At 48.0% G+C, this 144179-nt stretch overlaps 1 protein-coding gene across 1 annotated transcript; it reads left to right on the forward strand.

Moving 5' to 3' along the window:
* The first annotated feature begins 36490 nt into the window (after positions 1–36490).
* On the forward strand, positions 36491–107430 carry UBR7 (ubiquitin protein ligase E3 component n-recognin 7). The gene is made up of 11 exons (XM_063947575.1): positions 36491–36738; positions 38466–38599; positions 38688–38748; positions 39074–39169; positions 40080–40133; positions 40470–40575; positions 42584–42780; positions 84046–84207; positions 84498–84660; positions 106877–106938; positions 107049–107430. Exons 1-11 carry the CDS (start codon positions 36574–36576, stop codon positions 107139–107141), a joined length of 1293 nt encoding a protein of 430 aa, XP_063803645.1. The 5' UTR covers positions 36491–36573; the 3' UTR covers positions 107142–107430.
* Positions 107431–144179: the final 36749 nt, after the last annotated feature.

Raw genomic sequence — 144179 nt, forward strand, 5'->3', positions numbered from 1 at the left:
CCGCAGACGCAGATGTCGACACTGATACTGACACCAGTGTCGACGACGATGAGTCTAACCTGATGCCCACTAAGGCCATTCACTGCATGATTGAGGCAATGAAAGAGGTGTTACACATTTCTGATATAAATACAGGTACCACTAAAAAGGGTATTATGTTTGGGGAGAAAAAACTACCCGTAGTTTTTCCCCCATCAGATGAATTAAATGAAGTGTGTGAAGAAGCGTGGGCTTTCCCTGATAAAAAATTGGTAATTCCTAAGAAGGTACTAATGGCGTTCCCTTTCCCGCCAGAGGATAGGTCACGTTGGGAAACACCCCCTAGGGTGGATAAAGCGCTCACACGTTTGTCTAAAAAGGTGGCACTACCGTCTCCGGATACGGCCGCCCTCAAGGAACCTGCTGATAGAAAGCAGGAGGCGATCCTGAAGTCTGTATACACACACTCAGGCAATATACTTAGGCCAGCTATTGCGTCAGCATGGATGTGCAGTGCTGCCGCTGCGTGGTCAGATAAACTGTCAGAAAATATTGGCACACTAGACAGAGACACGATCCTGTTAACCATAGACCATATCAAAGACTCAGTCTTATATATGAGAGATGCACAGAGGGAAATCTGCCGGCTGGCATCAAAAGTAAGTGCATTGTCCATTTCTGCTAGGAGAGGCTTATGGACTCGCCAGTGGACAGGAGATGCAGATTCTAAAAGGCACATGGAAGTTTTGCCTTATAAGGGTGAGGAATTATTTGGGGATGGTCTCTCGGACCTAGTTTCCACAGCAACGTCTGGGAAGTCAGCATTTTTACCCCATGTCCCCTCACAGCCTAAGAAGGCGCCGTTTTATCAGGTTCAGTCCTTTCGGACCCAGAAAAACAAGCGTGGAAAAGGCGGGTCTTTTCTGTCCAGAGGCAGAGGTAGGGGAAAAAGGCTGCAACAAACAGCAGGTTCCCAGGAGCAAAAGTCCTCCCCCGCTTCTTCTTCCAAGTCCGCCGCATGACGGTGGGGCTCCACAGGCGGAGCCAGGTACGGTGGGGGGCCGCCTCAAGAATTTCAGCGATCAGTGGGCTCGCTCACAGGTGGATCCCTGGATCCTTCAAATAGTATCTCAAGGGTACAAACTGGAATTCGAGGCGTCTCCACCCCACCGGTTCCTAAAATCTGCCTTGCCGATTGCTCCCTCAAACAGGGAGGCGGTGCTAGCGGCAATTCACAAGGAGTACCTCAGATTTGTGGTACAGGATTGCCATTACCAATTCCAGACGCTGCCGTTTGGACTGTCCACGGCACCGAGGGTATTTACCAAGGTTATGGCGGAAATGATGATACTCCTTCGAAAAAAGGGAGTTTTAATTATCCCGTACTTGGACGATCTCCTAATAAAGGCGAGGTCCAAGGAGCAGTTGTTGGTGGGAGTAGCACTATCTCAGGAAGTGCTGCACCAGCACGGCTGGATTCTGAATATCCCAAAGTCACAGCTGGTTCCGACGACACGTCTACTGTTCCTGGGTATGATTCTGGATACAGTCCAGAAAGAAGTGTTTCTCCCGTAGGAGAAAGCAAGGGAGTTGTCATCTCTAGTCAGAGACCTCCTGAAACCAAAACAGGTATCGGTGCATCACTGCACGCGGGTCCTGGGAAAGATGGTAGCTTCTTACGAAGCAATTTCCTTCGGCAGGTTCCATGCCAGAATCTTTCAGTGGGACCTGTTGGACAAATGTTCCGGATCGCATCTTCAGATGCATCGCTTAATAACCCTGTCTCCAAGAACCAGGGTGTCTCTACTGTGGTGGCTGCAGAGTGCCCATCTTCTAGAGGGCCGCAGGTTCGGCATACAGGACTGGGTCCTGGTGACCACGGATGCCAGCCTTCGAGGCTGGGGGGCAGTCACACGGGGAAGAAACTTCCAAGGACTATGGTCGAGTCAGGAGACTTCCCTTCACATAAATATTCTGGAACTAAGGGCCATTTACAATGCCCTAAGTCAAGCAAAATCCCTGCTCCTACACCAGCCGGTGCTGATCCAGTCAGACAACATCACGGTAGTCGCCCATGTAAATCGACAGGGCGGCACAAGAAGCAGGATGGCAATGGCAGAAGCCACAAGAATTCTCCGATGGGCGGAGAATCATGTACTAGCACTGTCAGCAGTGTTCATTCCGGGAGTGGACAACTGGGAAGCAGACTTCCTCAGCAGACACGACCTCCACCCAGGAGAGTGGGGACTTCATCCAGAAGTCTTCCAGATGCTGGTAAACCGTTGGGAAAAACCACAGGTGGACATGATGGCGTCCCGCCTCAACAAAAAGTTAAAAAGATATTGCGCCAGGTCAAGGGACCCTCAGGCGATTGCTGTGGACGCTCTAGTGACACCGTGGGTGTACCAGTCGGTTTATGTGTTCCCTCCTCTGCCTCTCATACCAAAGGTATTGAGAATAATAAGAAAGCGAGGAGTAAACACAATTCTCGTGGTTCCGGATTGGCCAAGACGAGCGTGGTACCCGGAACTTCAAGAGATGATCTCAGAGGACCCGTGGCCTCTGCCGCTCAGACAAGACCTGCTACAGCAGGGGCCCTGTCTGTTCCAAGACTTACCGCGGCTGCGTTTGACGGCATGGCGGTTGAACGCCGGATCCTGAAGGAAAAAGGTATTCCGGAAGAAGTCATTCCTACGCTTATTAAAGCCAGGAAAGATGTTACGGCAAATCATTATCACCGCATATGGCGGAAATATGTTGCATGGTGCGAGGCCGAAAAGGGCCCAACAGAGGAATTTCAACTAGGTCGATTTCTGCATTTCCTGCAAGCAGGAGTGAATATGGGCCTAAAACTAGGCTCCATTAAAGTACAGATCTCGGCTCTGTCGATTTTCTTTCAAAAAGAACTAGCTTCAGTACCTGAAGTTCAGACGTTTGTGAAAGGAGTGCTGCATATTCAGCCCCCATTTGTGCCTCCTGTGGCACCTTGGGATCTCAACGTGGTGTTGAGTTTCTTAAAATCACATTGGTTTGAGCCACTAAAAACCGTGGATCTGAAATATCTCACGTGGAAAGTGGTCATGTTATTGGCCTTGGCTTCAGCCAGGCGAGTGTCAGAATTGGCGGCTTTATCATGTAAAAGCCCTTATCTGATTTTCCATATGGATAGGGCAGAATTGAGGACTCGTCCCCAGTTTCTCCCTAAGGTGGTGTCAGCGTTTCACCTGAACCAGCCTATTGTGGTGCCTGCGGCTACTAGGGATTTGGAGGACTCCAAGTTGCTAGACGTTGTCAGGGCCCTGAAAATATATGTTTCCAGGATGGCGGGAGTCAGAAAATCTGACTCGCTGTTTATCCTGTATGCACCCAACAAGCTGGGTGCTCCTGCTTCTAAGCAGACTATTGCTCGCTGGATTTGTAGTACAATTCAGCTTGCACATTCTGTGGCAGGCCTGCCACAGCCAAAATCTGTAAATGCCCATTCCACAAGGAAGGTGGGCTCATCTTGGGCGGCTGCCCGAGGGGTCTCTGCTTTACAACTTTGCCGAGCAGCTACTTGGTCAGGGGCAAACACGTTTGCAAAATTTTACAAATTTGATACCCTGGCTGAGGAGGACCTGGAGTTCTCTCATTCGGTGCTGCAGAGTCACCCGCACTCTCCCGCCCGTTTGGGAGCTTTGGTATAATCCCCATGGTCCTTACAGAGTTCCCAGCATCCACTAGGACGTCAGAGAAAATAAGAATTTACTCACCGGTAATTCTATTTCTCGTAGTCCGTAGTGGATGCTGGGCGCCCATCCCAAGTGCGGATTGTCTGCAATACTTGTAAATAGTTATTGTTAACTAAAGGGTTATTGTTGAGCCATCTGTTGAGAGGCTCTGTTGTTTTCATGCTGTAAAACTGGATATAGTATCACGAGTTGTACGGTGTGATGGGTGTGGCTGGTATGAGTCTTACCCGGGATTCAAAATCCTTCCTTATTATGTCAGCTCGTCCGGGCACAGTATCCTAACTGAGGCTTGGAGGGGGGTCATAGTGGGAGGAGCCAGTGCACACCAGGTAGTCATAAATCTTTCTAGAGTGCCCAGCCTCCTTCGGAGCCCGCTATTCCCCATGGTCCTTACGGAGTTCCCAGCATCCACTACGGACTACGAGAAATAGAATTACCGGTGAGTAAATTCTTATTTTAATCTTCCATGAAGATAGAGCTCAGGACGCGTCAGCAGTTCCTTCCAAAGGTTGTGTCGGCTTTTCATATCAACCAACCTATCGTGGTGCCAGTGGCTACTGACTCCTCAATTCCATCAAAGTCCTTGGACGTGGTGAGGACTTTGAAGATCTCTGCTTGTCACAGAAAATCAGACTCTTTGTCCTGTATGAGCCCAAGAAAATTGTGTGTCCTGCTTCTAAGCAGACGATTTCTCGCTGGATCAGGTTCACTATCCAGCATGCATATTCTACGGCAGGATTGCAGGATTAGTACGACCAAATTTATTATCTATTTAATCAGTTGCCCCTGTGGCTTGCACTATGTCGGCAAAACCGACTGCACACTCAGGGAGCGTATGGCCAATCATAAACTGGCCATTAGGAAGGCCATCGTGAATGGCACCAGTGACCAGCCGGTGGCACGGCATTTCGCAGTGGCACGACATAGTATAGCATGTTTAAAATATATTATTATTGATCATGTGCCATCCAAAGTGAGAGGGGGGAATAGATCTTTACAACTCCTATAAAAAGAGTCAAAATGGATCCATGAATTACAAACTTTGGCTCCAAGGGGTCTCAATGAGACATTGGGGCTGCATTGCTTCCTTTAGCTGAATCAGAGTACATTTTTTGTGCGGATGCTGGATGGTGTATTTTAGATCCGTGATACATTTCTGATGTTGATATGGTAAGATGTTTATTGCTGCTAACACTTGCATGGTCTGTATCTGTGCCTGATCATCATTTGTTTTTAATTTGCATGCTTTAGGTGTGTATTTTTTATTGGTATTCATATCATGGTTATATTTGTCACACTGATTACAGGGTGATGCTTTTGGTGGGAGGGACGGCAGGATGACGTCATCTGTGGGCGTCTGAACGCCGGGTCCACGCCGGAGCTCACCGCACATGGGATGGGGATATAAGGTATGTGTTCATTATGTCTGTGATAACCTGAGGACGAAGTAATTAAAACTTCGAAACGTTGTTTTCATTCAACCTGCCTCTGTATTTCTGTATTACCGGAGTGCCGCCGACTGCAAGCTATTGTTGTCCCGTTGCCATACGGGTGTAGGAGGGCACCGGACAGTTGTTTGCTGAGATTAGGAGTGCTGCCGAAAGACTATCATATATATATATATATATATATATATATATTTCTTGAAACATTTTTTGATATAATCTTTGTATAAGCTAAAAACGGCACCAGTGGTCGCTCCGAATCTTTTTACATATATACTGTATATATATATATATATATATATATATATATATACAGAAATAAAATAAGATTTTAAACCTACTGGTAAGTCTTTTTCTCCTAGTCCGTAGAGGATGCTGGGAACTTCGTAAGGACCATGGGGTATAGTCGAGCTCCGCAGGAGACATGGGCACTCTAAAGACTTTAGATGGGTGTGCACTGGCTCCTCCCTCTATGCCCCTCCTCCAGACCTCAGTTAGAGAACTGTGCCCAGAGGAGACCGACAGTACGAGGAAAGGATTTTTGTTAATCTAAGGGCAAGATACATACCAGCCCACACCATCCACACTGTACAACTCTGAACATACGAACCAGTTAACAGTATGAAACAAAACAGCATCAGCCCGAGACTGATCAAAACTGTAACATAACCCTTATGTAAGCAATAACTATATACAAGTCTTGCAGAATTTTGTCCGCACTGGGACGGGCGCCCAGCATCCTCTACGGACTAGGAGAAAAAGATTTACCGGTAGGTTTAAAATCTTATTTTCTCTTACGACCTAGAGGATGCTGGGGACTCCGTAAGGACCATGGGGATTATACCAAAGCTCCAGACCGGGCGGGAGAGAGCAGATGACTCTGCAGCACCGATTGAGCAAACATAAGGTCCTTCTCAGCCAAGGTATCAAACTTGTAGAATTTAGCAAAAGTGTTTGACCCTGACCAAGTCGCCGCTCGGCAAAGCTGTAATGCCGAGGCGCCTCGGGCAGCCGCCCAAGAAGAGCCCACCTTCCTAGTGGAATGGGCCTTTACCGAATTTGGTAATGGCAATCCAGCCGTAGAATGAGCCTGCTGAATCGTGTTACAGATCCAGCGAGCAATAGTCTGTTTAGAAGCAGGAGCGCCAAGTTTGTTGGCTGCATACAGGACAAACAGTGCCTCTGTTTTCCTAACCCGAGCCGTCCTGGCTACATAAATCTTTAAGGCCCTGACTACATCAAGGGACCTGGAATCCTCCAAGTCACCCGTAGCCACAGGCACCACGATAGGTTGGTTCATATGAAAAGATGAAACCACCTTAGGCAAAAATTGAGGACGAGTCCTTAATTCTGATCTATCCACATGGAAAATCAGATAGGGGCTCTTATGAGACAAAGCCGCCAATTCGGACACCCGCCGTGCAGATGCCAAGGCCAACAACAGGACCACCTTCCAAGTGAGAAATTTTAAATCCACCGTTTGAAGAGGCTCAAACCAGTGAGATTTTAGGAACTGTAACACCACGTTAAGGTCCCATGGTGCCACTGGGGGCACAAAAGGAGGCTGGATGTGCAGCACTCCCTTCACAAAAGTCTGGACTTCTGGGAGAAAAGCCAATTCCTTCTGAAAGAAAATTGCGAAGGCCGAAATCTGTACCTTAATGGAGCCTAACTTTAGGCCCATATCCACTCCTGTCTGTAGAAAGTGGAGAAAACGGCCCAGATGGAAATCTTCCGTAGGAGCATTCTTGGCTTCACACCAAGATACATACTTCCTCCAGATACGGTGATAATGTTTCGCCGTCACCTCCTTCCTAGCCTTAATCAGAGTAGGGATGACTTCCTCCGGAATACCTTTCCCCGCTAGGATTTGGTGTTCAACCGCCATGCCGTCAAACGTAACCGCGGTAAGTCTTGGAACACGCAGGGCCCCTGCTGCAATAGGTCTTCCCTGAGATGAAGAGGCCACGGATCTTCTCTGAGCATTTCCTGAAGATCTGAATACCAGGCCCTTCGAGGCCAATTCGGAACAATGAGTATTGTCTGCACTCCTTTTCGTCTTATGATTCTCAGTATTTTTGAGATGAGTGGAAGAGGAGGGAACACATAGACCGACTGAAACACCCATGGTGTCACCAGGGCGTCCACCTCTACTGCCTGAGGGTCCCTTGACCTGGCACAATACCTCCGAAGCTTCTTGTTGAGGCGTGACGCCATCATGTCTATTTGTGGAAGTCCCCACTGACTTGTTATCTCTGCAAAAACTTCTTGATGAAGTCCCCACTCTCCTGGATGGAGATCGTGTCTGCTGAGGAAGTCTGCTTCCCAGTTGTCCACTCACGGAATGAAGACTGCTGACAGAGCGCTTGCGTTATTTTCCGCCCAGCGAAAAATCCTGGTGGCTTCCGCCATTGCCACTCTGCTCCTTGTCCCGCCTTGGCGGTTTACATGAGCCACGGCTGTGACGTTGTCCGATTGAATCAGAACCGGTAGGTTGCGAAAATTCTCCGCTTGTCGAAGGCCATTGTATACGGCCCTCAATTCCAGTACGTTGATGTGTAGACAAGCCTCCTGGCTTGACCATAGTCCCTGAAAATTTCTTCCTAGTGTGACTGCTCCCCATCCTCGGAGGCTCGCATCCGTGGTTACCAGAACCCAGTCTTGAATGCCGAACCTGCGACCTTCGAGAAGGTGAGCACTCTGCAGCCACCACAGGAGAGACACCCTGGCCCTGGGGGATAGGCTTATTTTCTGATGTATCTGTAGATGGCACCCCGACCACTTGTCCAGAAGGTCCCACTGAAACGTCCTCGCATGAAACCTGCCGAAGGGGATGGCCTCGTAGGTCGCCACCATTTTTCCCAGTACTCGAGTGCATTGATGGACTGACACTTTTTTCGGTTTTAACAGGTCTCTGACCAAGTTCTGGAGTTCCTGGGCTTTTTCCATCGGGAGAAAAACCCTCTTTTGTTCCGTGTCCAGAATCATGCCTAAAGGCCCGTACACACTGGTCGATATATCGGCCGTTCTCCTAAACGGCCGATATATCGCGGGACCGTCGGCCAGTGTGTACGGCCGATACGTCTGTGAACTCCGTCGTTCACAGACGTATCGCGTCGGCCCCGCAGCACAGCCGACGGCCAATATATCTACCGATATATTGGCGCGTCGCTGTGTGTGTACGGGGCGGTCGGCCGACCGCCCATACACATGCTGCGGCGGCCGGCGGTGATTGACAGCTGAACTGGGCGGGCGTGTGTACACGCCCGCCCAGTTCATGACGTCAGTCCCCGATGGATCGGGCAGTGTGTATGCACAGCACACTGCTCGATCCGTCCATAGATATATCTTCAGCCATCTGGTTTCGGGACCACAAACAGGGTTGAATAGTACCCCTTCCCCTGTTGAACTAGGGGTACCTTGATAATCACTTGTTGTTGACAAAGTTTTTGAATCGCAGCTAAAACTATCTCCCTTTCTGGGGGAGAAGCTGGTAAAGCTGATTTGAAAATCAGCGAGGAGGCACGTCTTCGAATTCCAGCTTGTAGCTTTGGGATACAATTTCCATCGCCCAAGGATCCACAGCTGACGGAGCCCAGACCTGGCTGAAGAGTTGAAGACGTGCCCCCACCGGCGCGGACTCCCTCAGTGGAGCCCCAGCGTCATGCGGTGGATTTAGTAGAAGCCGGGGAGGACTTCTGCACCTGGGAACTAGCCGTAGCCGGCATTCTTTTCCCCCTACCCTTACCTCTGTCGAGGAAGGAAGAGCCCCGACCTCTTTTGGACTTGCGACCGAAAGGATTGCATCTGATATTGCGGTGTTTTCTTTAGCTGTGGGGGAACATAAGGTAAAAAAGTAGATTTACCCGCGGTAGCTGTGGAAACCAGGTCCGCGAGACCTTCCCCAAATAAAACCTCACCCTTGTTAGGCAAAACTTCCATATGTCTCTTTGAGTCTGCATCACCCGTCCATTGACGGGTCCACAGGGCTCGCCTAGCAGAAATCGCCATGGCGTTGGCTCTTGAACCTAACAGCCTAACGTCTCTGGAAGCGTCTCTCATATATAAGACTGCGCCTTTAATATGACCTAAGGTCAATAAAATGCTATCCCTATCTAGGGTATCAATGTCAGATGACAAGGTATTTGCCCAAGCTGCTATAGCGCTACAAACCCAAGCCAGTGCTATTGCCGGTCTGAGCAAGGCACCCGCATGTGCATAAATTGATTTTAAGGTAGTTTCCTGTCTGCGATCAGCAGGATCCTTGAGGGCTGCCGTATCTGGAGATGGTAGCGCCACCTTTTTGGACAAGCGCGTTAAAGCCTTGTCCACCTTGGGCGAGGATTCCCACCGTAACCTGTCCTGTGCAGGGAAAGGGTACGCCATAAGAATTCTCTTGGGAATCTGCAGTTTCTTGTCTGGAGTTTCCCAAGCCTTTTCAAATAACGCGTTCAGCTAATGAGATGGGGGAAAGGTTACCTCAGGTTTCTTTTCCTTAAACATGCATACCCCCGTGTCAGGGACAGAGGGGTCATCTGTGATATGTAAAACATCTTTTATTGCAATAATCATATACTGAATACTTTTGGCCACCCTTGGGTGCAACCTCGCATCATCGTAGTCGACACTGGAGTCAGAATCCGTGTCGGAATCAGTGTCTGCTACTTGGGACAGGGGACAATTTGATACAGCCAAAGCCATGGCTTGACTCCCTGTTTTTTCTCTGGACTGGACTTTGTCCATTCTCTTATGTAATAAAGACACATTTGCATTTAAAACATTCCACGTATCCAGCCAATCAGGTGTCGGTGTCGCCGACGGAGACACCACAATCATCTGCTCCACTTCCTCCTTAGATGAGCCTTCCTCTTCAGACATGCCGACACCCACGTACCGACACCCCCACACACTCAGTGATAGATATATATATATATATACATATATATATGGAGACAGTCCCCCAATAAGGCCCTTTGGAGAGACAGAGAGAGAGTATGCCAGCACACACCCAGCGCCACTGGATACTGGAATAAAATCCCAGTCAGTACAGCGCTTTTATAAATATACTCACTGCGCCAAATAAATGTGCCCCCTCCCTCTTTTTTGCCCTCTGTATGTGTTCAGCAGGGGAGAGTCCAGCGTGCTGTGGAGAAAATGGCGCTGGTTAGTGCTGAGGGAACAAGCTCCGCCCCCTCACCGGCGGGCTTCGATCCCGCTCAAATATTTATACTGGCGGGGGTTTTTGCCATATACTGCCTCCGCAGTATATATCTCTGCCAGTGTCCCTAGAAGGTTAATAATTGCTGCCCAGGGCGCCCCCCCTGCGCCCTGCACCCATACAGTGCCGCCAGTGTGTGTGTGTGTGTGTGTGTGTGTGTGTGTGTGTTGGGAGCAATGGCGCTGCGCGTTACCTCATAGAAGATCCGAAGTCTTCTGCCGCCTTTGAAGTCTTCTATCTTCTCCTACTCAGCCGGCTTCTGTCTTCCGGCTCTGTGAGGAAGACTGCGGCGCGGCTCCGCGACGAACGGCGAGGGTGAGACCTGCGTTCCGAGTTCCGACCCTCTGGAGCTAATGGTGTCCAGTAGCCTAAGAAGCAGAGCCTATCATTTAAGTAGGTCTGCTTCTCTCCCCTCAGTCCCACGATGCAGGGAGCCTGTTGCCAGCAGTGCTCCCTGAAAATAAAAAACCTAACAAACGTCTTTTACAGAGAAACTCAGTAGAGCTCCCCTGTAGTGCATCCAGTCTCCTCTGGGCATAGGATCTAACTGAGGTCTGGAGGAGGGGCATAGAGGGAGGAGCCAGTGCACACCCATCTAAAGTCTTTAGAGTGCCCATGTCTCCTGCGGAGCCCGACTATACCCCATGGTCCTTACGGAGTCCCCAGCATCCTCCAGGACGTAAGAGAAATCTAATTTTTTTTTCAGTCTTCTCTGCACTCTGTTCCATAGACTGGTATTTGCCGTGATGCCCTCCCAAGTGAGAAAAGTCACAAACATATTCAGCAGCAACGGGCGGCACTAACCGGACTTCACATGTAGTAAAAATCATGAGGCGGGAGTACTCAATTAAATTAACGTTTCAGTTGTATTAACTGTCGTGTTGTTATTCTAAGTGCTTCTGTCTCATGATGCCTGGTAAGTGCCGCCCGTTGCTGACAAATATATATATATATATATATATACACACACAGACATATACATATATACACACCCACGCACGCATACACACAGTATGTATGTATGTATATATATATATATATATATATATACACATACACACACACACACACAAAAAACCACAGCACTCACCACACCAGAAGCGGGGCACAGCTATGCACTTACCACTCACAGGGTGGGGTGCATGTAACACAGCACTCTCCACCACAAAAGCGGGGTACACAGCTGTACTTACCACTCACAGGGCGGGGTGCATGTAGCCCATGACCACATCGCTCTAATAAATACAAACAAAGAACCCAGCACTCACCAAAGTAAACTCACTTATCCTCAACAATTCAATAAATAAATGATGGGGGTTTAGTTAGTGGATTGGCCAATGCACGGAAGCCTGCATACCGATTTTCAAGGTACCCCACCTTCATGCAGGTCCTACACTATCACAGAGTCTCAAAACCTGACCACTTCACTGCTGTTACACAGCTGTCTCAGCTGTTCCTTAGCAATCATCTTTGAGCCAGTGCAAAAAGTGACTAGTGTACCTTTAAAAGCCATAAAGGTGTGGCATGTACACATTAAATCTAGCAGGCAGATGATGTGTGTAACAGCAGTGAAGTGGTCAGGTTTTGAGACTCTGTGATAGTGTAGGACCTGCATGAAGGTGGGGTACCTTGAAAATCGGTATGCAGGCTTCCGTGAATTGGCCAATCCACTAACTAAACCCCCATCATTTATTTATTGAATTGTTGAGGATAAGTGAGTTTACTTTGGTGAGTGCTGGGTTCTTTGTATATATATATATATATATATATATATATACACACAGGTTGAGTCTCCCTTATCCAAAATGCTTGGGACCAGAGGTATTTTGGATATGGGATTTTTCCGTATTTTGGAATAATTGCATAACATAATGAGATATCATGGTGAAGGGACCTAAATATAAGCACAGAATGCATTTATGTTACAATTACACCTTATACACACCGCCTGAAGGTAATTTTAGCCAATATTTTTTATAACTTTGTGCATTAAACAAAGTGTGTCTACATTTACACAATTCATTTATGTTTCATATACACCTTATACACACAGCCTGAAGGTCATTTAATACAATATTTTTAATAACTTTGTGTATTAAACAAAGTTTGTGTACATTGAGCCATCAAAAAACAAAGGTTTCACTATCTCACTCTCACTCAAAAAAGTCTGTATTTCGGAATATTCCGTATTTTGGAATATTTGGATATGGGATACTCAACCTGTATATATATATATATATATATATATTTGCACATTTCTTTATTACACTGTTTGTCCCTGACGATGGGCAGAGGCCCGAAACATATGTAGAGTAACGATGGGTTAAATAGAATTTACTCATTGCAATAACCAGTCTCCTGTGTGCCGCCTACGGAATACCAGTATGCATATATTTATTTATTTGCGTGTGTATGTATGTGTAAAGTAAATTCCTAATAAATCATCATGGTCAGCTACCTGGTGCCTTTGCTCAAATGTATAGTCCCCAATGATAAAGGAAAAAATCCAATCCATATATGGCACTTCAGATATTTTCAAGATATAGGACCTTGGGGGTCATTCCGACCCTATCGTACGCTGCAGTTTTTCGCAGTAGTGCGATCGGGTCTGAACTGCGCATGCACCGCAACTGCAATGCGCAGGCGCGTCATTGCCCAGCGACGGGAAACTCCGGGCAGCGTGGGACCTTACAAAGAACGCGATCGCAGTGGCAATCGCAAGGTGATTGACAGCAAAAAGGTGTTTCTGGGTGGCAATTGACCATTTTCTGGGAGTGCCGTGGAAAACACAGGCGTGTCCAGGCGTTTGCAGGCTGTAGTGATCAAAGTGGCTGAGTAAGTTCAAAGCTACTCAGAAACTGCACAAAAACTTTTTGCACAGCTCCCCTGCACAAGCGATCGCACACTTGCTACGCTAAAATACACTCCCCCATAGGCGGCGACTATCTGATCGCACGGCTGCAGAAAACTGCTACCGTGCGATCAACTCGGAATGACACCCCTTATTCCGTAAGGATTGCAAATTCAGCTTTTTAACTGAATTTTCAATCCTTTGAATCGCATGCTGGGGGCCGCCAAGCATGCAGCCAACCCACTGTGATCACACTGAAATTGCGATCGTGCCGCAATTTCAGCATGATCTCTAAAATTGTGCATGCCTCCTGCCGGCACAACCTGGCTGCGGCACCTGATGCTAGAAACTGACGCCGACCTGATGCTTTCAAAAAACGTACGTAAAAATGCTGTAAGGGCATAAGACAACTTCCGCCCTCACGTGATGTCACATCTGGGTCCTTAAGGATATAGATTCTTGAGGATATAGATTCTACCCACACGAATGTATATACAGGATAGGAGAGGAGGGGACACAATGGTGCACATGCAGACTAGCAGAGGAGGGGGCACACTAATGCATATACATTTAAGGACACACTCCTTTACAGTGGCCATGTCCCTTTTTTTGGAGAACGCAAAAGTACTCCAGTTTCCTTTCCCATACCCCTACCTCAAAATTCCCACTTTGACGACCACTGCATGTATGGGTCTGTTGCTATGCTCATCTTTTAAGTGGTTGAAGGTAGGCACCTTCAATGACCTCCATGGAGATAGCCACACCCATGGCACAGGCCACACTCCATATATAGACCACCCCCACCACAGCACTGGTCACACCTTGTACCAAGGCACACAATAGGCCAGTGATTTTCAACCTTTTTTTACTCGCGGCACACCGAACAATATTTTAAAATTGCCAAGGCGCACCATCAGTTCCCCACAGAAAAAAAAAACACCACACATTGGCCCTCACAGTTAAAAGAACAACACACATACATTGGCGATTGGCCTACACAGAAAAAACAATCATATTGCTCCCCACATAAATCATGTTGCTCCCTACATAAATCCTATTGCTCCCCACATAAATCATGTTGCTCACACATAAATCAATCACATTTCTCCCCACATAAATCCTATTGCTCCCCACATGAATTATTCACATTATTCCCCACATAAATCCTATTGTTCCCCACAGGAGAAATAAAATAACAAATATTGGGGGTAATTCCAAGTTGATTGCAGCAGGAATTTTGTTAGCAGTTGGGCAAAACCATGTGCACTGCAGGAGAGGCAGATATAACATGTGTAGAGAGAGTAAGATTTGGTGGGTGGGTTATATTGTTTCTGTGCAGGGTAAATACTGGCAGCTTTATTTTTACGCTGCAATTTAGATTGCAGATTGAACACACCACACCCAAATCTAACTCTCTCTGCACATGTTACATCTGCCCCCCCCCTGCAGTGCACATGGTTTTGCCCAACTGCTAACAAAATTCCTGCCGCGATCAACTTGGAATTACCCCCATTAGCCCTTACCAGTCAGCTGTCCTCCTCCCCGTCTCTCAGTGGCGGGGGTTGTTCATAGTGGAGTGCTGCAAATACTGAGCAGCGGGCAGGTGTGGATGTGGGTGGGCAAGGAAAGCTGTGTATGCAGGCAGGAACCAGAAGATGTGTATGCAGGCGGGTGGGTTGGCTGGGTGGTGAGGCGCAGCGTCCATAACCTATGATATCACACCGCCGCGTCTTCAAGGCATAGGTCACGGTCGGAGAACGACTGATCCTCTAAGAAGAGCCCGGGCCAACAGTTCACTCTGAAGGTGCAGGAAGCTGCTCTGTCTCCGCTGCACACCTTGCAACTGGTCGCGGCACACTGGTTGAAAAAGCCTGCAATAGGCCCTTCATAATTTTCAGCTCCAGGCCCAAGTGGACCTTAATCTGGCACTGAAGGCAGTACAACCAATTTTCTTAGCATCATAAAAGACGAAAAGCGAGTCAGACTTCCTGTGACGAGCCGTCCTTTTGATGTAAATCCTCAAAGCCCGTACAACATCCAGGGACTTTGGAGCAACTGAAGTGTTGGATAAGACTGGAACCACAATAGCTTGATTTACATGAAAGGCCGATACCACTTTCAGCAAAAACTGTGGGAGATTTCTGAGCCCCGCCCTATCCTCGTGAAACACCAAGTAAGGGCTCTTACAGGACAAGGCCCCCAATTCCGACACATGCCAGGCCGAAGCCAAGGCCAGTGACATAACAGTCTTCCACGTCAGGTATTTCAAGTCAACCCTCTGCAAGGGTTCAAACCAATCCGACTGGAGAAATATTAACACTACATTGAGGTCCCACGGAGCAGTGGGAGGAACATAGGGTGGCTGAATGTGCAACACCCCCTTAGGGAAGGTCTGTACTTCAGGAATTACCACCAGTTGTTTCTGAAAAAAAGATGAACCTTGATGGAGCCTAATCGTAGGCCCTTATCCACTACTGCCTGCAGAAACAGTAGAAACCAGCCCAGACGGAATTCCACAGGAGAACATTTTCGACCCTCACACCAAGAAACATACTTCTTCCAAATATGGTGGTAATGTTTGGAGGTAACCACCTTACGGGCCTGAACCACAGTAGAAACCACCTTGGATGGAAGACCCTTCCTGGTTAAAATTTCCCTTTCAACCTTCAGGCCATCAAATGTTGCCGCTGTAAGTCTGGATAGATGAAGGGTCCTTGTTGAAGAAGGTCCTTGAGAAGCGGCAGAGGCCAGGGTTCCTCCAACGACAAGGTCAGGAGGTCCGCATACCAGGCCTGCCGAGGCCAATCCGGGGCAATGAGAATTGCCTGAACCCTTTCCTTTTTGAGTCTTTTCAGAACTCTTGGGATTAGTGAAAATCGGAGAAAACAGGTAAACGAAGCGGCAATTCCATGGCGTCATCAGACCATCTACTGCAACCGCCTGTGGGTCCTTCGTTCGGGAGCAGTAACGATGGAGCTTCTTGTTGAGACGAGAAGCCATCAGGTCTATCTGGGGGGACAACCCCACCAGTGAATGAGTTGTTGAAACACCTGAGGGTGGAGGCACCATTCCCCTGCTTAGGAAGTCCGGTTCCCAGTTGTCCACTCCTGGAATGTAAACGGCCGAGATGGCTCTTGCATTGGCTTCCGCCCAGAGGAGTATTCTTGACAACTCTCACATTGCGGCCCTGCTTCTGGTTCCTCCCTGCCGGTTGATGTACGCCACCGCCGTGGTGTTGTCCGACTGCACTTGGATAGCCTGATTCCGAAGGAGGGATGAGGCCTGTAGGAGAGCATTGTAAATAGTCCTGAGTTCCAGGATGTTAATTGGAAGAGCAGATTCCTGAAATCACCACATCCCCTGGAACTGTGCCCCTTGAGTCACAGCCCCCCAACCCCGGAGGCTGGCATCCATTGTCAACAGCGTCCAGGATAGGGTGTTGAAACTCAGACCATCTATCAGATGGGAAACTTGTAGCCACCATAGCATGTGCAGGTGAGATCCCGACCATTTGTCCAACAAAACCAGTTTAAACGGTCGCGCATGGAACCTGCCGCACTGTATCACCTCGTAGGAGGCCATCATCTTGCCAAGCAAGCGGATACAAAGGTGAATAGGAGACCACACAAGGTTTCAGCACCATCCGGACCATAGATTGAATAGTCAAGGCCTTGTTCCTGGGAAGGTAAACCTTCTGAGACACCGTATCCAGGATCATCCCCAGGAACTGAATTCTCTGAGACATTCCAAGTGAGATTTCTGGAGACTGAGTATCCATACGTGCTCCATAAGCAAACGAGTAGTCAAGTCGATGCTGTGCAGAAGCTGTTCCCTGGACACCACCTTTATCAGGAGATCGTCCAGGTATGGAATTATTTGTACACCCCTCATGCACAGTTGTAGCATCATTTTCGCCATAACCTTTGTGAATACCCTTGGGTCTGTGGAGAGACAGAAGGGTAAGGCCTGAAACTACTAATGCTGGTCCATAATCGCGAACCTGAGGAACGCTTGATGAGGGGGCCAAATTGGGATATGCAGGTATGTGTCCTTTATATCTAGGGACACCAGAAACTCCCCCTTCTCCAGATTCGCTATCACTGCTCTTAGAGATTCCATCTTGAATTTGAACACCCGAAGATCCGGGTTCAGGGATTTTAGATTCAAGATCGGTCTTACTGAGCCATCCGGCTTCAGAACCACAAAGAGACTCGTGTGAAACCCATTTGTGTGCACCTGAGGCGACACTGGAACAGTAACTCCTGTAGAGAGCAGTTTTTGCACTGCCTGCAGTAAGGAAACCCTGGCTTCCTGTGAAGCTGGTAAGCCTGACCTGAAGAATCAGACAGGAGGGAGTTCCTGGAATTCCAGCCGGTATCCTATGTCAGGATACGGAGCCTTACCGCCGGCGGGTGCTCCCGCCGGTTGCCGTCTCAGTGGTTGGCGCGGCTGCAGGGAGCTGCTGGCGGCGAGTCCAGCTGGACGGGTGTGCGGCTTCCGAGGGCCGGGAGTCTGGAGATCCGGACCCTGCGGTGGGCATTGCTGCGGTAAGGTCCTCTAGTGGTGACACAGCATTAGTGTGTCATAGGCCAGAGCTGGGCTAAAGCTGTGTGCTACAGCTGAGTATGTCTCCTGTGCTGGGGGCAGCCATGTTGGAGACCAGAGAATTGCCAATGAAGTTCCCAGTCTGTGTTCAGCCAATCCTTTGTGATCTCCCCTTACAAAAGGGGGCTGGCCCAGAGGGAGAGTGCTAGTGCTTCAAGTCACCTCCTTGTGAAAGGTTCTCCAGCTCTGTGCTCCCAGGTTGCTTCAGGTGCCCTGGTCCTGGTTGCTCTCACCTATCGGTTACCTAACACTGCTGCAGTCCTGCCGTCTAAGTCCGTCGCCACTCGTGGAAGCGCTCGCGGGGTCCAAGGTCATAGAGGAGCTTCAGGTGCTAACAGTGGTTCCCGTGGACGTCTTTCAATTACAAACCAGTCTCCACTTCTTCAAAGTCCTTCAGCCTCGTCTTTCAATTACAAACCACAGTCTCCACGTCTTCAAAGTCCTTCAGCCTCGTCTTTCCATTACAAACCAGTCTCCACTTCTTCAAAGTCAAAGTTCTTCAGCCTCGTCTTTCAATTACAAACCACAGTCTCCATTTCTTCAAAGTCAAAGTTCTTCAGCCTCGTCTTTCAATCATAAACCACAGACTTTCAGTTCTTCTTTACCGGAGTTCTTCAACGTCACTCTTCAAGTCATTTAAACATAGACTCTAGTTCTTTCATCCAGTTTCTTCAATTTCTCCAATATTCGTGTATAGCCTACTATTCATTAAAACTACAGTTATTTCCCCACGGAGTCCTCCTTTTCTTTATGTACTCCTGCCAACGCTAACACTTAGTAAGGCCTCCACCCCATGAGGAGGAATTACATTCAGCCACCTCGTTTACTCTCCTCACAGGCAGCTGTCCCTTCAGCCAAAACTCGGTTGTTGGAACCCCAACTTACGCCGAGCGTGACATCCTAGGGTTATGAGGTCCCAAGGATCCCGGCAGTACTCTGCCCATTTGTGGGTGAAGTGTTGAAGAGCGAGCACCTACGTGAAAGTCGCCTTGCTGCTGGGGCCAACCGGCACGCGAAGGGCTTCGTGGAAGAGGATCTTGAGGCCTGGTCTGCAGGTCCAGCAGCAGCTAGTTTACGGGACTTACAGCAAAATCCTCTAGCAGCATTGGAGGCACCTCTGGCCCTGCCTCTTAATCTGGCCACCTGAAAGGACTGCAGGGAGGGTGCAGGATAGGGATGCCTGGCAGGTGGTGGAGCAGACAACAGATATGTAGATTTACCTGCAGTCGCCTGAGATATCTACTTGTTCAGTTCTTCCCCAAACAAGGCATCACCTGTAAAAGGAAGGTTTTCAACTTTTTTGGAATCAGTATCCGCTAGGCATTGACGCAGCCACAGGGCTGTACGAGCCTATACTGCCATTGCAGTGGTACGGCCATTAATGATTCTAAGTTCCTTAACAGCCTCACTCAAAGTTTGCAGCATCCTGAATGTGTTGTAGTAATGTAACAATCTCTTCTTGAGGTAGTGTGAGCAACCCTTTCAAAATTTCATCAGACCATTTTACCATGGCTCTAGAAATCCAGCCGCATACTATGATAGGGCGTCGGGCTACACCTGCTGCAGTATAAATTGATTTAAGAGTGGTTTCAATTTTGCGATCAGCTGAGTCTCTAAGGGAAACTGCCCCAGGTACAGGTAAAACTATCTTACGTTACAGCCTGGACACAGAGGTATCCACTGTCGGCAAGGTTTCCCAGACTCCAGACTTTCCTATCCGCTGTGGGGAAAAGGAATGTATTTAACAACCATTTGGGGGTAATACATTTCTTTTCAGGATTAATCCGTGCTTCTCTAGAGACCGGGAAGGTTGCAGAGGACTTTGGCTTCACATTAAAATGTTCTTCCTCCTTATTAGGGATATCAAGCACATCTCTAATGGCATAAATGAGGGCTTCAACACCCGCGGACAGGGAATCATCCTCGTCCACCTCAGCCTCTCCCTCATCAAGCTCTGGTAGTTCAGAATCAGATTGTGACAATTTAGGGAAAGTGCGTTTGTGAGAGACCAACAGGGGGGACTGAAGAGCCTGTCTGTGTTCGGCAGAAGTTACCATAAACGTGTCCATAGTTTGTTTCAGGGCTTGCCTTTCTTGCTTAGCCGTAGCTAACGCTGAATTAATATTGGAAGTCATAGTTTTAAATGATTCCATCCACTCTGGTACCTGCACATCACTACTTTGTGAAGGAATTGAGCATTGGGTACACATAAGTGATCCCTGTGAGGAAGGTGTAAACCAGACTTATTAGCAGACATGCTTGAGCAGAAAGTACACAGATTAGTATGATAAACACAGCAATATTAGTGAGATATGCACACTAACCCCCAAATCCGTGTGCAGCCTATGCAGCAGCAGGAAATGGTGCCTTTTGGCTTCTGGTCCTGCTCTCCGGAAGCCCCGCCCCCATAATGGTGCACGGTTCCTGCATTATTTTTATGTTGGCTCTGCATATAGTGTGTGTAAAACGAGAGTATATAGCCCCTGTTTACTGTTGCCAGTCTGGGTACTCAGTGTGCCCCCCGGGCCGAACACTGTCCCTCATGTCACCATCGTGCACTGGGGACCCGCTAACCGAATTACCGGTGTAACACTCACCGTACCGCATCTATCTTCGGCATCTGTTAAGGGGTGGCGGCATGCTGCCGGCGTGGGCTCACCCTCTGGGAGTGTGAGAACATCTCAGTGTCCTGTCAGCTGGGATGACGAACCATTAACTTTAAGGAAGTTGGTTCGGTCGCCACCTCAAGTCCCACGACGCAGGCAGACTGGTTGCCAACCAGTGTGCCTGAAAATAATAAACTAAAATACATTTCTGAAGAAAATTCTCTGGAGAGCAACAGAATGCACCCGGCTCCTTGGGCACATTTTCTAAACTGAGTCTGCTAGGAGGGGCATAAGGGGGAGGAGCTAGCACACACTATTAGTTTCTTAAAGTGCCAGGCTCCAGTGGACCTGATCTATACCCGAGTATCCACTAGGAGATAAGAGTAAAAATGTTTAAAAACACAACACACCCCCAAAAAATTTTGTGCAACGACCTTTTGATTGTCGACAATTTGACCCTGTCAACCTTTGTACTGGCGACCTAATGACTGCCTATCTTTTTAATGTCTATTTCCTGTATCAAAACCGATTTACTGTGACACTAGTTAAACCTGTGACTGGGCGGGCTTACTCTTCCACCTGTTACAGGGCAGGCTTATTCTTTCTGCGTACACGTGGTATGATGGCCAGTGCTCCTCTCCACAGGGATGTAGTCAGAATGTTGACATGTTAAACAATGGTATTCAACCATTTCAGCATAGTGAATGTCGACAAATCATACCACACACACTCTACATACTGTAGAGCACAGCGCCAGTAACCGTCTCCACACGCAGCACAACGGCCAATGTCACCAACATCATTCACAATATAGCAGCTACTGGACCTGCCCACATCCCATACACAGCCACACTCTCATGTAAGTGAAGTCCTCTGTACGCCATTTGGCAAAAGAAACCTCAGGTGACGCCATCACGCTGAGTAACAGTGCAGTCTATTTTCCCTACACTCAGACGTCTGTAAGTGCTGGCTGTGCGCAACTGCTGGCTTCCCTATTTGATCTGTGTTCCAGAAAGTCTGAGTTCTGCAATGGAAGGTAAACAATGTTTTTGAGAACAATCCATCGTCATGTCTTTATGTATATACGGCTGTGTGTGTGCCAGATCAAATAGAGCACAAACGGGTATTATTATATGGAATAGTTCCTGCACAAGATACAGTCTTATTTGCTTTCTTCTTCTTGTTCTGTAAATTCATTGTTTGACAAAATGTGAATTTTCTGGTCATACAGGTTACAGAAGACATTTTATTGCCCGTTTGAACCACACAATCAGTAATATCACTACTTCCTACCTAGGGAACAGATAGGCAGTATTGTTCATGCCCATAAAATCACTGGTGTACAGGTGACATACACAGAAGATGTCGGTATTCCTTTAAATATATCTTTATTTTTTTAGATACTTAAAACTTTTACTTGTTATTTCATCAAACATTTTTCCAATGTACCTAGTCTTGTATTGTTCCAGACCAAACAGTGGTTTCCCCAGTATTTGCAGTAATGCACACTTTATTTGTAAAACAATACACTATGAACAATGTTCTACATTCATAGCATGCCAGACATCTGTCATCGCCGGGCGGTAGGAGGGAGAATGACGCGTTTTGCCAGGATCAGGAGTTAAAGGAAGTGCTGTATACATGCTTATTCACAAAGAAGTGCTAGAAATAGGGGCAATAGATGAATTGTGTTGTGAGTAAATAACTACAGAAACTATTTTACATTCTGTGTGGTTGGTCCAGTTTCTCTGCAGGTTCCAGTACTACTTGTCATACAAAACTGAGCATTTTCTATTATCACCCAAACATGGAAATTACTTTTGGCTGCAGACTTTTAATTAAAAATATAAAGCAGTGCTTATCAAACTCAGTCCTCAAGGCATACGGACAGTTCAGGCTTTAAGGATAGCCATGCTTCAGCACAGATGGTTAAATGAAAATGACTGAGGTACTAATTGAGTTGCATGTGTCAAGCATGGATAGCCTTAAAGCAGGCATGTCCAAACTGCGGCCCTCCAGCTGTTGTGAAACTACATATCCCAGCATGCCCTGACACAGTTTTGCGGTCAGAGAATGCTAAAGCGGTGTCAGGGCATGCTGGGATGTGTAGTTTCTCAACAGCTGGAGGGCCGCAGTTTGGACATGCCTGCTAAAGCCTTGACAATTAGTATGTCTAGAGAGCAGTGTTTGAGTAGCAGCGATTTAAAGGAACACTGAATGCACCGGTCGGCACATGCAGACCAGTAACCTAGATTAAACATCATTTAATGTCAGCCACTATTAGAGCCAGGTTATACTAAATCCATCAATGGTGGTATTAATGGATGGATACAGGTTACACCGAAAATGCCAATGCTAGCACAAGTGGAGTCCAGAGACAGTCGCTCCTGAGGAAGCTGGATTACACTGCTACCAGTGAAACGCGTTGAGCTTATTCATCTACCTGGATATCACTCCCATACCCATTTCTGGGACTGTCTAAACCTTGGCTTTAAATGGACACTTCCAACCACTGAGGACACTTTGCAAACAAAGACCCGATCCATTGCTACAGCTAGCAATGGACTCATCCTAAAGCTGATGCCATCATATCACACTGTGGATTCGGTAACTACCTTTGTGTTCCAGTGTATGCTATTTGGAGACTGTCCTAGCTCTAAGGATTCATACAGAACAATTAAGGGGAGTTGAAAAATCATCTTTTATCCAGTGAGATAATATTATCTGCAAGTGCCATATTTATGGGTAATAGGAATCGATTCCTGTATTTTTAAATGTTATAATAAATCTGTTATATAATTTTATCAAAGCAAACCGTCTTATTATTCTCAGCCAGCGCTGGTATACTGTTTTTTAATCTCTCTATCATCCCCAGTCCGGGACGTGATATTCTTTCTATAGAAGTGAAAAACCTTATATAATCAGAAAATGGATCCTGTGCCTCTCCAGCTGTTGCAGAAGAAACAGGGCCCAGTATATTGCTGTAAATACTTGTAGACCCAAGCAGCGGAAGAGCCACGGGTTGTGCTGAAACTGGAACTGAGCAGCAGCACCTAATTATCCGACTCTGTGAAGGTGTGCAGAGTTATAGGCCCTACACACATGCCGATTTGTTTGAAAGATATGAACGATCGCGTTCATAAATGAACGAGAACTCGTTCATATCTTTCAGTGTGGAGGCTCCAGCAATGAACGATGCGCGGCCCCGCGCTTGTTCATCGCTGGTCCCCCGTCGGCTGTACATGCAGGCCAATATGGATGATCTCGTCCATATTTGCCTGCACTTCAATGGAGCCGCGTGACGGGGGGAGTAAAGAAACGTCACCCCCCCCCCCCCCCGCCGGGTCGTCCGTCGGCCGTATCCGCCGTCGGGCAGCTCGGCGGCGGATCGGCATGTCTGTAGGGCCCTTTAGTGGAATAACCAGTTACCCGTGGTACATTACCACTGGTAATGTACCCCCCATCATGTGACCACTGCCAGGGGGCAGATAAAGGGGGGGGAAGGGGTGTGGGTCACCGCGAGGCCTTGGCTTCCCTGCCGGGGGTCCAAGAGCTGTGTGCCGGCTCCCGCGCTGCGGTGCCCTCCCTGCATTCCCAACCTGCTGCTGTTGACACTGCGGTTATCTGGGGTTTCCACGGAAAAAGCCCCGTTTTGCTGTTTCTACTGAAAACACACAGGTTTCACTGAAAGCCATTTTTTTTAAAGGGTTGATCCAAATTGGATAGCCCGTAAAAAAAAATATCAGTGAAACATCAGGAAAAAAAAAGTGCATTTTTCGCACCCGATGTTGTTTAACCTCCAACTGGATATCCCCCTTAGTCATGGTGTGCACACAAAGCTTGTGTACATTCAGTGAGTAATGCGTGCAGGTCAGCGTACAGGAGTAAGTGCACAAGTTTGCATGGTGACACTATTGATGCTGTGACAAGTCTCTTCATCATCATCGCCATGTAAACAAAATAACAGCTGTGGGCATTAGTTTCTTTTGTGTGGGCATTTTTTTCTTATAGCATAGAAAGAGCTACTGCAATTAACTTAAGGTTATCACATCAGCCACAGGCTCCTGCAACAATTGCTCTTACTGACGTATTGGTGAGGCCCTGCATCAAACACATCTACGCACCCTAACTGCACATTGTATATATGACAATGCCGCTTCCCATGCCAGGTGTGCCTCTGATTGGAAATGTAGATATTATAAGGATGTGTGAACAATTCTCTGAACAGGCGCAGTGTAAAAATATGCAGACAATGCTCTGCAAATAGGTACATGTTCAATTCTGCTCTTCATGCATAAAATGGTGTTCCAATGGATAGGTCGACTAGGTCAAAAGGTGAAAGGTAGACCGTGGTTAACTGCCAATTAGTAAAAAAAAAAAAAACAACACCTCAGAAAATATATTTTTTTTTTTTTTAAATAAGTGAATTAGGTGAACATGTATTTAAACTTATCCAAATGATTTTCTTACAAAAAAACCCTGTAAATTATTGTTTCCCCCAAAAAACATTGAATCGTCACCACCGATTTCCCCAGTGGCTGCTCATCGGAGCTGTGACAGGTACACACTGGGGGGCGCTGAGGTGGCTACTCCTCTGTGCAGCCGGCTAGGTGTGGGGTTTTGCTGTGCTGACCAATCAACAGCACAGCAGACACTGGGGGAGGGTGCAGGGAGGTCCCTCTGTGATTGGCGGCTGCTAGCTAGATGGTTATTATCTGGCAGCCAGCCAAATCAGCGCGACAATATCCTCACTTTACAGCAGCCTGACCTCACACAAAAGTGTTCGCTGCCCCATAGGGTAGAGAGCACTTTTGTGCAAATCTGTCATCCAGCCAGCTTGGCGAAGGGTGCTGTTGCCAGCAATTGCATTTCCCCCACAGTGTGTTGCAATTCAGACGCATATGCAAATGGCTTGAAATCACCAAAGGCATCCGTTTCTACAGACAAACATTTGCAAGAAACATCATTAAAAAGTTGCTCTGACTATTTGGCATTATTTAAGAAAAAGTGTCCCACATACCAATTTTATTGGATAAATAAACCGACATGTAAGCAATATATCCTATAACACGCTTAAAAATTAAAACTAAATGTATATCTATAATCACGTTACATATTACAGGCAGTCATAGAAGTATTTGAAAAACCGCTGTGAACATAGATTGTCTTGTGTCACTAGTAGTGACAGCACTCACGTTATCACTGAAAGGGACATCATAGTGTCAGCTCCTAGGCGGCAGGAGCAACCATTGTAGAAATGATTAAAAAAAAAAATATCAATCAGCATAAACTATCCGTATAGCGTTAGGACATAGGAAATCGGCCTCTTACACTGAGTGTTCTAAAACATATGTCTATTCTTTTGTATTTAGTTCCATGCTTAGGAGCTCGGTCCTCATAGTCTCCTATGGCAGTAGAAGAAACAGTGCCCCCTGCAGGCTGAGACCAGCGGTATTCTGACTGATCATTCGGTCACGTAGTGCACACTGCAGCCTGTGGATAAAAGAAAACATACGGATCCCATGCAGTCCATGTGTGACACACGGCTACTATTGCTGGTGCTTTGTTCGTTTTATAGGTGGGCTATTGGCAAACGTCCCATTCTTAGCACTGTCAGTGCCGCCGCCGCCGCCGCCGTCCTCCTCCTCATCATCATCCCCCTCTTCGTCATCCTCTTCATCATCAACTTTTCAAAGATAAAAGGTCACTCAGTATCAGTCATCCCAATAAATCAGAATTTACAGTAATTTTATTTGCAGCTGTAGACATTCCTTCCATACACGTTTCTAAGGAACTGCCCTGAATCCTAGGAAACTGTCACTGACGTCTGTAGTACAGGAGCACACCTCGTTCTTGCTAAAATCAGTTTGAGGACTTTGATATAATAGTCTTGTAAATAAAGTAAAAAGTCTGCATTGTAATAAAAAGATTTTACTTACCGGTAAATCTATTTCTCGTAGTCCGTAGTAGATGCTGGGAACTCCGTAAGGACCATGGGGAATAGACGGGCTCCGCAGGAGACATGGGCACTTTAAGAAAGAATTTAGATTCTGGTGTGCTCTGGCTCCTCCCTCTATGTCCCTCCTCCAGACCTCAGTTAGAGAAACTGTGCCCGGAAGAGCTGACAGTACAAGGAAAGGATTTTGGGAATCCAGGGTAAGACTCATACCAGCCACACCAATCACACCGTATAACTTGTGATAACTTTACCCAGTTAACAGTATGAACAATCACAGAGCATCAGATAAACCCTGATGCAACTATAACATAACCCTTATTTAAGCAATAACTATATACAAGCATTGCAGAAGTCCGCACTTGGGACGGGCGCCCAGCATCCACTACGGACTACGAGAAATAGATTTACCGGTAAGTAAAATCTTATTTTCTCTAACGTCCTAGTGGATGCTGGGGACTCCGTATGGACCATGGGGATTATACCAAAGCTCCCAAATGGGCGGGAGAGTGCGGATGACTCTGCAGCACCGAATGAGCAAACACAAGGTCCTCCTCAGCCAGGGTATCAAACTTGTAGAACTTTGCAAAGGTGTTTGAACCTGACCAAGTAGCCGCTCGGCAAAGCTGTAATGCCGAGACCCCTCGGGCAGCCGCCCAAGAAGATCCCACCTTCCTTGTGGAATGGGCCTTAACTGATTTAGGCAGCGGCAACCCAGCCGCAGAATGAGCCTGCTGAATCGTGTTACAGATCCAGCGAGCAATAGTTTGCTTTGAAGCATGCGCCCCAAGCTTGTTGGAAGCATACAGGATAAACAAAGATTCTGTTTTCCTGACCTTAGCCGTTCTGGCTACATAAACCTTCAAAGCCCTGACCACATCCAGTGACTCGGAATCCTCCAAGTCAGTAGTAGCCACAGGCACCACAATAGGTTGGTTTATATGAAAGGATGAAACCACTTTCGGGCAGAAATTGTGGGCGGGTCCGCAATTCTGCTCTATCCGCATGGAAAACCAGATAAGGGCTTTCATGTGACAAAGCCGCCAATTCTGACACACGCCTAGCCGAAGCCAAGGCTAATAGCATGACCACCTTCCACGTGAGATATTTTACTTCCACCGTTCTGAGTGGTTCAAACCAGTGTGATTTCAGGAAACTCAACACCACGTTAAGATCCCAAGGTGCCACTGGAGGCACAAAAGGGGGCTGAATATGCAGCACTCCCTTTACAAACGTCTGAAATTCAGGCAGAGAAGCCAGTTCTTTTTGAAAGAAAATGGATAAGGCCGAAATCTGAACCTTAATGGAACCCAATTTAAGGACCAAAGTCACTCCCGACTGTAGGAAGTGAAGGAAACGGCCCAGCTGGAATTCCTCCGTAGGGGCATTCCTGGCCTCACACCAAGCCACATATTTTCGCCATATACGGTGATAATGTTGAGCAGTCACATCCTTCCTAGCCTCTATCAGCGTAGGAATGACCTCATCCGGAATGCCTTTTTCTGCTAGGATCCGGCGTTCAACCGCCACGCCGTCAAACGCAGCCGCGGTAAGTCTTGGAACAGACAGGGCCCCTGTTGCACAAGTCCTGTCTTAGAGGCAGAGGCCACGGGTCCTCTGTGAGCATTTCTTGCAGATCTGGATACCAAGTCCTTCTTGGCCAATCCGGAACAATGAGTATTGTTCTCACTCCTCTTTTTCTTATGATTCTCAGCACCTTGGGTATGTGAGGAAGAGGAGGAAATACATAGACCGACTGGAACACCCACGGTGTTACCAGTGCGTCCACAGCTATCGCCTGAGGGTCTCTTGACCTGGTGCAATATCTCTGCAGCTTTTTGTTGAGGCGGGATGCCATCATGTCCACCTGTGGCAGTTCCCACCGACTTGCAATCTGCGTGAAGACTTCTTGATGAAGTCCCCACTCTCCCGGGTGGAGGTCGTGCCTGCTGAGGAAGTCTGCTTCCCAGTTGTCCACTCCCGGAATGAACACTGCTGACAGTGCTAGCACGTGATTCTCCGCCCAGCGAAGTATTCTGGTGGCTTCTACCATCGCCACCCTGCTCCTTGTGCCGCCTTGGCGGTTTACATGAGCCACTGCGGTGATGTTGTCTGACTGAATCAGAACCGTTTGGTCGCGAAGCAGGGACTCCGCTTGACGTAGGGCGTTGTATATGGCCCTTAGTTCCAGGATGTTGATGTGAAGGCAAGTCTCCTGACTTGACCACAGCCCTTGGAAATTTCTTCCCTGTGTGACTGCCCCCCACCCTCGGAGGCTTGCATCCGTGGTCACCAGGACCCAGTCCTGAATGCCGAATCTGCGACCTTCGAGAAGGTGAGCACTCTGCAGCCACCACAGGAGAGACACCCTGGCCCTGGGGGATAGGGTGATTAACCGATGCATCTGAAGATGTGATCCGGACCACTTGTCCAGTAAGTCCCATTGGAAGGTCCTCGCATGGAACCTGCCGAAGGGAATGGCCTCGTATGATGCCACCATCCTTCCCAGGACTCGAGTGCAGTGATGCACTGACACCTGTTTTGGTTTTAATAGATTCCTGACCAGTGTCATGAGCTCCTGAGCTCCCTCTATCGGGAGATAAACCCTTTTCTGGTCTGTGTCTAGGATCATGCCTAGGAGAGGCAGATGAGCTGTAGGAACCAACTGCGACTTTGGAATATATAGAATCCAGCCGTGTTGCCGTTACACTTCCAGAGAAAGTGATACGCTGTTCAGCAACTGCTCTCTTGATCTCGCTTTTATGAGGAGATCGTCCAAGTACGGGATAATAGTGACACCTTGCTTCCGCAGGAGCACCATAATTTCCGCCATTACCTTGGTGAATATTCTCGGGGCCGTGGAGAGACCAAACGTCTGAAATTGGTAATGACAATCCCGTACCGCAATTCTGAGGTACGCCTGATGAGGTGGATAAATGGGGACATGAAGGTATGCATCCTTTATGTCCAGAGTCACCATAAAATCTCCCCCTTTCAGGCTTGCAATGACCGCTCTTAGCGATTCCATCTTGAACCTTTTCAGGTATATGTTCAGGGACTTTAAATTCAATATGGGTCTGACCGAACCGTCCGGTTTCAGGACTACAACATGGTCGAATTGTTGAAGGAGGGGAACCTTGACCACCACCTGTTGAAGATACAATTTGTGAATTGCAGTTAACACTGTTTCCCTCTCATGGGGGGAAGCCGGCAGGGCCGTCGGTGAGGGGGCATCTCCTCAAAGTCCAGCTTGTATCCCTGAGACACAATATCTATTGCCCAGGGATCTAACGGGGAGTGAACCCACTTGTGGCTGGAACTTACGAAGGCGTGCCCCCACCAGGCCTAGCTCCGCCTGTGGAGCCCCAGCGACAAGCGGTGGATTTTGTAGAGGCCGGGGAGGACTTCTGTTCCTGGGAACTAGCTGTGTTGTGCAGCTTCTTTCCTCTGCCTCTGGCAAGAAAGGACGCACCTCAGACTTTCTTGTTTCTTTGTTCGAAAGGCTGCATTTGATAATGTCGTGCTTTCCTAGGCCGTGCAGGAATATAGGGCAAAATATCAGAATTACCAGCTATAGCTGTGGAGACCAGGTCCGAGAACCCTTCTCCACACAATCCTCAGCCTTCCATATGCCTCTTAAGTCGGCATCATCTGTCCATTGCATATTCTACAGGACACGTCAAGCAGAAATCGACATAGCTTTGACTCTAGGACCCAGTAGACTCATGTCTCTTCTTTGGGCATGTTATATATATATATATATATATATATATATATATATATATATATATATATATCTCTTATAGACAGCATCTTTAATATATATATATATATATATATATATATATATATATATATATATATATATATATATATATATATACATACATATACACATATATATACACACACTAGGGTTTCAATCTCTGCTGATAAGGTGCCTGTCCACGCTGCCACAGCGCTATAATCCCATGCCGACACAATCGCCGGTCTGAGTAGTGTACCAGAATGTGCACGCTATCTGCAGGATCCCTGAGGATAGCTGTTACGTCAGGGCTACTTTTTGGACAAACGTGACACCCTAGGGGAAGATTCCCATCGTATCCTGGCCCTAGTAGGGAAAGGATACTCTCTGAGAATTCTTTGTGGGAAACTGCAGTCTCTTGTCTGGAGATTCCCGTTCTTTTTCATCATGAGAGGAGGGAAATTTACCTCAGCTTTCTTCCCCTTAAACATGTGTACCCTTGTGTCAGGGACAGATGAGTCATCAGTGATATGCAAATCATCTTTTATTACAATAATCATATATTGAATACTTATCTGCCATTTTGGCTGTAACTTTGCATTATCGTAGTCGACACTGGAGTCAGACTCTGTGTCGATATCAGTGTCTATTATTTTGGATAGTGATCATTGAGAGACTCTGAAGGTCTCTGCGATATAGGGACAGACATGGTTAGATTCCCTGTCTGTTCTCTAAGCTTTTGTGCAATAAATTCACCTTAGCACTTAATTACACATATCCAAACAGGTGTCGGCGTTGTCGACGGAGACACCCTCTCACGCACATTTGCTCCATCTCCTCCTTAGGGGAGCCTTTTACCTCAGACATGTCGACACACACGTACCGACACACCACACACTCAGGGAATGCTCATCTGAAGACAATTCCCCCATAAGGCCCTTTGGAGAGACCAAGAGAGAGTATGCCAGCACAAACCCCAGCGCTATTAACCCAGGAATAACACAGTAACTTAATGTTAACCCAGTAGCTGCTGTTTATATTGATTTTTGCACCTAATTATGTGCCCCCCTCTCTTTTTACCCTCTTCTACCGTGCATCTGCAGGGGAGAGGCTGGGGAGCTTCCTCTCAGCGGTGCTGTGGAGAAAAAACATGGCGCTGGTGAGTGCTGAGGAAGAAGCCCCGCCCCCTCGACGGCGGGCTTCTGTCCCGCTTTCATGTACAATTTTTGGCGGGGGCTCATACATATATACAGTGCCCAACTGTATATATGCAAACTTTTGCCATAGAGGTCTCTAATTGCTGCCCAAGGCGCCCCCCCCCCCCCCCTGCACCCTTACAGTGACTGGAGTATGTGGGTGTAGTGTGGGAGCAATGGCGCACAGCTGCAGTGCTGTGCGCTACCTCAGTGAAGACTGGAGTCTTCTGCCGCCGATTTCGAAGTCTTCTTGCTTCTTTCACCCGGCTTCTGTCTTCCGGCTCTGCGAGGGGGACGGCGGCGCGGCTCCGGGATCGGACGACGAGGGTGAGATCCTGTGTACGATCCGTCAGTAGCTAATGGTGTCCAGTAGCCTAAGAAGCAGGACCTATCTGCAGAGAGTAGGGCTGCTTCTCTCCCCTCAGTCCCACGATGCAGGGAGTCTGTTGCCAGCAGAGCTCCCTGAAAATAAAAAAACCTAACAAAATACTTTCTTATAGCAAGCTCAGGAGAGCTCACTAAACAGCACCCAGCTCATCCGGGGCACAGATTCAAACTGAGGTCTGGAGGAGGGACATAGAGGGAGGAGCCAGAGCACACCAGAATCTAAATTCTTTCTTAAAGTGCCCATGTCTCCTGCGGAGCCCGTCTATTCCCCATGGTCCTTACGGAGTCCCCAGCATCCACTAGGACGTTAGAGAAATTGTGTTTAGTACTGTACATAGAGTAAGTGATGACTCCTACTGTATGGATGGGATTGTGTTTCTGCAACATACACATGAAACAAAGATCTCAACTGTCAGTTTTCATTATAATAAAAAGTGTATGAGTTGGGGGAACATCTATGATTATAGGTGTACAGGGTAACTCTGTAACCATAAAGCATGAACCTAAACTATTACTATGAGTAGAAGATAAATCAGTCTTCATGGTTATGGTTCTAATGCAATGCACTTTGCTATACCAGGTTTGTTACTGGTGTCTCTGAAATGGTGTCTCTGAAATAACCAAGTGTAAATCAGGTGCATTCTGAGAATCATTTATTAGGGAAGCTGGGTGTATAGTAGTGTTCACTCTAAGCTTCTTTCGCAGGGCGCTGCGCCCTGCCCCTTTTCTGAGTGACAGAAAGCGCCCTGCCCGTTTGTGCCCGCCCTGCTAATCCCCAAAGGACTGCCTTCTCCCCGCGCCAGCGCCGTCACTTCTCCCCCCGCCGCACTGTTACTCCTCCCTCCGCCGCGCTGATAGCTCTCAGTTGAAGGTGGAGACAGGGTCAGCGTGCAGCGGGGAGGAGCAGCCAATCAGAGCCTGCGGTGTCTCCCACCCGTCAGTCCTCCGACATGGTTTGAAATTCCCCCTCACCACGGCACGGCGCGGCCACGGCCATTCCCCCTCACTACGGCGACCTGGGCTCCGCCGTCAGCATCAAGAGACTGGACCCGCTGACCCGGCACAGCGCCCTCCTCCGCAACGGTGAGTGCTGCTCTGCATCTGCCCGTCCTCCCAGTGCTCTCTCCCTGGTGCAGTGTGCCTCAGTGCTCTCTCCCTGGTGCGGTGTGCCTCAGTGCTCTCTCCCTGGTGCGGTGTGCCTCAGTGCTCTCTCCCTGGTGCGGTGTGCCTCAGTGCTCTCTCCCTGGTGCAGTGTGCCTCAGTGCTCTCTCCCTGGTGCAGTGTGCCTCAGTGCTCTCTCCCTGGTGCAGTGTGCCTCAGTGCTCTCTCCCTGGTGCAGTGTGCCTCAGTGCTCTCTCCCTGGTGCAGTGTGCCTCAGTGCTCTCTCCCTGGTGCAGTGTGCCTCAGTGCTCTCTCCCTGGTGCAGTGTGCCTCAGTGCTCTCTCCCTGGTGCAGTGTGCCTCAGTGCTCTCTCCCTGGTGCAGTGTGCCTCAGTGCTCTCTCCCTGGTGCAGTGTGCCTCAGTGCTCTCTCCCTGGTGCAGTGTGCCTCAGTGCTCTCTCCCTGGTGCAGTGTGCCTCAGTGCTCTCTCCCTGGTGCAGTGTGCCTCAGTGCTCTCTCCCTGGTGCAGTGTGCCTCAGTGCTCTCTCCCTGGTGCAGTGTGCCTCAGTGCTCTCTCCCTGGTGCAGTGTGCCTCAGTGCTCTCTCCCTGGTGCAATGTGCCTCAGTGTTCTCTCCCTTGTGCAATGTGTCTCAGTGCTCTCTCCCTGGTGCAATATGTATAACGTTCTCTACCTGTCGCAGTGTGTATAGGAGGTTCTACCTGGTGCAATGCGTATTAGGTGCACTACTGTGTGGTGTAATGTGAATTGCCACTATTATGTGGCCACGCCCCTTCCCCACGAAGCAACGCCCCTAAATTTCGGCGCGCACTGTCCATTCTTTAACCTATTGGATGAGAGCACCAAGCATTATAGTATGTACCTAATTTTGCCCTTCTAACTTAAAAATGTGCCCTCCTGAATAAAAAATGTGCCCTACCCGTGATCAGCACCCTGCCCTAAAAAAACAACAAAGTTAAAATGCAGCTTACAGTAGTTTAATGGTAATGAGATGCGCGACTCTGCGGAGACCTTTCAGTACGAGGTCACCTGGACGTGGTGGGCAAGCCGTTATTTATGGCCATAACTAAGTGAAGAACCTCGCTCAAAATGTTTAATTTTATTGCAATGATTATTATTAATAAATTGGTAGTGTTTGTATTGTGCACCTGCAACCTTGTCTTTGTATGAAGTAGTTTAAGGGTGTCGGCAATTTAACTGTAAATATGCTAATAGTTATATTACTGACACCATTAAAATGCTGTTAGCTCCAATTTCAATTTGCTAGTATACTGGTGCTGACACACCACTGCAGGTAGACATTCTGAATGCAGATATGCAGAAAGCATACTGTTTATCCCTTATGATAAATGTAGGCTACATGGGACACAGGCTGAGTAACTCTAAACGGGTAGACAGTTGTCAGTATCTAAACCACTATCACCAGCTCAGAATTGGTGTTAAGAGGGGAGTTGTGCAAGTGCCCGTTCTACCAGGGGCCCACTGTATCAGGTACCCCTAATTTTTCTGGTGGGTGCTGCTAACCCTTCCTGTCGGCCTCTAACCCACTGGATATTCATGTACGGCAGTCAGTCTCATGCAGACATAGAGGCAGGGCCAATACTGTTCCCTGTCCTTGTCCACAGGATTGCGTTCTGAGGAGTGGAGCAATTACAGCTCTGCCTCCAGGCGCAGAAATGAGGGTATGGGTCGACAGTCATTACCATTAGGTCGACATGGGTTTTTGGACTTTTCTTGGTGTCGTTTTCTTCGTAAAGTGACGGCGAACCCCAATTAGTGCATCGCTTTGCTCACCATGCTCCGGGCAAGGTGCCTCACTCAGCACAGGTAACCGTTCCCAATTGCAGTCCACGTGGATCGTCAAGTATGAAAAAGTCCAAAAAAATGGGGGGGGGGAAAGAAAAAAAAAGGTGTGAAAAACTCGTGTCGACCTTTTGACCTGTCAACCTAGTACATGTCGACCTAATGACCATGTCGACCTTCAGTGGTCAACCTAATGACTCAACCTAAGGGCCGCATCCCCAGAAATGAAGCAGACGATGATGTTAAGTTGTACGATGGTTGCTGCATTCCTACACTCACAAAGGAGCATGTTTCAGATCTGCCTGTTTCAGCTCCCGTACTAATCTGAAGGGGCCTTAGTAAGAAGAGAGGAGACAGCACCAGCTAAGCAAGTTTAAGTATAAATACTCACAAGCCCAAATAGCAGTAGACAGATGAGGAGGAACCCAAGATCACATGGACTGTCTATGCTGCCAGGCAGACTCTGCACCCCCAATAGAGCAGCATTTAGCAAATCCAGCTCTCGAGAAATACTAACAGGGTTGGTTCTAAATCGGAGTGGGAGATGGGACCTTCTGACGTCACTAGGGGAGGAGACACGTCACCAGGGGCAGGAGCTACGGCCGAACAAGGTACCCGAAAAGTACGCTTGCCACGCTTCGGGCTCGGTGGCTCGCCACCTGATTACTAAAGGTAATAGTTGGCGGCGTGGATAGTAGAGGAACTATCCCGCTGGCCTAGCTCCTCCCCATTGTGTCGTGGCTCCTCCCCCTGACGTATAAGGTCCCTTAGGCCACTTGAATCTAGGCCACTTGAATCTAGCATCTACCATACTAACAGTGCATGCTTTCCAGATCTCAGTAGCACAATAATTAGCTCCCCTCCTCCTGAGTATACTTAACTTGATCAGGAAAGTGGGTCCCTCCTGCTCCGCAGCGCCATCTTCCCAGTGATAACTTTGAGAAGATGGCACCACACAGTGAAATCTACTGAGTGTTTGCTCCCTAGGGCACATGCACTATCCTCCCGAATATCAATGGGAAGATGGCACCAGTCGAGGAGGAGGGACCTACTTCCCGGACCAAGATAAGATGCTGTTGCACAATTCACTCCCCCGAACCCCTGATCTGACCAGCTCCCCTATGTGAAGCAACTAGTTTCTGAGCAAATTTATTTTCTGGTAGGGAATGGTGATCACGCCCCCTGCTCAGGCCACGCCTCCATGCAGTACCCAGGCCCGGCGGTGCTCTCTGCGGCCCGGGTAATACGTATACCTAGAGATCTGGGAAACATGCGCTGTTAGGGGTCCGAGGACTGGAGTTAGGAAACACTGCTACATGGAGACTATGGGACCGGTAGTTCCAGAACAAGCTCAGCCCCCTGCCGGACAGCAGAAGTGTAAGAAATGGGGTGCTGATGTGTGGTCAACAGATGGGACTGTACAGGGAACACGCCTATGGAACAGATGGGAGAGGTTCCCCGGGAAGAGCGGTGTATTAAGCGGGTCAGACCTGCGCTGCGGGCGGCTCCCTTCTCCTGTACCACCAGCTGGCTCAGCTCCGCCGACACCTCGCCCTGCAAACTCTCCAGGGCCCCCAGCAGCCCCTTCAGCGTCCGCTCACAGCACACTCGGAACGGACGACAGCTCCCTGCTCTGCCCGTCAGCTCCGCACTCAGTTCCATGCTGGTGCCCGTCGACGGCTGATTACGTCATTCCTTGGCGCCATCTTGAAGTCTGGCAAATAACCATCATTAGGCGCAGCTAAGTGACCTATGGGAGAAAGGCGACAGCGAGCAGTTGGTCCACGGCTAAGCCCCGCCCCCAGGCCGCCTGCTTGCGTGATTGGCTGGTCCGTTGCTAGGACAGCTCACTGGCGCCACACGCGAGATGCTGCCAGCGCTGACTAGTTCCGCCCGTCGCCAGCGGAAGTCAGTCTCCTCTCACTGGGCTGATGGCGGCAGAAGATGGGCAGCGGGAGAAGCTGAGCGCGGAAGAGGCTCATGCCGAGGACCCGGTGTTGTCTCTGCAGGATGTGCTGGAGGAGGACGATGCCCTGGAGAGTGAGGCCAGCGCCGTGCTGGCGGGGAGCGACGCCGAGAAGTGCTCTTACCCCGAGGTAATAAGGAGCTCCCCAAAAGCCTAACTCCTTCCATCCCTGCTCCTATGGTACCCAGAGATCCCTACCCCCACCATCTCCTGACTGGGATCCCCTAATACTGAGTACTACCCCCCCCCATCTCCTGACCGGGATCCCCTAATACTGAGTACTACCCCCACCATCTCCTGACTGGGATCCCCTAATACTGAGTACTACCCCCCCATCTCCTGACTGGGATCCCCTAATACTGAGTACTACCCCCCCATCTCCTGACCGGGATCCCCTAATACTGAGTACTACCCCCACCATCTCCTGACCAGGATCCCCTAATACGGAGTACTAGCCTGACCGGGGTCCCCTAATACTGAGTACTACCCCCACCATCTCCTGACCGGGATCCCTTAATACTGAGTACTACCCCCACCATCTCCTGACTGGGATCCCCTAATACGGAGTACTAGCCTGACCAGGATCCCCTAATACTGAGTACTACCCCCACCACCTCCTGACCGGGATCCCCTAATACTGAGTACTACCCCCACCATCTCCTGACCAGGATCCCCTAATACTGAGTACTATCCCCACCATCTCCTGACCGGGATCCCCTAATACTGAGTACTACCCCCACCACCTCCTGACCGGGATCCCCTAATACTGAGTACTACCCCCACCATCTCCTGACCGGGATCCCCTAATACTGAGTACTACCCCCACCATCTCCTGATCGGGATCCCCTAATACTGAGTACTACCCCCACCATCTCCTGACCGGGATCCCCTAATACTGAGTACTACCCCCACCATCTCCTGACCGGGATCCTCTAATACTGAGTACTACCCCCACCATCTCCTGACCGGGATCCTCTAATACTGAGTACTACCCCCACCATCTCCTGACCGGGATCCTCTAATACTGAGTACTACCCCCACCATCTCCTGACCGGGATCCCCTAATACTGAGTACTACCCCCACCATCTCCTGACCGGGATCCCCTAATACTGAGTACTACCCCCACCATCTCCTGACCGGGATCCTCTAATACTGAGTACTACCCCCACCATCTCCTGACCGGGATCCTCTAATACTGAGTACTACCCCCACCATCTCCTGACCGGGATCCCCTAATACTGAGTACTACCCCCACCATCTCCTGACCGGGATCCCCTAATACTGAGTACTACCCCCACCATCTCCTGACCGGGATCCCCTAATACTGAGTACTACCCCCACCATCTCCTGACTGGGATCCCCTAATACTGGGTGCTACCCCCACCATCTCCTGACTGGGATCCCCTAATACTGGGTGCTACCCCCACCATCTCCTGACTGGGATCCCCTAATACTGAGTACTACTTCCCCATCCCTTATCCTTTAATACTGGGTACTAACCCCCCCTCCCCCGAAATCTCCTGCCCAGGAACCCCTAATACTGAGTACTACCCCCCGCCCCCCATCTCCTGACCGGGATCCTCTACTCCTCTAATACTGGAGACCCCCCACCCACCCCTTGTCTCCTAACCAGGATCTTTTAATACTGGGACCTCTCTCCTCCAATCTCCTGACCAGAAGCCTCTAATACTGGAGATCTCCCAGCTCCTGATCTTAGGAACCTCACCATATTGGGTTACCTACACTTAAGAAACAATCGCCATATTGTGCTTTGAGCTTGAGGAACTCTCCTTCCATCAGTATCTATCAGCTGAGGGAGACATGTCTCTTAATTGTTCTGTATTGTGTTTCTATAGAACTATGTGAAGAGACAAGCCTTGTATGCGTGTAGCACATGCACCCCAAATAAAGAAGAGCCTGCCGGCATTTGCTTAGCGTGTTCCTACACGTGTCACGAAGGCCATGATCTGTTTGAGCTCTATACAAAGAGGTATGCATTGCATCCACCCTTTAATTTCATGGCCAAGCCTGTGTCCATTGTCTCAAATATTTATAATTATTATTTTTATTCTTTACAGGAACTTTCGCTGCGACTGTGGAAATGACAAATTTAAAAACTTAAAGTGCAAATTATTTCCAGTACGTATAGATGTTTAATATCGGCACCAAGATGCACACACATTTAATATCCACGTATAGTATAGACTGTCGTAGCTCTTTTGAAAGAACCACATAAGCCAAATTTATTGTATAATAGAAAAGAGATGTTAAAAGTAAATGACCCATCCGACCCCTCAATGTGTAATTTATAGGTGTATGATGGTTGAGAATTCTGTACCCCTGGGAGCGACACACTGGTCATTACACGGCTCTTTCCTGTCTGTGACATAGCAGAGATACTGTACATTAACGTGTGTGGTTTTGGAGGGTTCATGTATAAGCTGACTTGTTCTTCTGTCTTTAGGAGAAGGAGAAAGTTAACATCGATAATAAATACAATGAAAACTTCTTTGGTCTGTACTGCACTTGCAAAAGGCCTTACCCTGACCCAGAAGATGAGGTGAGCAGTGGCAATTATTTGCTCCTTGTAGTCTTCTCTTGATTAATGGGATTCCTAGCTAGCTTGATGCTCAGTCCATGTTTACAATGTTGTGTTTGAACAGGGCCTTACAGAGGGTTTTATTGTTGCCTGGCATGGCTCTTGTTGTGGGTAATGTGTCCTTCAGGTGGAAGGGTAATGGAAGTAAACCCGATCCCTCCTTTCTTTACAAACCCCCAGTCCCTCTTGGTCAGTTTCTCTTATTGCTTCAGTGATTCCATAGGCAGTCAGCGCGGGTCTCTGTGCTCGCTATTACATGGGAGTGGATCAAAAGATTGACAATGAATAAGTTGACACCATATGGTCGACAGGATCAAAATGTCGACATGGAAATGGTCGACACCATTATTTTGGAGGTTTTTTTTTTTTTTTTTTTCATTTTGTAATTGTAACCGCATGTATGCCGAGTAAGTGGTGTACCCTTGAAGGCTCGTCACACTTTGGGTAAGGTTACTATTCCCAGTTGTAGTCCACATGGATGGTTTTTGCTGGAAAGTTGAACAAATGTCGACCATATGGTGTCGATCTATTATCCGGAACCCCTTTAACATTAGGTTTGTGTTCTTCTACAATTCCTTATTACCTCCGTTCCTAAATCAAGAGGCAGTCGCAGCTTTAGCTCTAGCACTGTGCACCTTCTCCTATTCTGTGACTCGTTCCTCCATATCCAGCTGTGCCGGGGAGCTGAACTTTACATCCCAGGATGACTTGGCTGCCAGGATATGCTGGGATTGGTAGCTCCACAACAGCTGGGGAGTCACCGCTTGCTTTCCCCCTGTTGTCTTGGGATGATTGTGAGATGTTAAGAGGATTTATTTGGAAGATAATAATATAAATGTTTTTGGGTTTTTTTTCTGTTAAACCTGATTAGACCCCGGATGAGATGATTCAGTGCATTGTTTGTGAAGACTGGTTCCATGGACGGGTGAGTGGGTTTAATTGACCGTTTTCTTACCAGATGTTCTAAGTCCTTTTGCTAGTGTTTGGTTTATAGTGTAAATGCTGGGAATTTGGAAATCATTTCCTGTTTATCATGTCATGTAAAATTTAAGCCATTTACATGGTGAAGTAAACTTTTTAAGTTATAGCATTTTTGACATTCATTTCTATTAATAGTATAGTGTTTGTTATATTTACGTATAGATTTTAATTTGTCGGTAACAGAATTAGCCTGTAGCTGTCTGTGACATATGGTGTGAGACATGGCAGAACACGGTTCAGAGCAGCGATGGGATATAAAGTTGTGTTGTCTTTGTTGCAGCATCTTGGGGAAAGTCCACCGGAGCACGTGGAGAGTCTGGAGATGGTGTGTCCGGGCTGTACACAGAGATGTTCCTTTCTCAGGGCTTACTGTACTAAGATAGGAGGTAGGTGCACGCTGACTGGTAATGCAGCTTCCTTTTGCTGCAGTTCCATGGTTTTCTATGTAAACCCTGCTCATTATGTCCAGGCAGTCACTTTATTGAAGTTATAAGAGTCGCTACACAATAAAACCTTTACGCAATCATTATGTTGACAGTCTAAGGGTGGTATCCAATTAGCCGCAGTTAATTACCATGGCTAATTGTCCCGCCGAAGGCTATTCAATTCGCCCTGTAAAGCCGTGGCTCGCACTGGCTTATCAGGGATTTTGTTTCACCACAAACCAAACCAAATCCCCGGAACAGCCACGTTTTCATCCGAAAACGGGGCTTTCTCTACCGAAAACACGTGTGTTTCACCGAACCTGTGTGTTTTCGGGAGATAATGCATTATACATTTTTTTTTTTTTTTTTTTTAATAAAGGCGACCAAATTGGATAGCCTGTAAAAAAATAAATAAAAAAAAACCATGGGTGAAACATCAGGAAAAATCACAAAAAAAGTCAGTTTTTCGCCACCAATGTATTTTTTACCTGTAATTGGGTACCCCCCTAAGGGTTCATTCTTTTGAATTGTCGATAAAATAAAGGGCTAGGTTGACATTAGGTGTTGACATTATTTACCTGTCTAGATAATGTCAGCATTACGAATATCAACAAAACATACCAAGCCCTCTTAAATAGGTAGGAATGCAATATATGGCTGACTTTCAGCTAGATTTAAGGGCCCTACAGACTGGGCGACCCGCCGCCGAGCTGCCCGACCGCCGATACGGCAGACGGGCGACCCGGCGGCAGGCGGGAGAGAAGTTTCTTCACTCCCCCCGTCACCTGGCTCCATAGTGATGCATGGTAATATGGACAATCTCGTCCTTATTTGCCTGCATGCATAAGCTACGGGGCACCAAGGATTAACGAGTGCAGGGCCACGCATCATTAATCGTTGGTGCCTACACACTGCACGATTTGAATGAGTTCTCGTTCATTAATGAACAAGAACGTTCATATCATGCAGTGAGATCTGCCAGTGTGTAGGGCCCTTTACATCAGTGATTTATTTGACAAAAAACAAAGCCAGGTTGAGTTTGGCTAAAAAAGTTGCTTCATTCTGCAGCAAAATCACTGGAAAATCAGTTTTTTGGAAAAACATTTACTACGTTTCCCATATAGGCTTGCCCAATCACTGGGATACTTTGCCATAGATTATTTTGTCACAAGTTTCTTATATTCCTGTTTTATTATCGGATTCGTTTTGTCACTGTATGTGCTGCATCCTATACCTGGCCAGCAGTACTTGAACCAAACTCCTGTAAATTCAAGGAAACAGTCACTTATATATGTTATAATTAGTGTCATGTAATGTTTTCAGCTCTATTTCTCTGTTTAGTGTGTACAGATTATTCGTCCTACCAATTAGATGTGCCCTTTCCTTCTTATGCCATACAAAAAGTGTGGTTGCTATGGGTTACAGTACACTTCTGCACTGGGCACCAGACTATTAATAAAGCTGTTAGGCCAGAGGTTCCCAAACTGGGTGCCTCGTGTTGCTGGTCCAGGACCAACTCAGATTATTCTGTAATAGGGAAAATTAGTGCTTGTGGCCTCCAATCAAAAAATCTGTGGACAAACAGAAGGGAATCCCGTCCCTCACCACATAACTGAACCTAAGGATGACATAGAAACACAATTTACTTAATATAATGTAATATGTTTTCCATAATTTCTCAATTTGAAACTTTTGACCTAGGGGTGCCATGAGAAAATTCTGACACTCTAGGTCGCTGTGACTCAAAGTTTGGGAACCGCTGTTTTAGGAATAAATTGACTGTATGTACATAGGTGTAGGTGATTTGGTCAGTAGATGTTACCCATAGCTTTGTAACCCATAAACTCTTGTAGCTATAATTTCTCTCCTAATGTTGTTAACGTGTCTATGCCGATGAGGAGGGAACAGTTCCAGTAGGTTTCCTTTGTCATTCTGTAATTCTCTTACTCACACGCTTTGCATTTTTCAGTTCCTGGCTTCACTAAGATCGTCCCAGCAGATAAGGACCTGGAGGACATTAAAGTTGATGATGATCCAGTGGAAATAAGCAATGTCCTGAACCGTCCAGATATAAAAAGAGAAGAGGAGACTGCAGGAGTGGCCAATCCACAGGATGTAAAGGAGGAGAAGCAGAGTTCCCCATCCAGCAGTGCCAGCTGTAACCAGGTACTGCCAGGGGAACACACACTCTTCAGAAGGGGGCACACACTACTTGATTTTATTGTGTAGATTTTCCTTAGCATTACCATATTTTCTATCTTTACTATTGTACATTTCTCTGACGTCCTAAGTGGATGCTGGGGACTCCGTCAGGACCATGGGGATTAGTGGCTCCGCAGGAGACAGGGCACAAAACTAAAGCTTTAGGATCAGGTGGTGTGTACTGGCTCCTCCCCCTATGACCCTCCTCCAAGCCTCAGTTAGGTTTTTGTGCCCGTCTGAGCAGGATGCAATCTAGGTGGCTCTCTTAAGGAGCTGCTTAGAAAAAGTTTTTAGGTTTCTTATTTTCAGTGAGTCCTGCTGGCAACAGGCTCACTGCATCGAGGGACTTAGGGGAGAGAAGTTCAACTCACCTGCGTGCAGGATGGATTGGCTTCTTAGGCTACTGGACACCATTAGCTCCAGAGGGAGTCGGAACACAGGTCTCACCCTGGGGTTCGTCCCGGAGCCGCGCCGCCGACCCCCCTTGTAGATGCTGAAGATTGAAGGTCCAGAAACCGGCGGCAGAAGGCTTTTCAGTCTTCATGAAGGTAGCGCACAGCACTGCAGCTGTGCGCCATTGTTGTCACACACTTCACACCAACGGTCACGGAGGGTGCAGGGCGTTGCTGGGGGCGCCCTGGGCAGCAATGTATAATACCTTATTCTGGCTAAAAATACATCACATATAGCCCCTGGAGGCTATATGGATGTATTTAACCCCTGCCAGGTCTCAGAAAAACGGGAGAAGAAGCCCGCCGAAAAGGGGGCGGGGCCTATTCTCCTCAGCACACAGCGCCATTTTCCCTCACAGAAAGGCTGGTGGGAAGGCTCCCAGGCTCTCCCCTGCACTGCACTACAGAAACAGGGTTAAAACAGAGAGGGGGGGCACTTATTTGGCGATATGTATATATATATTTCTCTATCGTCCTAGTGGATGCTGGGGTTCCTGAAAGGACCATGGGGAATAGCGGCTCCGCAGGAGACAGGGCACAAAAGTAAAGCTTTCCGATCAGGTGGTGTGCACTGGCTCCTCCCCCTATGACCCTCCTCCAAGCCAGTTAGATTTTTGTGCCCGGCCGAGAAGGGTGCAATCTAGGTGGCTCTCCTAAAGAGCTGCTTAGAAAAGTTTAGCTTAGGTTTTTTATTTTACAGTGAGTCCTGCTGGCAACAGGATCACTGCAACGAGGGACTTAGGGGAGAAGAAGTGAACTCACCTGCGTGCAGGATGGATTGGCTTCTTGGCTACTGGACATCAGCTCCAGAGGGACGATCACAGGTACAGCCTGGATGGTCACCGGAGCCTTGCCGCCGGCCCCCTTGCAGATGCTGAAATAAGAAGAGGTCCAGAATCGGCGGCAGAAGACTCCTCAGTCTTCTAAAGGTAGCGCACAGCACTGCAGCTGTGCGCCATTTTCCTCTCAGCACACTTCACACGGCAGTCACTGAGGGTGCAGGGCGCTGGGAGGGGGGCGCCCTGGGAGGCAAATGAAAACCTATTTTGGCTAAAAATACCTCACATATAGCCTCCGGAGGCTATATGGAGATATTTAACCCCTGCCAGAATCCGTTAAGAGCGGGAGACGAGGCCGCCGAAAAAGGGGTGGGGCCTATCTCCTCAGCACACAGCGCCATTTTCCCTCACAGAAAGGCTGGAGGGAAGGCTCCCAGGCTCTCCCCTGCACTGCACTACAGAAACAGGGTTAAAACAGAGAGGGGGGGCACTAATTTGGCGTTAGAAATATATAAAAAAGATGCTATAAGGGAAAACACTTATATAAGGTTGTCCCTATATAATTATAGCGTTTTTGGTGTGTGCTGGCAAACTCTCCCTCTGTCTCTCCAAAGGGCTAGTGGGTCCTGTCCTCTATCAGAGCATTCTCTGTGTGTGTGCTGTGTGTCGACATGTAGGAGGACGATGTTGGTGAGGAGGCGGAGCAATTGCCTGTAATGGTGATGTCACTCTCTAGGGAGTCGACACCGGAATGGATGGCTTATTTAGGGAATTACGTGATAATGTCAACACGCTGCAAGGTCGGTTGACGACATGAGACGGCCGACAAACAATTAGTACCGGTCCAGACGTCTCAAAAACACCGTCAGGGGTTTTAAAACGCCCGTTTACTTTAGTCGGTCGACACAGACACAGACAGGGACACTGAATCCAGTGTCGACGGTGAATAAACAAACGTATTCCTTATTAGGGCCACACGTTAAAGGCAATGAAGGAGGTGTTACATATTTCTGATACTACAAGTACCACAAAAGAGGGTATTATGTGGGATGTGAAAAAACTACCATAGTTTTTCCTGAATCAGATAAATTAAATAAAGTGTGTGATGATGCGTGGGTTCCCCCCGATAGAAAATTATGGGCGGTATACCCTTTCCCGCCAGAAGTTAGGGCCCGTTGGGAAACACCCCTTAGGGTGGATAAGGCGCTCACACGCTTATCAAAACAAGTGGCGGTACCGTCTATAGATAGGGCCGTCCTCAAGGACCAGCTGACAGGAGGCTGGAAAATATCATAAAAAGTATATACACACATACTGGTGTTATACTGCGACCAGCGATCGCCTCAGCCTGGATGTGCAGAGCTGGGGTGGCTTGGTCGGATTCCCTGACTAAAAATATTGATACCCTTGACAGGGACAGTATTTTATTGACTATAGAGCATTTAAAGGATGCATTTCTATATATGCGAGATGCACAGAGGGATATTTGCACTCTGGCATCAAGAGTAAATGCGATGTCCATAACTGCCAGAAGATGTTATGGACACGACAGTGGTCAGGTGATGCAGATTCCAAACGGCACAAAGGTGTATTGCCGTATAAAGGAAGAGGAGTTATTTGGGGTCGGTCCATCGGACCTGGTGGCCACGGCAACTGCTGGAAAATCCACCGTTTTTACCCTAAGTCACATCTCTGCAGAAAAAGACACCGTCTTTTCAGCCTCAGTCCTTTCGTCCCTATAAGATCATATCTGCCCAGGGATAGAGGAAAGGGAAGAAGACTGCAGCAGGCAGCCCATTCCCAGGAACAGAAGCGTTCCACCGCTTCTGACAAGTTCTCAGCATGGCGCTGAGACCGTACAGGACCCCTGGATCCTACAAGTAGTATCCCAGGGGTACAGATTGGAATGTCGAGACGTTTCCCCTTCGCAGGCTCCTGAAGTCTGCTTTACCAAGGTCTCCCTCCGACAAGGAGGCAGTATGGGAAAAAAATTCACAAGCTGTATTCCCAGCAGGTGATAATTAAATTACCCCTCCTACTACAAGAAAAGGGGTATTATTCCACACTATATTGTGGTACTGAAGCCAGAAGGCTAGGTGAGACTTATTCTAAATCTAAAAAATTTTTTGAACACTTACAAAGGTTCAAATCAAGATGGAGTCACTCAGAGCAGTGATAACGAACAGGAAGAAGGGGACTATATAGTGTCCCGGGACATCAGGGATGCTTACCTCTATGTCCCAAATTTGCCCTTCTCACTAAGGGTACCTCAGGTTCGTGGTGCAGAACTGTCACTATCAGTTTCAGACGCTGCCGTTTGGATTGTCCACGGCACCCCGGGTCTTTACTAAGGTAATGGCCGAAATTATGATTCTTCTTCGAAGAAAAGGCGTCTTAATTATCCCTTACTTGGACGATCTCCTGATAAGGGCATAGTCCAGGGAACAGTTGGAGGTAGGAGTAGCACTATCTCGGATACTGCTACAACAGCACGGGTGGATTCTAAATATTCCAAAATCGCAGCTGATCCCGACGACACGTCTGCTGTGCCTAGGGATGATTCTGGACACAGTCCAGAAAAAGGTGTTTCTCCCGAAAGAGAAAGCCAGGGATTTATCCGAGCTAGTCAGGAACCTCCTAAAAACAGTGCATCATTGCACAAGGGTCCTGGTAGAAAATGGTGGCTTCCTACGAAGCAATTCCATTCGGCAGATTTCACGCAAGAACTTTTCAGTGGGATCTGCTGGACAAATGGTCCGGATCGCATCTTCAGATGCATCAGCGGATAACCCTATATCCAAGGACAAGGGTGTCTCTCCTGTGGTGGTTATAGAGTGCTCATCTTCTAGAGGGCCGCAGATTCGGCATTCAGGATTGGATGCTGGTGACCACGGAGCCCAGCCCGAGAGGCTGGGGAGCAGTCACACAAGGAAAAAATTTCCAGGGAGTGTGATCAAGTCTGGAGACTTTTCTCCACATAAATATACTGGAGCTAAGGGTAAATTTATAATGCTCTAAGCTTAGCAAGACCTCTGCTTCAAGGTCAGCCGGTATTGATCCAGTGGGAAAAACATCACGGCAGTCGCCCACGTAAACAGACAGGGCGACACAAGAAGCAGGAGGGCAATGGCAAAAACTGCAAGGACTTTTCGCTGGGCGGAAAATCATGTGATAGCACTGTCAGCAGTGTTTCATCCCGGGAATGGAAACTGGGAAGCAGACTTCCTCAGCAGGCACGACCTCCACCCGGGAGAGTGGAAACTTCATCGGGAAGTTTTTTCCACATGATTGTAAACCGTTGGGAAATACCAAAGGTGGACATGATGGCGTCCCATCTGAACAAAAAACGGGACAGGTATTGCGCCAGGTCAAGAGACCCTCAGGCAATAGCTGTGGACGTTCTGGTAACACCGTGGGTGTACCAGTCGGTGTATGTGTTCCCTCCTCTGCTTCTCATACCTAAGGTGCTGAGAATTATAAGACGTAGAGGAGTAAGAACTATACTCATGGCTCCGGATTGGCCAAGAAGGACTTGGTACCCGGAACTTCAAGAGATGTTTACAGAGGTCTTATGGCCTCTGCCGCTAAGAAGGGACTTGCTTCAGCAAGTACCATGTCTGTTCGAAGACTTACCGCAGCTGCGTTTGTTGGCATGGCGGTGGAACGCCGGATCCTAAGGGAAAAAGGCATTCCGGAAGAGGTCATTCCTACCCTGGTCAAAGCCAGAAAGGAGGTGACCGCACAACATTATCACCACATGTGGCGAAAATATGTTGCGTGGTGTGAGGCCAGGAAGGCCCCACAAAGAAATTTCAACTCGGTCGATTCCTGCATTTCCTGCAAACAGGAGTGTCTATGGGCCTCAAATTGGGGTCCATTAAGGTTCAAATTTCGGCCCTGTCAATTTTCTTCCAGAAAGAATTGGCTTCAGTTCCTGAAGTCCAGAACTTTGTCAAGGGAGTATTGCATATACAAGATAAAGAGAAAAAGTGAACTCTGGCGCAACGGGACCAGTCAGCCCAATCACACCCCTAAACCTGCCCACAACACAGGTAGAGATACAATGAGAAAAGGAGTGAGGGAGTGTGATCAAAGGCGCCTAATAATTTAGGAGGAAAGTTTAGAAGTGATATACATAATAAAATATTAAATGAATAAAAAGTTGCAATTATACTTGGGGTTCTTTTAGATGCTCTCAATCAGTTATCCGTCTGTGGTATAAATCCTCAGAGAGTCCTCAATTGATATGTAGAAACAAAAAAATTTGAGAAAAAACAATGTGTAGTACAATTAATGAGTAAATGTCTTATAAAAATGGTGTCCAGAAAATGAGGCCCTGGTGAATGAGGGACTTGATAGTAGGAAGGATAGAATCTCGCCACCAAATTTTCCTAGAGTTCAAGACGTACCGAAACTCACATAGTATATAGTAGGAGCAAACATATAACGATATCTTTTTTTTTTTTTTTTTTTTCAAATGTATTTATTCAGTTTTCATTAAATTTTCAAATAGCATACATTTAAACAAAAGACATACTTTTAACGACATTGCTTGTGGTATGCTTAGAGTAATAATACAATTTTGATCATACATTCGTCTTGTCTTAAAAAGAAGGTGTGTAGTCAACCAGGGCGATATTTAGTTAGGTAACCTTTTGAAAACCTCTTTCGGAGGTAAAATATATCCGGATCCCTGGAGCTGATGTTATATGATATACTTTCAAGCAGTATGATCTAACTTAAAATCAATTTGAACATATATAAACTAAAAAGTGGGAAGAGGAGGACAGGAAAGAGAGGGGGGGGGGGGGGATTAACTGGGAGGATTCCTATATGCCTAATGGTTGTAGCTCTTAATTACCATTCTTAAACCTGCGTTATGTCTGGAACGCAGGGATTTGAGTGACTTTCTGTAATGTATGGGACAAAACTGAGCCTTGATACCGTATCCATAAGGCTAATTCACCTTGGAGAGATGTGTTTGGGATTCAGCTTTCTAGCTCTCCCTTACCATTCCCAGGAGTCATTTCTGGTTAGATTCTATGTATGCGCCCCATTTTTTATAAAATCTTACAGACCCATTACAATATTCAGACATTACATCATATTTATCAAAAGCCATATACTTTTCTAGAAGAGTGATCACTTCTCTTAATGTGGGGGATCTATGTTTGATCCAGGAGTTTAAGATGACTTTTTTGCCTACCGTGACTATCATAGTTAATATCGGGGTGAGGTGTCGTCTTTTTTCTCCGAGGTCCCAAACATCAAAATTTGCAAATAAAAATGGAAGAGGGTGTAATATCAGTTGAATGTTAAAAGTGGTGGTAAGATGATATAACACTTTATTCCAAAATTTTTTCACGTGACCACAGGACCAGATGTTGTGTATGAATGTCGCATATGACATCTTACATTTGGGGCAACTACCATCTTCCTCTTGTACATAGTGGCTCCGTTGTCCCTGAGAAATGTATGCTCTGTGTGTGGTTTTCACGTGCACCTCTTGAAGTACCGAGGAACGTACTATCTTTAGCACTGAGTGGTAGTATTTAAATATGGTGTCCTTCTGTATAAGTATGGGGATGTCTGATGTCCATGGTCTCATGATTTGATTCCACGTAGGTTCCCTATTGGGTTGTAATAAGATTTCATAAGTGATCCTTGGTTTGTATTTGTTTTGTGTATATTTATGAAAAATGTGTTCTATTGGGTCTAGAGGTATGCATTGGTTTGGTAAGTTAGGAAGTGTGAGAGCATAATGTACCAGTTGGGCATAGGCATAATAACCCGAGTCTGGGAGGCCGTATGTGGTCTGTAATCGATTAAATGGGATAATGTGGCCCCCTGGGTCGAAAACCTGGGACATAGCTTTTAGGCCCTTTTGTCTGAAGCGATGGAATGCCGCATTTTCAATGCCTGGGCTAAACATGGGATTGCCCCATATTGGTAACCATTGGGAGTAGCGGGGGTCTCTATCCAGCGAAATGTGTAGGTAACGCCAGGCCATATGAGTATCTCTGAGAAAGATATTATTATATACCCGTTTGTCTATGGCCGATTTGGGAGTATGTAGTAGGGCCCCTGGAGAAAATGGAGAGAATAGAGCACATTCCACTTCATAATTGGTGTATTGGCTGCGTTCCAGCAGCCAGTCCATGGCATATCGTAAGTGTATGGCTTGTGTGTATAGTAATAGATCAGGGAAACCTAAACCGCCATCTTTTTTAGGTAAATATAATTTTTTGAGAGCTATTCTTGGTTTTTTAGTTTGCCAGATGAATTTCGTGCAGGCACTATTGAGGGACTTAACATCTGCTTTATTTATTTTAATAGGTAAAAGTTGCATAATGTAGGTTAATTTAGGAAGAAGGATGGATTTTATGACTTCCACCCTGCCCAGTAGGGATAGGGGTAGATCATGCCATTGTTTAAGATATTTTTCCAGTGATGATAAAATCGGCCGGAAATTTAGTTTATACAGATCTGCAAGGGTATGGGGGATCTGGACGCCTAGGTATTTTATATGAGGGACATCTAGTTTGATCGCCGCCACATCATCTGTTTGGGGTAAAATAGGTGGAGGGCCTTTAAGTATTAGTAATTCCGATTTGCTAATGTTTATTTTGTATCCAGAAAAGGAGCTAAATTTTGATATAATCGAGATGGCCGTTGGGATTGAATGTTCAGGGTGGGACAAGAAAAGCAGCATATCGTCAGCAAATAATGAAAGTCTAAGGTCATTTGCGCCTATTGGAATGCCCTGGTATAGGGGGGATTGTCTTAGGGCTATTGCCAAGGGTTCTAGTGCGATTGCAAAGAGTAATGGGGATAAAGGGCATCCCTGTCTAGTGCCTCTCAGAATAGGGAAAGGGTCAGACAACGTGCCGTTACATAAAATATTGGATGCAGAGTCTGTGTATAGTGTTTGAAGAAAATGTGTGAATTGTGTTGGGAAGCCAAATTTGGATAGGGAGCAAAATAGGTGATCCCAGTGTACCATGTCAAAGGCTTTTTCTGCATCAAGAGATAGTATTGCTCTCCCTGAGTTTGACATGGCACACTGGGAATCACTCACCGCCGCCAGAACCTTCCGAATATTTGTAACTGGGTTCCTACCTTGGATAAAGCCCGTCTGGTCAGTGTGTATTAAGGTCGGCAGAAGGAGTTTCAATCTATCTGCTAAGATCTTGGTCATGATTTTGTAGTCCAGGTTGAGCAGAGAGATGGGGCGGTAGGAGCCTGGATCAGAGAGGTCCCTTCCCGGTTTCGGCAGGAGTCTTAAAAGTGCTCTGTTAAAATAACTAGGAAGTGCATTAGTAAAAAGGATTTTGTTGTATACTTTAGTTAGGATTGGTACAATATAGTCTGCTAGTACTTTGTAATAATCTGCCGTGAGGCCATCTGGGCCCGGCGCTTTTCCCTTTTTAAGATGCGCTATACCATCCCTCACTTCTTGTTGGGATATCTCAGATATTAAAGTTAGGCCCTTGTCTATGGGTAACTGGGGTAAAGAGAGGTTTTCCCAGAACTCAGTCTCCTGGTCCTTATCAGAGTGCGGGGCCGAGTATAGGTTTTGGTAATAATCTAGCAGCACTTGTGCTATCTGTGCATTATCAGTGGTAAGCTTCCCATTTGCTGTTTTTAGAGGGTGGATCGTAGAGGGGGGACGGGTGCCCTGGAGCATATTTGACAGGAGCTTGCTTGACTTATTCCCAAATTTGTGGAATCTGGCATCTCTGGAAAAGGAGTAAGACATCTCCATTTTAATAAATATTTGCTCATGAGTCAATTTGGCCTTTTGATAAGCAGACCTATGTTGTGGCGTGGGATTGGCGGCAAAGGACCGGAATGTCTTAGAGACTAGATCATGTGCTTCCAAATAGTGCTTGGTTAGCTGCTTTTTGAGAGTAGAGGAGTGCGAGATAATCTCGCCCCTTATAGTGGCTTTGGAAGCCTGCCAGAAAAGGATGGGGTGTGTTTGTTTAGTGTCTTCGTTGTTTGTATCATATATGACCCATGCATCTAAGACTGCCTGCTTCAGTTTGGATGAGGTAGCTAAAGTAGATGGGCATCTCCAGTTAATATAGCTGCCTCTATCTCGGGACAGTTGAATTTGTACCCAAATCAACGCGTGATCTGATAAATGAATTGGCTCCATGTCTGCCAGGAGCGTTTTTGGTAACAATTTGGTGGATACTAAGAGATAATCAATGCGGGACATTGTGTGTTTGGCAGCCGATAAGCAGGAGAAATTTCTATCTGTAGGGTGTAGTATGCGCCATAAATCTAACAGCTGCAATTGTTTTGCTAATTCTGGGATTCCTAATGTTGGTAATTTTCTCCTGCCTGGTTGCGTTCGTTGTCTATCTAGGTGTGTGTCTGAAATCAAATTAAAATCACCTCCTAGTAGAACATACATGTGAATTCGTGGTGTGAGAATGGTTATGATCTTAACAAAGAATTCTCTTTCATAAATATTAGGTGCATAAACATTCATGCAGTAAAATATTTGTTGCTCGATCTTTAGAGTACATGCGACATATCTACCATGGGGGTCTGAAATTACGTCAGACACTTCCGCTGGGAATTGGCGTCTCGTTAGTATAGCCACCCCTCTTGCTTTAGAGTTGTAAGATGCCGAAGCAAGCACCACCCAGCCTAGCATATTAAGTTTCAGAGTTTCAGGGGGTGTCAGGTGGGTTTCTTGTAAATATACTAGGTCTATATGCAATTTACGTAGATATATTAGAAGGCGTTTACGTTTTTGGGGTGAGTTTATGCCCCCTACATTCCAACAGCCCACTTTAAGTAGCTGTGCCATCTAGAATAAGAAATGGCGTAAAGCAACCCATCAGGTAGTATGCTAGAAGAATACTCAGGTAATATAGGAAGTAAGGAGGGGAGTGGGTGAGGGGAGGAAGGGTTAACTGGGAAAGAGAAAATTTACTAACAAACTGACATTTAATCATTCTTAACTGTTAGAAGATGAAGTCCGTGATCGTGTACACAACGCAATGTAAAGTGTGTACTCCTAAGCCGGGGCTCCTCACGTGAAAGCCATGTGAGCCATGTGAGAGCTACCAGCCTAATGTAAACAGCTCCATATTCATAGGTCAGGGGGGGGGATGGGGGGGGGGATGGGAGGGGTTTAGGGATGTATATCTGACATTACATCACAGCATAGTAAGATCTGATAAATGCCTAAATATCAAACATTCCTGTATATAGCATTAAACGAAAAGCAGCTTGGTGTTGCATAAATCATTCACAATCAGACATGTGTGATCCTGAGCGAGCATTGTCAGCGTATTCTTGGAGATAAGCTTTTGCGTCAGCGGGATTCAGGAAATCTAGGAAGGAAGCTCCATCATATATACGCAGGCGTGCCGGGTATAGGAGAGCGAATTTACATCCGTCTTGCACTAATTGTGAACAAATAGGAGCAAAGTCCTTTCTTGCCCTGGATAACTCCGCGGAGTAGTCCTGGAAAATGAGGATCTTGTTTCCATTCCATGTCAGGTTTCTGCATCTGCGTGATGCTGCCCAAAGCAATTCCTTGTGTAAATAGTTGAGGCTTTTAAATATAACAGCGCGTGGGCGTGCTCCCTCATGTTGTCGCTGCGGCCCAAGTCTGTGTGCTCGTTCTATTATTAAATCTTGGCACCTGTCGGATATTTTGAGCAAGGACGGCAGGGTGTTTCGGATAAAATCAAAGAGCGCTTGACCTTTGACCTCTTCAGGTAGACCCACAATTCTTAAATTCTGCCTACGTGAGCGGTTCTCCAAATCCTGCACCTTGTTGTGTAGCTGGTGTATTTCATTAGCCTGAGCAGAAATTTGTTGTTTTAAAGTACTGACGTCTGCAAATGTTTCCCCCAGCCTGTGCTCTGTATTCAGAACCCTCTGTGAAAGTGATGCCAGTTGTTGGTTAATCTGAGCAGTCTGGGTCTTCAGGAGGGGATCCATGGCCATTCTAACTGCCTGCACCATATCTCCATATGTAACAGGGCTATCCATATGTGGGATAACCCTGTCTGCTGTGTCAATTAGTGTGGGGGAGCAGGGGGGAGACTCACCCTCTGATGTGTTCTGTGCTCTGTTCCCTGGAGAGTTGACATGCTGAGGCAAGATAGCAGGGGGGGAGCCTGTAGTGACTCTGTTGGCGTCCGGCGCCATCTTGGGATCTGCCCGGCGTTTCTCTTTTTCTTTATTACCGCGGCTTTTATATGACGGCATGGCAGTGAGATATTTGTCCATGTAATGGACACTTTCCCCTTTAATCGGTGGTGGCTGGTAGTGGTTTGGAGGCGACTAGCGCCGTGAAATCTGGTGTGAGGAGACCCGGTCAGCGGAGCTGAGGTGATCAGCAGCCGTTCATCCCGCTCAACGATATCTTTATGCGATCAAGTAATTTTAGGTACAGCGTACCTCACTCACATGTCCAGTAGATGTTCTCCACATATAAAGGTATCTTTCAAGGTCTTTAGAAAAAGTGGTCTAACGATGTAGATTTAAAATAAAAAGTTTTTATTTGACATGAGTCAAAATTAAAATTACAATTGATTACACTTGGACCTTATTCATCAGGTAAGAAATAGGGGTATAGGGAGATGTGATTGAAAACACTCCAATACAAGAGGGTAGTCCGGAATCCCCTCTGTAAAGCCAATACCTCCAGAAAATACCTTTAGATGGTCAAAAACTAATTTCAAAGTGTAAAATCCACTCTCGGCATGCACCAACGCCGTTTCAACCGTGTCGGTCTTTTTCAAGGTTGACCATCTAAAGGTATTTTCTGGAGGTATTGGCTTTACAGAGGGGATTCCGGACTACCCTCTTGTATTGGAGTGTTTTCAATCACATCTCCCTATACCCCTATTTCTTACCTGATGAATAAGGTCCAAGTGTAATCAATTGTAATTTTAATTTTGACTCATGTCAAATAAAAACTTTTTATTTTAAATCTACATCGTTAGACCACTTTTTCTAAAGACCTTGAAAGATACCTTTATATGTGGAGAACATCTACTGGACATGTGAGTGAGGTACGCTGTACCTAAAATTACTTGATCGCATAAAGATATCGTTATATGTTTGCTCCTACTATATACTATGTGAGTTTCGGTACGTCTTGAACTCTAGGAAAATTTGGTGGCGAGATTCTATCCTTCCTACTATCAAGTCCCTCATTCACCAGGGCCTCATTTTCTGGACACCATTTTTATAAGACATTTACTCATTAATTGTACTACACATTGTTTTTTCTCAAATTTTTTTGTTTCTACATATCAATTGAGGACTCTCTGAGGATTTATACCACAGACGGATAACTGATTGAGAGCATCTAAAAGAACCCCAAGTATAATTGCAACTTTTTATTCATTTAATATTTTATTATGTATATCACTTCTAAACTTTCCTCCTAAATTATTAGGCGCCTTTGATCACACTCCCTCACTCCTTTTCTTATTGCATATACAACCCTCTTTTGTGCCTCCAGTGGCACTGTGGGATCTCAACGTAGTTCTGGGATTCTTCAAATCACATTGGTTTAAAACCAGTCAAATCTGTGGATTTGAAGCATCTCACATGAAAAGTGACCATGTTCTTGGCCCTGGCCTGGACCAGGCGAGTGTCAAATTGGTGTTTTTTTTCTCAAAAAAGCCCATATTTGTTTGTCCATTCGGACAGGGCAGAGCTGCGGACTCGTCCCCAGTTCTCTCCCTAAGGTGGTGTCAGTGTTTCACCTGAACCAGCTTATTGTGGTGCCTTGCACCTACTAGGGACTTGGAGGACTCCAAGTTGCTAGATGTTGTCAGGGCCCTGAAAATATAGGTTCCAGGACGGCTGGAGTCAGGAAAACTGACTTGCTGTTATCCTGTATGCACCCAACAAACTGGGTGCTCTTGCTTTTAAGCAGACTATTGCTAGTTGGATGTGTAATACAATTCAGCTTGCACATTCTGTGGCAGGCCTGCCACAGCCAAAATATGTAAATGCCCATTCCACAAGGAAGGTGGGCTCATCTTGGGCGGCTGCCCGAGGGGTCTCGGCTTTACAACTTTGCCGAGCGGTTATTTAGTCAGGGGCAAACACGTTTGTAAAATCCTACAAATTTGATACCCTGGCTAAGGAGGACCTGGAGTTCTCTCATTCGGTGCTGCAGAGTCATCCGCACTCTCCCGCCCGTTTGGGAGCTTTGGTATAATCCCCATGGTCCTTTCAGGAACCCCAGCATCCACTAGGACGATAGAGAAAATAAGAATTTACTTACCGATAATTCTATTTCTCGGAGTCCGTAGTGGATGCTGGGCGCCCATCCCAAGTGCGGATTATCTGCAATACTTGTACATAGTTACAAAAATCGGGTTATTATTGTTGTGAGCCATCTTTTCAGAGGCTCCGCTGTTATCATACTGTTAACTGGGTTTAGATCACAAGTTGTACGGTGTGATTGGTGTGGCTGGTATGAGTCTTACCCGGGATTCAAAATCCTCCCTTATTGTGTACGCTCGTCCGGGCACAGTACCTAACTGGCTTGGAGGAGGGTCATAGGGGGAGGAGCCAGTGCACACCACCTGATCGGAAAGCTTTACTTTTGTGCCCTGTCTCCTGCGGAGCCGCTATTCCCCATGGTCCTTTCAGGAACCCCAGCATCCACTACGGACTCCGAGAAATAGAATTATCGGTAAGTAAATTCTTATTTAAAATGCTATAAGGGAAAAACACTTATATAAAGGTTGTCCCTGTATAATATAGCGTTTTTGGTGTGTGCTGGCAAACTCTCCCTCTGTCTCCCCAAAGGGCTAGTGGGGTCCTGTCCTCTATCAGAGCATTCCCTGTGTGTGTGCTGTGTGTCGGTACTTGTGTGTCGACATGTATGAGGACGATGTTGGTGAGGAGGCGGAGCAATTGCCGGTAATGGTGATGTCACTCTCTAGGGAGTCGACACCGGAATGGATGGCTTATTTAAGGAATTACGTGATAATGTCAACACCCTGCAAGGTCGGTTGACGACATGAGACGGCCGGCAAACCAATTAGTACCTGTCCAGGCGTCTAAAACACCGTCAGGGGCGTTAAAACGTCCTTTTACCTCAGTCGGTCGACACAGACACGGACACTGACTCCAGTGTCGACGGTGAAGAAACAAACGTATTTTCCTTTAGGGCCACACGTTACTTGTTAAGGGCAATGAAGGAGATGTTACATATTTCTGATACTACAAGTACCACAAAAAAGGGTATTATGTGGCGTGTGAAAAAACTACATGTGGTTTTTCCTGAATCAGATAAATTAAATGAAGTGTGTGATGATGCGTGGGTTTCCCCCGATAGAAAATTATTGGCGGTATACCTTTTCCCGCCAGAAGTTATGGCGCGTTGGGAAACACACCTTAGGGTGGATAAGGCGCTAACACGCTTATCAAAACAAGTGGCGTTACCGTCTCCAGATACGGCCGCCCTCAAGGAGCCAACTGATAGGAGGTTGGAAAATATCCTAAAAAGTATATACACACATACTGGTGTTATACTGCGACCAGCGATCGCCTCAGCCTGGATGGGCAGCGCTGGGGTGGCTTGGTCGGATTCCCTGACTGGAAATATTGATACCCTTGACAGGGACAGTATTTTATTGACTATAGAGCATTTAAAAGATGCATTTCTATATATGCGAAACTCTGGCATCAAGAGTAAGTGCGATGTCCATATCTGCCAGACGATGTTTCTGGACACGACAGTGGTCAGGTGATGCAGATTCCAAACGGCACATGGAAGTATTGCCGTATAAAGGGGAGGAGTTATTTGGGGTCGGTCCATCGGACCTGGTGGCCACGGCAACAGCTAGAAAATCCACCTTTTTTACCCCAAGTCACATCTCAGCAGAAAAAGACAGTCTTTTCAGCCTCAGTCCTTTCGTCCCCATAATATCTGCCCAGGGATAGAGGTAAGGGAAGAAGACTGCAGCAGGCAGCCCATTCCCAGGAACAGAAGCCTTCCACCGCTTCTGCCAAGTCCTCAGCATGACGCTGGGGCCGTACAAACAGGTGCGGTGGGGGGTCGTCTCAAGAGTTTCAGCACGCAGTGGGCTCACTCGCAAGTGGACCCCTGGATCCTACAAGTAGTATCCCAGGGGTACAGATTGGAAATTCGAGACGTCTCCCCCTCGCAGGTTCCTGAAGTTTGCTTTACCAACGTCTACCTCCGACAGGGAGGCAGTATTGGAAACAATTCACAAGCTGTATTCCCAGCAGGTGATAATCAAAGTACCCCTCCTACAACAAGTAAAGGGGTATTATTCCACACTATATTGTGGTACTGAAGCCAGACGGCTCGGTGAGACCTATTCTAAATGGAGTCACTCAGAGCAGTGATAGCGAACCTGGAAGAAGGGGACTATATGGTGTCCCTGGACATCAAGGATGCTTACCTCCATGTCCAAATTTGCCCTTCTCACAAAGGGTACCTCAGGTTCGTGGTACAAAACTGTCACTATCAGTTTCAGACGCTGCCGTTTGGATTGTCCACGGCACCCCGGGTCTTTACCAAGGTAATGGCCGAAATGATGATTCTTCTTCAAAGAAAAGGCGTCTTAATTATCCCTTACTTGGACGATCTCCTGATAAGGGCAAGGTCCAGAGAACAGTTGGAGGTCGGAGTAGCACTATCTCAAGTAGTTCTACGACAGCACGGGTGGATTCTAAATATTCCAAAATCGCAGCTGTCTCCGACGACACGTCTGCTGTCCCTAGGGATGATTCTGGACACAGTCCAGAAAAAGGTGTTTCTCCCGGAGGAGAAAGCCAGGGAGTTATCCGAGCTAGTCAGGAACCTCCAAAAACCAGGAAAAGTGTCAGTGCATCATTGCACAAGGGTCCTGGGAAAAATGGTGGCTTCTTACGAAGCGATTCCATTCGGCAGATTTCACGCAAGAACTTTTCAGTGGGATCTGCTGGACAAATGGTCCGGATCGCATCTTCAGATGCATCAGCGGATAACCCTGTCTCCAAGGACAAGGGTGTCTCTTCTGTGGTGGCTGCAGAGTGCTCATCTACTAAAGTGCCACAGTTATGCATTCAGGACTGGGTCCTGGTGACCACGGATTCCAGCTTGAAAGGCTGGGGAGCAGTCACACAGGGAAAAAATTTCCAGGGAGTGTGATCAAGTCTGGGGACTTCTCTCCACATAAATATACTGGAGCTAAGAGCAATTTACAATGCTCTAAGCTTAGCAAGACCTCTGTTTCAAGGTCAGCCGGTATTGATCCAGTGGGACAACATCACGGCAGTCGCCCACGTAAACAGACAGGGCGGCACAAGAAGCAGGAGGACAATGGCAGAAACTGCAAGGATTCTTCGCTGGGCGGAAAATCATGTGATAGCACTGTCAGCAGTTTTCATTCCGGGAGTGGACAACTGGGAAGCAGACTTCCTCAGCACGACCTCCACCCGGGAGAGTGGGGACTTCATCGAGAAGTTGTTTCCACATGATTGTGCACCGTTGGGAAAGACCAAAGGTGGACATGATGGCGTCCCGCCTGAACAAAAAACTGGACAGGTATTGCGCCAGGTCAAGAGACCCTCAGGAAATAGCTGTGGACGTTCTGGTAACACCATGGGTGTACCAGTCGGTGTATGTGTTCCCTCCTCTGCTTCTCATACCAAAGGTACTGAGAATTATAAGACGTAGAGGAGTAAGAACTATACTCGTGGCTCCGGATGGGCCAAGAAGGACTTGGTACCCGGAACTTCATGAGATGCTCACAGAGGACTCAGGGCCTCTGCCGATAAGAAGGGACTTGCTTCAGCAAGTACCATGTCTGTTCCAAGACTTACCGCGGGTGCGTTTGACGGCATGGCGGTTGAACGCCAGATCCTAAGGGAAAAAGGCATTCCGGAAGAGGTCATTCCTACCCTGGTCAAAGCCAGGAAGGAGGTGACCGCACAACATTATCACCACAGGTGGCGAAAATATGTTGCGTGGTGTGAGGCCAGGAAGGCCCCACGAAGAAATTTCAACTCGGTCGATTCCTGCATTTCCTGCAAACAGGAGTGTCTATGGGCCTCAAATTGGGGTCCATTAAGGTTCAAATTTCGGCCCTGTCGATTTTCTTCCAGAAAGAATTGGCTTCAGTTCCTGAAGTCCAGAAATTTGACAAGGGAGTACTGCATATACAACCCCCTTTTGTGCCTCCAGTGGCACTGTGGGATCTCAACGTAGTCCTGGGATTCCTCAAATCACGTTGGTTTAAACCGCTCAAATCTGTGGATTTGAAATATCTCACATGGAAAGTGACCATGATGTTGGCCCTGGCCTCGGCCAGGCGAGTGTCAGAATTGGCGGCTTTGTCTCACAAAAGCCCATATCTGATTGTCCATTCGGACAGGGCAGAGCTGCGGACTCGTCCCCAGTTTCTCCTTAAGGTGGTGTCAGCGTTTCATCTGAACCAGCTTATTGTGGTACCTGCGGCTACTAGAGACTTGGAGGACTCCAAGTTGCTAGATGTTGTCAGGGCCCTGAAAATATAGATTTCCAGGACGGCTGGAGTCAGGAAAACTGACTTGCTGTTATCCTGTATGCACCCAAAAAACTGGGTGCTCTTGCTTCTAAGCAGACGATTGCTAGTTGAATGTGTAGTACAATTCAGCTTGCACATTCTGTGGCAGGACTGCCACAGCCAAAATATATAAATGCCCATTCCACAAGGAAGGTGGGCTCATCTTGGGCGACTGCCCGAGGGGTCTCGGCTTTACAACTTTGCCGAGCTGCTACTTGGTCAGGGGCACACCCTGGCTGAGGAGGACCTGGAGTTCTCTCACTCGGTGCTGCAGAGTCATCCGCACTCTCCCGCCCGTTTGGGAGCTTTGGTATAATCCCCATGGTCCTGACGGAGTCCCCAGCATCCACTTAGGACGTCAGAGAAAATAAGATTTTACTTACCGATAAATCTATTTCTCGTAGTCCGTAGTGGATGCTGGGCGCCCATCCCAAGTGCGGATTGTCTGCAATACTTGTACATAGTTATTGTTACAAAAAAATCGGGTTGTTATTGTTGTGAGCCGTCTGTTCAGAGGCTCCTACGTTTGTCATACTGTTAACTGGGTTTAGATCACAAGTTATACGGTGTGATTGGTGTGGCTGGTATGAGTCTTACCCGGGATTCAATATCCTTCCTTATTGTGTACGCTCGTCCGGGCACAGTATCCTAACTGAGGCTTGGAGGAGGGTCATAGGGGGAGGAGCCAGTACACACCACCTGATCCTAAAACTTTAGTTTTGTGCCCTGTCTCCTGCGGAGCCGCTAATCCCCATGGTCCTGACGGAGTCCCCAGCATCCACTACGGACTACGAGAAATAGATTTATCGGTAAGTAAAATCTTATTTTTTGCTTTCTCTCTGAGGGGGATATTCAATTGATATATCGCGCCAATCTCCCGTCTAAAGTGATGGGAGATTGAGGGGCGATATTCAATTGTCCCCCCATATCGCGCCCATAGTAGTTGGGTTTAGCCGCTGTACTTTTAAAGTAACATGCGCGATCGTGAAAAGTCCCCTTTAGGGCTCCCAAACATGTCACTTTTCATGCATTTCAGCTCGCTACCCCTGGGGGTAGTGAGCTGAAATGATATCACGCCCGTCGGCAGAAACAATTGAATAGCTGCCGACTGGCGCGAGTGGGAGGAAACATTTTAATATCTCCCTATATGTGGCCTGTGTGTCATTTTACCTTCTATACGAGAGCTCGAGAAGCCCTTCTAAAATCTAGGCGTTAGACCATTGCAACAACAGGAAAATAGTCACTAGGTTGGAAATCTTGATTGCCATGGTGACCGATATTTGTCGCGCTCTGCTGTATATTGTTACACATTTGCTTGTGGATAATGCTGTGATGGTCATTTGGGTGATTATCAGGAGTGTCGTCATGAGGTGGTATGTGATGAGCAAGGGAAATAACAAGTGATTGGATACTAGGTGTGTATTATAGCAGTACTTTCTGGAAGTGACATCACTGACACTGGTAGTTCTCACCAACTGTCCTTGCATGCCAACATAAATACACTATTTATAATGTGGGGGTTTATAATAAAATGTGTGGAAACTGAGCATCCATTCTTAAACACGCAGGTGTGTGTGGAACGGCAGCCAAGTTTTACATGCAGTACAGTTAGTAGATTTTCAGACTAGTGCCTACTGTTTGTCTGCAGACGTCGCCTTATTGTACTTGGAGCCTACAGTGTTAAGTGCCAGGACCATCTATTCCTTTGTTTGTGGTTCCTTAGTTCATTGCTGTTGCTCCTACTCACCACCTGGTTGTTTTACACGTGTTTGTGTATCATTACGTTCTCTGACGTCCTAGTGGATGCTGGGAACTCCGAAACGACCATGGGGAATAGCGGCTCCGCAGGAGACTGGGCACAACTAAAGAAAGCTTTTAGGTCACCTGGTGTGCACTGGCTCCTCCCACTATGACCCTCCTCCAAGCCTCAGTTAGATTTTGTGCCCGGCCGAGGTTGGATGCACACTAGGGGCTCTCCTGAGCTTCTAGAAAGAAAGTATATAATTAGGTTTTTTATTTTACAGTGAGACCTGCTGGCAACAGGCTCACTGCAGCGAGGGACTAAGGGGAGAAGAAGCGAACCTACCTGCTTGCAGCTAGCTTGGGCTTCTTAGGCTACTGGACACCATTAGCTCCAGAGGGATCGACCGCATGGAACTGGCCTTGGTGTTCGGTCCCGGAGCCGCGCCGCCGTCCCCCTTACAGAGCCAGAAGCAAGAAGAGGTCCGGAAAATCGGCGGCTGGAGACATCAGTCTTCACCAAGGTAACGCACAGCACTGCAGCTGTGCGCCATTGCTCCTCATGCACACTTCACACTCCGGTCACTGAGGGTGCAGGGCGCTGGGGGGGGGGCGCCCTGAGCAGCAATAAAAACACCTTGGCTGGCATATATATCACAATATATAGCCCCAGAGGCTATATATGTGATAAATACCCCTGCAAGAATCCATAAAAAAGGGGGAGAAAAGTCAGCGAAAAAGGGGCGGAGCTATCTCTCTCAGCACACTGGCGCCATTTTCTCTTCACAGTGCAACTGGAAGACAGCTCCCCAGGCTCTCCCCTGTAGTTTTCAGGCTCAAAGGGTTAAAAAGAGAGGGGGGGCACTAAATTTAGGCGCAATATTGTATATACAAGCAGCTATTGGGAAAAATTCACTCAATATAGTGTTAATCCCTAAATTATATAGCGCTCTGGTGTGTGCTGGCATACTCTCTCTCTCTGTCTCCCCAAAGGGCTGTGTGGGGTCCTGTCCTCAGTCAGAGCATTCCCTGTGTGTGTGCGGTGTGTCGGTACGGCTGTGTCGACACGTTTGATGAGGAGGCTTATGTGATGGCAGAACAGATGCCGATAAATGTGATGTCGCCCCCTGGGGGCCGACACCAGAGTGGATGGATAGGTGGAAGGTATAAACCGACAGTGTCAACTCCTTACATAAAAGGCTGGATGACGTAACAGCTATGGGACAGCCGGCTTCTCAGCCCGCGCCTGCCCAGGCGTCTCAAAGGCCATCAGGGGCTCAAAAACGCTCAGATGGCAGACACAGATGTAGACACGGAGTCTGACTCCAGTGTCGACGAGGTTGAGACATATACACAATCCACTAGGAACATCCGTTACATGATCCCGGCAATAAAAAATGTGTTACACATTTCTGACATTAACCCAAGTACCACTAAAAAAGGGTTTTATGTTTGGGGAGAAAAAGCAGGCAGTGTTTTGTTCCCCCATCAAATGAGTGAATGAAGTGTGAAAAAGCGTGGGTTCCCCCGATAAGAAACTGGTAATTTCTAAAAAGTTACTGATAGCGTACCCTTTCCCGCCAGAGGATAAGTTACGCTGGGAGATATCCCCTAGGGTGGATAAGGCGCTCACACGTTTGTCAAAAAAGGTGGCACTGCCGTCTTAGGATACGGCCACTTTGAAGGTACCTGCTGATAAAAAGCAGGAGGCTATCCTGAAGTCTGTATTTACACACACAGGTACTAGACCATGGGTGGGCAATTAATTTCTATAGGGGGCCACATGAAAAATCGCAACTGTGTTGGAGGGCCGAACCAATGATTCTGATGTTACTTTCGGTGGTTTATACCGCTACTGTTAGTATGTGATTCTATACTTAATTGTATGTGGTTGTCCTAATAAATTTGTGGTTTTATGCACTGTGGTGCACACCCCTTCTTTTTAATTGAGTTGCACACATTACCTGACGGATACGGGAATAAGGGGAAGACGCCAACTTAATTAAGAAGGTCTTAAGTGCACCAGATCCAGCGCTGGGTATTTATAGAAGAAAATTAAGAGACAATCGAACCTGGGACTTGTAGTTCCACAAGCAGTACTTGTGGTGCTAACTGAGCGGTGCGCTGTCAGGCAAGGAAGGACGACGGACGTATCAGGCGTCGCCTTGGGAACATGCTGGTGATGACTGACAGGGGAGGTGGGCAATGGGGAATGAATGTGTCCTGCAGGATCCGCTGTGAGTCACTCATCCTGTGTGCGCCTCAGCCAATAGCATTTCAGTATTGGCTGAGGCACACACAGGACTGTGATTCACAGCGCATCCTGCTGGAACCGAGCATCCATGGTGCAGGGAGCCTGTGGGTGGAGAGGGGCCGGACAGGGATTGCCAAAGGGCCGCATGTGGCCCGCGGGCCGTACTTTGCCCAGGTCTGTACTAGACTGAGACCTGCAGATAGTGCTGCTGCAGCGTGGTCTGTAACCCTGTCAAACAGGGATACTATTTTGCGAACATAAGACGTCGTCTTATATATGAGGGATGCACAGAGGGATATTTTGCCGGCTGGCATCCAGAATTAATGCAATGTCCATTCGGTCAGGAGGTTATTAGAGACCCGACACTGGACAGGTGATGCTGACTTTAAAAGGCACATAGAGCCTTATAAGGGTGAGGAATTGTTTGGGGATGGTCTCTGGGACCTCGTATCCACAGCAACAGCTGGGAAGAAAAATTTTTTACCTCCGGTTTCCTCACAGCCTCAGAAAGCACTGTATTATCAGGTACAGTCCTTTCGGCTTCAGAAATGCAAGCGTGTAAAACAAGGGAAGAGGGGAAAAAGCTGCACCAGTCAGCCAGTTCCCAGAATCAAAATTCTTCCCCCGCTTCCTCTGAGTCCACCGCATGACGGGGGGACTCCACAGGCATAGCCAGGTACGGTGGGGGGCCGCCTCAAAAATTTCAGCGATCAGTGGGCTCGCTCACAGGTGGATCCCTAGATCCTTCAAGTAGTATCTCAGGGGTACAAGCTGGAATTCGAGGCGTCTCCCCCCCGCCGTTTCCTCAAATCTGCCTTGCCGACAACTCCCTCAGGCAGGGAGACTGTGCTAGAGGCAATTCACAAGCTGTATTCCCAGCAGGTGATAGTCAAGGTGCCCCTACTTCAACAAGGACGGGGTTACTATTCCACACTGTTTGTGGTACCGAAACCGGACGGTTCGGTGAGACCCATTTTATATTTGAAATCCTTGAACACATACATAAAAAAATTAAAGTTCAAGATGGAATCACTCAGGGCGATTATTGCAAGCCTGGAGGAGGGGGATTACATGGTATCCCTGGACATCAAGGAGGCTTACCTACATGTCCCCATTTACCATCCTCACCAGGAGTACCTCAGATTTGTGGTACAGGATTGCCATTACCAATTCCAAACACTGCCGTTTGGACTGTCCACGGCACCGAGGGTCTTTACCAAGGTAATGGCAGAAATGATTATACTCCTTCGAGAAAGGAAGTTTTAATTATCCCGTACTTGGACGATCTCCTTTATAAAGGCGAGGTCCAAGGAGCAGTTGTTGGTCGGAGTAGCACTATCTCGGGAAGTGCTACAACAGCACGGATGGATTCTATACATTCCAAAGTCACAGCTGGTTCCTACCACACGCCTACTGTTCCTGGGGATGGTTCTGGACACAGAACAGAAAAAAGTGTTTCTCCCGCAGGAGAAAGCCAAGGAGCTGTCATCTCTAGTCAGAGACCTCCTGAAACCAAAACAGGTATCGGTGCATCACTGCACACGAGTCCTGGGAAAAATGGTAGCTTCTTACGAAGCAAAATTCCATTCGGCAGGTTCCATGCAAGAACCTTTCAGTGGGACCTCTTGGACAAGTGGTCGGGATCGCATCTTCAGATGCATCGGCTGATACCCTGGTCCTTGGAGACAGGGTTATCTCTACTGTGGTGGCTGCAGAGTGCTCATCTTCAAGAGGGCCGCAGATTCGGCATACAGGACTGGGTCCTGGTAACCACGGATGCCAGCCTTCGAGGCTGGGGGGCAGTCACACAGGGAAGAAATTTCCAAGGACTTTGGTCAAGTCAGGAGTCGTCCCTACACATAAATATTCTGGAACTGAGGGCCATTTACAATGCCCTAAGTCTGGCAAGGCCTCTGCTTCAAAACCAGCCGGTACTGATCCAATCAGACAACATCACGGCAGTCGCCCATGTAAACCGACAGGGCGGCACAAGAAGCAGGATGGCGATGGCAGAAGCCACAAGGATTCTCCGATGGGCGGAAAATCACGTCTTAGCACTGTCAGCAGTGTTCATTCCGGGAGTGGACAACTGGGAAGCAGACTTCCTCAGCGGACACTACCTACACCCGGGAGAGTGGGGACTTCATCCAGAAGTCTTCCAACTGTTGGTAAACCGTTGGGAAAGGCCACAGGTGGACATGATGGCGTCCCGCCTAAACAAAAAACTAGAGAGATATTGCGCCAGGTCAAGGGACCCTCAGGCGATAGCTGTGGACGCTCTAGTGACACCGTGGGTGTACCAGTCAGTTTGTGTTCCCTCCTCTGCCTCTCATACCAAGGGTACTGAGAATAATAAGAAAACGAGGAGTTCCGGATTGGCCAAGACGAGCGTGGTACCCGGAACTTCAAGAGATGATCTCAGAGGACCCATGGCCTCTGCCGCTCAGACAGGACCTGCTGCAGCAGGGGCCCTGTCTGTTCCAAGACTTACCGCGGCTGCGTTTAACGGCATGGCGGTTGAACGCCGGATCCTGAAGGAAAAGGGCATTCCGGAGGAAGTAATTCCTACGCTGATTAAAGCCAGGAAAGATGTAACTGCAAAGCATTATCACCGCATATGGCGGATGTATGTTGCTTGGTGTGAGGCCAAAAAGGCCCCAACAGAGGAATTTCAACTGGGTCGATTTCTGCATTTCCTACAAGCAGGAGTGACTATGGGCCTGAAATTAGGCTCCATTAAGGTACAGATCTCGGCTCTGTCAATTTTCTTCCAGAAAGAACTAGCTTCACTACCTGAAGTTCAGACGTTTGTTAAGGGAGTGCTGCATATTCAGCCCCCTTTTGTGCCTCCAGTGGCACCTTGGGATCTCAACGTGGTGTTGAGTTTCTTAAAATCACATTGGTTTGAGCCACTTAAAACCGTGGATCTAAAATATCTCACGTGGAAAGTGGTCATGTTATTGGCCTTGGCTTCAGCCAGGCGTGTGTCAGAATTGGCGGCTTTGTCATGTAAAAGCCCTTATCTGATTTTCCATATGGATAGGGCAGAATTGAGGACTCGTCCCCAGTTTCTCCCTAAGGTGGTATCAGCTTTTCACTTGAACCAACCTATTGTGGTGCCTGCGGCTACTAGGGACTTGGAGGAGTCCAAGTTGCTGGACGTAGTCAGGGCCTTGAAAATTTATGTTTCCAGGACGGCTAGAGTCAGGAAAACTGACTCGCTATTTATCCTGTATGCACCCAACAAGCTGGGTGCTCCTGCTTCTAAGCAGACTATTGCTCGCTGGATTTGTAGCACAATTCAGCTTTCGCATTCTGCGGCTGGACTGCCGCATCCTAAATCAGTAAAAGCCCATTCCACAAGGAAGGTGGGCTCATCTTGGGCGGCTGCCCGAGGGGTCTCGGCTTTACAACTTTGCCGAGCTGCTACTTGGTCAGGGGCAAACACGTTTGCAAAATTCTACAAATTTGATACCCTGGCTGAGGAGGACCTTGAGTTCTCTCATTCGGTGCTGCGGAGTCATCCGCACTCTCCCGCTCGTTTGGGAGCTTTGGTATAATCCCCATGGTCATTTCGGAGTTCCCAGCATCCACTAGGACGTCAGAGAAAATAAGATTTTACTCACCGGTAAATCTATTTCTCGTAGTCCGTAGTGGATGCTGGGCGCCCGTCCCAAGTGCGGATTGTCTGCAATACTTGTACATAGTTATTGTTAACTAAAGGGTTATTGTTGAGCCATCTGTTGAGAGACTCAGTTGTTTTCATACTGTTAAACTGGGTATGGTATCACGAGTTATACGGTGTGATTGGTGTGGCTGGTATGAGTCTTACCCGGGATTCAAAATCCTTCCTTATTATGTCAGCTCGTCCGGGCACAGTGTCCTAACTGAGGCTTGGAGAAGGGTCATAGTGGGAGGAGCCAGTGCACACCAGGTGACCTAAAAGCTTTCTTTAGTTGTGCCCAGTCTCCTGCGGAGCCGCTATTCCCCATGGTCCTTTCGGAGTTCCCAGCATCCACTACGGACTACCTCACAACCAGCAGCTTCCTGGAATCCTCTGACCCCTGCAGCTACCTTTTGAGTTACTGCAGCAAACTTCCTACCAGTCTCCCTTAGAGAACCTACAGCAATCTCTTTGAGCCAGCCTGGGTTCAAGGTCTATCCCAGTGGGTGCAAGGGTTGGTCCAGGTCTCCTGTTTGGAAAGAAGGATCCATCAATTAGAAGACCTGCTAGCGGAGGCTTGGTTACACCCTAACAAAACGTTTTTGGTATCAAAGTGTTTCTCCTTTCTCTACCCGCTTCCACAGGGGGACCGAAATAAGTGGGAAACGCCACTTCCCAGTGGATGCACACATTGCACAATTGGTAAAATCGTCCACACTGCCGATTCCTAACGTGGCATCCGTTAAGGACCCCACTGACAGAAAATTGGAACAGTTCTTAAAGTAATTGTTAGCTGGTGCTGCTGTTCGCCTGGCCCTTGCCTTGGCCTGGGCATCCAATGCTATAGGCAACTAGGTGGACTCCTTGGAGGAGGGCCTCCATTTGGGAGCTCCGTGGTTCTGACCTTCTATCCATGGTGGATCACATCAGGGAGGCTTCCACGTATTTGATCATGGCACCCCTTGATGCTAACATCATCTCTTCCAAGATCTCGGCTTCTTCTGTGGCGGTTAGACGAGCTCTTTGTCTTTGCACTTGGCATGCTGATAGTGAGTCCAAGAAGGCCTTGGAGGCCCTTCCCTTCTAAAATGGTCTTCTTACCCTCAGCGGCTTCACACTCATCATCTGGACTATCTTCCAAAGGTGGTTTCACAATTCCATATCAATCAGGAAATTGTGGTTCCTTCTCTTTGCCTTTCTGATTCCGCCGACTCTGTCATCTCTTCTCAGACTCAGTGTGGTTTGAGCCCTTGGTGCCTATGTGCGTCGAACTCAGGCCAGCCTGTAAGCAGGATTTGGCTCGCTGGTTGCATCTGACCTTTTGTCAGACTTATCTGTCGGCTAAACAGCCTGTTCTAGCCTCAGTCAAACTCATTCTACTAGGTCCGTTGGGACCTTTTGGGCAGCCAGCCATGGTGCCTCCGCAGAGCAACTCTGTAAAGCAGCCATGTGGTCCTCCGCCTACACCTTTATAAAGTTTTACAGTTTTGACACCGTTGCCGCTGCCTATTTGGCTTTTGTGGGTCAGGTTCTTAGTGCAACACTGGAGCATTCCCTCCTGTAATTGGAACAGCTTTGGGATATCCCACTACTTTTTTTATCTTACTTGTAAAATCCTTTTTTCTGAATCCATGGTGGTCACTGGGCGTCTGCCCTCACATCGCTGGCTATGGCTTTCTTTCTTCCAGCACTCTGTGCTAGGGTAGTTGGTGTGCCTGGTAATGCATGTGTGTCTGTCTTTTCTTCCTCTCCTTTCCTCCTGTTCCTTGGGGCTTGTTTAGTCCAATTAGTCTCTGGAGATGCAGTCAGGATGGGTGTGGTTCATAGGGTCGACCACTATTGGTCGACAGTAACTAGGTCGACATTGTCTAGTTCGACAGGTCCAAAGGTCGACATGAGGATTTTTTGGTGTTATCTTCTCCGTACAGTGACCGGGAACCCCAATTAGCGCACCCTGTCCCCTCGCTTCGCTCGCAATGCTTCGGGCAAGGTTACTATTCCCAGTCGTAGTCCGCGTGGATCTTTAAGTATGAAAAAGTAAAAAAATTAAAAAAAAATGCAAAAACTTAGATGTGAAAAACTCATGTCGACCCTGAAACCCTGTCGACATAGTTACTGTTGACCTAAACATTGTCGACCTAGAGACCGGATCCCGGCAGGATATAGGGGAGGAAGAGCCTGAGCAGCACTTGAACAAGTTAACTCCTACATGCCTTCCCCTCAGCTCCACTATAGCCACTGTACCAGTATCCACCATGAATTCAGAAAAAAAGGTTTTTAAAGGTAAGACAAAAATCCCTTTTCTTTTGCATCCATAAAGGCTACTGGGGAACCTAGTACGATGGGGTCCAAAGGAGCCGGTGCACTTTAAAACTTCAATAGTGTGTGCTGGCTACTCCCCTCTATGCCCCCTCCCACAGCCCAGTTTAGAAAAATGTGCCCTCAGGGCCGGATGCACACTCCTGGAGCTCCAGTGAGGAGTTTCTTCGATTTTATTTCAACTTTTATATTTTTCAGCACCGGCCTATTCAAAGGTGCTGGACTGGATCCCGCTGACAGGACATCTGTTATGAAGGATCAGTGTACCGCAGGCATGGCACTCTAGCGCGCACACCCCTAACAGTGCCTGAAGTGGTGATGAGTGGGGAGTGAAAACCGGGGTCCCAGTTCTGTGTGCGGCACGAATGTGGGGCAGGCATACAGTCTCCTCATGGGGAGATCTTATGCACCCCCACGCTAACACTGGCGCTGAGGTGAAAAATAGGTTTTCGTTTTTTTTTGTTTTTTTTTCACTATGAGGGATTTTGCCAGCGTAAATAACACATCCGCTCTGGTACCATTGAAGGGGGCGGGGCTTACTCAGCGGGACTGGCGGCTTTCTGGCGCCATTTCACTACGACTCCAGCGCTGCAGGAGAAAAGTCTGTTCCTCCAGGGATACTCCAACAGCCAGAAGTGGTACTGGGGTCTCAGATAAGGGGGAGAGCCCGCTGTAGGAACTGATTATAAGGCTCCTGATTCATTACTGTTATATACAGTCCAACAAACTTACATAATTTGCATAGAGGCTGGTGTGCTGGCTCCTTCTCTCTGGGTCTCTCTCTGCACATACTGGGCTGGGTGAGCTTGCTTATACCTGTGTCTCTGTGTGTGTGTGGGTGGGTATTGTCTCTCTGTCAGAATGGATGGGAAGAAATCTGTGTCTTTCCTGTCACTCCAGGTTTTCTCCCTCCCCCGCAGACTCGCTTAGATGTAAGCAATGTAGCCATCCCTCACAGGATAGTGGGGCGGCAGGTGGTGAATTACAGGAGCGGGCATAGCTGGCCTCCATTAAATGTATGATGTCTGACACGTCAAATGAGTTAGCTGCTGCAAAACAAGAAAGGCTGCAGTTACCACAAAAACAGCGGATTCCTGATCTCTGAGTCAGAGGAAGAGATACTGGAGGAAGGGGAGGAAATAGAATCTGCTCATGAAGTAGAGGAAGGTACTCCAGCTCAGGGAGTAGAGTCCCTTATACAGTCTTTGAGAAGTGTTGAATATCCCAGATAAGGAAGCGGTGGAGCCACAGTTTTATTTTTTTCTCTTTACGCAGAAAAAAGTAAATTGTTAATTTTCCTGACTCAAAGGAATTGGATGAACTTTTTAGAGAATAAGAAATTTCATGTGACTTAGAAATGAATGTCCGCTTTCCCCTTTTCCCAGTTGGGGAGAAAACGCTGGGAAAATCCCCCTGTTGTAGATGCTTCGGTATCACGTCTGTCTAAAAAGACAGTGCTGCCGATTCCTGGGGAAGCGGCTGACAGGAAAATAGAAAACTCTTTGAAATCTATTTATGTTGCCTCGGGGGCGTCTCAGAGACAGATTATAGCAGGCTGCTGGATTAGACAGGCCATTCACGCTTGGGCCCGTTACCTCCAACAGGGCCTTGCTGGGGATGCATCACTAGCTGATTTGGTGACGCTTATAAAACACATTCAGGAAGCTGCGGGTTTCTTATGTGAAACTATCAAGGAGATCAGCATAATAAATACCAGAAAGTAAGAGGGGGCACTGGAGTACTCTTAGGCGTTAGCAGGGATAGACACATTTTAAATATTTAAATTAGTAACCCTCCTCCCCCTCCATACTCCCAAGATGCCTCAGTGTTTTTTACTGAGCTAAACAGGAGCGAAAGAGAGGATGAACAATGGAGAATTACATATAACGGACAACAAGAAAGTTGACACGACAACAGATAACAATCAGCGTAACATTCAAACAACCGGTGATAATGTGTTACCATAAAATATACTGAACTTACCACATGACAGGTGAAACTGCTCTGGGTGGGCGTCCAGTGCCCCCTGTGGATTCAAAGAAACTGATTCATCTGGTACGTACCAAAATCCTATTTTCTTCTTCATCCACTAGGGGTCACTGGAGTACTCTTGGGATGTACCAAAGTTTCCCCTTGGACGGGAGAGCTGGTTGGCACCTGTAACACTAGACGGCCAAAGCTAGATGCTGATACCGCAAACGTATCAAACTTGTAAAAGCGCACAAACGTGTGCACTGATGACCATGTAGCTGCAAGGCAAAGTTGCGCTGTGGAGGCCCCACGACCTGCTGCCCATGACGTTCCCACAGGACGCGTGGAATGTGCTGAAATAGATGCAGGTGGTTGTAGACTAGCATGAAAGTAAGCTTGACGAATGGTCCGCTTAATCCATCTAGCCAAGGTCTGTTTGGTAGCTGGCCAACCTATCTTGACTGCAAAATAGAGAACAAACAATGTATCTGTTTTACGTACTGTTGATGTTCGGGCTACATAAATGCGAAGCGCGCATACCACATCCAAAGTACCTGGAGTTCCCAAACCTTCTGAAAAAACAGGAACTACGATTGGTTGATCGATGTGAAAAGAAGTTACTACCTTTGGTAGAAAAGAGGGATTCGTCTGACGTTCCGCTCTGTCATCACGAAACACCAGATACAGTGGTTTGCATGACAAAGCACCTAACTGAAATATGCCTTGCCGAAGCTAAGGCTAGGAGAAACACTGTTTTCCAAGTTAAAAACTTAACATCCACTTGCAAGGGTTCAAAAATTGAAGACTGCAAAAAATCGAAAACTAGATTCAAGTCCCATGTAGCTGTAGGTGGTATAAACGGAGGTTGAACTCTAAGGACACCTTGCAAAAAAATGTGAACCGTTGGCAAAAAAAAACAAACGCCTCTGAAAGAAAATTGACAAGGCAGAGAACTGGACTTTTTTAGTGTCGCTAAATGTAGTCCTCCATCTAACCCCGTCTCTAGAAATGGTAAAAGACGGAATAACTTGAAAGAAGATGTCTGATACTTCCGAGATTCACACCAACCAATATAAGCTCGCCAAATCCTGTGATAATGAGCTGCTGTAACAGGCTTCCTAGAACATAACATGGTTGGTCTAACCGACTCTGTGATGCCCTCTTGTCTTAAGAGAGCAGTTTCAAAATCCACCCCGTCAAACGCAGCCACGCTAAATCAGGGTAAAGAAATGGACCCTGTTGCAGAAGGCCTGGACGTAGCGGGAGCGGCCACGGATTGTCTTCTAATAGACCGCAGAGATCCGGGAACCACACTCTCTCAATGAGGCGCCACTAGTATGACTGTTGTGGACTCCCTTTTGATCTGCTTTAGCAACATAGGAAGCAGCAGAAATGGTGGAAATGGATACACGAGGCTGTACGGCTACGCTATGGTGAGAGCATCCACTGTCACTGCCTTTTGGATCTCTTGTTCTGGACACCTACTTGGGTGTCTGATTTTGGCGTGATGCCATTAGATCCACCTGTGGGTAACCCCACCGCTGGACTAACATCTGGAACACCTCTGGATGTAAGGACCATTCTCCTGGATGAAAATCCTGATGACTGAGATAAGCTGCTTCCCAGGTGTCCACTCCTGGAGTGAACACTGCCGATGATATCACTTTGTAATGCTCGGCCCAATTCAGGATTCGAGCAACTTCTCGCATGGCCATGCGACTTCGAGTCCCTCCTTGTTTGTTGATGTATGCGACTGCTGGAGTGTCTGGAGAAACGGGGGAGTGGCTGGTCAAACCAGGAAAGAAACGGCCTGAGCTGATCGCAATCTGTGAGTAGGTCTGGAGCTACTCAGAAACTGCTAAGCATTTTCTATTCGCAATTCTGCTAATCTTTCGTTCGCTATTCTGCTAAGCTAAGATACACTCCCAGAGGGCGGCGGCCTAGCGTGTGCAATGCTGCTAAAATCTGCTAGCGAACAACTCGGAATGACCCCCATTGTACGTCAGTAAGTCATTCTGAAGGAGTATTTGTTGAGACGAAGCCTTGATGAGTAAGTCGTCTAAGTACGGATCTATTGTCACTGCCGGAGACCTGAGATGAGCAATCATCACAGACTTTACTTTTGTGAATAACCGAGACGCTGATGAGAAGCCAAACGGTAGTGCCTGAATTTGATAATGGTTTTGTTGTACTGCAAATCTTAAGTACGCCTGATGCGGTGACCAAATTGGAATGTGTAAGTATGCATCCTTGAGATCCACTGAAATCATGAATTCACCTTGTTCTAAACCTGCAATCACTGACAGCAGCGATTCCATCTTGAATCTGTGGTAAGAGACCTACTGATTGAGACTCTTTTATGTTCAATATCTGACTGAGCCATCCGGCTTTGATACTACAAAAAGATAGGAAAAAAAACCCTTGACCTTGTTGGTGTACTGGTACCTGAATTAAAACTGCGGAATCCACTATAGACTGAATAGTGGTCTGCAGAACTGCCGTCTTGTCTGCAGACACCGGCATCCCTGTCTTGAAAAACCGCATTGGCAGTAGGTAATCAAACTCTATTTAGTAACCTTTGACCACTAAATTGCAGATCCACGCATTTGTGGATGTCTGAAACCACGCCAAATGAAACGTTTGAAGGCATGCTCCCACAACTGAAGATCAGAGATGGGCTGGAAGCCCATCATGCCACTGGCTTGTCAGCGGTTTTTGTGTACTGATGACTGTTAGTGGTTTGTTGAAAGCCACATCCTCTACCACGTCTACTCTGTACAGTTGTTCCTCGAGCACGGCCTCAAAAGGACTGAGGTCTAAAAGATTTGAATGCTGGTACAGTGGGGTTTTTTTTAGGAACTGGTGCTGGCAACGGTAGGAAAATGTAGGAAAACAGATTTTCCTTCAGTAGCCTGAGAAATCCATTTGTCCAATTCAGGAACAAATAACATCACCAGTATAAGACAACACTTCTATTCCTCGTTTTGATTCAGCCTCTGCCTGCCAAGAACGCAACCAAAGCACCCATCGGGACGCAATTAGTGAAGCTGAAAGCCGAGAACTAACCTGCCCGATGTCCATAGAAGCCATACCTAAATACTCAGCCAATTCACAAATGTGATCAGCCAGAAGTATAAGCTGGTCTGTGGAAAGATCCTGTTGTAGGCCCAACTTGAGCTGTTTTGCCCATGCAACTACAGTCTTGGTAATCCAAACTCCAACTAAAGCAGGTCTAAGCAACACTCCTACTGCTGTATACATTGACTATAGCATAGCTTCTAGCTTGCGCTCTGACGGGTCTTTAAGCGTTGTTGCAGCTGGGACTGGAATGGTCAACTTTTTTGAAAGTTTTGAAACCGAGAATTCCACTGGTGGTGGATTTTCCCATTTAGTTGTCATAGACTCTGGGAATGGGTAGTTAGACAGACAGACGGACAGAAACCGCCTAGGCATAGAAAACCATTTATCTGGATTTTTCCATGCTTCCGTTAACTGCTTTTATTAAGATAATCTGAATAAAGAAAACAAACAGTTGCCCTCTGTTTTTTATCAAATAAAACTTCATCATTTGACAGAGGCTCCTCAGTGTCAGCAAAATTTAGTACCTGGCGTACTGCCCTGATGAGTTTATCAATGCCCGGGCTATCGGTGACCTCACTATCTGACTCCTGGCCCAAGTCACCTTCCTTTTGTTCCTCCTGAGACATAAGGTCTGACATTAAATCATCAGAATGCAACACAGCTGAAACTAGTAAATTATGAGACAAACGATGACTACTTTTAGGAATTGAACTATACATGGACTTTTGTAAACCCTGCAAAGTTCTAGACATATCCTGAGCCCACTCTGACTGCTCAGACGGTATCCACTTAGAATCAGATTTAGCCGCCTCACGATCTTTTTGCGCAGCGGCCAATTCTGACTTTAAATCAGCCATCATCGCCCAAGGAGGATCAGGGCAGAGGTCCTTATTTGAACCCGTATCTTCAAGACACACTGTGCAAGTGGAAGTTCCATCACGACACACACTCACAGGTATCGCAGGCAAGCTGCTTCTTTGATTTTGCATTAGCTTTACTCATCATGCACACAGACAGGTATACAGTGAAACACAAGTCCCCATGACTCAGTAAAAAATGTAACTAAAGTGTGTATAAGCCAGAAGTGCACTGCACTTTGTACACACTAATTTCTGTTAAGTATGTGCTTCACTGCAATTCCTACTAACACCCTTGCCCCCTCCAATGGCTGTGTGTTGTAGGGCCGACACCAAATTCCTGCAAGAAGAAGCAGTAAGTGGTGTTAAAATGGCGTCCAGCCATGTGCTTTTTTTTTTCTTAAGGACGTATACATTACTCTCTAAAAAAAACATATGTACCATATAAAGCAATGTTTGCAGGCTTAATAGTCTGTATTACTCACAATAACCATAACTATCCCCCCTATGTGAGAGGTAACGCTGGACTAGGGACCCCATTGCCTTTATACATTAGACTCCTTCCTCTACCTTATACATGTGAGCCGCGGTGCTGCCTGCTGCTGGAAGCCCTGGCTAGAACTAATGGGTTTTCTCTGACGTCCTAGTGGATGCTGGGAACTCCGTAAGGACCATGGGGAATAGACTGGCTCCGCAGGAGACTGGGCACTCTAAAAGAAAGATTAGGTACTATCTGGTGTGCACTGGCTCCTCCCTCTATGCCCCTCCTCCAGACCTCAGTTAGATTTCTGTGCCCGGCCCGAGCTGGATGCACACTAGGGGCTCTCCTGAGCTTCTAGAAAGAAAGTTTAAAATTAGGTTTTTTATTTTACAGTGAGACCTGCTGGCAACAGGCTCACTGCAACGAGGGACTAAGGGGAGAAGAAGCGAACCTACCTGCTTGCAGCTAGCTTGGGCTTCTTAGGCTACTGGACACCATTAGCTCCAGAGGGATCGACCGCAGGACCCGTCCTTGGTGTTCGTTCCCGGAGCCGCGCCGCCGTCCCCCTTACAGAGCCAGAAGCATGAAGATGGTCCGGAAAATCGGCGGCAGAAGACTTCAGTCTTCACCAAGGTAGCGCACAGCACTGCAGCTGTGCGCCATTGCTCCTCATGCACACTTCACACTCCGGTCACTGAGGGTGCAGGGCGCTGGGGGGGGGCGCCCTGAGCAGCAATAAAAACACCTTGGCTGGCAAAATAATCACAATATATAGCCCCAGAGGCTATATATGTGATAATTACCCCTGCCAGAATCCATAAAAAAGCGGGAGAAAAGTCCGCGAAAAAGGGGCGGAGCTATCTCCCTCGGCACACTGGCGCCATTTTCTCTTCACAGTGTAGCTGGAAGACAGCTCCCCAGGCTCTCCCCTGTAGTTTTCAGGCTCAAAGGGTTAAAAAGAGAGGGGGGGCACTAAATTTAGGCGCAATATTGTTTATACAAGCAGCTATAGGGGAAAATTCACTCAGTGATAGTGTTTATCCCTACAGTATATAGCGCTCTGGTGTGTGCTGGCATACTCTCTCTCTGTCTCCCCAAAGGGCTGTGTGGGGTCCTGTCCTCAGTCAGAGCATTCCCTGTGTGTGTGCGGTGTGTCGGTACGGCTGTGTCGACATGTTTGATGAGGAGGCTTATGTGGAGGCGGAGCAGATGCTGAAAATGGGATGTCGCCCCCTGTGGGCCGACACCAGAGTGGATGGATAGGTGGAAGGTATTAACCGACAGTGTCAACTCCTTACATAAAAGGCTGGATGACGTAACGGCTATGGGACAGCCGGCTTCTCAGCCCGCGCCTGCCCAGGCGTCTCAAAGGCCATCAGGGGCTCAAAAACGCCCGCTCCCTCAGATGGCAGACACAGATTACGACACGGAGTCTGACTCCAGTGTCGACGAGGTTGAGACATATACACAATCCACTAGGAACATCCGTTACATGATCTCGGCAATAAAAAATGTGTTACACATTTCTGACATTAACCCAAGTACCACTAAAAAAGGGTTTTATGTGTGGGGAGAAAAAGCAGGCGGTGTTTTGTTCCCCCATCAAATGAGTGAATGAAGTGTGAAAAAGCGTGGGTTCCCCCGATAAGAAACTGGTAATTTCTAAAAAGTTACTGATGGCGTACCCTTTCCCGCCAGAGGATAAGTTACGCTGGGAGATATCCCCTAGGGTGGATAAAGCGCTCACACGTTTGTCAAAAAAGGTGGCACTGCCGTCTTAGGATACGGCCACTTTGAAGGTACCTGCTGATAAATAGCAGGAGGCTATCCTGAAGTCTGTATTTACACACTCAGGTTCTAGACTGAGACCTGCAGATAGTGCTGCTGCAGCGTGGTCTGTAACCCTTTCAAACAATAAGACGTCGTCTTATATATGAGGGATGCACAAAGGGATATTTTGCCGGCTGGCATCCAGAATTATTGCAATGTCCATTCTGTCAGGAGGGTATTAGAGACCCGACACTGGACAGGTGATGCTGACTTTAAAAGGCACATAGAGCCTTATAAGGGTGAGGAATTGTTTGGGGATGGTCTCTGGGACCTCGTATCCACAGCAACAGCTGGGATGAAAAAATTTTTTACCTCAGGTTTCCTCACAGCCTAAGAAAAGCACTGTATTATCAGGTACAGTCCTTTCGGCTTCAGAAAAGCAAGCGGGTCAAAGGAAAAAGCTGCACCAGTCAGCCAGTTCCCAGAATCAAAATTCTTCCCCCGCTTCCTCTGAGTCCACCGCGTGACGCGGGGGCTCCACAGGCATAGCCAGGTACGGTGGGGGGCCGCCTCAAAAATGTCATCGATCAGTGGGCTCGCTCACAGGTGGATCCCTGGATCCTTCAAGTAGTATCTCAGGGGTACAAGCTGGAATTCGAGGCGTCTCCCCCCCCGCCGTTTCCTCAAATCTGCCTTGCCGACAACTCCCTCAGGCAGGGAGGCTGTGCTGGAGGCAATTCACAAGCTGTATTCCCAGCAGGTGATAGTCAAGGTGCCCCTACTTCAACAAGGACGGGGTTACTATTCCACACTGGTTGTGGTACCGAAACCGGACGGTTCGGTGATACCCATTTTAAATTTGAAATCCTTGAACACATACATTAAAAATTCAAGTTCAAGATGGAATCGCTCAGGGCGGTTATTGCAAGCCTGGAGGAGGGGGATTACATGGTATCCCTGGACATCAAGGATGCTTACCTACATGTCCCCATTTACCATCCTCATCAGGAGTACCTCAGATTTGTGGTACAGGATTGCCATTACCAATTCCAAACACTGCCGTTTGGACCGTCCACGGCACCGAGGGTCTTTACCAAGGTAATGGCAGAAATAATGATACTCCTTCGAAAAAAGGGAGTTTTAATTATCCCGTACTTGGACGATCTCCTTATAAAGGCGAGGTCCAAGGAGCAGTTGTTGGTCGGAGTAGCACTATCTCGGGAAGTGCTACATCAGCACGGATGGATTCTATACGTTCCAAAGTCACAGCTGGTTCCTACCACACGCCTACTGTTCCTGGGGATGGTTCTGACCACAGAACAGAAAAAAAAAAAAAAAAGTGTTTCTCCTGCAGGAGAAAGCCAAGGAGCTGTCATCTCTAGTCAGAGACCTCCTGAAACCAAAACAGGTATCGGTGCATCACTGCACACGAGTCCTGGGAAAAATGGTAGCTTCTTACGAAGCAAAATTCCATTCGGCAGGTTCCATACAAGAACCTTTTAGTGGGACCTCTTGAACAAGTGGTCGGGATCGCATCTTCAGATGCATCGGCTGATAACCCTGTCTCCAAGGACCAGGGTATCTCTACTGTGGTGGCTGCAGAGTGCTCATCTTCAAGAGGGCCGCAGATTCGGCATACAGGACTGGGTCCTGGTAACCACGGATGCCAGCCTTCGAGGCTGGGGGGGCAGTCACACAGGGAAGAAACTTCCAAGGACTTTGGTCAAGTCAGGAGTCGTCCCTACACAAAAATATTCTGGAACTAAGGGCCATTTACAATGCCCTAAGTCAGGCAAAACCCCTGCTTCAAATCCAGCCGGTACTGATCCAGTCAGACAACATCACGGCAGTCGCCCATGTAAACCGTCAGGGCGGCACAAGAAGAAGGATGGCGATGGCAGAAGCCACAAGGATTCTCCGATGGGCGGAAAATCACGTCTTAGCACTGTCAGCAGTGTTCATTCCGGGAGTGGACAACTGGGAAGCAGACTTCCTCAGCAGACACGACCGACACCCGGGAGAGTGGGGACTTAATCCAGAAGTCTTCCAACTGTTGGTAAACCGTTGGGAAAGGCCACAGGTGGACATGATGGCGTCCCGCCTAAACAAAAAACTAGATATTGCGCCAGGTCAAGGGACCCTCAGGCAATAGCTGTGGACGCTCTAGTGACACCGTGGGTGTACCAGTCGGTTATGTATTCCCTCCTCTGCCTCTCATACCAAAGGTACTGAGAATAATAAGAAAACGAGGAGGAAGAACGATACTCGTGGTTCCGGATGGGCCAAGAAGAGCTTGGTACCCAGAACTTACAGAAATAATGTCAGAGGACCCATGGCCTCTACCGCTCAGACAGGATCTGCTACAGCAGGGGCCCTGTCTGTTCCAAGACTTACCGCGGCTGCGTTGGACGGCATGGCGGTTGAATTCCGGATCCTAAAGCAAAAGGGCATTCCGGAGGAAGTCATTCCTACGCTGATAAAAGCCAGGAAAGAAGTAACCGCAAACCATTATCACCGTATTTGGCGAAAATATGTTGCGTGGTGTGAGGCCAGGAAGGCCCCAACAGAGGAATTTCAGCTGGGTCGTTTTCTGCACTTCCTACAGTCGGGAGTGACTATGGGCCTAAAATTGGGTTCCATTAAGGTCCAGATTTCGGCTCTGTCGATTTTCTTCCAGAAAGAACTGGCTTCACTGCCTGAAGTTCAGACTTTTGTAAAGGGAGTGCTACATATTCAGCCCCCTTTTGTGCCTCCTGTGGCACCGTGGGATCTCAACGTGGTGTTGAGTTTCCTGAAATCACATTGGTTTGAGCCACTTAAAACTGTGGATTTGAAATATCTCACGTGGAAAGTGGTCATGTTATTGGCCTTGGCTTCGGCCAGGCGTGTGTCAGAATTGGCGGCTTTGTCATGTAAAAGCCCTTATCTGATTTTCCATATGGATAGGGCAGAATTGAGGACTCGTCCCCAGTTTCTCCCTAAGGTGGTATCAGCTTTTCACTTGAACCAACCTATTGTAGTGCCTGCGGCTACTAGGGACTTGGAAGATTCCAAGTTACTGGACGTAGTCAGGGCCTTAAAAATTTATATTTCCAGGACGGCTAGAGTCAGGAAAACTGACTCGTTTTTTTATCCTGTAGGCACCCAACAAAATAGGTGCTCCTGCTTCTAAGTAGACTATTGCTCGCTGAATTTGTAGCACAATTCAGCTTTCGCATTCTGCGGCTGGATTGCCGCATCCTAAATCAGTAACAGCCCATTCCACGAGGAAAGTGGGCTCGTCTTGGGCGGCTGCCCGAGGGGTCTCGGCTTTACAACTTTGCCGAGCTGCAACTTGGTCAGGGGCAAACACGTTTGCTAAATTCTACAAATTTGATACCCTGGCTGAGGAGGACCTTGAGTTCTCTCATTCGGTGCTGCAGAGTCATCCGCACTCTCCCGCCCGTTTGGGAGCTTTGGTATAATCCCCAAGGTCCTTACGGAGTTTCCAGCATCCACTAGGACGTCAGAGAAAATAAGATTTTACTCACCGGTAAATCTATTTCTCGTAGTCCGTAGTGGATGCTGGGCGCCCATCCCAAGTGCGGATTGTCTGCAATACTTGTATATAGTTATTGCCTAACTAAAAGGTTATTGTTGAGCCATCTGTTGAGAGGCTCAGTTATATTTCATACTGTTAACTGGGTATAGTATCACGAGTTATACAGTGTGGCTGGTATGAGTCTTACCCGGGATTCAAAATCCTTCCTTATTGTGTCAGCTCTTCCGGGCACAGTATCCTAACTGAGGTCTGGAGGAGGGGCATAGAGGGAGGAGCCAGTGCACACCAGATAGTACCTAATCTTTCTTTTAGAGTGCCCAGTCTCCTGCGGAGCCCGTCTATTCCCCATGGTCCTTACGGAGTTCCCAGCATCCACTACGGACTACGAGAAATAGATTTACCGGTGAGTAAAATCTTATTATTATCACTCCCCGATCTCCCCCCTTGAGAGGTAATGCAGGGGAGCGGAGACTTGAGAGCCACGGCAGCAGTGAGAGCTGTCCGCGGCTGTGATCACAGCAGTGAGGGGCGGCCGCGGCAGTGTAAATGTAGCTATGAGGCACCCACTGAAGGAGCAGGTCCTGTATCAGTGATGTAAGGCCAAACGCTTCAAGATGTAATACAGCACATCCGATACAGACACACAAGGCTTGAAAAATAAATAGGCCAAGATACTCGACTGTCCAGCTATTAGCAGGCAGGAGAAATATGCTGGACCCTGCTACTGGAGTGAGGTACAGGGGAGACTGAGGCCAAGCCTTCCTTTCAGTGAAAGTCCCAGCAGCAAGGTGAAGTAAAATGGCTGCTCAGCGTTTTTTAGGGAGGGACAGAGAGGGAGGAGGAGAAACAGAGGGACAGGCCATGAGCAGTGCTACTAGCAAGTCCTAGTGGTGGGGGAGGGTCTGTAGGCTGGGTGCCCTCCCCCTCAAATGTTAGACCCCAGGGACCCTCTATTTTACCCTGCCCCTGTGCCCTGGTGGTCCAGTGGGAATAGCGCAGCGTACTGGGCCCCCACTCATCTGCCCTCCCACTGTTTTCCTAAAGCGGGAGAGGATCGCCGCTAGTTGGGCTCCCTGCATGCAGGGAGCCGGTCAACTTACCCTCTGGCTCCGGCGCAGATGCCGGGGAGGCCAATTGCAGCTCCATGTGTCTGACAGCGTAAGTCGCTGGTCCAGCACTGCCGCCGGGTGCTAGAGCGGGCTTGCTGGGCGCTAAGTCTGCTGGCAGCCCGCTCATCTTTGCTGCGATGCAGCACTAACTAAAGTTTAAACTAAAAAAAAAAAAATTAAGTAACCTGGGCTGTAACACAGCCTCCCTCCCCTCCTTACTAACGGTGCCTGCTCCTGCCTTGGCACCAAAGAAAAATTGGCGGGGTATAGAGGACAGGGAGGCAAGGCTTGCCGGGTAATTTAAAGTAACCCCTTTGGTGCCTGCCTACCTCCCAGCCAGCCCATACCCAGCGTAATGCTCCTGTGCCCCCTAGTGGACAGACAAGAAAAAGCTATTTGATTAGGAATATTGCTGGTTCGCTGTTTTGGAATTACTATTTTTAGATCAGCTTTAATGATTCGCATTATTTGTACAGGAGCAATGTTTTCCCATTCTGTCTGCTTTTTACTTGCTGGATGCACTAGGGGGCGCCAGTGATATTTTTGTTCCTACAAAATACACACACTAACCAGCAAAATATGTTTTACACGTGTAAAAGTGGATGTAGCTGCTCTGTTTATTAAACATACAACTTGTTTGATTTGCATCTAGAAATATGAGGAAGGGTCCTGCTCCATTAAGAAGGAAGAAGTTAAACCCAGCACAGCATGCCAACTTCGGGAGTACCAAGACCACCAGGGACCTACAAAAGACACTGCCACCTACTGGCCGGGCAACTGGCGCAGAAAGCTCTGCCGCTGTGAGGAATGCATGGTAGGAAGTTCTCTTATTTGCAAAAACTGCTATAAAATTACCTTATTTGGGCTTACAGGTGTTTGACAGTGTTCTGCAGCTAGCAGGTGTATTGCCTGACCCACAGGGGTCAGGGAGCCCCTAACTTTTATTAGAGAGTGACAGTGGTTTATGGTTTCATATGAGCTTTTAGCTGGCTTCTCGCTTTTAAATATTACTTATTTTAAACAATGAAATGTGTTTGGTACTATGAAGTTGTTGTTGTTGTGGTATTTTACTTTTCAATAATTTGTAATGTTTGATCTTTGCAGAAAATGTATGTAGAGTTAGACGTCCTCTTCCTGTTGGATGAAAGCGACACAGTGCAGGCTTATGAAAATAAGGGGAAACTGGAGGAAGCACGAGAAACCAGAGACCCCCTAATGACAGCTCTTGGCAATATGAACCGTATCCAGCAGGTGGAGCTCATCTGTGGTAAGATCGCAGTTTAGTCATGTTCAGTCTTTCATTTGGGCTTTGGCAATTTGTGGCTTTCCATGTCCCGTTGAACTACATGTTCCAGTATGCTCTGTTTGGCAAACTCTGCAAATGAACAATAGATTTGATGGTTCTAAAGATTCTTTAGGTCCTCACAAATTGACACATTATTGGCAGTCATACCCAGAGCTGGCCCTAACCAATATGATGCCCTAGGCAAGATTTTGGCTGGTGCCCCCTAGCACCACCGCTAGTTCCACCTCTGACAATGCACCCCTTTCCCAGCACCATCACCCCTCACCCATAGCAGTCCTTATTTTGAGTTTCCTACCCCCTATATATTAAATAAGAACAGTCGGCGCACAGCCCAAGGGGTGCGTTTTTGCTGGCAAGGGGCATGGCCACACAATAGTACCCCTAATTCAAATTACGCCACAAAGTACTACAACTTTATTCACATTTTATCATGCGATAATGTCCCTAATTCACGTTAAATCACACAGTAGTACCACTATACCTTATATACATTACTCCTCACAGTAGTGCCCCTTATTCACATTACACCACACTGAATTGCTCTTTATTCACATTACACCACACAGTAGTGCTCTTTTTATACATTATGCCACACAGTAGAGCACCTTATGCACATAATGCCACACTATGCCGCACATACATATAATGACACACACAATGCCCCTTACACATAGGCTGCACATTATTAATGCCCTTATACACATGATGACACACACAGTGCCCCTTACACATTTGCTGCACATTATTAATGTATTTTCTCTGACGTCCTAAGTGGATGCTGGGGACTCCGTCAGGACCATGGGGATTAGCGGCTCCGCAGGAGACAGGGCACAAAAATAAAAGCTTTAGGACTAGGTGGTGTGCACTGGCTCCTCCCCCTATGACCCTCCTCCAAGCCTCAGTTAGGTTTTTGTGCCCGGCCGAGAAGGGTGCAATCTAGGTAGCTCTCCTGAGCTGCTTAGAATAAAAGTATAGACTTAGGTTTTTTTATTTTCAGTGAGTCCTGCTGGCAACAGGCTCTCTGCATCGAGGGACTAAGGGGAGAAGAAGCGAACTCACCTGCGTGCAGAGTGGATTGGGCTTCTTGGCTACTGGACATTAGCTCCAGAGGGACGATCACAGGCCCAGCCATGGATGGGTCCCGGAGCCGCGCCGCCGGCCCCCTTACAGATGCTGAAGACAGAAAAGGTCCAGAAATCGGCGGCAGAAGACGTCCATGTCTTCATAAAGGTAGCGCACAGCACTGCAGCTGTGCGCCATTGCTCTCAGCACACTTCACACCGCGGTCACTGAGGGTGCAGGGCGCTGGGGGGGGGCGCCCTGAGACGCAATGAAAACACTATATATGACTAAAAATACATCACATATAGCTCCTGGGCTATATGGATGTATTTAACTTCTGTCATTTTACCTCAGAAAAAGCGGGAGAGAGGCCGCCGAGAAGGGGGCGGAGCCTATCTCCTCAGCACACAAGCGCCATTTTCCCACACAGCTCCGCTGGTAGGAAGGCTCCCAGACTCTCCCCTGCACTCCTGCACTACAGAAACAGGGTAAAAAAGAGGGGGGGGGGGCACTTATTTGGCTAGATATAGATATTTCTCTGACGTCCTAAGTGGATGCTGGGGACTCCGTCAGGACCATGGGGATTAGCGGCTCCGCAGGAGACAGGGCACAAAACTAAAGCTTTAGGATCAGGTGGTGTGTACTGGCTCCTCCCCCTATGACCCTCCTCCAAGCTTCAGTTAGGTTTTTGTGCCCGTCCGAGCAGGGTGCAATCTAGGTGGCTCTCTTAAGGAGCTGCTTAGAAAAAGTTTTTAGGTTTATTATTTTCAGTGAGTCCTGCTGGCAACAGGCTCACTGCATCGAGGGACTTAGGGGAGAGAAGTTCAACTCACCTGCGTGCAGGATGGATTGGCTTCTTAGGCTACTGGACACCATTAGCTCCAGAGGGAGTCGGAACACAGGTCTCACCCTGGGGTTCGTCCCGGAGCCGCGCCGCCGACCCCCCTTGCAGATGCTGAAGATTGAAGGTCCAGAAACCGGCGGCAGAAGGCTCTTCAGTCTTCTTGAAGGTAGCGCACAGCACTGCAGCTGTGCGCCATTGTTTGTCACACACTTCTCACCAACGGTCACGGAGGGTGCAGGGCGCTGCTGGGGGCGCCCTGGGCAGCAATGTAAATACCTTTTATGGCTAAAAAATACATCACATATAGCCCTTGAGGCTATATGGATGTATTTAACCCCTGCCAGATATTACAAACTACGGGAGAAAAGCCCGCCGGAATAGGGGGCGGGGCTTATTCTCCTCAGCACACAGCGCCATTTTCCTGCTCAGCTCCGCTGTGAGGAAGGCTCCCAGGACTCTCCCCTGCACTGCACTACAGAAACAGGGTAAAACAGAGAGGGGGGGCACTTTTTATGGCGATATTTTATATATTTAAGCTGCTATAAGGATACAACACTTATATAAGGTTGTTCCCATATATATTATAGCGCTTGGGTGTGTGCTGGCAAACTCTCCCTCTGTCTCCCCAAAGGGCTAGTGGGGTCCTGTCTTCGATAAGAGCATTCCCTGTGTGTCTGCTGTGTGTCGGTACGTGTGTGTCGACATGTATGAGGACGATGTTGGTGTGGAGGCAGAGCAATTGCCGGTAATGGTGATGTCACCCCCCAGGGAGTCGACACCGGAATGGATGGCTTTGTTTATGGAATTACGTGATAATGTCAGCACATTACAAAAATCAGTTGACGACATGAGACGGCCGGAAAACCAGTTGGTACCTGCCCAGGCGTCTCAGACACCGTCAGGGGCTGTAAAACGCCCTTTACCTCAGTCGGTCGACACAGACCCAGACACGGACACTGAATCTAGTGTCGACGGTGAAGAAACAAACGTATTTTCAAGTAGAGCCACACGTTATATGATCACGGCAATGAAGGAGGCTTTGCATATCTCTGATACTGCAAGTACCACAAAAAGGGGTATTATGTGGGGGGTGTCCTACACTGGTTAAAGCCAGGAAGGAGGTGACTGCACAACATTATCACCGCATTTGGAGAAAATATGTTGCGTGGTGTGAGGCCAGGAAGGCCCCCACGGAGGAATTTCAACTGGGTCGATTCCTACATTTCCTGCAAACAGGATTGTCTATGGGCCTCAAATTGGGGTCCATTAAGGTTCAAATTTCGGCCCTGTCGATTTTCTTCCAGAAAGAATTGGCTTCAGTTCCTGAAGTCCAGACTTTTGTAAAAGGAGTACTACATATACAGCCCCCGGTTGTGCCCCCAGTGGCTCCGTGGGACCTGAATGTAGTTTTGGATTTTCTCAAATCCCATTGGTTTGAGCCACTCAAATCGGTGGATTTGAAATATCTTACATGGAAAGTAACCATGATACTGGCCCTGGCTTCAGCCAGGAGAGTATCAGAATTGGCGGCTTTATCGTATAAGAGCCCATATCTGATTTTCCATTCGGACAGGGCAGAACTGCGGACGCGTCCTCAGTTTCTGCCTAAGGTGGTGTCAGCGTTTCACCTGAACCAGCCTATTGTGGTGCCTGCGGCTACTAGCGATTTGGAAGATTCCAAGTTGCTGGACGTTGTCAGGGCATTGAAAATATATATTTCAAGGACGGCTGGAGTCAGAAAATCTGACTCGCTGTTTATACTGTATGCACCCAACAAGCTGGGTGCTCCTGCTTCTAAGCAGACGATTGCTCGTTGGATTTGTAGCACAATTCAACTTGCACATTCTGTGGCAGGCCTGCCACAGCCTAAATCTGTCAAGGCCCATTCCACAAGGAAGGTGGGCTCATCCTGGGCGGCTGCCCGAGGGGTCTCGGCATTACAACTCTGCCGAGCAGCTACGTGGTTGGGGGAGAACACGTTTGTAAAATTCTACAAATTTGATACCCTGGCTGAGGAGGACCTGGAGTTCTCTCATTCGGTGCTGCAGAGTCATCCGCACTCTCCCGCCCGTTTGGGAGCTTTGGTATAATCCCCATGGTCCTGACGGAGTCCCCAGCATCCACTTAGGACGTCAGAGAAAATAAGATTTTACTTACCGATAAATCTATTTCTCGTAGTCCGTAGTGGATGCTGGGCGCCCATCCCAAGTGCGGATTGTCTGCAATACTTGTACATAGTTATTGTTACAAAAAAATCGGGTTGTTATTTGTTGTGAGCCGTCTGTTCAGAGGCTCCTACGTTTGTCATACTGTTAACTGGGTTCAGATCACAAGTTATACGGTGTGATTGGTGTGGCTGGTATGAGTCTTACCCGGGATTCAATATCCTTCCTTATTGTGTACGCTCGTCTGGGCACAGTATCCTAACTGAGGCTTGGAGGAGGGTCATAGGGGGAGGAGCCAGTACACACCACCTGATCCTAAAGCTTTAGTTTTGTGCCCTGTCTCCTGCGGAGCCGCTAATCCCCATGGTCCTGACGGAGTCCCCAGCATCCACTACGGACTACGAGAAATAGATTTATCGGTAAGTAAAATCTTATTATTGCAGCTATAAGGGATAGACACTTATTTATAAGGTTGTCCCTATACATATATAGCGCTTTGGTGTGTGCTGGCAAACTCTCCCTCTGTCTCCCCAAAGGGCTAGTGGGGTCCTGTCCTCTATCAGAGCATTCCCTGTGTGTGTGCTGTGTGTCGGTACGCGTGTGTCGACATGTATGAGGAGGAAAATGGTGTGGAGGCGGAGCAATTGCCTGTATTAGTGATGTCACCCCCTAGGGAGTCGACACCTGACTGGATGGTCTTATTTAAGGAATTACGTGATAGTGTCAGCACTTTACAGAAAACTGTTGACGACATGAGACAGCCGGCAAATCAGTTAGTACCTGTCCAGGCGTCTCAGACACCGTCAGGGGCTCTAAAGCGCCCATTACCTCAGTCGGTCGACACAGACCCAGACACGGACACTGACTCCAGTGTCGACGGTGAAGAAACAAACGTATTTTCCAGTAGGGCCACACGTTACATGATCACGGCAATGAAGGAGGCTTTGCATATTTCTGATACTACAAGTACCACAAAAAAGGGTATTATGTGGGGTGTGAAAAAACTACCCGTAGTTTTTCCTGAATCAGAAGAATTAAATGAAGTGTGTGATGATGCGTGGGTTTCCCCCGATAAAAAACTGCTAATATCTAAGAAATTATTGGCATTATACCCTTTCCCGCCAGAAGTTAGGGCGCGTTGGGAAACACCCCCTAGGGTGGATAAGGCACTCACACGCTTATCAAAACAAGTGGCGTTACCGTCTCCTGATACGGCCGCCCTCAAGGAGCCAGCTGATAGGAAGCTGGAAAATGTCCTAAAAAGTATATACACTCATACTGGTGTTATACTGCGACCAGCGATTGCCTCAGCCTGGATGTGCAGCGCTGGGGTGGCTTGGTCGGATTCCCTGACTGAAAATATTGATACCCTTGACAGGGACAGTATTTTATTGACTATAGAGCGTTTAAAAGATGCGTTTCTATATATGCGTGATGCACAGAGGGATATTTGCACCCTGGCATCAAGAGTAAGTGCGATGTCCATTTCTGCCAGAAGATGTTTATGGACACGACAGTGGTCAGGTGATGCGGATTCCAAACGGCACATGGAAGTGTTGCCGTATAAAGGGGAGGAGTTATTTGGGGTCGGTCTTTCGGACCTGGTGGCCACAGCAACAGCTGGAAAATCCACCTTTTTACCCCAACTCACCTCTCAGCAGAAAAAGACACCGTCTTTTCAGCCTCAGTCCTTTCGTCCCCATAAGGGCAAGCGGGCAAAAGGCCAGTCATATCTGCCCCGGGGTAGAGGAAAGGGAAAAAGACTGCAGCAGACAGCCTCTTCCCAGGAACAGAAGCCCTCCACCGCTTCTGCCAAGTCCTCAGCATGACGCTGGGGCCTTACAAGCAGACTCGGGTGCGGTGGGGGGTCGTCTCAAGAGTTTCTGCGCGCAGTGGGCTCACTCGCAAGTAGACCCCTGGATCCTACAAGTAGTATCCCAGGGGTACAGATTGGAATTCGAGACGTCTCCCCCTCGCAGGTTCCTGAAGTCTGCTTTACCAACGTCTCCCTCCGACAGGGAGGCGGTATTGGAAGCAATTCACAAGCTGTATTCCCAGCAGGTGATAATCAAAGTACCCCTCCTACAACAGGGAAAGGGGTATTATTCCACACTATTTGTGGTACCGAAGCCAGACGGCTCGGTGAGACCTATTCTAAATCTGAAATCTTTGAACACTTGCATACAAAGGTTCAAATTCAAGATGGAGTCACTCAGAGCAGTGATAGCGAACCTGGAAGAAGGGGACTATATGGTGTCCCTGGACATCAAGGATGCTTACCTTCATGTCTCAATTTGCCCTTCTCACCAAGGGTACCTCAGGTTCGTAGTACAGAACTGTCATTATCAGTTTCAGACGCTGCCGTTTGGATTGTCCACGGCACCCCGGGTCTTTACCAAGGTAATGGCCGAAATGATGATTCTTCTTCGAAGAAAAGGCGTCTTAATTATCCCTTACTTGGACGATCTCCTGATAAGGGCAAAGTCCAGGGAACAGTTGGAGGTCGGAGTAGCACTATCTCGGGTACTGCTACAACAGCACGGCTGGATTCTAAATATTCCAAAATCGCAGCTGATCCCAACGACACGTCTGCTGTTCCTAGGGATGATTCTGGACACAGTCCAGAAAAAGGTGTTTCTCCCGGAGGAGAAAGCCAGGGAGTTATCCGAGCTAGTCAGGAACCTCCTAAAACCAGGAAAAGTGTCAGTGCATCATTGCACAAGGGTCCTGGGAAAAATGGTGGCTTCTTACGAAGCAATTCCATTCGGCAGATTTCACGCAAGAACTTTTCAGTGGGATCTGCTGGACAAATGGTCCGGATCGCATCTTCAGATGCATCAGCGGATAACCCTGTCTCCGAGGACAAGGGTGTCTCTTCTGTGGTGGCTGCAGAGTGCTCATCTACTAGAGGGCCGCAGATTCGGCATTCAGGATTGGATCCTGGTGACCACGGATGCCAGCCTGAGAGGCTGGGGAGCAGTCACACAGGGAAGAAATTTCCAGGGAACGTGGTCAAGTCTAGAGACTTCTCTCCACATAAATATACTGGAGCTAAGGGCAATTTACAATGCTCTATGCCTAGCAAGACCTCTGCTTCAAGGTCAGCCGGTGCTGATCCAGTCGGACAACATCATGGCAGTCGCCCACGTAAACAGACAGGGCGGCACAAGAAGCAGGAGGGCAATGGCAGAAGCTGCAAGGATTCTCCGCTGGGCGGAGAATCATGTGATAGCACTGTCAGCAGTGTTCATTCCGGGAGTGGACAACTGGGAAGCAGACTTCCTCAGCAGGCACGACCTCCACCCGGGAGAGTGGGGACTTCACCAAGAAGTCTTCCACATGATTGTAAACCGTTGGGAAAAACCAAAGGTGGACATGATGGCGTCCCGCCTCAACAAAAAACTGGACAGGTATTGCGCCAGGTCAAGGGACCCTCAGGCAATAGCTGTGGATGCTCTGGTAACACCGTGGGTGTACCAGTCAGTGTATGTGTTCCCTCCTCTTCCTCTCATACCCAAGGTACTGAGAATTATAAGACGGAGAGGAGTAAGAACTATACTCGTGGCTCCGGATTGGCCAAGAAGGACTTGGTACCCGGAACTTCAAGAGATGCTCACAGAGGACCCATGGCCTCTGCCGCTAAGAAGGGACTTGCTTCAGCAAGGACCCTGTCTGTTCCAAGACTTACCGCGGCTGCGTTTGACGGCATGGCGGTTGAACGCCGGATCCTAAAGGAAAAAGGCATTCCGGAAGAGGTCATACCTACCCTGGTCAATGCCAGGAAGGAGGTGACCGCACAACATTATCACCGCATTTGGCGAAAATATGTGGCGTGGTGTGAGGCCAGGAAGGCCCCCACGGAGGAATTTCAACTGGGTCGATTCCTGCATTTCCTGCAAACAGGAGTGTCTATGGGCCTCAAATTGGGGTCCATTAAGGTTCAAATTTCGGCCCTGTCGATTTTCTTCCAGAAAGAATTGGCTTCAGTTCCTGAAGTCCAGACATTCGTGAAGGGAGTACTGCATATACAACCCCCTTTTGTGCCTCCAGTGGCACCGTGGGATCTCAACGTAGTTCTGGGATTCCTCAAATCACATTGGTTTGAACCGCTCAAATCTGTGGATTTGAAATATCTCACATGGAAAGTGACCATGCTGTTGGCCCTGGCCTCGGCCAGGCGAGTGTCAGAATTGGCGGCTTTGTCTCACAAAAGCCCATATCTGATTTTCCATTCGGACAGGGCAGAACTGCGGACTCGTCCCCAGTTTCTCCCTAAGGTGGTGTCAGCGTTTCACCTGAACCAACCTATTGTGGTGCCTGCGGCTACTAGGGACTTGGAGGACTCCAAGTTGCTGGACGTTGTCAGGGCCCTGAAAATATGTTTCCAGGACGGCTGGAGTCAGGAAAACTGACTCGCTGTTTATCCTGTATGCATCCAACAAGCTGGGTGCTCCTGCTTCTAAGCAGACGATTGCTCGTTGGATTTGTAGTACAATTCAGCTTGCACATTCTGTGGCAGGCCTGCCACAGCCAAAATCTGTAAATGCCCATTCCACAAGGAAGGTGGGCTCATCTTGGGCGGCTGCCCGAGGGGTCTCGGCTTTACAACTTTGCCGAGCTGCTACTTGGTCAGGGGCAAACACGTTTGCAAAATTCTACAAATTTGATACCCTGGCTGAGGAGGACCTGGAGTTCTCTCATTCGGTGCTGCAGAGTCATCCGCACTCTCCCGCCCGTTTGGGAGCTTTGGTATAATCCCCATGGTCCTGACGGAGTCCCCAGCATCCACTTAGGACGTCAGAGAAAATAAGAATTTACTTACCGATAATTCTATTTCTCTGTCCTCCATCTGGGGGACGCTGCGCCGTTACTTGTGGGTTAGAGGTGTGTGGTAGTGGAGTTTGGCACAGAATCTAAAGCTGACTCCTCCCCCCTCTAACCCCTCCCATCTCCTTCCTGCTCAGCCATATTCAGTTTTTATTTTGTGCCTGTGGAGTACAGACACAGTTTTTATTTCTCCTAGATATTTTTTTTTTTTTTTTGTTGTTTACAGGATGCCTAGTCCCTGTTTACGGGTGACAGGTATTGATGGAGTGGACTAATATTCCACTCGAGGATGCTGTCTAGAAAGGCCACCATACCTGGGTCACTGGGGCCTTTGTACATTAACGACGACAGAAGAAAGGTAACGGACAGCCACAATCTGTCACCGACAGTATTGGGCTGTCCCTATTTATTTCACTCATTTATTTCACGAGCCCCCCCCCCCCCCCCGCCGCCAGCGGGAGCGGCGCCGGAGATTTCTCCCCTACAACCGCAGTGAGAGACCTGGAGGGTTGTGGGGACAGATGGCAGACTGGTCCGGGAGAATCTTCTGACTCCCGGGGACCAGCTAGAAGCCGCCGCGGACGCTGTGAGTAGCGGCGCGCGGCGGCCCGAACTTCCGGTTTCAGCGCGGGGTGACGTCAGCAGTGCAGGGACGGCTTCCCGCCCTGCTCTGCCCGCGCGCCAATCTGCCTGACGCCATCTTCTTCTGCACGGAGACAGGGGGACGCTGTGCGCTTCACACACGGAGCCTGCCAGGGGGAGAATTTTAACATAATCGCAAGTATAGAGGGGGCTGATCAAAGGGGGGATTACAGGCCATATTGGAATCCACCTAGGGATTAACCTAATAAGGAGAGTCTCTGACTTGCACTCAGTTATCCTGGATTAGGTCCCACTCTATCCTTAATGTAGATTGTTAACACAGCTCATTAGTCAGAAGGTTTAGGGTGATTTTATTTTAGTGTATACCTTCAGAATGGAAAAAGTGACTAGTAAACCGGACAGACCTACAAAGGGAAAAACGGCCTCGGTAGTTTATTTTTCCTGCTCTCAGTGTGGCTCAAAGCTGGCTAAAGGTAGTTCTGACGCAGGTACCTTATGTGCTTCATGCTCTGGTGCATCAGTGACAGATCAGCAGGGAGGTTCCGCAGATCAGCCGACGCCCCCATGGGTTAAAAACATGGTGGACGCCATTTCAGATTTGCGTCAATCTAGGGAGACTGAATCTGCTCGGACTCAGGTGGAGCCTTTATGGGCCCAAAATATGGGAAAGTGCCTCACTGATTTAACTCAATCTTTGAATAAGTTCAGCAGTTCGACTGCTACTAAACGATCGCAGCCGTTACCCGCTATAGCATTTCCAGGTGAGGAGGCGGACACCCTGGCATCTCCATTGGAGGAGGGGGAGGTAGATCCTGAATGGGATGAAGTTTCGGCTTGGGAAGATGAGGAACCTTCTACTAGTTCAGGTGTTAGATTGTTAATAGAAGCCATTCGTCAGACTCTTAATATTCAGGACACGGTGGTAGAGGAAACTCCTTCCCCCTTCTTCAAACGACAAAAGAGACAGGTTACGGCCTTCCCTTCTTATTCTCACTTTGCGGATATTTTAAAAGAACCCTGGCTTAAACCGGATTCTCGTTTTCAGGCGCCTAAAAAGTTAAGATTTCTATATCCTTTTACAGAGGAAGATACGAAATTTTGGGAGACGGCCCCTAAGGTAGATGCTCCTATTTCACATCTAGCAAAAGCTACGGTTATTCCGTCGGTACAGTCTGTGACCTTAAAAGACGCTACCGATAGAAAGATTGAAGCATTACTAAAATCTATGTTTTCTTTATCAGGTGTTTCTCTCCGTCCAGTACTGGCGAGTGCCTGGGTACTTAAGGCCGTGGATGAATGGCTTGCACAGGTGGTATCGGGAATGCAGTCGGATGATCCGTCGGAAGCCATTCACGTAGCGGAACAGATTTCGGAGGCACTCACTTATGTGGGTGAAGCCTTGTTGGATTCGGTTGCGCTACAGACCCGGGTTTCAGCCTTGACAGTATCTGCAAGACGCTCTTTGTGGCTTAGAGTTTGGAATGCTGATTCTGACTCAAAGCAAACATTGACGGCTGTGCCTTTTGAAGGTGAGTTCCTTTTTGGATCAGAGTTAAAGAAGATAATTTCTCTATCGTCCTAAGTGGATGCTGGGGTTCCTGAAAGGACCATGGGGAATAGCGGCTCCGCAGGAGACAGGGCACAAAAAAGTAAAGCTTTTACCAGATCAGGTGGTGTGCACTGGCTCCTCCCCCTATGACCCTCCTCCAGACTCCAGTTAGATTTTGTGCCCGAACGAGAAGGGTGCAATCTAGGTGGCTCTCCTAAAGAGCTGCTTAGAGAAAGTTTAGCTTAGGTTTTTTACTTTACAGTGAGTCCTGCTGGCAACAGGATCACTGCAACGAGGGACTTAGGGGAGAAGTAGTGAACTCACCTGCGTGCAGAGTGGATTTGCTGCTTGGCTACTGGACACTAGCTCCAGAGGGACGATCACAGGTACAGCCTGGATGGTCACCGGAGCCGCGCCGCCGGCCCCCTTGCAGACGCTGAAGAGAGAAGAGGTCCAAAATCGGCGGCTGAAGACTCCTGAGTCTTCATAAAGGTAGCGCACAGCACTGCAGCTGTGCGCCATTTTCCTCTCAGCACACTTCACACAACAGTCACTGAGGGTGCAGAGCGCTGGGGGGGGCGCTCTGAGAGGCAAATAAAAACCTTATTAGAGGCAAAAAATACCTCACATATAGCCCACAGAGGCTATATGGAGATATTTAACCCCTGCCTAACTTCAAAAATAGCGGGAGACGAGCCCGCCGAAAAAGGGGCGGGGCCTATCTCCTCAGCACACAGCGCCATTTTCTCTCACAGAAAAGCTGGAGAGAAGGCTCCCAGGCTCTCCCCTGCACTGCACTACAGAAACAGGGTTAAAACAGAGAGGGGGGGCACTGATTTTGGCGATATTGTATATATATAAAAGATGCTATAAGGGAGAAACACTTATATAAGGTTGTCCCTATATAATTATAGCGTTTTTGGTGTGTGCTGGCAGACTCTCCCTCTGTCTCCCCAAAGGGCTAGTGGGTCCTGTCCTCTGTCAGAGCATTCCCGGTGTGTGTGCTGTGTGTCGGTACGTGTGTGTCGACATGTATGAGGACGATGTTGGTGAGGAGGCGGAGAAATTGCCTGTAATGGTGATGTCACTCTCTAGGGAGTCGACACCGGAATGGATGGCTTATTTAGAGAATTACGTGAGAATGTCAACACGCTGCAAGGTCGGTTGACGACATGAGACGGCCGACAATCTATTAGGACCGGTCCAGGCGTCTCAGAAACACCGTCAGGGGTTTTTAAAAAACGCCCATTTACCTCAGTCGGTCGACACAGACACAGACACGGACACTGAATACAGTGTCGACGGTGAATAAACAAACGTATTTCTCATTAGGGCCACACGTTAAGGGCAATGAAGGAGGTGTTACGTGTTTCTGATACTACAAGTACCACAAGAAAGGGTATTATGTGGGAGTGAAAAAACTACCTGTAGTTTTTCCTGAATCAGATAAAATAAAATGAAGTGTGTGATGATGCGTAGGGTTACCCCGATAGCAAATATTGGCGTTATACCCTTTCCCGCCAGAAATTAGGGTACGTTGGGAAACACCCCTTAGGGTGATAAGGCGCTCACACGCTTATCAAGTGGCGTTACCGTCTCCAGATACGGCCGCCCTCAAGGAGCCAGCTGATAGGAAGCTGGAAAAATATCCTAAAAAGTATATACACACATACGGTGGTTATACTGCGACCAGCGATCGCCATCAGCCTGGAGATGCAGTGCTGGGTTGGCTTGGTCGGACTCCCTGACTGAAAATATTTTATTCATGTACAGCATTTAATAGGATGCATTCTATATATATGTATGTGAGATGCACAGAGGGATATTTGCTCTCTGGCATCAAGATAAGTGCGTTGTCCATATCTCCCAGAAGATGTCAGGGACACGACAGTGGTCAGGTGATACAGATCCCATACGGCAGATGGAAGTATTGCTGTATAAAGGGAAGGAGTTATTTGGGGGTCGGTCCATCGGACCTGGGGACCACAGCAACAGCTGGGAAATCCAACCTTTTTTACCCCAAGTTACATCTCAGCTAAAAAAGACACCGTCTTTTCAGCCTCAATCTTTCCTTTCCCATGAGGGCATGCAGGCAAAAGGCCAGTCATATCTGCCCAGACATAGAGGTAAGGGAAGTAGACTGCAGCAGGCAGCCCTTTCCCAGGAAAAGAAGCCCTCCACCGCGTCTGCCAAGTCCTCAGCATGACGCTGGGGCCGTGCAAGCGGACTCAAGGTGGGGGGGTAGTCTCAAGAGTCTCAGGGCGCAGTGGGATCACTCGCAAGTTGACCCCTAGATCGTACGAGTATTATCCCAGGGGTAAAGATTGGAGAGTCGAGACATCTTCTCCTCGCAGGTTCCTGAAGTCTGCTTTACCAACGGCTCCCTCCGACAGGGAGGCAGCATTGGAAACAATTCACAAGCTGTATATCCAGCAGGTGATAATCAAAGTACCCATCCTACGACAAGGAAAAGGGTATTATTTTTCCACACTATATTGTGGTACTGAAGCCAGACGGCTTGGTGACACATAGTCTAAATCTAAAATGTTTTGAACACTTACATAAAAGGTTCAAATCGAGATAAAGTCACTCAGAGCAGTGATAGCGAACCGGAAAAAAGGGGACTATATGGTGTCCCTGGACATCAAGGATTACCTCCATGTCCAAATTTTGTCCTTCTCATCAAGGGTACCTCTGGTTCGTGGTACAGAACTGTCAATATCAGTTTCAGACGATGCCGTTTGAATTATCCACGGCACCCCGGGCCTTTTTACCAAGGTAATGGCCGAAAAGATGTTTCTTCAAAGAAAAAAGGCATCTAAATTATCCCTTACTTGCACGACCTAAAAAGGGCAAGTTCCAGAGAACAGTTGGAGGTCGGAAGAGCACTATCTAAAGTAGTTCTTCGACGGCACGACTGGATTCTAAATATTCCAAGAATCGCAGCTGTTTTCCGACGATACGTCTGCTGTTCCTAGGGATGATTCTGGACACGGTTCAGAAAAAGGTTTTTCTTCCCGAGGAAAAAGCCAAGGAGTTATCCGACCTGTCAGGAACCTCCTAAAACCAGGAAAGGTGTCTGTACATCAATGCACAAGAGTCCTGGGAAAAATGGTGGCTTTTTACGAAGCAATTCCATTCGGCAGATTCCATGCAAGAATTTTCCAAAGGGATCTGTTGGACAAATGGTCAGGGTCGCATCCTCAGATGCACCTGCGAATAACCCTGTCGCCAAGGACAAGGGTATATCTTCTGTGGTGGTTGCAAAAGGCTCATCTATTGGAGGGCCGCAGATTCGGCATACAGGATTTGATCCTGGTGACCACGGACGCCAGCCTGAGAGGTTGGGGAGCAGTCACACAAGGAAGAAACTTCCAGGGGGTATGGACGAACCTGGAAAAGTCTCTTCACATAAACATTCTGGTACTAAGAGCAATCTAAAATGCTCTAAGCCAGGCGGAACCACTCCTGCAAGGAAAACCGGTGTTGATTCAGTCGGACAACATCACGGCGGTCGCCCATGTAAACAGACAGGGCGGCACAAGAAGCAGGAGTGCAATGGCAGAAGCTACCAAGATTCTTCGCTGGGCGGAGAATCACGTAATAGCACTGTCAGCAGTGTTCTTCCCGGGCGTGGACAACTGGGAAGCAGACTTCCTCAGCAGACACGATATTCACCCGGGAGAGGGGGGTCTTCATCCAGAAGTCTTCCACATGCTAGTAAACTGTTGGGAAAGACCAATGGTAGACATGATGGCGTCTCGCCTCAACAAGAAACTGGACAAGTATTGCGCCAGGTCAAGAGATCCACAGGCAATAGCTGTGGACGCACTGGTAACACCTTGGGTGTACAAATCAGTATATGTGTTTCCTCCTCTGCCTCTCATACCAAAGGTATTGAAGATTATACGGTGAGGAGGAGTAAGAACAATACTAGTGGCTCCGGATTGGCCAAGAAGGACTTGGTACCCGGAACTTCAAGAGTTGGTCACGGACGACCCGTGCCCTCTACTTCTGAGAAGGGACCTGCTACAACAGGGTCCCTGTCTCTTTCAAGACTTACCGCGGCTGCGTTTGACGGCATGGCGGTTGAACGCCAGATCCTAAAAGGGAAAGGCATTCCAGAAGAAGTCATTCCTACCTTGATTAAGGCAAGGAAGGAAGTCACCGCGAAACATTATCACCGCATTTGGCGAAAATATGTCGCGTGGTGCGAGGATCGGAGTGTTCCGACGGAGGAATTTCAACTGGGTCGTTTCCTACATTTCCTACAATCAGGATTGTCTATGGGTCTCAAATTGAGATCTATTAAGGTTCAAATTTCGGCCCTGTCAATATTCTTCCAAAAAGAATTGGCCTCAGTTCCTGAGGTACAGACTTTTGTTAAAGGAGTACTGCATATACAGCCTCCTGTGGTGCCTCCGGTGGCACCGTGGGATCTAAATGTAGTTTTAGATTTCCTCAAATCCCATTGGTTTGAACCATTGAAAAAGGTGGATTTTAAATATCTCACATGGAAAGTGACTATGTTACTGGCCCTGGCTTCCGCCAGGAGAGTATCTGAATTGGCGGCTTTATCTTATAAAAGCCCTTATCTAATCTTCCATTCGGATAGGGCAGAACTGAGGACTCGTCCGCATTTTCTCCCTAAGGTGGTATCAGCGTTTCACCTGAACCAACCTATTGTGGTGCCTGCGGCCACTGGCGACTTGGAGGACTCCAAGTTGTTGGACGTTGTCAGAGCCTTAAAAATATACATTTCAAGGACGGCTGAAGTCAGAAAATCTGACTCGCTGTTGATACTATATGCACCCAACAAGTTGGGTGCCCCTGCTTCTAAGCAGACGATTGCTCGTTGGATTTGTAACACAATTCAACTTGCTCATTCTGTGGCAGGCCTGCCACAGCCTAAATCTGTTAAGGCCCATTCCACAAGGAAGGTGGGCTCATCTTGGGCGGCTGCCCGAGGGGTCTCGGCATTACAATTCTGCCGAGCAGCTACGTGGTCGGGGGAAAACACGTTTGTAAAATTCTACAAATTTGATACCCTGGCAAAAGAGGACTTGGAATTCTCTCATTCGGTGCTGCAGAGTCATCCGCACTCTCCCGCCCGTTTGGGAGCTTTGGTATAATCCCCATGGTCCTTTCAGGAACCCCAGCATCCACTTAGGACGATAGAGAAAATAAGAATTTACTTACCGATAATTCTATTTCTCGGAGTCCGTAGTGGATGCTGGGCGCCCATCCCAAGTGCGGATTATCTGCAATACTGTACATAGTTATTGTTAACAAATTCGGGTTATATTGTTAAGGAGCCATCTTTAAGAGGCTCTTTCTGTTATCATACTGTTAACTGGGTTTAGATCACAAGTTGTACGGTGTGATTGGTGTGGCTGGTATGAGTCTTACCCGGGATTCAAATTGCCTCCCTTATTGTGTACGCTCGTCCGGGCACAGTACCTAACTGGAGTCTGGAGGAGGGTCATAGGGGGAGGAGCCAGTGCACACCACCTGATCTGGTAAAAGCTTTACTTTTTTGTGCCCTGTCTCCTGCGGAGCCGCTATTCCCCATGGTCCTTTCAGGAACCCCAGCATCCACTACGGACTCCGAGAAATAGAATTATCGGTAAGTAAATTCTTATTTTCAGATTCTACTGGAGGAAAGAGCCCTTTCCTTCCATCTGCACCTCACAAACCAAAACCTACAAGGTTTCGGTCCTTTCGTACGCAGGGCAGAGGTAACTTCCAATCCTTTCGTGCTTCCTCCAGATTCCCAAGAAGGGGCTCTTTCAGAGGAAGAGGATATCAGGCTATTCGCAGACCGGCCAGTAAGCCTGCCGACAAACCTGAGGCATGACGTCTCAGGTCCCCTGGAGGGATCAATGAAGGTTGGGGCCCGGTTACTTCAGTTCAGGGATGTGTGGCTCCTATCGAAACCGGATCGGTGGGTAATGGGGGTCATTTCCAGAGGATATATGTTGGATTTCGAAGAGACGGTCCCAACCCGACTATTCATAACACCTCTCCCAGACGATCCCTCCAGACGGCAAGCTTTTCTTCAGGCAATCACAAACCTCTTACAAAATGGAGTGATCATTCCGGTTCCCTCTCATCAAAGGGGGCGGGGGTTTTACTCAGGTCTTTTTCTTGTGGACAAGCCGGATGGTTCGTTTCGGCCCATTCTGAATCTGAAGGCTCTCAACCCGTATCTCTCAACCCAAAAATTCAAGATGGAATCCATTCGCTCAATTATCGCCGCCATGGAGCCAGGGGAATATTTGGCTTCAATAGACATAAAAGACGCCTACTTACATGTCCCGATTTGGATAGGACATCAGTCTCTGCTGAGATTTGCAATCGGGCCGGAGCATTTTCAGTTTCAAGCTCTTCCCTTTGGTCTTTCTACGGCTCCCCGAGTTTTTACAAAGGTCTTAGGCCATGTAGTCGCAGTTCTTCGTTGCCAAAGGGTCAACATCACTCCATATTTGGACGACCTGTTGGTCAAGGCACCGTCAGCGGAGATTCTCACTCAGAACCTGCAGTTAACAATGGAGACTCTACAATCGTTCGGGTGGATAATCAACTTTCCAAAGTCATCTCTACTCCCTTCTCAGAAGATGATTTTTCTGGGACTTTTATTCGACACCAACAGCCAGAAGGTGTTTCTTCCTGCGGACAAGATTCAGGATCTGCAGTCGAGAATCCGAACCCTGTTACACTTACCAGTAGTGTCGGTCCTCAGATGTATGCAGGTGTTGGGCAAAATGGTATCCTCCTTCGAGGCAGTTCCATATGCCAGATTTCATGCCCGTCCTCTTCAAACGCAGATTCTCAACTGTTGGACTCGGACGGAACCACGTCTCGAATTGCAGTTGATCCGCTTGTCGATAAAGACTCGTCAGTCTCTTCACTGGTGGCTTCACAGTCACAATTTGAAAAAGGGTGCACCGTTCACAATCTGGTCTTGGATGATGGTCACCACGGACGCAAGCCTCAGTGGTTGGGGGGCAGTTTTCCAGACTCAACACTTCCAGGGACGCTGGAGCAATCAGGAGTCAAAATTGCAAATCAACATTCTGGAACTAAGGGCGATTCGGTATGCACTCATTCGCATTCAAACCATGGTGCAGGGTCAACCAGTTCGGGTGCAGTCCGACAATGCCACCGCAGTGGCTTACATCCACAAACAGGGAGGAACTCGCAGTTGGTCCACAATGAGAGAGGTCGCTCAGATCCTCGCGTGGGCGGAACGCTGGGTTCCGGTGATCTCCGCGATCCACATTCCAGGAGTCGAAAACTGGGAAGCAGACTTTTTGAGTCGTCACACGATTCATCCGGGGGAATGGGAACTTCATCAGGAAGTGTTTCTCTCTCTAGTGGATCGATGGGGAATGCCAGACATAGACCTGATGGCGTCTCGCCTCAACGCGAAACTTCCTCACTACGGAGCAAGGACTCAGGATCCACAGGCAATCCTGATCGATGCTCTTACTGCCCCATGGCAATTTCAACTGGGATATGTGTTTCCGCCAATCCCACTGATTCCGCGTCTACTCCAACGCATTCGGCGAGAGGGTCTCGCAGTGATTCTAGTGACTCCAGATTGGCCGCGTCGACAATGGTACACTCTTCTGCGCAGTATGGTAGTCGGAGATCCCTTTCGTCTACCTCTGCGACCAGATCTGCTTCTTCAAGGGCCTTGTCGCCACCCAGATTTACATCGGATGGCTTTGACGGCTTGGCTCTTGAATCCAAGATTTTGAAGGCAAAAGGTCTTTCTCGATCGGTTGTCCAGACGATGATTCGAGCTAGGAAACCGGTGACCTCAGGCATTTACCATAGAATATGGCGTATTTACATTGCATGGTGCGAAAAACGGAGACTGACTCCGCATTTGTTTAGACTACCTCGCCTACTCTTTCCTTCAGGAGGGTCTCGACAAGGGCCTAAAGCTTTCTTCACTAAAGGGTCAGGTTTCAGCTTTATCGGTTCTTTTTCAGAAGAAACTAGCAAATATTCCAGAGGTTCAAACATTCCTGCAGGGAGTACTTCGGATTCAACCACCTTTTGTCCCTCCGGTTCCTCCCTGGGATTTAAACTTGGTCCTTACGGCTCTTCAGACCTCTCCATTTGAACCTTTAGAATCAGTTGAGCTCCGTTATCTGACACAGAAAGTTGTTTTTCTGTTGGCTATTGCCTCAGCTAGACGAGTATCTGAGTTGGCGGCCCTTTCTTGCAGACCCCCCTTGTTAGTGTTTCATGAGAACCGGGTGGTTCTACGGACTAAACCTTCTTTCCTCCCAAAGGTTGTTTCAGCATTCCATTTAAATCAGGACATTGTACTTCCTGCCTTTACTCCGACATCTTCTTCTGGGGAGGACTCTCATTTGGCTCTTCTGGATGTGGTTCGAGCCTTGCGTATCTATTTGTCTCGCACAGAGTCATTCCGTCGCACGGATAACTTACTGGTTTTAATTGATGTTCCAAAACGAGGTTGGCCGGCCTCCAAAAATACTGTGGCCCGTTGGATAACTTCGGCCATAAGACAGGCTTACCTGTCTTCTCATGTTTCGGTTCCTGACTCAATTAGGGCTCATTCGACTAGAGCTGTTGGAGCCTCTTGGGCTGTTCGCGGTGGTGCATCTGTTGAGCAACTGTGCAGAGCAGCGACCTGGTCGTCAGTTCATACTTTCACAAAGTTTTATCGTTTTCATACTTTTGGTTTGGAGACTGCCTCTGTTGGGCGTCGTATATTGAAGACGGCTATGCCGTCACCGTCTCCCTCCTCTCATTAGCTTGCTTTGGGAAATCCCACAAGTAACGGCGCAGCGTCCCCCAGATGGAGGACAGAGAAATTGGGATTTTTGTTTACTTACCGTAAAATCTCTTTCTCTGAGTCCATCTGGGGGACGCTGCGATCCCTCCCATAGTTTGTCTGGTTTAATTGGTTAATTTTTTTATTCTGGTCTATCTCCTTTGGCTTGGCTAAACGTTAACTGAATATGGCTGAGCAGGAAGGAGATGGGAGGGGTTAGAGGGGGGAGGAGTCAGCTTTAGATTCTGTGCCAAACTCCACTACCACACACCTCTAACCCACAAGTAACGGCGCAGCGTCCCCCAGATGGACTCAGAGAAAGAGATTTTACGGTAAGTAAACAAAAATCCCAATTTCTCGTAGTCCGTAGTGGATGCTGGGCGCCCATCCCAAGTGCGGATTGTCTGCAATACTTGTACATAGTTATTGTTACAAAAATCGGGTTGTTATTGTTGTGAGCCATCTTTTCAGAGGCTCCTCTGTTATCATGCTGTTAACTGGGTTCAGATCACAAGTTGTACAGTGTGATTGGTGTGGCTGGTATGAGTCTTACCCGGGATTCAAAATCCTTCCTTATTGTGTACGCTCGTCCGGGCACAGTATCCTAACTGAGGCTTGGAGGAGGGTCATAGGGGGAGGAGCCAGTGCACACCACCTAGTCCTAAAGCTTTTATTTTTGTGCCCTGTCTCCTGCGGAGCCGCTAATCCCCATGGTCCTGACTGAGTCCCCAGCATCCACTACGGACTACGAGAAATAGAATTATCGGTAAGTAAATTCTTATTTTTACACATGACACACACAATGCCCCTTACACATATGCCGAACACTACTGCACAACCAACCCACTCACACACAGCCGCTAACACTGACCTCTGCCTCTTCTTAGATACAGATGTGTCCTCATAAATCTTGTCTCAATGCTAACGTCGGATGACTTTTCTTGATGAAAATGCCACTTTTTCTGCATTGCTATGTGGCTAGGATGCACAAACAGCTTCTGCTGATTAAAATGACATGCAGCATGCCTAAATACTCTGAGAGGAATCAGCAGCAGAAAGAAAGAAGTAATAATGCCACTGTATAGGTCATTGGTACGGCCTCATCTAGAATACTGTATTCAGTTCTGGAGGCCATATCTTCAAAAGGATATTAATACATTAGAAACTGTACAAAGGAGGGCAACTAAAATGGTGCATGGCCTACATCACAAAACATACCCAGAAAGACTAAGAAATCTCAATATGTATAGTTTGGAGCAGAGAAGGGAAAGGGGGGACATGATAGAAACTTTCAAATATATGAAGGGTTTTAACAAAGTCCAGGAGGGAAACATTCTCCAAATGAAGAGAAGCAATAGGACACGAGGACATGCACTGAGACTGGAGGGGGGGAGGTTCAGGGGAAATTTGCGGAAAAATTATTTCACAGAAAGGGTAGTGGACAAGTGGAATAGCCTCCCATCAGAGGTGGTAGAGGCTAAGACAGTAGAGCAATTTAAACATGCATGGGATAGACATAAGGATATCCTTACAAAGAAATAAGGATCAAATAAGGTTAGTGATAAAAAAAAAAGGGGCAGACTAGATGGGCCAAGTGGTTCTTATCTGCCGACAAATTCTATGTTTCTATGTTTCTATGAGACTGTATCTGCATATGAAATTCTACACACAGAATATAGGCATGCTGCATATCATTTTAATCAGCGGAAGCTGCTGATGCCCCTAGGCATACCAAATGCCCTAGGCAATTGCCTAGTTTGCCTATGCCTAGGGCCAGCTCTAGTCATACCGAGTGGTTTTGGATGACTTTACCAAGGCCGGGAATGCTGTTTTGGAGAGAGCTGATGTACGGTTTATAGTTGTAAGGGGAATTCAGTTGTTTGCACCAGCGGCGGTCAGTGCGGGGCACCCAACGGAGCAATTCAATTGTTGCTCCATTCGGGCGCGAAGAGCTGCAGGCGCCAGCATTTCTGTTCACAGTTGTCGAGTAGCAATGTGCAAAAAGTGACCCGTTTGGGTACCCAAGTGACACTTTTTGAGTTGCACCCAGCACTTCAGCCGTTTTACACAGCTAAACCTGGCACTGTAGGGCACGGTCAGCGGGATAAAAAAAAAAAAAAGAATAGCACCCAAATAATATCTCGTCCCTTTAGTATGGAGATCAGGTCCGCATAAACCATGCAATCGCCCCCTAAGTTTCAGCTGCGCAGCTCCTTGTGCTGATGTCACGGCCAGGATGACCTCATTGCCTCATTTTATTGATGAAACTAGTCTAGCAATATTACCTCCATGACTGACTTTCTCTTTTTCAGAATATAATGACCTAAAGTCGGAGTTAAGCGAGTATCTTAAGAAATTTGCTGAGGAGGGGAAGGTAAAGATTTATTTTATTATATTTACCCCACCCCCCTTTCCCCAATGCACATCTTTTGGGGGTGTTTAAAACTTTACAAAGCATCTCACAAATACTATTTTCCCTACCAGGTTGTCCAAACACAAGACATTCAGACGTTTTTTGAAGACCTGCGTTCCAGGAAGCGAAGGCGACTGGACAGAATGCAGTATTACTGTAGTTAACAGCATTTATATGTTTCTGCAATGATTCCAACTTGTTCTAGTAACACTGAGGTTTTTATAGCAGCCTCCTCTTTCATAGTTCTTTGAGGAAATGTATGCATTATCATATCACCACTAGTCGTCCATAGTGTAAAGGGGCAACTGCCAGTATCGCCATCCATCTGTTCTGCGTATTAGGATTAATTGATTATACTCTGTTCCAGTTTATTACTGTAACGTTTCATTTTTTATTATTCATGAGCTTGCAGCTGGTTTTATCACGAGGAAAATTAAATATCTTGAAATTTTAGTCTGGTTTCTTTTCATGTCATCTTTATGCATTTTACCTTTTTACAGTGCCATATTTTGGAATTACGGGCTCATTTATCAACGAGTGATAAAAATCATTGTGATTGATCAAACTAGTTGCGTATGATACATTGTGCTCCAGCCAATCAGCTCCTGACATGTTTGAAAAAATGGGCTCCTACATTTTTATGGAATATTATACTTATATAATTTTGATGGCATTACGCCTATTCGTCAGACCTGCACCTAGCTCAGATTAGGGAAACTTTAATTGTGGCCTCACTGCATATATGTTCTAGAATCAAGTGAAATTAGACCATAGGATGTCCAATTACAGAATGAGGCCATGACCTACATATGAACTGAATGCTACACAGGGTTCAGAAACATAGATAGCTGCTGTTTTTTTTTTTTTTTTTTTTTTTTTTTTTTTTTTTTTTTTTCAAACTATTTTCTCTGACGTCCTAAGTGGATGCTGGGGACTCCGTAAGGACCATGGGGAAATAGCGGCTCCGCAGGAGACAGGGCACAAAAGTAAAAGCTTTAGGATCAGGTGGTGTGCACTGGCTCCTCCCCCTATGACCCTCCTCCAAGCCTCAGTTAGGTTTTTGTGCCCGGCCGAGAAGGGTGCAATCTAGTTGGCTCTCCTAAAGAGCTGCTTAGAGTAAAAGTTTTGTTAGGTTTTTTATTTTCAGTGAGTCCTGCTGGCAACAGGCTCACTGCAACGAGGGACTTAGGGGAGAAGAAGTGAACTCACCTGCGTGCAGGATGGATTGGCTTCTTAGGCTACTGGACACTAGCTCCAGAGGGACGATCACAGGTACAGCCTGGATGGGTCACCGGAGCCGCGCCGCCGACCCCCTTGCAGATGCTGAAGAGAGAAGAGGTCCAGAAATCGGCGGCTGAAGACTTCCCAGTCTTCTTAAGGTAGCGCACGGCAGCTGTGCGCCATTGCTCTCAGCACACTTCACACCAACGGTCACTGAGGGTGCAGGGCGCTGGGGGGGGCGCCCTGGGCAGCAATGAAAGTACCTATGCTGGCTAAAAATACATCACATATAGCCTCTGGGGCTATATGGATGTATTTAACCCCTGCCAGGTTGTCAGAAAAACGGGAGAAGAAGCCCGCCGAAAAGGGGGCGGGGCCTATTCTCCTCAGCACACAGCGCCATTTTCCTACACAGCTCCGCTGCTAGGAAGGCTCCCAGGCTCTCCCCTGCACTGCACTACAGAAACAGGGTTAAAACAGAGAGGCGGGGCATTTTGTGTGGCGATATTATAATATATTAAGATGCTATAAGGGAAAACACTTATATAAGGTTGTCCCTGTATAATTATAGCGTTTTGGTGTGTGCTGGCAAACTCTCCCTCTGTCTCCCCAAAGGGCTAGTGGGGTCCTGTCCTCTATCAGAGCATTCCCTGTGTGTGTGCTGTGTGTCGGTACGTGTGTGTCGACATGTATGAGGACGATGTTGGTGAGGAGGCGGAGCAATTGCCTGTACTGGTGATGTCACTCTCTAGGGAGTCGACACCGGAATGGATGGCTTATTTAGGGAATTACGTGATAATGTCAACACGCTGCAAGGTCGGTTGACGACATGAGACGGCCGGCAAACAAATTAGTACCTGTCCAGGCGTCTCAAACACCGTCAGGGGCTTTAAAACGCCCATTACCTCAGTCGGTCGACACAGACACGGACACTGACTCCAGTGTCGACGGTGAAGAAACAAACGTAGTTTCCATTAGGGCCACACGTTACATGTTAAGGGCAATGAAGGAGGTGTTACATATTTCTGATACTACAAGTACCACAAAAAAGGGTATTATGTGGGGTGTGAAAAAACTACCTGTAGTTTTTCCTGAATCAGATAAATTAAATGAAGTGTGTGATGATGCGTGGGTTTCCCCCGATAGAAAATTATTGGCGTTATACCCTTTCCCGCCAGAAGTTAGGGCGCGTTGGGAAACACCCCCTAGGGTGGATAAGGCGCTCACACGCTTATCAAAACAAGTGGCGTTACCGTCTCCAGATACGGCCGCCCTCAAGGAGCCAGCTGATAGGAGGCTGGAAAATATCCTAAAAAGTATATACACACATACTGGTGTTATACTGCGACCAGCGATCGCCTCAGCCTGGATGTGCAGCGCTGGGGTGGCTTGGTCGGATTCCCTGACTGAAAATATTGATACCCTTGACAGGGACAGTATTTTATTGACTATAGAGCATTTAAAGGATGCATTTCTATATATGCGAGATGCACAGAGGGATATTTGCACTCTGGCATAAAGAGTAAGTGCGATGTCCATATCTGCCAGAAGATGTTTATGGACACGACAGTGGTCAGGTGATGCAGATTCCAAACGGCACATGGAAGTATTGCCGTATAAAGGGGAGGAGTTATTTGGGGTCGGTCCATCGGACCTGGTGGCCACGGCAACAGCTGGAAAATCCACCTTTTTTACCCCAAGTCACATCTCAGCAGAAAAAGACACCGTCTTTTCAGCCTCAGTCCTTTCGTCCCCATAAGGGCAAGCGGGCAAAAGGCCAGTCCTATCTGCCCAGGGGTAGAGGAAAGGGAAGAAGACTGCAGCAGGCAGCCCCTTCCCAGGAACAGAAGCCCTCCACCGCTTCTGCCAAGTCCTCAGCATGACGCTGGGGCCGTACAAGCGGACTCAGGTGCGGTGGGGGGTCGTCTCAAGAGTTTCAGCGCGCAGTAGGCTCACTCGCAAGTGGACCCCTGGATCCTACAAGTAGTATCCCAGGGGTACAGATTGGAAATTCGAGACATCTCCCCCTCGCAGGTTCCTGAAATCTGCTTTACCAACGTCTCCCTCCGACAGGGAGGCAGTATTGGAAACAATTCACAAGCTGTATTCCCAGCAGGTGATAATCAAAGTACCCCTCCTACAACAAGGAAAGGGGTATTATTCCACACTATTTGTGGTACTGAAGCCAGACTGCTCGGTGAGACCTATTCTAAATCTGAAATCTTTGAACACTTACATACAAAGGTTCAAATCAAGATGGAGTCACTCAGAGCAGTGATAGCGAACCAGGAAGAAGGGGACTATATGGTGTCCCTAGACATCAAGGATGCTTACCTCCATGTCCCAATTTGCCCTTCTCACCAAGGGTACCTTAGGTTCATGGTACAGAACTGTCACTATCAGTTTCAGACGCTGCCGTTTGGATTGTCCACGGCACCCCGGGTCTTTACCAAGGTAATGGCCGAAATGATGATTATTCTTCAAAGAAAAGGCGTCTTAATTATCCCTTACTTGGACGATCTCCTGATAAGGGCAAGGTCCAGAGAACAGTTGGAGGTCGGAGTAGCACTATCTCAAGTAGTTCTACGACAGCACGGGTGGATTCTAAATATTCCAAAATCGCAGCTGATTCCGACGACATGTCTGCTGTTCCTAGGGATGATTCTGGACACAGTCCAGAAAAAGGTGTTTCTCCCGGAGGAGAAAGCCAGGGAGTTATCCGAGCTAGTTAGGAACCTCCTAGAACCAGGCCAAGTGTCAGTGCATCAATGCACAAGAGTCCTGGGAAAAATGGTGGCTTCTTACGAAGCGATTCCATTCGGCAGATTTCACGCAAGAATTTTTCAGTGGGATCTGCTGGACGAATGGTCCGGATCGCATCTTCAGATGCATCAGCGGATAATCCTGTCTCCAAGGACAAGGGTGTCTCTTCTGTGGTGGCTGCAGAGTGCTCATCTACTAGAGGGCAGCAGATTCGGCATTCAGGACTGGGTCCTGGTGACCACGGATGCCAGCCTGAGAGGCTGGGGAGCAGTCACACAGGGAAGAAATTTCCAAGGAGTGTGGTCAAGTCTGGAGACTTCTCTCCACATAAATATACTGGAGCTAAGGGCAATTTACAATGCTCTGAGCCTAGGAAGACCTCTGCTTCAAAGTCAATCGGTGCTGATCCAGTCGGACAACATCACGGCAGTCGCCCACGTAAACAGACAGGGCGGCACAAGAAGCAGGAGGGCAATGGCAGCAAGGATTCTTCGCTGAGCGAAAAATCATGTGATAACACTGTCAGCGGTGTTCATTCCGGGAGTGGACAACTGGGAAGCAGACTTCCTCAGCAGGCACGACCTCCACCCGGGAGAGTGGGGACTTCATCTGGAAGTATTCCACATGATTGTGAACCGTTGGGAAAGACCAAAGGTGGACATGATGGCGTCCCGTCTGAACAAAAAACTGGACAGGTATTGCGCCAGGTCAAGAGACCCTCCGGCAATAGCTGGGACGCTCTGGTAACACCGTGGGTGTACCAGTCGGTGTATGTGTTCCCTCCTTTGCCTCTCATACCCAAGGTACTGAGAATTATAAGACGGAGAGGAGTAAGAACTATACTCGTGGCTCCGGATTGGCCAAGAAGGACTTGGTTCCCGGAACTTCAAGAGATACTAAGAAGGGACTTGCTTCAGCAAGGATCATGTCTGTTCCAAGACTTACCGCGGCTGCGTTTGACGGCATGGCGGTTGAACGCCGGATCCTAAGGGAAAAAGGCATTCCGGAAGAGGTCATCCCTACCCTGGTCAGAGCCAGGAAGGAGGTGACCGCACAACATTATCACCGCATTTGGCGAAAATATGTTGCATGGTGTGAGGCCAGGAAGGCCCCCAAGGAGGAATTTCAACTCGGTCGATTCCTGCATTTCCTGCAAACAGGAGTGTCTATGGGCCTCAAATTTGGGTCCATTAAGGTTCAAATTTCGGCCCTGTCGATTTTCTTCCAGAAAGAATTGGCTTCAGTTCCTGAAGTCCAGAAGTTTGTCAAGGGAGTACTGCATATACAACCCCTTTTGTGCCTCCAGTGGCACTGTGGGATCTCAACGTAGTTCTGGGATTCCTCAAATCACATTGGTTTAAACCGCTCAAATCTGTGGATTTGAAATATCTCACATGGAAAGTGACCATGCTGTTGGCCCTGGCCTCGGCCAGGAGAGTGTCAGAATTGGCGGCTTTGTCTCACAAAAGCCCATATCGGATTGTCCATTCGGACAGGGCAGAGCTGCGGACTCGTCCCCAGTTTCTCCCTAAGGTGGTGTCAGCGTTTCACCTGAACCAGCTTATTGTGGTACCTGCGGCTACTAGGGACTTGGAGGACTCCAAGTTGCTAGATGTTGTCAGGGCCCTGAAAATATATATTTCCAGGACGGCTGGAGTCAGGAAAACTGACTTGCTGTTATCCTGTAGGCACTCAACAAACTGGGTGCTCTTGCTTCTAAGCAGACGATTGCTAGTTGGATGTGTAGTACAATTCAGCTTGCATATTCTGTGGCAGGCCTGCCACAGCTAAAATATGTAAATGCCCATTCCACAAGGAAGGTGGGCTCATCTTGGGCGGCTGCCCGAGGGGTCTCGGCTTTACAACTTTGCTGAGCTGCTACTTGGTCAGGGGCAAACACGTTTGCAAAATTTTACAAATTTGATACCGTGGCTGAGGAGGACCTGGAGTTCTCTCATTCGGTGCTGCAGAGTCATCCGCACTCTCCCGCCCGTTTGGGAGCTTTGGTATAATCCCCATGGTCCTTACGGAGTCCCCAGCATCCACTTAGGACGTCAGAGAAAATAAGAATTTACTTACCGATAATTCTATTTCTCGTAGTCCGTAGTGGATGCTGGGCGCCCATCCCAAGTGCGGATTGTCTGCAATACTTGTACATAGTTATTGTTACAAAAATCGGGTTATTATTGTTGTGAGCCATCTTTTCAGAGGCTCCGCTGTTATCATGCTGTTAACTGGGTTCAGATCACAGGTTGTACAGTGTGATTGGTGTGGCTGGTATGAGTCTTACCCGGGATTCAAAATCCTTCCTTATTGTGTACGCTCGTCCGGGCACAGTATCCTAACTGAGGCTTGGAGGAGGGTCATAGGGGGAGGAGCCAGTGCACACCACCTGATCCTAAAGCTTTTACTTTTGTGCCCTGTCTCCTGCGGAGCCGCTATTCCCCATGGTCCTTACGGAGTCCCCAGCATCCACTACGGACTACGAGAAATAGAATTATCGGTAAGTAAATTCTTATTTTTATTGCAATCTCACATCGTACAGGGTAAGTAAGCAGCATTTCGAGACATGAAAAAGAGTATATAGTTAACAATGTACAACATAAAATATATTATACAAAATCCTCCTAACAGGAGACAGGGAGTCACATATTATTCAGTCTCATATAATCCCAGGATGAGATCCAAACATATTTTCAAACTTTTCCTCTTATAATAACTTTTATACCCTTCCAAGAAAGGGAACATGTGTATAACTAGTGATATCAGGGAATTTATAGTGTGTTTTAATTACCAAAGCGGAGCAGATTATAGATGAAACGGGATGGATCAAATATCGATTCTCCACTAGTAAAAATAGGTTATCCAAAAAAAAATCCCTAAACTTATATAAAATACCTAAAACATAAGAAAATAAACCAACATGTAATGCCTACTATGGGACACGGGTCGTCGATCCATCCACAGCACAATCTTCCCAAATCGGGGATCTATATTTCCAATCAACCCGGTATACAATTGAATATAGAAGGGTCCAGAGAAGAAGAGAGAGGGTAAGTTAGATGTTTAAGGGGTTAGGGTGGTCTATAGTGTCTATACCATGAGGTAGATTGAAAGCATTTGTCAATGGCCTGTTTAGTATGTAAGGGGAGTGTCAAAATGTAAGTGTTCCAACATTGGAACAAGGCAGGGGTGAGCCTCTCCTTATGGATAGAGGTCTCCAGCCAGTCCATGGTGAATAGAAAAAATAATCTAGAGGTCACCATCGAGATATTAGGAGGTATGTTGTGAATCCACTGTGGCAGGATTGCCTTCCTGCCAGCTGCTGATAGTATCATAAGCAGTTTTTTATTAGCCCTGGGGATGTCAGGTTGGTCAGTCAAACACCCGAACAGTGCCCAGGAGGTAGTGCAACTAAAGGATATGCCTAAGGACGTGGTTCCATAGTGATGTACCTCATGCCAAAACTGTGACACCAGAGCGCAATCCCAGAAGCAATGGAAGAGGTCGGCCCCCTCCATTAGGCATTTGGTGCATTTACTGTCTTCTGAGATGCCCATCATAGATCGGCGTTTAGGTGAGATGTATGCCCTATGGAGCATTTTATAGGCCATTTCTTGGTAAGAGCTTGCAGGAATAAGCTTTAAGGTCAATTGAAAGTGATTTAAGAGGGATTCAGGGGTGACCGTTGGGATGTGGGAGGACCATTGGGATAGCTCCGGAAGGTCCGTGTCTGGGATGAGTTCAAGACGGATACGTGAATAAATGGTTGATATGGAGTAGCAGGTCGATTGGATTAGTGCAGGCATGTCCAAACTGCGGCCCTCCAGCTGTTGTAAAACTACATATCCCAGCATGCCCTGACAAAGTTTTGCTGTCAGAGAATGCTAAAGCTGTGTCAGGGCATGCTGGGATGTGTAGTTTCTCAACAGCTGGAGGGCCGCAGTTTGGACATGCCTGGATTAGTGTGTCTAGAGAGTTAAGAAAGTCGATCCCTGTCAGTTTAGATAGTACAGTTTTAAGATAGTGTAAAGCTTGGAAGTAGGCAAACTCGTGGTGAGGAAGCAGGCCGTATTTCTCTCGCGCCTCCATGAAAGACAGCGGGGCGCGGGAGGAGTTAAGTAGGTTGCGGATGCCAAGAGAGTGCCAGGTAGTGAAAGGTTGTAGAGCTCCCCCCTCCTGAAACTCTAGGTTGCCGATAAGGGGCAGTGAAAGTGAGTATAAATATTGAAGTTTGAGAGATTTCCTTGCCATTTTCCACGCCTGTATTATGGGGAGTAGTAGTAAATTAGTGGTAATATGTAAGGCCAATTTGGAGGGCTTGGCATGGAGAAGATAACTGAGGGATAGGGGGGCACATAGTTGAGAATCTAGACTAGAATCTGTGTAATAATTATTGTTTCCAAGCCAATCCATAGCAATGCGTAAGAGGCACGCAAGATTGTATTGCTTAATATCAGGTAGATTGATTCCCCCTCTAGGCACCGTCTGGGATAATTTTTTCATGCTAATCCTTGGGCGTTTACCAGCCCAGATGTATTTGGAGATAGAGGCGTTCAGAGAAGATAGGTCTGATTTAGATAATAATAGGGGGGTCATCTGTAAAACATAGAGGAGCTTTGGGAAGCTGGCCATCTTAAATAGGTTACATCTCCCTAGCATATTAAGGGGGAGGGATTGCCAGAGGCCAAGTTCGGTTCTAATCTTATGCAGGACTGGGGTGATATTAAGCCTATATAGGTGGCAGGGCTGAGCAGGGAGTGCAACGCCTAGAAAGGTAATATGTGTATTCGCCCATTTAAAGGGAAAGGTGGTCCCCCAACCCAGTCTCGCCTGTCCACATATGGCCAACGCCTCTGACTTACTATAATTGATGGTAAACCCTGCGAAAGAGGAGAAACGATCAGTCATGGCAATTAGCTGCGGGATTGTACGGTGAGGATCTGACATAAAAAGGAGGAGGTCGTCTGCGAATGCCACCACCTTTAATTCCTGTGTTCCCACAGCAATGCCCTTATAGTTCTTGTGTGACAGAATATGGCGTATAAGGGGTTCTAGTGCCAAATCAAAAAGGAGGGGAGATAAGGGGCATCCTTGCCTAGTGCCTCTTTCCAACGTGAAGAATGAAGATGTCACATTATTGACTAAGACCTGCGCCGCTGGGTTGGTATATAAGGTCTGCACCAAGTTGCAAAACGCTGTGCCAAACCCCTGGTGGGTGAGCACTCGAGATAGGTGAGGCCAGGCAATTTTATCAAATGCCTTCTCCGCGTCTAAATTTATAATGATGTTATTTTTGGCCTGGTTAAGGCGGGTGTAGGATATCGCAGTTAGGGCCGCCCTCACTCCCCGTGTGGATTGTCTACCTTTGACGAATCCCATCTGTGCGGGTGAGATGAGATGGGGTAAGTATGCTTGCAACCTGTTAGCTATGATTTTAGTCAAGATTTTAAAATCTTGATTGAGGAGTGAGATGGGGCGGTATGACCCCACCTGGGTAGGTTCTTTACCAGGTTTTGCTAGCACTATGAGTTTGGCTTCATTAAAACGAAGGGGAGTCTCCCCTGTTGTTAGTATATGGTTATATAATCGTGTTAATATGGGGAGTATGTCGGCATCTAGCACCTTATAAAATTCAGCGCTGAAACCGTCAGGGCCAGGGCTCTTTCCATTGGGGAGGGACTTAATGGTGGCCCGCACCTCCTCCTCAGTTATGGGAGCATCCAACGATTTCCTCTCTTCTAACTCCAGCTTCGGTAACTGCGCCTCATCTAGGAATAATTGACCATCAGTTGCATTATCAACGTCGGCAGTATATAGGGACTTATAGAAACGCATAAAAGCCGAGCAGATGTCAGTGGGATCAGAAAGAACACCTCCAGAGCTGTGCAACGAGTCAACCCATGTTTTGTTTCGGGGCCCCCTAACCAGGTTGGCCAGGAGCTTACTGGGTTTATTCCCCCACCTATGAAACCTGTTCCTGCCGTAGTCGTAGCTGATCTGGGCCTGTTCGGTGAGAAAGGTATCATAGATTTGTTTTGCCATGAGGTACGCCTCCTTATGGGTAGGGCTATCGCTTTGTTTGTATGTGCGATATGCAAGTGTGAGAGCCGCACTAAGTTCCTGTAATTTTATGTTAAATTTCTTGCGCTTAGAATTGACATAGGAGATGATATGGCCACGAAGGACTGCTTTAGAGGCTCCCCAAAAAAGTGGAGTGTTAGATTCTTGATCTAGGTTGTCAGTAGTATAATTCTGCCAGGTGTGTTTAAGATGTAATAAGAAATCCTCTGAGCGTGTGAGATATGCTGGGAATCTCCAACATTTAGATATGTTCTGGGGTAGGGATAGGTGTAGGGACAAGGTAATGGGGGCGTGGTCCGAAATAATGATGTCTTTAATTGAGGTGTGGGTAACTTTAGAAAAGAGGTGTTTGGATAAAAATAGATAGTCAATGCGAGAGTGAGTAGAATGTGGGTGTGAATAGAAAGAATAATCTCGTTGAAGGGGGTTATGTAGACGCCAGGGGTCTAATAGGGTGAGTTGAGAACAAAAAGAGGAAAGCAGAGTAGAGGAGGGCCCGGGTCTTTTGGTACTTACCCCCGACCTATCCATGGATGGATCAACGACCGTGTTGAAGTCTCCCCCTAGGATTAAGTTCTGGCCACCCCAGGATAAAACTCTTTGAAGAATATCTGCAAAAAAGAGATTGTTAGATCCAGTAGGTGCATATACGTTTAGAAAGGTATATATCACATTGTCAATCGAAACATCTAGAAATATAAATCTGCCCTCGGGGTCGATATATTTTTTAAGGATGGAGAATTGGAGATTCTTATGAAAGAGGATGGCCACACCTCTGGTTTTATTGGTGTAAGGAGCAGATACGCATTCCCCAATCCAAGGGGCTCTCAATGACATAGGGGAGTTATGCTCCCAGTGCGTTTCTTGTAGGAACACTACTTGAGGGGACAAGCGAGAGAGATGAGCAACTACCTTCTTGCGTTTAATGGGGCTATTTAGACCCTCCACATTCCAAGAAACTATATTAAAATCTAAAAGTGGGGTTGTCACCGGGGTTGAGGTCTGAGAAACAGCGTGGTCAGCCATGCTATCCTACCCCCGTAGATGGAGAATAGAATATCAAGATCGTATAGGTGAAACGGTGCCCCCCCCCCCCTGTCCCAATGAGCAAGGAGGGGCCAACCTATGGAGGATCGAGACACATTATCCCAGCAGGCAAAACAAACAGACACACAAACATACAAAAATATCAAACTAACAGATAGGAAACAATGGGAGGCAAAGCCTCCAGCATGCGTGAATAGCATGCCTTAATCATATCCCGAACACTGTGTGACCTACAGATGAAAGCAGTTGTAAAAATAGGCAAACTTTAAGTAAGGGTGGACAGTCATGTGTCAGGGTGTGCAAAATGGGCCTTTGCCGCCATCGGATCGTCAAAAAAGCATGGTTTTCCATTGACAAAGACCCGAAGACGGGCAGGGTATAACAATGAGAACTTGACGTTGTCTTCAAACAGTCGTTTGCATATCGGAGCGAACTCTCTGCGCTTGTTGGCGACATGAGTGGAGAAGTCCTGGAAGATAAGCAACCTTTCTCCCTTATAGAGGAGGTTCTCTGACTTTCGGTAGTGGTCCAAGAGCTTAGCTTTATCCGCGTAGTTTAGAATCCGTAGGATAACAGGCCTAGGGCGTCAGTGGCAAACGCAGGATTTGCATGGGGGGGGTTTCCAGAACTGGGCGGAGCCAATCACGGGGGTGGGGACTGAGGTGACCCAGTATATGCTGGGTCCGTAAAACTAGTGTGTGTGTGTATATATATATATATATATATCTACACACATATATATATATATATATATATATACATATACATATATCTACACACACACATATATATATATATATATATATATATATACATACATACACACACACATACATATACACGGGTGGTCTTCAGTATGCCGGCGGTCGGGCTCCCGGCGACCAGCATACCGGCGCCGGGAGCCTGACCGCCGGCATACCGACACTTATTCTCCCTCGTGGGGGTCCATGACCCCCCTGGAGGGAGAATAGAATAGTGTGGCGCGCGTAGCATGGCGAGCGCAGCGAGCCCGCAAGGGGCTCATTTGCGCTCGCCACACTGTTGGTAAGCCGGCGGCCGGCCTCCCGGCACCGGTATGCTGGTCGCCGGGAGGCCAGCCGCCGGGAGATCGTAGTGAACCCATATACACATATACATAGCATATTAAACATGCATGCATACATTCCGGGATGCCCACCACCCGCAGGTTATTTCGACGGCTCCGATTCTCCAAGTCATCGAGTTTTTCAGTGAAGCCTTTAATTTCTGTGGTTTGGGTCTTTATGGTAGACTGTGCGGCTTGTAGATCGTCTTCCAATGTTGAGACCCTCTGCTCGACTTCATCTAAACGGTTACTGTGGTGAGTCAGCTGGGCTAAGGTGGAATCGATGGCTTCTTTGATGCCCGCCAGTTTTTCGTCTAGGAGAGGTCCAAGAACCGCAGCGATGTCAGTGGGTTTCATTTTAGGCTGTTTGGTAGTTGAAGCGCTAGTACATTTTCTTTGGGATCGAGATCGGGTGGTGGAGCAATCGGAGTCAGAAGAATTTCTGCGGGACGTGTCTTCGCGTGCGCCTGAAATAGGACCAGTCGAGGACATTGGGGTGGATACCAGGAACTTTTCATATGAGGTCGCTAGAATTAGATATGTAGAGTAGAAGCAATGTAGGGCGCAGTGAGTAGTTTAATGAGGGTCACATCAGCGTCGGGAAGGTACTGGAAAGTTACATTGCTATGAAGATAGCAGGCATGTCAGGATGTTGCGGATCAGGGTTGCCAGTAGCAACGTGTTAGAGGTGTCAGAGTGTGGCACCGCAGAATATCACCGCGGCGTGATGTATATGTCAAAAGGCTCGGGGTGAGGTAGCGGGAGCCAGGCATCCACCGCTATGAGTCTGCAACTTTCAGGCACGGCAGGTGGCGGTCGGGCTGATAAAGTATCACACCTGTTGTTGCAAGGCGCAATATAATGGTTCCTCTCCAGCCGCCGAACAGGAGATATGAGAATAGGTGAAACTATGGGATTAGCTGTACAGTGGCTGTGAGTTGTCTAATCTAGAAGTCTCCACAAGAGGGAGCTTGAGTCACAGCTATCACCAGCCATGAAATGAAGACTGTGCCAATCGCAAGATGGCCGCCGCTTGTCAGTGGACACTGCCAGTCGCAAGATGGCCGCTGCTTGTCAGTGAGGCCTGGTCCCTCCGGAGGTCCCCCGGCCGCCAGTCCCCATCAGCGAGGGGGGAGATCTTTCATGTGGGGGGATATGTGAGGCGGGGGTCAGAAGGCAGGTGTCCGGTGAAGCCAGGGACCAGTGAGGCCTGATCCAGGGTCCGGGCGGCGCCAACCGCAAGATGGCCGCCGGCCGCCAGCCACACGCGACCCGGCCTCTACCTCCCGTAGGCCGCTCGTTCCCCGGTCTCCCGCGAGGGTCAGCGCTCGATGGGTAGGCTGTTAGGTGCCAGGGGGTGCCACTCAGGTGGGGGAGGGAGTCCGTAGGGTCGCCGTACCGGGTCCGATGGATCGACGGGTCCGCTTCAAAATCGAGGCCCCGGCTTCTGAGGCGGAGGTAGGCCGCAATCCGCAGGGGGCAACGCAGGGCCCCCCCCCCCCCCGATTCCGCAGCTTCGACCTCCGGGTGCAGGGTAGTGTAGCAGGGTTGAGGGGATTGTATTCCTGCAGATGGGCCCTCAAATCCAGGTCAGGGATGGGTATGTTAGGTTTAGCTGGCCGGAGCTCCACAGGAACCCGACCTCCCCTGATGCCAGCTAGGCCACGCCCCCAGATAGCTGCTGTTTTGTAGGAATCGCAGGTCAGTCCTAAATTATATAAAGTAGGCTCTGCTTCCAGTCCCTGGGCCTGATTCCGATGTGGTTGGAAATGCTATTGCTTACCTGGAAGAAGCAGCAGCGATAGCACTACTATAGTAATTCAGTGTTCCCCTTAGGAATTTGTGAGGACAGGGCGCCGGTCTGTGGGGTCGTCGCTCTAAAACAGCATTAAAGGGGGCATGGGTGGCCGGCAGCGTCACTGTTAGGGGCGTGTCCAGCACCCCAAGTGCTCTCCCATATACACGCTGGGAGAGCAGGAAGCGGGCAGACTATTTTAGCAGGGTGCCGCAGAAACGGCAGGGCAGATTATGCCCTTAAATCAGGCAGGGTGCTGCACGCCTAGCGTGAACATTAGTAATGCAGCAGAAGGCGTCTGATGTAAGTAGATGAATCCTGCTTGCATTAGTGGTCCGTGAATCCTGCAGCATCAGATCACCTATGACACCATCAGCCAGCTCTGGGACTTATGAGGTCATGCAAGCCAGCCGCCACAGTTCCTACAAAGGCCCGGAAATCTCCAAAACGTTTTGTGAAATAACGGCCATCGCTGCCCCCTCCCTACCCCCAAACAGCAGAAGACTGTACATAATTGTGCTAATTCATTCATTTGTGATTTGTGATTCTGTGAGGAAACATGGAAAACATGCACTGTTGGTGGTTCTTGAGGACAGAGTTTGGGAACCACTGGTCTAAACTCTCCTGCTGTCACAGACGTCTCTTATAGTCTGAGGTGGTCATGGCTCTTCAGTGGCCTCTGTTGAGCTCCATAATGAGTCTGAAGGAACTGAATATGCTGACTTTGGTGGCAGTGCTGCTTATATACAGTTCTGTGCCTTACATTACACAAGAACTTTAATCCGAGATAGCAGTTCACAACAAGACCGTGAGATGTGTCTGTCTACTCTATCTATGCACTGCATATCTGGACGCTTATTGCACATGCCTCATATATCAGATTACACTGTGGCTGTGTGCTCTAGCTTTCTGCAGATGAAGTTTTGACTGTGTGCAGATACCTGTATGCTGTTGCTAGACAACCAAAACTGGACACCTCGTATTATTGGTAGTTTTTCTCTTACGTCCTAGAGGATGTTGGGGTCCATATTAGTACCATGGGGTATAGATGGGTCCACCAGGAGCCATTGGCACTTTAAGAGTTTAATAGTGTGGGCTGGCTCCTCCCTCTATGCCCCTCCTACCAGACTCAGTTTAGAAAATGTGCCCGGAGGAGCCGGTCACAGCTAGGGGAGCTCTACAGAGCTTTCTTAGAAAAAGTTTATTTTAGAGTTTATTTTTTTTTACAGGAGACTGTTGGCAACAGCCTGCCTGCAACGAGGGACTGAGGGGGGGAGCAGTGTCCGTCCTGCGGGGTCTGAGCCACTGTCTCCGCTGACTGGACATTGAGCTCCAGAGGGGAGAGATCGCGCCCCGCCACAGGGGAACATCACCCCAGCAGCCAGCCGCCACCCCCTTGCAGAGCTGAAGTGTGGCGAGTGAGTCACTGTCCCCCCTCACAAGTGGGGGGTCAGTGCAAAGATGGCAGTTTAAGGGTAGGAGCGCAGTATTAACTGCGCTCCCGGATGGCTCAGCGGTACTTCGGTGCGGCGCTGTGAGGGGCGCCCTGAGCCAGCACCTGACCCTACACTGACCAAATCAAGCCTGTCGGGGTCTGCGGATCTCAGCCAGCACAAAATCCTCTGGCCAGTAAAATCTCAGAAGAGCGTGAAGACAGCGCCATTAAGGGGGCAGAGCTTCTCAGAGTGGACCCAGCAGCGTTCAGCGCCATTTTCCTGCCAGCAGACACGCTGCCAGTGGAGGAACAGTCCCTCCAGCTATCTGTACGGTACCAGGGGGTTGTAGAAGGGAGGGGAGGCTGTGTAAAGACTGTGTCACCTATTAAGGGACACGGTCAAAGCTGGCTTAGGGTCTCCCTATACCTATAATAGCGCTGTGTGTGGGTTGGCTCCAATCTCTGTGTCTCTCTGCCATTCTTGGTGACGGGGGGAACTCTGTCTGCCCTGTACCCTGTGTGTGTGTGGGGGGGGTTGAATGGTGTGAGCCAAACGATTACCGACCAATTGCTCTGACATCTCTTATAATGAAGGCCTTTGAAAGATTGGTTATGGGATATATAAAGAAAAATATCCCAGCTAATCTGGATCCTTTTCAGTTTGCATACAAAGCAAATAGGTCGACGGATGATGCTGCTATCACTTTGGTTCATCATGTGGCTACCCATCTAGAATCCACATGTTCTTCTGCGAGAATCTTGTTCGTGGATTATAGTTCAGCATTTAATATGGTAATCCCAACATCGTTAGTGTGTAAACTATCTCAGCTGGGATTAAATAATTTTGTATGTAGATGGATCTTGGACTTTCTGACAAACAGGCCCCAATCTGTTAGATTGCATAATTCTCTGTCTAGCGAGCTTGTAATTAGAAATGGGTGCCTCAGGGTTGTGTACTGAGTCCCCTGCTGTACTCCTTGTTTACTTATGATTGCATTTCTAAAACGGAGTCAGTTCATATTATTAAATTTGCTGATGATATTGCAGTTGTAGGTTTAATTAGTAAGGACGATGAGTTAGAATATAGATCTGAGGTCGCTAGGTTAGAGGCTTGGAGTCAAACTAATCACTTAATCTTAAATGTAAAAAAAACTAAAGAAATGATTGTAGATTTCAGGAAATCGAATAAGCAGCCCTTTTGTCCTATAGTTGTAAATAATCAAAGGGGAGACGGTTGAGTCTTTTAAATTCCTGGGTATTAACATCTCCAATGATTTGTCCTGGGGTACTCATACACGATGTGTTGTTAAAAAAGCCCAACAACGCCTCTTTTTATTGAGGAAAATGCGTATGGCGGGAATACGTAAGGAGATTTTAGTAAATTTTTATTCGGCCATTTTAGAGAGTGTCCTTACATACGGAATTATGGTATGGTTTGGTAACTGTACTGCCGTAGAACGTAAGTCCCTTCAGAGAGTGGTTAAAACTGCGAGTAGAGTTATTGGAGTTAGTTTGCCCTGTATTCAGGATATATATGAAAAGAGGCTCCTCACTAAGGTGAGAAGTATTTTGGGAGATCTATCTCATCCTAATGTGGGGATGTTTTCTGTGTTGCCATCTAATAGGCGTTATCGTTCTATTCTCTGTCGGACTAACTGGTTAAGGGGTAGTTTTTTCCCAACAGCAATAAACATGTTAAACCGGACAAAATCGAGATAATTGAGAGTGTCTTGGTTTGAGAAGTACTCTTTCTGCTCTGCTCTTATGGTCTTTGTATATGCTTGCTTTCAGTTTCGTTGATTGTTCATGTCTTTCTTGAACTGTAGATGATAATAAATTAGTATTATTATTATTATTATTATTATTATTATTTGCAAACATGTCTAGAGACTCTTTCATATGCTGCCGAGGATTTATCTTCCCAGGAAGATCCCATCCCATGTAATCAGGATTGCACTGTTGTAGCGCAGATCCCAACTAGAGAGACGGAATGGTTAACCTCTCTTAGGGGGACTATTTTTCAGATTTCAGATAGGGTTGCTAGAACTGAGCATGCAACTCAGGTACTGCAATCCTCTATGGTTGTATGGTCTGATACTGCTTCCTCGGGGGTCCCCTGCAGTACATTTTCACAAACGTGCACTTGCCAAGATTATGCAGGATGACACGGACACAGATTCTGACACTGCAGACGGTGATGGAGATGTGTCGAGGGGGACAGCATCACTTACTAAGGGGGTGCAGTTGATGATTGAAGCCGTGAGGGATGTGTTGCACATTACTGACACAACTCCTGAGCAGGTTGAGGAGGCCTTTTTCACGGACAGTAATAAGCCCCCCCTCACCTTCCCAGCATCTAAGGAATTAAATGCTACCTTTGAAAAAGCCTGGGAAAATTCGGAGAAAAAATTCCAGATCCCTAAGAGGGTCTTGGTTGCTTCTCCCTTCCCAGAAGAAGATAGAAAAAAGTGGGAGTCTCCGCCGATAGTCGACGCCTCTATCTCCAGTCTGTCCAAACAGGTGGTATTACCAGTCCCAGGATCTACCGCGTTGAAGGACCCGGCCGATCGCAAGGTGGATGCTACGCTAAAATCCATTTACACGGCTTCAGGGGCTATACTGCGGCCTACTATAGCCTGTGCTTGGATTTCTAAAGCTATTGCCAGGTGGTCAATCACTCTGCAGGAGGAATCGACTACGATAGATAAAGGTGACGTTGATTTATTTTTACGTAATATTCAGGATTCTGCAGGGCTCCTGGTATATTCCATGAAGGACTTGGGTTCCATGGCTGCGGGGGATCTCCCCCATGTCCGTCTCGGCTCGCAGGGGTCTCTGGCTGCGCCAATGGTCTGCGGACGTGGAATCCAGGAAGAGTGTGGAGGGCCTACTATATACAGGTCAGACTCTCTTCGGGGAGGCACTGGATGCGTGGATTGCCACGGCTACCGCAGGTAAGTCTCCTTTTCTCCCCTCAGCTGCACCGGCTACGAAGAAGCCTTTTACACCAGCTACGTCACAGCTCTTTCGGCCCGCGAGGCCTAGAAAGAACAAGCCATCGAACACCTTCAGAGGAAAGAAGCCTACTCCCGCTGACTCCCAGAACCAGAAGCCTGCTTCTGATACCCCAAAGTCCTCCGCATGAAGGTGGACAGCTAGGCCTGGAGGAAGGTCAGGTTGGGGGCAAGACTCTTGCATTTCAGCCACGTCTGGGTGTCGTCTGGCCTGGATCCCTGGGTACTGGATATAGTGTCCAGAGGGTACTGGCTGGAGTTTCAAGATCTCACACCTCACAGTTTCTTCAAGTCAGGCTTGCCAGCTCTGCCGGCAGACAGAACAATTCTTCTGGAAGCTATCCAAAAAATTGGTGGTGTCCAGGGTCATTGTTCCAGTTCCACCTCATCAGTGGAACAAAGGTTATTATTCGAACCTTTTCGTGGTACCGAAGCCGGATGGTTCGGTACGGCCAATTCTAAACTTAAAATCTTTGAACCCCTACCTCAGGGAGTTCAAATTCAAGATGGAGTCTCTGAGAGCGGTCATCTCAGGTCTTACGGAGGGGGGAGTTCCTGGTGTCCCTGGACATCAAGGATGCGTACCTCCACATTCCCATCTGGTCTCCGCATCAGGCATATCTTAGGTTTGCACTGTTGGACGATCACTATCAGTTTCAGGAGCTGCCGTTTGGCCTCTCCACAGCACCAAAGGTCTTCACCAAGGTGATGGCGGAGATGATGGTTCTCCTCCGCAAGCAAGGGGTGAACATAATTCCGTATCTGGACGATCTCCTGATCAAGGCGTCGTCCAGGGAGAAGTTGTTGCGATCCATTGCTCTCACGACAAATCTGCTCAAGGAGCACGGTTGGATCCTGAACCTTCCAAAGTCTCATCTGGAGTCGACAAGGAGGCTGTCTTTCCTGGGGATGATCCTAGACACGGAAGTGCAGAGGGTGTTTCTGCTGGTGGAGAAAGCATTGGTGATTCAATCAATGATCCGGGATGTCTTAAAGCCTACCGAGTCTCGGTTCATCAGTGCATCCGCCTTCTGGGGAAGATGGTTGCCTCCTACGAGGCTCTTCAGTACGGAAAGTTTCATGCTCTATCCTTTCAGCTGGATCTCTTGGACCAGTGGTCGGGATCTCACCAACACGTGCACCAGAGGATACGTCTGTCACCGAAAGCCAGGATTTCGCTCCTCTGGTAGCTACAACTACCACACCTTCTGGAAGGCCGAAGGTTCGGAGTTCAGGACTGGATCCTTCTAACCCCAGATGCAAGTCTAAGAGATTGGGGAGCAGTCGCTCAGGGGGAAACCTTCCAAGGAAGGTGGTCGGATCAAGAATCCCTTCTCCCGATAAACATTCTGGAGCTAAGAGCCGTGTACAACAGCCTTCTGCAAGCAGCACACCTATAGGATCGGGCTGTTCAGGTGCAGTCGGACAACGTGACCACAGTGGCCTACATAAACCGACAAGGTGGAACGAAGAGCCATGTCAGAGGTGTCAAGAATCCTCCTCTGGGCAGAAAGGCACGCGGTGGCGATGTCAGCAATCTTCATTCCGGGAGTAGACAACTGGGAAGCAGACTTCCTCAGCAGACACGCTCTCCATCCAGGATAGTGGGGCCTCTATCCGGAGGTGTTCGAGGAGGTAACCGGTTGGTGGGGGTTCCTCTCACAGACATGATGGCCTCCCGCCTCAACAAGAAGCTGCGGAGGTACTGTTCCAGGTTGAGAGACCCACAGGCAGTGGACACACTGGTAACACCGTGGGTGTTCACGTCGGTGTATGTGTTCCCTCTACTTCCTCTGATACCAAAAGTTCTTCAACTGGTAAGAAGAACAAAGGTTCTGGCAATCCTCATTGCTCCGGACTGGCCCAGGAGGGCTTGGTACTCGGATCTACTGGATCTTCTGCTGGAAGATCCTAGGCCTTTGCCTCTTCGGGAGGATCTGCTACTGCAGGGGCCGTTCGCTTATCAAGACTTACCACGGCTACGTTTGATGGCATGGTGGTTCAACACCAGATCTTAGCTCGGAAGGGTATCCGATTGAGGTCATTCCTACCCTGATACAGGCTAGGAAGGGGGTAACGTCTAAACATTACCATCGCATTTGGAAAAAATATGTTTCTTGGTGTGAGTCCAAGAAGTTTCCTGCGGTGGAGTTTCAACTTGGACGTTTTCTCCTTTTCCTGCAAGCAGGGATGGATATGGGGCTCCATCAAGGTCCAGATCTCTGCTTTGTCCATCTTCTTCCAAAAACAATTAGCTGTCCTCCCTGGGTTTCAGACCTTTTTGAAAGGGGTTCTGCACATCCAGCCTCCCTTTGTGGCGCCAACGGCACCCTGGGATCTTGATGTGGTGTTGCAGTTTCTGCAATCAGCTTGGTTTGAGCCTCTACAGGAGGCTGATATCAAGTTTCTCACGTGGAAGGCGGTCACTTTGTTGGCCTTGGCTTCTGCATGACGCGTGTCAGAATTGGGGGCATTATCTTGTAAAAGTCCCTATCTGATCTTCCATGAAGATAGGGCGGAACTTAGGACTCGTCCACAGTTCCTGCCTAAGGTTGTATCTGCTTTCCATATCAACCAACCTATTGTGGTGCCAGTGGCTACTGACTCCTCAATTGCTTCAAAGGCCTTGGATGTTGTGAGGGCTTTGAAGATTTATGTGAAGAGGATGGCTCATCATAGACAAAGTGACTGTCCTCTATGATCCCAAGAAAATTGGGTGTCCTGCTTCTCAGCAGTCGTTTTCAAGCTGGATCAGGTTCACTATCCAGCATGCTTATTCCACGGCAGGATTGCAGTGTCCAAGATCTGTAAGGGCCCATTCTACTCATAAGGTGGGCTCTTCCTGGGCGGCTGCCCGGGGTGTCTCGGCTGTACAACTCTGCCGAGCAGCTATTTGGTCTCGGTCGAACACGTTTGCCAAGTTTTACAAGTTTGATACTGTGGCCTCTGATGACCTCAAGTTTGGCCAAGCAGTATTGCAGGAGCCTCCGCGCTCTCCCTCCCGTACTGGGAACTTTGGTACATCCGCATGGTACTAATATGGACCCCAGCATCCTCTAGGACATAAGAGAAAATAGGATTTTAATTACCTATCTGTAAATCCTTTTCTCGTAGTCCGGAGAGGATGCTGGGCGCCCGCCCAGCGCTGCGTTTTCCTGCATTGGTTTTTATAGTTCAATACTGCCTGGTTCCTAGGTAAGTTCTGCGTTATTTACTGTTTCAGCTGTTGCTGAGTTTTTCCGGCATTTTAGCCGGATTTGCCTGTTGTGTGAGCTGGTATGAATCTCGCCACTATCTGTGTAGTTCCTTCTCCTGAAGTATGTCGTCTCCTCGAGCACAGTTTCTAGACTGTGTCTGGTAGGAGGGGCATAGAGGGAGGAGCCAGCCCACACTATTAAACTTAGTGTCAATGGCTCCTGGTGGACCAGTCTATACCCCATGGTACTAATATGGACCCCAGCATCCTCTACGGACTATGAGAAAAGGATTTACGGTAGGTAATTAAAATCCTATTTTTAACCACTTAACTGACTATTTATTTTGCTGAAAACCGCTCCGAAATTGTCAGGTTTTCTGCTGCGGGGTACACTGGGCTCCACAAGGATAGACATTGGGGTGTAGAGTAGGATCTTGATCTGAGGCACCAACAGGCTCAAAAGCTTTGACTGTTCCCAAGATGCATAGTGCCGCCTCCTCTATATCCCCGCCTCCCTGCACAGGAGCTCAGTTTTGTAGTTGGTGCTCCAGGCAGCCCTAAGAAGAGCTTTTTTTATGAAGAAAGGTGAAGACTTCAAGGGCTGCAGCAGTGTGTAGATGTCAGGAGACATTCACTGCTGCAGCTCCATCTCTCCCCAGCGGCGCTGTACACTCCCGTGCCCTGGTTGCCGGGTAACTACAGCGGGAGGCTTCGGTTTTCTTCTGGTCAGGCACACACGACTGGGGCTCTCCGGGATCGCGTGGCCGCACTTCGGGAGGTGGTGAGTGGGTTTACCTTGCGGGACCTGGTCTTTATCGCGATTCGGCGCGGCCGGTGGGAGGAGGGCCGTGCGCGCGCTGGAGGTGGACACTGGCAGTACAGGCGATCCCACTAGATCACCAGGGCATGGGTGCAGGTCAGGTTTTCTCTTTAAACCTTTTTATTTGTAGCCCGCAGTACCAGGTGGTTTTGCCAGCAGAGGGGATGAGGCTTAGACCTGGAGCCCCTCCCCCAGCCCCAGGGCGCCATTTCCAGTAAATGTTCCCGCCCTGGAGCTGCATATCTGTCTCTCCCTCACTCCTTGTCAGTGTTTGAGCGCCATTTCTCTCAGCTACACTGTTCCTCGGACTGCTTGGGCAAATCCTCCTTTGTAAAGCCGCCTGGTAGTCAGCGCTGTGACTTTACAACACACTTAACTATCACTGTCTAAATGACATGTAGAATACTTAAGAAAGAGTGCACTTAGTCGGGGTTCTCTAGTATAAGTACCTTGTGATATACATCCAGTTCTTACTGTGCAGTGTTATATCTATTGACTACATAGCTATATATATAAGCTAGTCCAGTGCAGTATTATTGTTGGTAATAACCTCTGCATTGTACAACTGTGACTATATGTGTGTGTGCATTAGCTTGCTGGGTGATTTCCATTTCGTGTCTCTCACTCAACTTACTATCCCTATATTCTGTAACCTGAGGGGGCTTGGTGCGTCAGGTTTTATAATAATATAGGATATTCACAAGATATACTCTAATTTGTATTTTTCTCTGTGATTTTAGTCACCATATCTCTCCTGTATCCCTGCTTGTGCTGACTACACTGCGCAGGGGTTTGGGCAAGAGGTATTGTGCTGCTGACAATTGTACTGTGTTACCTGATATTGCAAGTTATATCATGTCTGCTTCTGAAAGTAACGGTTCTGTGGCTGAACACACTACCGGTGTTGCTGACGCCACAGATCCCTATGAGGAGAATATAGCAGCTGCGGGCTCTGGTTCTGGGGGCTCATTGCCCCCCAGTGGAACTGTGGCAACGGGGGTCCATTATGACCCGCCGTGGGCTACTTTCTCCACACTTCTACATACGCTAGTTACTAAACTAACGCCCCCTATGGGACCTCCTATGCCGGTTCAACCGTATGTGGTCCCTGCGGCTAACTCGGCGTGGGCAGATAACTTGTCTGCTCAATTATAGAAATTTAACCAGTCCTTGACTACTAAAAAGTCTGACCCTCGCTCGCCTAAGACCAAGGGGTCCTCTAAGCGAGCTCTTACCGCCTCACAATCCACTGCTGTCACTGACACCTCGTCTGATGAAGATGGCGCTTACACTGACCCCACAGATTCTGATACAGATACTGCTGATGGGGAGGGTAGTTCACATGTGGATGTTCCTGATCTTTTGGAGGCTATTAAGTTGATTTTACAGATTACGGATGATCCCAAGCCATCTGTCCCTCCTAAGAAACCAGATAGGTTCAAGCGTCAGAAGGTGGTTAAACAAGTTTTACCTCATTCTGACCACCTAGTGGATATACGTCATGAATCCAGGGGAAACCCAGGGAAGAAGTTTGTGCCTCAAAAGAAGATGCTGGCTCGCTATCCCCTCGTGCCAGAGCTGTCTGAAAATTGGGAAACGCCTCCTCCAGTGGACTCGAATGTGGCTAGGATGGTGGTTTCCTCAGCTCCACCTGTCACTACCGTCACGTCTCTAAAAGAGCCTACGAATAAACGTGTGGAGGGTTGTCTGAAAGTGATTTAAACCCTCACGGCTGCTGCACAAAGGCCCACTATTGCAGCAACATGGGCTGCTGAGGCTATTGAAGCATGGGCCCTAGAGTTGGAAGCTGAAATCTCTTCTGACCATGCTAGACAATGCTTGTCATATATTGTCACAGCTTCTCGCTATATTGAAGAGGCGGCTTCTGATTCCGGTATTCTAGCAGCCAAGGCCTCTACTACGTCAGTCCTGGCTCGCCGAATATTGTGGCTGAGATCCTGGTCTGTGGATCTGGACTGTAGAAAAACTCTGGAGGTACTCCCTTTCAAGGGAGATATTCTGGTTGGGGAGGACTTAAATAAGATGGTGGCTGACTTGGCTACTGCCAAAACTGCCTGTCTGCCAAGTACCGCTCCTTCTGTGTCGAAGGCTAAAGGTACTTCCTTTCGTCCTTCAGGTAAAGCAAAAGGTCAGGCGTACCACAAGCAGGCCTGCACTTCCAAACCTGGTAAGCCAAAGCCCAAAAGAGCCTGGGCTGCCCGTCAGCCAGCTTCCAAGACCGATAAGCCTGCCGCATGATGGGGCGGGCCTCCCCCTGGGGGATCCCAGGGTGGGAGGCTGGCTTCTAGGGTATACCCAGGAATGGTTGAAGACCACTTCAGATGCCTGGGTACGGGAAGTCGTCACTCGAGGTTATGCCATAGCCTTCAAAAACCGACCCCCTCATCGATTTTGCCTGACAGACGTCCCTTTGGACCAGACAAAGGCAAAAACTCTACATTCGGTGGTACAGACCCTCCTGGACACAGGAGTGGTAGTACAGGTGCCTCTTGCTCAGAGAGGCCGGGGGTACTATTTTCCGCTGTTTCTAGTCCCAAAACCGAATGGGTCCTCCCGGCCCATTCTCAACCTCAAGGCATTGAACAAGTTTGTGAAAGTCTCCAAGTTCCGTATGGAAACCCTTCGCTCTATAGTTCTGGCCTTGGAACCTGGGGATTATATGGTCTCCCTGGACATACAGGATGCTTACCTGTATATTCCTATAGCAGTGTCGCATCAGCAATACCTGAGGTTTGCGATTGGCAATCTCCATTACCAGTTTCGGGCGTTACCTTTTGGTTTAACTACGGCTCCCCGAGTCTTCAGCAAAGTTATGGCGGTGATGACGGTGGTACTCCGCCGTCAAGGTGTCAGGATCCTACCATATCTGGACGACTTGTTGATCCTGGCAAATTCCCCAGAACTTCTCCTGCGTCATCTGGATATGACTGTCCGGTTTCTGCAAGCCCACGGGTGGCTCATCAACTAGAAGAAATCCTCCCTGGTCCCTGCTCAGAGCATGGTACACCTGGGAGCGCTATTGGACACTCACAACCAGCGGTTGTTCTTGTCTCAGGAGAAAGTCCTGAAGCTTCAGGACAGGATTCGTTGCTTCCTTTCTCGTCCGCAAGTGTCGATACATTCGGCGATGCAGGTACTGGGCCTCATGGTGTCAGCATTCGACATGGTGGAGTATGCTCAATTCCATTCTCGCCCCCTCCAGAGGCTGATTCTAGCCAAGTGGGACGGCCTGCCTCACCGGATCAGGTCTCACATGATCTCATTGACTCCGGAGGTCCGTCTGTCACTGCACTGGTAGCTCCAGGACTAATGATTGTGCAGGGGCCGTCCCTTCTGGATATCCAACTGGATCATGTTGACGACTGATGCCAGTCTAAGGGGTTGGTGCGCGGTGCTGGAGTAGCACTCCCTTCAGGGTCGGTGGACCAAGGAGGAGTCTCTCCTCTCGATCAACATTCTAGAATTGCGGGCGGTCTTCAACTCGTTGAACCTGACCCAGCATTTAATTCAGAACCGTCCAGCTCAAGTACAGTCGGACAACGCCACCACAGTGGCTTACATAAATCATCAAGGCGGCACTTGAAGCCGTTTAGCAATGAAGGAAGTCTCACGGATACTGCAATGGGCGGAACGCCATCTACCGGCCATATCGGCAATATTCATTCCGGGAGTCCTGAATTGGGAAGCGGACTTTCTCAGTCATCAGGACGTACACGCCGGAGAGTGGGGCCTCCATCCAGAAGTGTTTCAACTCCTAGTGGAAAGGTGGGGCCTTCCAGACGTGGATCTGCTGGCGTCTCGACACAATCACAAGGTTCCGGTCTTCGGAACAAGGACAAGGGATCCTCAAGCAGCATTCGTGGATGCGCTGGCGGTGCCGTGGAGGTTTCGGCTGCTGTACGTGTTCCCTCCGGTGTCTCTCCTGCCCAGGGTAATTCAGAAGTTCAAGCAGGAAAGAGGAATCCTGCTTCTCATAGCTCCAGCGTGGCCCAGACGGCATTGGTTCTCAGACCTGCAGGGCCTATCGTCAGAGCGTCCAATCCTACTTCCACAACGCCCAGACCTCCTCGTTCAGGGACCCTGTTTCTACCAGGACCTAGCCCGGCTGACTTTGACGGCGTGGCTCTTGAAGCTTCCGTCTTGAGGGCTAAAGGGTTTTCTGAGGCGGTCATTCAAACTATGTTGCGGGCCTGGAAACCGGCTTCTGCTCTGCTTTACCATACGGTCTGGCATTCTTACTTTGTTTGGTGCACATCTAACAATTATGACGCTTCCAAGTTTAGTACAGCCAAGTTGTTGGCTTTTCTTCAGCAGGGCCTGGACTTAGGCCTGCGTCTGGCCTCCCTCAAGGTTCAAATTTCTGCCTTGTAGGTGTGGTTTCAGAGAAAAATTGCGACCTTACCTGATGTGCATACCTTTACTCAGGGTGTGTTGCGTATCCAACCTCCCTATGTCCCGCTTGTGGCTCCTTGGGACTTGTCGGTGGTTTTGGAGGCATTACAAGAGTCTCCGTTTGAACCTCTTGGTTCAGCTGATCTTAAGTGGCTTTCCCTTAAAGTGGTGTTTCTGCTGGTTATTGCCTCCGCTAGAAGAGTGTCGGATTTGGGTGCCTTGTCTTGTAGTTCCCCATATCTGATATTTCACCATGACCGGGCGGTTCTTAGGACTCGTCCCGGTTATTTGCCTAAGGTGGTTTCTTCGTTCCACCTTAATCAGGAGATTATGGTTCCGGCTCTTGTTTCTCCTGATCTGTCTCCCAAAGAGCGGTCTTTGGATGTGGTACGGGCTCTCCTTATCTATGTGAAGAGAACTGCTTCTATTAGGAAATCGGTCAGTTGGACCTTCTTTGGCGGCCCGCTGTGGTGCGACCCTTGAACAATTGTGCAAGGCGGCTACGTGGTCCTCAGTGAACACGTTCATAAGGTTCTATGCCTTCGATACTGCCGCTTCCCACGATGCTTCCTTTGGACGCCGGGTTCTTGTGCCCGCTACAGTGCGTCCCCTCCCATAAGGAACTGCTTTAGGACATCACCAATGTCTATCCTTGTGGAGCCCAGTGTACCCCGCAGCAGAAAACAAGTTTTATGGTAAGACCTTACCTTTGTTAAAACTCTTTCTGCGAGGTACACTGGCCTCTACAAGGCGCCCACCCTGACGCACTTAGCTTCTTTGGGTTGGTATGGCATTAGCCGCTGACACTTCTCCTGTCGTGAGAATGTGTTGTTTTTGGCTACTAACTGTTGTCGTCTCTTTTCCTGCTGCTGCTGCATTGGGCTGGTTAACGAAAAACTGAGCTCCTGTGCAGGGAGGCAGGGTTATAGAGGAGGCGGCACTATCCATCTTGAGAACAGTCAAAGCTTTTGAGCCTGTTGGTGCCTCGGATCAAGATCCTACTCTACACCTTTAATGTCTATCCTTGTGGGGCCCAGTGTACCTCGCAGAAAGAGTTTTAACAAAGGTAAGTTCTTAACATAAAACTCGTTTTTTTTTTTATGAGTGAATTAGGTGAAGAACATGACTTTAACCCTATCCCAAATGATTTTAGTTTAAAAAATAAATACATATTTTTTTAACCTTATGAGGTGCAGAGCTGCTTCCCCGCTTCAGGACCACCGTCCTGAGGGTTTGTTGTTGAAGTCAAAAATACATAGAGAGAACATACAAACTCCACACATTGAGTCGCTATGCTTGCGAATACGCACAGCAATATATGGTAACATACGCATTTACACAGACATGCCACAAGGATATATTCAACACATATTTCATACAGCACATAAATTAAACATATCAAGCACTAGACATTATAAGGTTTTAAATTATATAATGGAGTATAACGTCATGTATGTGTATTATTGGAACAAGACACAAGATAGACATGTTATGCTTGGTGTCAAAGTAATCAGAGGAATGTGTAGATTGATTTGATGCCTGTGGTTAAGTTGTAGCTCATTGCAACAATTAGTTGTGATTGAATGTATGAATATGAAGCCACAATTCAACTGAGAACAAAAGACATCCTGCTTCAAGGCTGGACATTGGTCAGTTCATATGCAAGCAATGACTCATCATGAATGAGAAAGTCCCCCCCGGACCAATAACAGAAGACCCAGTCCCAGACCTATACTCCCCCAACATACACAGTGTATAGCTGATCCCACACACGAGAGTTCCTGTTGTTTTGCTGGGTGCTGTTCGGGATGCTGTTCTGATCAGATGTTGTTAGCTGGTGTTGCGGCAGATCCAAAGATGGAGGAATCAGAGCGAAGTGTGCATTGGGGGAGACAGTAATTGCTGGCCGTGATTGTATGAATTCATTTGTAACAATTGCTTCCTATGAAAATGTACTTTGTAACCATATATATACTGTACATGTGATATATTGTATACATATCCTTTTAATAACAAATATATACATCAATAAGCTTTGGACCTCAATCAGACAATGTGTGTAAGTACTTGTTTTCTCTTAGGGGATGTAGTGTTTGCAACGTACAGCGCACTTTCATCGTATATGGTAATAAGATGCGCCTTGCGTCAGCAACATATATTAGCGCTGGCATTTTAGATAATTGTTAGAAATATTCATTGTTCAGTGGGGCACTGCGCCTAAGCTGTCACAATCGCAGCACACCACACACCCCTAGCGGTGCCTGAAGGTGACATTGGTGGTGAGTATAAAACGGGGGCCGCGCTAGGGGGATTCCCCCGTTCAAAGTGTGGCTGACCACGGGCGTGCGTACGGGACCCTCCCGGGGGGGTCCGGCTAAGATCCCTCGTGTGGAACTGGCAGCACAAAAGGCTGGACTAACACTTGTGATGTTTTGAGCTAAAAAGGAGACACTGCCAGTATAATATATTAGTGTAACTCCAGTGCCATTGGAGGGAGTGCAGCTACATCAGAATGGGACCTGAGGCGTTTTGGCACCTTTCTCTGCACTGCAGCCATATACAGCGCTTCCTGACTCCTCAGCCATGCTGGATATCTGGTACAGGGTGTAGCAAAGGGGGAGAGCCGCTTGTGTACACTATCTGGATCCTATTTAGGACAAAAACTGTAAAGGCCCATACACACTTGCTGATAAAATGAGCAACGTCGCTCATTTTATCGGCAAGTGTGTATGCCGCCAGCGACGACCGATGCGCGGGTCGTCAACGATCGTAGCTGTCATGCAGGGCTGGCGGAGGCGTGACATCACTGAGCGGTCATATCGCTCAGTGTGTACATTCGGCCGCCAACCGGCCGGCCCAGGAGGGGAAACATTAGACGACGTCACTCACAGAGCGACATCGTCTAATGTGTACAGACCTTTAGTGTTTACCGTTATATAGAGAGCCAACAGCCTCACTGGGGCTGTGCAGTTCAGGGTGTGCTGGAGTCCCCTCTCTCTCTCTGTGTCTCCTCTCACATACAGTAAGGCAGGCTTGCAATAACTGTCTGTGTGTATGTGATTGTGCTTACTGTGAAACATAGGTAAACACAAGCCGTGCAGTGTCTGTCACACTAGATTCTATCCATTATCTACTGATTCTGTTTCATGTGAACAATGCAGTCAATATTCACAAATCAGTGAAGGGGCTTGGGGACAGAGTCCAGAGCCCCACTGGTTAGGTTCTCTTAACACTATGGGGGTCATTCCGAGTTGATTGTAGCTGTGCTAAATTTAGCACAGCTACGATCAGGCACTCAGACATGCGGGGGGACGCCCAGCACAGGGCTAGTCTGCCCCGCATGTCAGTGCCGCCTCCCCCTCCACGCAGAAATGCAAAAGCATCGCACAGCGGCGATGCTTTTGCATCTCAGGAGTTACTCCCGGCCAGCGCAGCTCCTGCGGTTGGCCGGGAGAACCTCTTCGCTGCTCCGGGTCGCAGCGGCTGCGTGTGACGTCATGCAGCCGCCGCAGCCCGCCCCCCCAACGGTGACCAGACGGCACCCCCTAAATGGCGTCTTAACGCCACTGTCCAGCCCCCTCCCACCCAGCGACCGCCTCTGCCTGAGAGGCGATCGCTAGGCAATGACAGCCTTCGGCCGGCGCATGCACAGTTCCGTCCTGATCGCTGCGATAAACTGCAGCGAGCGATCGGGTCGGAATGACCCCCTATGATCAGATATGTCATCCTAGCTCACTGTTAATGTACAGAAGACTCAGCTACTACAACAAGCTGTTGTAGAGTTAGCTGCTAGGGCAGATGTACAGCCCCCCTCTCCCTCTCATGCAGGTCCACAGAAGCATGGATTACCTGCACTACTCACTGATACAGATGATGATATACATGAGGATGGGGATGACCTGGATCCCGTTAGTGGGGATCCCGATTCGTCTCAGGGTATCGACCCCCTAATCCTGGCTATAAGGGACGTGTTAAAGCTCCCTCTAGAGGACGCTGCATCACAGCAGTCATTTTTCTTTGTACAAAACAAACCTAATGTCACTTTCCCTGACTCTACAGAGTTAGATGTCCTATTCAAACAGGCCTGGAAAAATCCAGACAAAAAATTCCAAGTGTCCAAAAAGTTTTTGCGTATGCTCCTGAGGAAGCTGGTAGCCACCAGACCAGCGAAACACGTTGAGCCACACTCTGCAGGACCACAGGCATTGGACACATCTTAATAATTCTCTGGCAATATATGGACTCTTTGCATCCACTGGACAAAATTCCAGCACAAGTTTGTCACAGACCCGGACTTTTCCCTGTTGCCATCTGGATCTTATTGCACGAGATACCTAGGGGGGACTCCTATCCGGAAGCAAGTCTGGTAACAATTTGTGTCATCAATTGACTTGTGAGCAATGTGGAATAGAGTCTTAGCCAGAAGCCGTGGACACTATATTTAGAAGGAAAATTAGTGGCACCTTGCATTTTTTAAACACATGAATTCTAGCAATTGCTATATTTTATTCTTTTGAGAAATGGGAGTACTTCTTTCTCTTTTATGAATGTTTAAATAAATTGAGGGTCATATTTTATATATATTAATTGTAATTTCATTATTTGACCAATAGCCGGCGCCAGTATAATTCTTTCTTATCCTGTATATCCATTTTAGGGAACTGACCTTCCCTATACAGGCTGCCGTTGATAGCGCACTCTTCCACTTCTTTTTAAAAAGGCAGTGGTGCCTGCCCCGGGCTCCTTTACCGGGATCCGGTCTGAAGATCGACAGTGCCTAGGTTGACCACTACAGGTCGACAGTCACTAGGTCGACATGTTTTCAAGGTTGACAGGGTTTCTAAGTCGACATGTTCTAGGTCGACATGAGTTTACATTTTTTTCTTTTTTTGAACTTTTTCATACTTAACGATCCATGCGGACTACGATTGGGAATAGTAACCTGTGCCGAGTGCAGCGAGGCACCTTGCCCGAAGCATAGCGAGCCATGCGAGGGGACACGGTGCACTAATTGGGCTTCCCGGTCACTGTACGGAGAAAACAACACCAAAAAACATGAAAAACTCATATTGACCTTTTGACATGTCGACCTAAACATTGTCAACCTAGACACTGTCGATCTAATGATCCACACCCCCTTTACCATGAAGGATCCTGGGAATAGGATGATAGAGACTACCCTAAAGTCTATATACATGGCAGCCGATATATCACAAAGGCTCGTCATTGCGGGTTGCTGGATGACCCATGCCATTCATTCCTGGGCCACTCAAATTCAGGAGAGCCTCTCGCGGGATATGCCTTTAGTTATTATGGTAACCCTCTTAAAACACATTCAGTACACTACACGTGTCCTCTAATGTTTCCCATCTACTTGAGAGAATCACAATGTACAGACTTCTGCCATGGAAGTGTCGGCGCACAGGGCCTTGTGGTTGTGTCAGTGGATAGCAGACGTGGAATCCAAACGTAGTGTGGAATCCCTCCCCTTTTCGGGGGATTGTCTCTTTGAAAATCCAGGTATCCAATTCAACCCCAAAGTTACGGCTGGGAAATCCACGTTTCTCCCTTCTGGGGCCCCGCCAGCGAGACTATCCGAGACCGCCTGTCCAGTTCTTTCGGTCTCACAGATTTCGATCTAAGGCCAGAGGTGCCTCCAATGCAACTAGAGGCACCAGAGGTGAGTCCAGAAAACAGGTCAGCACCAGCTCTCAGGAACAATCCACCGGTTCTGCCTCCACTAAGACCTCAGCATGACGGTAACCGCCCACCCACCCCGAGGGGATCTTGAGGTGGGAGCTCGACTGCATCACTTAAGACGCATCTGGGAGACTTCCTGCCAGGATACCTGGGTCAGAGATCTCGTTTTTCAGGGCTACAAGCTTGAGTTCGACAGTACTCCTCCCCAACGATTTTTCAAATCAAGCTTACCAGCTTTGGAGGATATGCAAGTTATGGTGCAACAGGCCATCCAAAAATTGGTCCAGTCCCACGTCATTGTTCCAGTACCAATACTGTAACGCGGCATGGGGTTTTACTCAAACCTGTTTGTGGTGCCAAATCCGGACTGTTCGGTCAGACCTATTTTAAATCTAAAATCCTTGAATCCTTATTTGTAGGTGTTCAAGTTCAAGATGGAATCCCTGCGAGCAGAGATTGCGGGCCTGGAAGAACAGGAATTTATGGTCTCCTTGGACATCAAGGATGCCTACTTCCATATTCCGATTTGGCCACCTCATCAGGCGTAACTGCGGTTTGCCCTTCTGGACAATCACTTCCAGTTCCAGGCACTGCCCTTCGGCCTATCCACAGGCCCGAAGGTATTTACGAAGGTGATGGCGGAGATGATTTTCCAACTCCGGGTCCAGGGGGTCAATGTTGTCCCTAATCTGGACGATCTTCTAATAAAAGAACAATCCAAGGTGCTTTAGTTGCTCCATATCGACCGCACTATCCATCTTCTGTCGGACCATGGGTGGATCCTCACCTTACAGAAGTCCCACCTCGAGCCAACTCAGAGGCTCTTGTTTGTGGGGATGTTGCTGGATACTGTGGCCCAGAAGGTGTTTCTACCAGAGGACAAGGTAAATACACTTCAGGATATGGTCCACATGGTGCTCAGAGCTACTCGAGGGTCCGTTCATCTCTGCATACATTTGTTGGGAAAGATGGTTGCCTCATACGAGGCGATCCAGTATGGGAGGTTCCATGCCAGAATGTTTCAGTTGGATCTCCTAAGCAAGTGGTCCGGATCGCATCTACAGATGCACCGGATGATTCGGCTCTCACCTCAGGCCAGGATTTCTCTCCTGTGGTGACTACAGTCCTCCTGGAAGGCCGGAGTTTCATGATCTCCACCCGGGGGAGTGGAGGCTCCACCATCTGGTCTTCCAGCAGATCATCGACCTTTGGGGTTGCCCACAAATAGACATGATGGCTTCTCGGCTCAACAAGAAACTTCCCTAGTATTGCTCACGGACCAGGGACCCTCAGGCGAGGGCAGTGGACTTCCTGGCGTCACCTTGGCCGTATGGGCTGGTGCTAAAGCGAATCAGGAATCAAGGTGTCCAAGCAATTCTGATTGCCCCGGAGGGCGTGGTATGTGGATCTTCTGGACATGTCAGTCGAAGTCCCTTGGCCTCTACCACTAAGAAGAGATCTTCTTTAACGAGGACCGTTCGTCTACCGAGACTTACGGCGACTTCGTTTGACGGCATGGAGGTTGAGCGAAACATCCTAGCTCACAAGGGCCTTTCCAAGAAGGTTATTGCTACCGTGGATCAGGCCAGGAAACCTGTGACGTCAAAACACTATCATCATATCTGGAGAAGATATGTCTCTTGGTGCGAGGAACGCACGTATCCACCTGCAGAGTTTCACTTGGGACGTTTCTTATATTTCCTGCAGGCTTGTGTGGATAAGGGCTTACGTCTGGGTTCCATTAAGGTCTAGATTTCATCCCTCTCCATTTTCTTTCAGAAGAAATTGGCAGTGTTGCTAGAAGTTCAGACCTTCTTGCAGGGGCTACTGTTTGGATTAGGCTTACTATCCAACAGGCCTATGTGTCAGCAGCCTTGCCTGTTCCTAAGTCTCTGAAGGCCCACTCTACAAGATCAGTGGGGTCTTCCTGGGCGGCTTCCCGTGGAGTCTTGGCCTTGCAACTATGCCGAGCTGCTACCTGGTCGGGGAAGAACACCTTTGTGAAGTTCTACAAATTGATACCCTGGCCAAAGAGAATACCCAGTTTGGGCAGGCGGTGCTGCAGCAGTATCCGCACGTTCCAGACCATTCTGGAAGCTTTGGGACGTCCCCATCGTACTAGATTCCCCAATATCCCTTATGGATGCTAGAGAAAATAGGATTTTAATACCTGCCGGTAAATACTTTTCTTGTAGTCCATAAGGGATATTGGGCACCCGCGTCAGTGCGTTAACTTTTCTGCAGGTTCTGGTTATGTGGTTACCTGTTTAGCTGTTGCTGTTGTTGTTACCAGCCGTTGCTGGTTGTTGTATGTTAGTGGTGTACTGGTATGTAAATCTCACCACCCTTTGTTATCACGTTCCTTCTCTCATATATGTCCTTTCTCCTTCGGGCACATTTTTACCTATAACTGCCTGCGGGAGGGGGCATAGAGGAGAGGAGCCAGCACACCCAGCTGAAGAAATCTAAAGGGCACTGGCTCCTTTGGACCTCGTCTATACCCCATCGTACTACATTCCCCAATATCCCTTATGGACTACGAGAATAGATTTTACCAGTAAGTATTAAAATCCTATTTATTTATTTTTTCTTCAAACATGGGTCCCATTTATCAACGAGTGATAAACCTTATTGCGTATAATGGTGCTCCAGCCAATCCATTCCTAGTGTCAATTTCAAACATGACCGTTTTATCACTCGATTAATGAGCCCCACAGCCTGGAACCTGGCAGTTAGGAGCTGGTTCGTACTTTATCACTGTGCAATTTATAACTCTCCAAGGCATGATAAATCTGGGTGCTTTTACAGTATGTATATCTGATTACACTATGGTTGGGAGTTCTAGCTTTCTGCAGATGAGGTCTATTTGACTGTGGGATAAGATGTGGTTGCTACACAACCAGAAGGCAACACCTCATTGCATTATGGGTTGTCAGTCTTTTAAATATCTTTATTGTTCACAACCAAGATGGTGGCTAAACAAGCATCCTGAGCAGCAAGTTAGATAATTTATTTATTTTTTTCAATTTGGGAGTTTCTAAATGGAAGTTTATTTGTATATTAACCTCATCATTAGGTGACATGCTTCTTGAAAAAGACACCATTTGAAAAGTTGTGCTTGGAAGTGCAGCACAAGAAAGGAGCTCTTGCTCCATTAAGTGATTTTCTCAGTTTTTCAAGTGGCCAAACCTGCCTATATGAAAGGAGGGTGACAGCTCACATTCTTGTCTAAAATAGAGACAAAGATCCGATGTGGAAGGGATCGGCGTCTCTGAGGATCTACAGCAGGGGCAGCGCAGCGAGTACAGTACGGAGCTGCGGGAGGCGGTGGGGGAAGCAGCTTGACAGATTAACCCCTCAGTACAGGACCCGGGGCAGCACGGTTGATCGTGGTCTGGCCCAGGGTGTAGACAGCGGTAAAGCAGTTAACTGTGACTGAAGGGGGGGGGGGGGGCGCTCGCTTAGATAGAGAACCCGAGCAGCGCAGGAGGCAGCGGTGCAACAGGGGCTCCTAGCGGCGGAGCAAGGATGGCAGCAGAAGTCCGGCAACCTGGATAGAAGAGTAGCCCTATTCTGTATGCAGAGGCTCAGGGGAGTTTCGGAGGCAGCACGCAGTATGGGGCCCACAAAAAGCATAGTCCTTCACTACATGTTAGGAGGGCTATGAAGTGATGTATAAATTTCCGTTTCTGTCACTTTGATTTTACCTCAGGCGCGCAGTTAGAGTGCCAAGCCTCGAGAGAGGGGGGGGGGGGGGCAGACTGCACAGCACCCTGACACAGAGGAGACGGATCTTATAGATACCATAGTTCAGTGTTATGACTGTATTTCTTATTGACAGTAACGGGGCCAGTTTAGTATAGGCTCCTCTACTGTGATCCTCTATAGTTATTTAAATTATTGATTACGTTTTGTCTGGCAAGGGACTCTGCTGACAGGTCCTGCGGGGGAGGATCAACAGAATTTCAACCCAGTGCAACTCAAATTGTTTAATTTTCACTTCAATATAATTCCAGTTGTGTGACTCCAAAATGTTTTCATTGCTCCTTATATCCCTACCGTCTTTCTCCTCCTCCTCCTCCTACTACTACTATGGGGTGAAAGTACTGCTGACTGGTGTTAGAGTGTATGTTAAACATGTCTAAAGCATCAACCAAGCCCACAAAAACTTGCTATGTTTGTTCTAAATGTGAAAAATAGGATTTTGGTACTTACCAGGTAAATCCTTTTCTTTGATCCATAGGGGGCACTGGAGTACTCTTGGGATATGGACGGTGCGTTAGTAGGGATAGGCACATTTAAATATTTAAATGTGTAACCCTCCATACTCCCATCATGCACCACTGTTTTTACTGTGCCGAAGAGAATACAGAGAGAAATGAACAGTGGAGAATTACGTATAACATTATAACCTAACAAACAACTAAAAAGTTGAACCGACAACAGATATCACCTGAACATTTAAAAAATAAAACAGGTGATAATGCTATGTTCACAAGTTAAACTGAACCTACCGCGAGACAGGTGAAACTGCTCGGGTGGGCGTCCAGTGCCCCCTATGGATTCAAAGAAAAGGATTTACCTGGTAAGTACCAAAATCCTATTTTCTTTTTATCCACTAGGGGTCACT

Source organism: Pseudophryne corroboree, chromosome 12, assembly GCF_028390025.1.
Source record: "Pseudophryne corroboree isolate aPseCor3 chromosome 12, aPseCor3.hap2, whole genome shotgun sequence".
In the NCBI taxonomy this organism is placed as follows: domain Eukaryota; kingdom Metazoa; phylum Chordata; class Amphibia; order Anura; family Myobatrachidae; genus Pseudophryne; species Pseudophryne corroboree.

Coding starts and splice junctions, on each gene's coding strand:
- UBR7 (XM_063947575.1), top strand. CDS start 36,574: ATGGCGGCAGAAGATGGGCAGCGGGAGAAGCTGAGCGCGGAAGAGGCT. Junction 38,749..39,073: donor TAAAGTGCAAATTATTTCCA/GTACGTATAGAT, acceptor TTCTGTCTTTAG/GAGAAGGAGAAAGTTAACAT. Junction 84,661..106,876: donor GCAGGTGGAGCTCATCTGTG/GTAAGATCGCAG, acceptor TCTCTTTTTCAG/AATATAATGACCTAAAGTCG.